Source organism: Tetrao urogallus (assembly GCF_951394365.1).
Source record: "Tetrao urogallus genome assembly, chromosome: 15".
NCBI lineage: Eukaryota > Metazoa > Chordata > Aves > Galliformes > Phasianidae > Tetrao > Tetrao urogallus.
In genome coordinates this window covers 13,617,478-13,761,363 of record NC_136828.1, presented here as the reverse complement: position 1 = coordinate 13,761,363, position 143,886 = coordinate 13,617,478, and the positions used below count along the sequence as shown (strand labels likewise).

At 41.9% G+C, this 143,886-nt stretch overlaps 2 protein-coding genes across 2 annotated transcripts; one reads left to right on the top strand and one right to left on the bottom strand.

The window, feature by feature from the left end:
* Nucleotides 1-37,974: 37,974 nt before the first annotated feature.
* Nucleotides 37,975-46,491, bottom strand: TMEM130 (transmembrane protein 130; the record flags this gene model as incomplete). Its single annotated transcript, XM_079542929.1, has 8 exons — nt 37,975-38,151; nt 38,849-38,961; nt 39,878-40,080; nt 42,090-42,174; nt 42,809-42,978; nt 43,578-43,746; nt 44,150-44,440; nt 46,419-46,491. The coding sequence occupies 8 exons, from the start codon at nt 46,489-46,491 to the stop codon at nt 37,975-37,977; spliced, it is 1,281 nt and encodes a 426-aa protein (XP_079399055.1).
* A 1,796-nt stretch (nt 46,492-48,287) lies between these two features.
* TRRAP (transformation/transcription domain associated protein) lies at nt 48,288-119,982 on the top strand (the record flags this gene model as incomplete). The annotated part of the gene is given in 71 exon segments (XM_079543012.1): nt 48,288-48,387; nt 49,029-49,078; nt 50,330-50,440; nt 50,960-51,064; nt 51,740-51,823; nt 52,573-52,629; nt 53,220-53,345; nt 53,604-53,681; nt 53,913-54,001; nt 54,897-54,993; nt 55,343-55,481; nt 56,239-56,317; nt 56,805-57,039; nt 57,376-57,703; nt 57,828-57,925; nt 58,567-58,761; nt 59,281-59,472; nt 61,157-61,322; nt 62,523-62,779; nt 63,659-63,859; nt 64,679-64,830; nt 65,542-65,741; nt 66,483-66,700; nt 66,822-67,019; nt 67,688-67,948; nt 68,976-69,137; nt 69,642-69,738; nt 70,175-70,296; nt 70,824-70,994; nt 72,177-72,250; nt 72,252-72,267; nt 73,105-73,224; nt 73,569-73,688; nt 74,013-74,177; nt 74,571-74,752; nt 75,002-75,200; nt 75,618-75,746; nt 76,253-76,519; nt 77,040-77,246; nt 78,435-78,593; nt 78,679-78,813; nt 79,008-79,118; nt 80,368-80,514; nt 80,988-81,201; nt 81,866-81,991; nt 83,195-83,341; nt 84,348-84,547; nt 85,310-85,431; nt 86,246-86,459; nt 86,714-86,893; nt 87,229-87,375; nt 88,004-88,123; nt 88,404-88,691; nt 89,182-89,319; nt 89,675-89,787; nt 90,323-90,458; nt 93,526-93,717; nt 97,346-97,541; nt 97,787-98,052; nt 98,731-98,831; nt 101,440-101,641; nt 102,688-102,852; nt 104,403-104,493; nt 105,508-105,707; nt 106,204-106,465; nt 112,265-112,490; nt 113,048-113,265; nt 115,017-115,201; nt 117,321-117,524; nt 118,351-118,545; nt 119,698-119,982. Coding segments are annotated over 71 exon segments (11,532 nt in total).
* Nucleotides 119,983-143,886: the final 23,904 nt, after the last annotated feature.

Below are 143,886 nucleotides of genomic sequence, written 5' to 3'. Positions count from 1 at the left end.
AAGGGAGCAAACACACCATGCTGAGCTTTTCCAGCCAACACCTCTGCCATCTCTCAGCTGGCTGAATGTTGCTCTTAGCTTTGAAATCCACCTGGGCATTTCCATCCTCCTTGTGGTTATGCATCCCCACATCCTCTGGTTTGGTCTCATTGTTTCAGATCTTCCTGGGGGAGTTCTGAGCCTTTTTTCTGTAGATTTTTTTTTCCTGTTTTGTTTTGCATTAACAATACTGGAAAGGGCCGGGGGGCACTGGGGGAAGGGAAGCGTGAGTTGTGCTGGAGGTTTTCCAAATCAGTTCATCATAATTAATCTTCCAATGCTTTTCCCTCCCTCAAACCTTCTTGGCTCATTATTGGACACGAAATAAAGAGGAACCCTTTGTTCAGTAACAAGGGAATTTTCGTGTCTGTCAAGACAGCAGCTTCTTGCTCTAAATTCCATATCTAATTTCGCAGAAAAATGTTGTCAGCAAATTGCTTGAGGTGTTGCAGAGAAACAGAGGGCTTATGTTTCCAGCAAACATTCATGCTATTATGTAAATCTTTGCAGATCTGTGGTATCAGAAAGATAAATAAATGGACCGACTATGAAATATAGCTGAGCTCAGTCGGGTGGGCACAAAGGAGAGCTGGCTAGTTGCACTGTAAAACAATTAGCTGTCTGCTTAAATACACTTGCATTTCCTTGCACACACAGAGTATAGCCGCGTTCATTAATTAATAAAAAATAACTCTGAACAGAAGAATAACGCTTTCCCATATTCATAACCCGTGCCTGCAAAGCGAGAAGTCCCAGCGGTTCAGAATGGAAATGGTTTTGGCGTGCGCAGTGTCTGTGCTCTGAGCTCCGTGTTTGATTTCCTGCAGCTGGGCTTCCCACTTCAGTTTGCTCAGGAGCCACCAGCAGTGATGTGCAGCCCACTGAGCTCCGTGCTGTGGTGCCTGCGGTGATGCATGGGCAGCCCTCTCACTGTCTCTCTTCCAAAGCTCGCTTCTGGAAAATACTTCTCTGTCCATATACCTGCTCCAAATGTTGCTATGTTGATCGTAATTGGCATCATTTTTGGAAACTGCATTGTAAAGCTCTAGAATGTAGAACAGTTTGCCTCTGAGTCCTTTGGAATTTTGCACAGGTCTCTGGAATGACCTGGATGTGGAACACGGAACAAAAATCCCCCAAATGCCACTTCTGTACTGCTGAAGCTTAAAAAAAAACAAAAGTTTGAGTTGCACTCATGTTCTTGTCCAATTATCTTCTGCTGGATGGGGCCCAAAGTGCCCAGTGTCCGTGGACTTCACCAATCCACTCTCATTCTCACTCAGCACAGCCCACGTCCTACCAGCTGCCTCCCCCACACAGATGGCTGTGTTTTTTGCATATCACTATATAAGGTTAGAGTAGGGCAAAATACTTCCCTCTCCTGCAGAATAAGTGAGATCGTTTTTCTAAATTAAAATGAAAACAGCTTACGTTCAGAAGTGTGACTAATGCAGTACAGCCCAGTGACTTGTAAGACGTGCCAATGGCGTAGCTGATTCATTGACTTCTGCGTTGTGCCGTCCTTGGCTGTGATTTCTGGTTGTGCCCATGGCTCATGTGTGTCTAGAAGTTCCCATCGTGGGTCAGATATCTCCATGCATACAGTGAGACACAATCTTGTAAGAGGGAGACTGTTCATCACAGCTCCTATTGTAATTCAGCGTTGAATTGCCAGTATGTGTTGCTGTTGCCTAGGTTGGAAGTCTCTGCTTTTTTCTAGCAGCAGAATCCTTCCAACAAACATCCGTCTTGCACCGGTTGGCAGAGCCACAGAGATAACAAGGACAAAGTTTACAGTAAAATGTTGCATTGTTTTACTTCTTGCTGAAATTTCATTGCTCCAGTCTTGCCTTAAAGTCTTAAACACTTCAGAAGGAATCACTGCTACTGCCATCTAAGCCCTTTTAACAGCAAATGCTGCTGCTGCCCTGCAGAGCGAGTGGCACTGGTCTCTGCTGGCACCGTGACTCAACTCTGCTCCTGCAGCAGGATTGCAAATATTTGGTCTCTTACAGCTCCTGGGCAGGAGGTTTGGGGAACAAAATATTTGAAGAAGGCCACTGCTATGATTAAGAGAGTTTAAGAGCAGGTTTGAAGATTTGCATTCAGTGAGAGTCTTCCTGAGCAAACAAGAGATGGTCACTTGGTACCTCTATGCCTTGATCACATTCATCTTGTCTACACGGATCATGAAAGACATGATATCCATATCATGAAATCCATGATAAGCATGGATTTAGGTGTATGTAAACAATCTGTTAATGCAGATTTCCTGACTGGGACTTGGTGTTGCTGCTGTCCTACAAAACAGGATGGCAGTCTCTCTAATATTGTTTTGATGAGACACCCTTTGTAATTTTCCTAAGAGAATTTTCTGGAGCTCAGGTTGTTTTTTTTTGGATGCTGCTCATTGATCATAATGTTTCCCTCTCAGTGCTGCCCTACTTGAATCCTGAAAGCATTGTATCCATTGGGGGTGGGGGGTGAGGAGGGATTTAGAATTCTTATACTTAAGTAGATGATGGATTGTGTATATATCTCATAGGTTTTACTCAAAGCTCATCATTGGTTTTAATAGATCTACTTAACATGTGTTGGTCTGGAATGCCTTTGAGTAATTAATACTAAATTTTACATGGCCTTGACAAGTCTGCAAGAATTTCTTCTGAAAGAAATAACCAAGAGATAAGTAATTATCTTAGCATATATAATGACGCTTTCCAAGAATTAGTTTGAAACTGGCTAACCAAATTGAGAGGACTTTCTTACAATATTAAATTTCTTTGGAATTAAAGTTCCCTGATGTCTTTCTGAATAACCTTATAAAAATATAATATGGGCAGAATCCACTTTCATATTCAGTCTATAGAGTAAAGCAAGCAAGAAAGAAGAAAACATCTGGTTCCCTTCCCCATCACCAATAAATACAGACCAAACCAGGAAAGCACTGAAGCATGCACTTAGAGGCACGCTTAAGTGTTTTCATCAGGATCTAAGAAGTGAATTAGAGCAACTCTTACTCTGTTCAAACCACATTGATGTCAGCAGAAAGGCTTTCATTAACCTCTGAGGATTTTGCATTAGATCTGTGGGTAACATTCTGGTTCCTTTGAAGTCTGTGACGAAGCTTCCATTAACCTGTGTCTGGGACTTCATTTATTTTGCAAAAGAAATGTTTCTAGCAAAAAAAATTATCGTGTTCTGATAAAGAGAAAGAAGGAAAGATGCTATTCATTTAGGAATATCCTGCACTACCAATTATGAAGTTTGGATACAGAAAAAAGCTAATCTAATTATGTGAAAATCCTTTCTGTATAATAAAGAAGAAATGGTTTCTGCATGTCTTTCCACAAATGGAAGGGATCAGTCTTCAGAAGTATCTGTTTGAGTTTGTTTTAATATGTTTTGAAAATACTTTTGGCTTTCAACCTGCTTGTTAACAAACACAGTCTACTTTACCAGCCACGAAACTCCTGTTGCTGAACCGTCCTCGGCTGTGCATCCACTGCTGGTGATGTTCCTGAGGCAAGCTGCTCATCCCTGGTGAGGTGTTACAGTGAAACTGGAGGCTCTGTTCACTCCGTGCTTCTGAGGTGTTTTGTACCAGAATCTGCCAAAAAGAGAAGTGGTCTGAGATTGAAAGACAGCATTTGTCTCCAGAAGCACCAGCACAACCGCGTCAGGGTTCTACAGAACGTGAGCAACCACATCAAGCCCTAACGTGCTTTGTCTCATTTTGCCAGGCTCAGTTGTTTTGGATAGGATGGTACACTTGTGGATAACTCACCACCGCTGCACAGAGTTAATGCAGCTGCTGAACTGGAAAACTCCTTCACCGAGTCACATATCCTCTGGTCTGGGAGCTGCTGTGTGCCCTAAGGCAATGCTAAACTAGTAGGAAATTGAAGTCACTCAACAACCCCATCTGTATCACATTGGGATGATATCAGATGAGTTTATTTTGAAGCATGACCAAGTGGCAGCCCTCAGTGACAGCTCTGACTGTCAGTGTCTGCTCCATGCTCCGTAATGACTGCAATTAGCAAACCAACATCAAAACAGAGGGCATCACGTGACATCACATTTGAAAACATTCACATGTGTGCCTTTGAAACCCTGTGTGTTTTTTTTAAAGATGAGGAACACGATCTCCTCATGTGAACTGGAACTGTGTCTGTCAAGAAGTATTTCTTGCTCCAAAGTACCCATCTGCAGCAGGAGCCTTGAACAGCAGCACCTGCTGAGGAGCTTCTCTGTGCATCCTCCAGTTCAACCCCACATTGTTTGTAGCATGTTTTCTACAGCAAGTACACTGAACTGTATTTCCCAAGGTTGCTTACGAAATGTCAAGTAATACAATGTTAAAAAATGTTGGAGAAAGAGAAATGGCATTTGTTTCATGTATTTGTTCTTCAAAAATCCTTCTTTTCTACTGCTCATCTTTATGTTGTTTTCTGCCCTCTTATGGGCTGCATATCACAGTATTTCTCTTTGAATTGAATGGTGTGTCAATCCCTGGATCCTCTCTTATTGGTTTCTAGCTGTAGCAGAAATGCTGAGTCGTGGCCTGAAGCAGTGATGGAGCACCTGGTGGGAAGGCAGGGGAGCTCAGGTGCATGCAATGCAATGCAATGCAATGCAATGCACTGAGTGATGGAAGGGTGGAACCAGGATCCACCCCTTCCCAGCCCTCATTTAAGGGCTGGCAGTGGAGGTGAGGGGATCTCACTGGAGATCCCTGTGTACCAGAGGCCTTCCATAGGTAGGCAGCTCCTTTTTTTCTTCCTTTTTTTTTTTTTTTTTTTTTTCCCCCTTTGTTTCTGTATCCACAGCTGCCACATTGACCATATCCTCACTTGCTGCAGCCTAGGACTTAGCTATTTAGCAGAGGGTTGTTAGTTAGGGTAGCATGGTTGAGTTGTGGACTCGATGATCTTTAAGGTTTTTTCCAACCCGAGCCATTCTATTACTCCACTGCACTGTCATTGCTGCCCTTTCCATGGCATTTCAGTTTCACCTGCAGCCTGTAAGTATCACCTCTTCTGCTGTACTTCTGCTCTCCAAAGTATAAAACCAGTTCCCCTAATGTGCCTTTTGTATCTTTTATTGTATTTATGACCAACAGCTATATAACCTCCTCCAGCTTTGCTGAGTATCTTCCCATCTCTTCTGACTTTTGCCTTAGGGTTGTATGCTCCTTTCTGTGAGCCAGCAGCAGCTCTGCCAGCCATCTGATCACAATGGACTTTGCTAGTGAGGGCTGAGCAGGAGAGGGAGCACACTTTGGTCTGCTCAACATCGTTTATTGAGACATTCTTTCCTGTTGAGTATTGGATTGACTTTCTTTGACCTTCCTCTGCCTATTAATAAAGCCTGTTTTCTTGTTTCACTTTGTGTCGTCTTAGCTGCAACCTTGTCTTTTTGTTCTTTATGTGCTGCAGTGGTTGTTGGACTTGCTCTTAGATTTTAGAGGAATAAGTGCTATGTTTTCTGATGCCTCCTGAGAGGACTTTGTGGATCTCTAGAAATATTCCAACTGCTGCTGTAGTCTACCTGTAGTGTTACATTAACGTAGGAAAAGGGCACTGATCAGAGGACCAAGTAGTATCTGATTACTCTTTGCTGGAGTATTGCTGTGACGTACTTGCTGGATCACCAAAAGACAGAGCTTCTCCTGAACTTTTAAATGTTGTTTTTTATTACAAATGGAAACATCTTCTGAGCCTTTCTTTGGATGTTTATGTGCTCTGCTTCAGGTTGTGAAAGTGTTCCTTAAGTCTCTATGCTACTGGAACTGCACGCACCTGAACTCATGCAGTGTCTCTGCTCCCCTATGCCTGTCCTTCAGGGAGAAACTTTTTGAGAGGTTGTTCATACATCAAACACTGCTTCTATATTACACAGCTTCCTTCAGTGCTGTGCTTTCAGCTTGGTGTTGCTGAAGCAACATGTGTCTTCAGATTTCAGCTTTCTGTGGGCTTTTAAATGCAAAGGTGTTATTTGCAGATGGAGCTGGTGTGAGTTTAGGCTTGCTCTATTATTGTTTCACAAGAACCGAAATAAGTTATTTTTTCCCTGTAAGTGTGTGGTTAGTCTTTGCAAACGCTTAGGACTAAATTGTGCTGTTCAGACAGGAAGGCTGACTAATTTAAATTAGCCATGTTGGCATCAGTCTCCAAGATGAGGTGTGGGCCCGTGTGATTGCTGGTGGGGTGGGCTCAGCAGTGCTGCTCCATAGGTCCTATCACAGCCGGGGGGCTGCTGGAAGTGGTTAACTGCAATGCTGGGGTCTGCAAGTAGTGCTTTTTGGAAAGAGGTGTGATATTTAGTAAGAAGGGAGGTGTGTGGTGTTATCACTTATGACTCCTGTGTGGTCTGCATGGAGGTCTGTTCCTCTCTGTGCCTGCAGCAGGCTGGGCCCAGCATCACCCTGAACCTCAGTTATTGTCTTTACTTTGACTGGTGGGTTTGACCCTTTGTTTAAAAACCTCAAAAAGAAAGTGCTTTAGGAAAAGTCTAGGACTGAATCCAGCAGAGATTATCACCTCCATGAAAATGAGAGCCTTCAGGTTGACTGCTGCTGAAAGGATGATGGCTTTGGGTAATAAAACCCATAGGTTTCTGTCCCTTCTTCCTGTTGCCACCCCACTGCTGACATTTAGTCCATAGAATGGGATCTGTGCCATCATGAAATGTCACTGCTGTCACTTAGGTGGGTGGCATGAGTGGAGCCGGGCAGAGGGCTGTGGGGGCACCAGGCACTGACAGTCAGCCTTTCCCTCCTGATGAAAGGAAAACTAAAATCGGGTGCATAATTACAAGAAGTGCCTTTTCAGAGACAGGGGTGGAAGAAAGGACTGGCACTAGGAGGTGCATGGGCTGACGTGTGTGGCTCTGTGTGGTACAGCAGCTTTCATCAGCACCTCTGGGTTGTGTGCCCATAGCTGGAACCTGGCCCTCTGCATTCAGCAAGGGCTCTGTGCTGGTTTTAATGGGCGAGATGAAACACAAGGCAGCCCGCTATGGGCTGTGGGTTGAGTCATGGTTATTGAATTTGTCCAAGGTACAAAGGTGCTGTTTGCAGCAAAATGAAATAAATGATTAAAAAAAAAAAAAAATCTGTGAAGAATAAAGGGGCTGGAGAGTAATATCTGTCACACTCTCAGAAGAGTTCTGCTGTTTCTGAAAGATTTGTATGAGAGAAAAAAGAGTAAGGAACACGCTGCAAGCCTTCAGTGATGAAGTGCTGGGAAGTAAAAGAAGTTTTGTGAAAATGAGCATTGTTGTACTCAAATGTACAAAAGATGGGGGGGTGTAGGGATGGGGTTGGGAAAAAAAAAGTAATACTGGCAAGAAACAACAGAACAAAAGCCAAACAACACCAATAGGACCTAAAGAAACCACCCCAAAAAATCCCAAACCAAATGCAGTAGTCATGAAAAAGCCTTCCTAGCCCCTGTGTAGAACCCCTCCAGATATGCCTGCTCTGTTTTCCAGCTGCAGGCACTGTGTGGGTGCTGGGACTTGTGTCCATGTTACACCTGCAGCCATGAGGTTCCTGTTCATGTGCTTGTCTGCACCTCTGGACCTCTTCTGCTTTTTTGCCTCGCTGAGAAACATGGCTTTGATCTGTCTTGTTTAGGCCTTGCAGATAGGAACAGCTCTCTTCTTGTCACAGACATCTGTGATGATGAATAAGGGTAGGTGATAGAGGCTGTTTTAAGGGGGAGGGAGCTGATGGTCGTGCTGCGATGAGTTGAGGACACAGGTGCAGCGCCTGCAGTAGAACTAGCTTGTGCTCAGTTCTCTGTATAGCATGGTTACCTTATGAGTGCTCTGGAGCTCTGTGCATTAAGTCTGCCCTTAAGCTGCACCTTATACAGGTTATTTAATCTTGCATGAAGCATTTTCTTCAAAAGAAAATGGCAATATTGAAAGAAATGAGGGCAGAAATCATAAGAAAGGTACTTAATGCTGAACTCTTTGCCCTCTCTTCTTTAAATGGATATTTAATCACACCTTTGCTAACCTTTATTTTTCAATTTCTTTGCTGTTGTTACTCTCACAGAAGGACGTGGCCAAAGGCAGGGGACTTGTGGGCAGGTGTGTGCTTTGCTGTGTCCCATAGGGGTGCAGCGTCCTGGCAGCCTGCTCCCTCCACACACGCCTGCGGTGCTGGGATGTGCCATTGGCTGTTAGCTCAGTAACTGCCTGAAACTGGTAGAAATGAATCGACCTTATCAGGAAAGGGCCGTAGGATGGAAGCCAACTGGAGTGAGATAAACTTTTCTCTCTCTCTCCTGAGCCTTCCACATGAAGTGCTGCTGTCTCTCGATGCCATGTGGGCTGCTGGAGCACTGTGCTGCTCTGTTACCAGAGCTACAAAATTGGATGCTCTGGCTGTGAATGAGAGAGAATGCTCTTTGGTTTTCTCGTAGCTTGCAAGTGGTTTGGTCCTGGCTGTGCAGAACCTGCGTTTGACTTGGCAGCTCTGCCGCCGACCATCCAGAGATTTGTTTGTTTGCTTCGATGCTCTGTTCCAAATCTGTATTTCTGTGCTTCCCCTGGGGGCTGCCTGCTCCTTCAGTGCTGGTGCCCAGGTGCAACTAACCCAAAGCAGTTTCAAATACATTTCGGTTACTCTTTTGGTGCAAACTGTGTGTATATTTTTTCAGATTTAATATTCAGAGTCAACTAACATTTATTTATTTATTTATTTAGCTGGCAAAAGTTAAAATCCAGCCATGTGTTTTCCAGAGCAACTGTCTGCATCTTGGAATGTACTGAAGTAAAAAGCACAGGAATCAAACCCGTCCTGTTGTTGATGCAGTACTTTTGTCAGTAAATCAGCTGTAACTTTGTTTCTGTTCAGTCTATTATTTTTGTTCCTGTATTATGGATGTGAAACTGCCTGCTCTTATTCCAAGGAGGCCAATGATGATTCTCCTGTGCCGTAACTTTTAGTGAAGTCTTTTCTTGCTGAGCTGCTGCTGACTGCAGTTAATGGGCTTGGGCAGTGTGAGCTCCTCAGGCTCTCGTTGCCTCCTGCACACCAAGACTTGGAGAACAAAGGCAATGCAGTTCTGCCATTTCGTGTGCCTTCCATGTTTATGTATTGACCCTTGCAAGATCCGCCAGGTTGGGTGGTTAGAGGTGTAAAAGAAACACCCTCAATTGAATGTGTGACAGCTACAGAACAGCTGAAACAGACACAAATTCCTGTAACAGAGGAGCAAACCTCTCTTTGTCCTGTGCTTGTGAGCGGTGTTCTGGTGGGGGTCTGTGCAGCAGAATGCCCATCGCCCCTGGCAGCAGTAGGAGCAGCTCTCGGGAGCAGTGAAGCTGCAGAGCACATCGAGGCCCAACACCCTCAGCTCGCTCATTACTGCAATACTTAGAGTTATTTCTTTCACAAGATGTGTGCTGAACAGAACTCCCACCAGGGTCTGAGCCCATGGCTGGTGCTCAGCTCTGCCTTTGCTCCCGGAGCTCTGCTTTGCAGGTAAGCAACGTGCTTCCCACCCAGGAGCTCTTTGATAATCACACAGTTCTGTCTTCTACCTGTGAACGGCGCCTTTCCAGCACAAACATCTGACAAAATTACCTGCGTTAAGATTTCATTATTCCTCCAAAATGCAATGTGATACCTTGGTTTGTGTAACAAAGTGTTATCGCACTGTAAATAACTGAAGAAACCATAAATTACAGTTGACAGTCTGCATGAAGTGAGTACATTTTCCAGTGCTTTGTGTGTATGAGAGAGAGAAAGATAGCTGCTGTGCTGAAGTTTGCAAATAGTGAGTAATTCGTAATGGGTATCCTGCATGTTCTGAGAGTTACTGAGGGCTCATCGCAATTAGATTTTTAAAAACCAGTTAGGAAGGGAGAATGATCTCATCAGCTACTTTCAACCACTCAGGAAAAAAAGAGCACAATTTTATTTAAAAAAAATATTTTAATACTTTTATTTCCTCCTAATAAAAAGGCTTGTGCCAAGGCAAGGAGAAGAACAGTGATGAAATACAAGGCTGTGCTCCTTTCTGGTATCAGGTCCCGCTGTAATCAGAAGCTTCTGGATCAGACCTGTATGATAGACGTAGTATTTTACAGGGCAGGGGATGAATTTTGCTTTCTGCAGATGCAGCCTGCTGCCTTTGCCGTAAGATCACTTCTGTGTGTGTCTGTATATATCACACTAGAATATTTTTCATTTTTAGTTTAGTAGAAACTGGATCTTTTTGTCCCCCTCATTTAGTAGAAACAAAACTGTAATACGCATGAAATTTCATGAACTTTTCAACCCTGTCAAGGACATCTCCAGCTTCATTATATTTTCCTCTGAGGAGTGTTATGACAAGAGCAAAGCCTTGTTTTCCTTTGCTATTGCCTCATAATGTCAAAGGGAAAAGAGATTTGGCTGCTGCATATTCATGAGTTACTGCAGGAGATTGGATGGAGTCCTTGGCAGAGCTTCATGTAGCAGCTGAGATGTTGACTTCTTGGCTGGCGTGAGGATAATCTGGATGCTGCACCCATTAGCCCAGCAGGTCTGCAGGCATCAGAAGTGAGAATAACTATCTCGTATCACGTCAGGATAGAGGGGCTGGCCATTTCCTTGTGTCACATCACTGCGTACCAGGATGCGAGGTGATAATTGGAAATTCTGGGTGCTGAAGAACTGGTGATCTTTTTACATGGAAGATGTGACTTGGGCTTGAGCTGTGTTGTGGCAGTGCCTGGGTTTGTGCTGGGAGCCCAAGACAGCTGATGTTTCCTGTTATCATTCACAAGCTCTTCCACATATGAAGGTCTCTGCTGTGTTGCAGTGCAATGTCTTTTTTCTTTCCTGTTGGATCTTATTTCTAGAGATCTGTAATGAGCAGAAATCCTAGAGTTTTTGTTTTTTTGGTGGGTTTTTTTTTTTCTTTATTCATCTGCAGAAGAGTTCTCTTCTTTGAGTGTCCATTGTTTTCTACTCATTGTTCACAAGATAGATGTTTTGCAGATTACTTATAATTACAGTCTGTGCACATCCTGGTTCTTCTCTTCTTAGATTTCCTACTGATGTGGACAAAGCAGTGGAAGAGTTCAGTTCAGAGCTGTTCTGTAATTCACAAGGACTTTAGCATGAAGGTGTGCCTTGGCTTAACAAAGCCCAGTGAATAACCCAGGTGAGGATTGCTTGGGAGAGGCACCAGCAGGGGCAGAAAGGCCCTGGCTGCCCCAGGTCTCCATAGCTCCTTGACCAGCACTTGCTGCACTGGTGCAGAAAGCAATGCTTCCAGCAGCACAAGTTGGGCACTTCAAACTGCGTGCTGTTCTGCCCATGAACAGCCAGAAACAAGAGGAACAAAGCTGGGTCTGTTCTTCTCTGGTCAGAACACCTGTAAGAACAAGCATTAATTGGCAGCCAGGAAGGCAGGAGACTGCATGATGCTGTGTAATAGAGCAGCTACCTATAAGAAATCATTCTAGGCCAGAGCAAATCTGAACCCTGACTGCTGTAGCACTTAACGTTTGGTGCTGAGATGAGTTACTGAATGGTTTCCTTCCATAATGAGACTTGAACAACTTGCTGCATCTGAACATCCTGCACTCTTTGAATGTGGTGGGGTGATCTTTTTTTTTTTTTTTTTTTTTTTTAACAACTTAATTTTTCTTCTGGGTAATGCAGCTAATACTTTTCTTTTGAAAGTATTCTTTGAAACACTTATCAAGAGTGCTAAGTGGTTTTGGGAGATGGAAAAGAAGTTCACTGAGTACGTGAGGCATGGTAGCAGCTGTAACCTTACTTGGGTATGGAAGAAAGAACTGGGAGGTCTTGAAAGCAGCTAATTGCATGACATGGTAGAAAAATGGCCCTGATTTCCCACTCTGCCATGCACTGCAGAATAGCTGTGTGATCTGACTCACCTGCCCTGCACTGCTGCTTGCTCTGTACACAGGTAAGATCTGACTGAGACAAGAAGGAGGAAAAAAAAAAAAGAATTAATTGAAAAGCAGGCAGTAAGTGACAGATATTGTTTATGTCCCACCTCCATTTTCCTAATGAAATTTTTTTTTTTCAGCTTTAAAAGGAAGCTTAAATTGAGTGACAAGTGTTTGAAAAACCTCTGTGTGAAACGTGAGCGTTTAGAATCTGATCAGTGCGTGAGCATTTGGAAGACAGTAAGAAATGTTTGAGTGCTGATTTTGAGCTCCAAATTCCTCCTGTAATTGTTCTGATTCCTGGAAGAAAGGGGCAGAACCCAGCGACTTCAGTTAGATGCATGTCTCCTGGTGCCAGTAAGCAAGCCAAGAGATTTCATATTCTCTTTACTTGTGCAGCAAGCAATTGTTTCTGAAGTAACCTGTTGTCTACAGCTCCTATATGGAAAAATGGGTTAATTGTAGGGCCCTTAGGAAATGATGACAGAAAATAATACCTGGGATTTGGGGCTTATGCAGGAGGAAGAAGCTATTGACACAAAATGGGTACAGCCAAAATATTAACTAGGGATAGATGGGTAGGGATCTCTGTGTGAGAACAAGACTTCCCTACATGCAGTGTTTTTAAAAGAGATGCATGTTTCTCGTGTCGCATCAGGGATGGCAGCAGCCTCTTCTTCTCAGCAGGAGTGTCTATGGAAGAGAAATGCATCTCTGTAGGCTGGCGTGAACTGATTTCCCTTGTCTTGTGCATGATAATATTTTAATCGGGCAATTCATTGTGCTGGGAACCAGCTCCTCAATCAGCTATTTTTTATAAGTTTTCTCATTTTCTTTAATTACTTTAATTTCTTAGGGAAACAATAAATCTCAACAGGAATTCACTCAACTGAAACTTCTGGGTGTTAAAATCTGTTGAAAATCCAGATAGCATTATGCAGTGGGTGAAATATTAATGATCACTTACTACTTATGCAAGTAAGTCATGATTAGGAAAACAGGTGCTGCACAATGCAACGTGCAGGATTTCTAGTTGATTTTGCTTCCTAGATGACTGGCGTTTGGAAAAGTTCTTATAAGTGAAAACAGTGCAGTGTGCATCAGATAACATCTAGTGACTTGCCAGCTTTGACCTCAAAGAGCTGAACTAATTCCTGATCAGTGGAGTCAAATGCTAGCTGGAAGAGCTCAAAGTTTACCTGCAGATTGCTTCATCATGCTTCTGTTCATATTTCATAGGAGTCGTGCAGGGGGGGATATGTATTCAAGTGCTTGGAGCACCTGTAGATGTTGCAGGGGACTGTGAACTGAATGAGACTTCTTAGACGGACGTGGCTTAGCGGAGGGCTGTTACAGGTAGGGCAGTGCGGTTAGGTGGTGCGTGGTCTGGTGGCCTTTTCCAACCTGAGCAGTTCTATAGCAGATTCTATATATTCTATATAGAATATATATATATTCTATAGATTCTATAGCAACTATTTCATCACAGACCCATTAAATACATTTAAATATTTTACAGACTACTTCAGCAGACTCCAAACAGCCTCTTTTCCTGTTCTGGTTCTGTCAGTGTAAACACTGGGTTGTTTGGAAAGTAATGCCTCCTATTTCTTTTGGGGGGAATTACACCAGATACAAAGAGCACAGCAACAGCACTTGAAAGGGCAAATTCTCATCTGCTGGTTGTAAATGTTGGAGTGGGCGGCCTTTTTCTATGAAATACAGTCTATGGGCTGGTGATTAGTTATTAATCAAAATATACGTATATGGGACCAAGAAGCTCAATAAGGATGAAGTAGAACAAGTAGTCTTTGTTTTCTTGATTTTTTTTTTTTTTTACCCCAAATTATATTTTAATTGCATATTGTAATTGTAACTCTTTATTTTATGAAGTTTTGGCATTTTTGAAATCAAATATTTCTCACAAGTAGCAAATCCATTTTATTGGCATTCTGCAGGCGATTAATTTTTATTTTGTAGTTTAAAAGAAAATATTAAGAAAAAAAATGTTTTTGAAATGACAGCTTTTCCTGTGGAAATAAAATCTGTCTTTCTAAGCAAATGTACTTATGTCTTAATATAGCTTCAATATCACAAAGATTTTCACTGCAATTGACAGTAATTGGAGGGGACAGGTGGTGGCAGTGGGGGGGAAATCTCTCCAGGATTGTGCAGAATTGATCACAGGATACACAGAACCAGAGGCGGCTGAAAAGTGCATAAATATCAGTTATGTAAGAAATTGATTAGCTGAAGTTAATTTAAAAAAACCCAACAAAATGACAGCAATGAAAAAACCTGCAACACCACTGTTTTAGCTACACTGGTTTAGGCAGAGGAGAATGTGCACTGCTGAATTCTCAGGCTTGTAAACCGATGGACTGTCTCAACAGAAATAAAGCTGATAAGAAACACCTGGTAATTAACTTCTCAAAGTTATTTATTATCAGTAGTCAAACTTTATTGCTCACATTTAATACTCATAAATTAAGATGTAATTGGAAACTTTCACAATGCTGAGATGTTTCTTCCGTGCTATAAATACCTGTATCTAGAGAGCTTAAAAACGAAACAGTGAAGTCATACAAGGAATTAAAGCAGAAGCGCAGTGGCCCAGAAACCACAAATAGAGAATGGTTGTCTGATGCCCCATGCCTTGAGGAACAGCTGCTTTTTAACCATGACACTTGGCTTTCACTCCCACAACTGCTGCCTTTGCTCCAGGCATTTGCTCAAAGTCAATCTGCTCCTGGATTAGTATTTTGCACGGTGCTTTTGACAAACTGTGTGATGCCAGGCTGTGTGAGCTTGAGAAATGCTGAGAAAGGAATTTTTCAGAGGAGCGATGTGGTACCTTGGACCTTCAGTGTTATCCCTGGAAGTACTTCAGATGGATCCTTTCTTAAATAGCTCTGGAAACCCAAGTGGCATCTCTGTGTGAAATGCTGGAGAGGAGAGGATAGAGAAAGAAGGAAACATATTCTGGCAATAGATCCTCAGTGTTCCAGTTTGTTTGGTTTCAGTGATGCTGCTGCAGTTGGCCTTGACGTAGCTTGCTTTCCAGCAAGAGTATCCACTTGCTGGGGGTGATAAGGAGCATTATGGGTTTGCCAGGGTTGGCTTCCAGATATGGTGTGTGAAGGTGCTGCAGATGCTCAGATCTAAGAGACCCCCTGAGCCATCTCTGTGTCCTTGTCATCTCTTCTGGGATGAGGGAGGGCTGAATCCTGCAGGGAAAGTGGTCTGTGGCAGCTGTGCTGGGAAGGGCCACCCTGCAGCTACCCCTGTCAGAGCCCTTGATTGATGGGACTTCTCTTTGGCAGCTGGATTGTAACAAGGATTCAGGTGTAGGTAAGGCAAGATGGAGCTTGGTGTGCTGATGTTATTTATCACCACTGCGTGTAACTAAAACAACATTACCCTTGAGTTGTACAGCAATTGCGTTCTTATAATGCTGCTCTTTTACATACCACAAATGAGAAGATGATAGGAAATAGTGAATTGTGCAGTCAGTGTCCCAAAGCAGAACTGACAGGTCCCTCTGGGGATGGAGCTCCCCACAGCAGCTTCCTCTCCTCTTGCATATGGAAGAGATGATCCATCAGCGACTCACCGAATACTTCTCACTTGATCAAACAATCAGAAGAAAAAAAATAAGAGGGAATACAATTTTCAATGGTCTTACAAATGGGATAGGAGACTGTGATTAAAAACAAGGAGCTTAGTATGTGAAGAGCAAGAACACAGCAGCAGGAGCAGCAGGTTAGGTGTTATTGTTGTTATTGAATTGGAGTGTGGGGTGACCACACTTTATGAGAGCTTTATTGCTTCACTCTTATAAAAATGAATCACATTTTTCTCTCATTTTCTCCTCATTTTTTTCCCTTTAAAAGAGTGATTGGAAAAAAAGATAACACAAAGCTCCAACCTGGGAAGTTCAGCTTTGCACGTCAGTGCTGTGTGCGGATGGATGATTCACTGCGCTCCATCTCTGTTTCTAAGCTCACTTTCTGTTTGAACTATAAACATGTCAGACTTCGTAGAGATTCTAAGTTGGGGCCTATGCTAATAGTTGCTTTTATCAGGTAAAGAGTTTTGTGATAGCATGAGAAAACGTTGCAGAAAGTGCTGGTTTGATGGGAAAATAGAGAGATCTTCTAAGTCTGTTCCTGTGCTCAGAGAGATTATTTCCATCAAGGCTTATGCTGGGCACTTCAATGGCATCTAGAGATAATTCTAAATATTTTATAACATCCTCTGCAGTGCTGGAGGGGATGAACTGTATGCTTTCCCAACTCTGAGTCATTCTTGTGCCTGCACAGTTCCCACTCGGTGCCTTTTGACTCGCATTGCAGCTCTGGCCAGGTCAGGCAGCAGGCTGCAGCCATCCTGCTGAGCACTGAGATGGAGCTGGAGCATGGTGGTATGTGCAGGGGTCCGTAGGACAGGGCTCCAGCACACAGGCAGTGAAGGAAGGTTTAGTCTGTAGTGCTGAGACGTGTGTGTATGTAGTTTGTACCTACCCATCTCTAACTGTAGCAAATGGTGCTGCCCAGATGAAGCTGGGCTGTCAGTGACAGGAGCACTTTGCTTGCCCTGCTGTGGTGCAAGGCTGTCCTCAGGTGTCCTGAGCTGCATTCAGCTGTGCAACAGCTGTGTGTGGTGTGTAACTGCTATGAATTGGCCTTTCTGGTCTAACTCTTGTGTGGAAGGGCGTCAGAGTGCTGGTGGGCGGGAGGCCCTGTGTCTGGGGCTGTGTTTGTGCTCGGAAGAATCAGTTTTCAATCACTGCATGACCTTTTGTGCCAGCAAATTGGGGCCCACGTCACAGCTGGAGCATCTGGTAATACTACAGCAGGAAAAGAACCAATAGCAATACAGCCATAGGCTGGAGTAGTATGATGGCCTCTACCAGGGAAATACTTTGGATTTCCCCCAAATGAGACCGGAACCTGGTTTTTGATGTGCATGACAGCTTCTCTTGTTCTTGCTTACCATGAAGCTTTTACTGCTTCTGGAAATGCTACCTGGCACCCCAGCAGCATCATGGTGAGCTTGCTCCCTGCAGAACTTGCAGCAGCAGCCTTGTCCTCTGCTCCAGTGTGAGCCCTGGTTTCATTCACATGTTGGTGAAGCACTTGCAGCCTGTCAGCCCTTTGTGTTCTCTCTTCGTTGCTCTTTGCTAAAAGGAGGAGAAAATGCTCCTGGCTTGTAGTTGAAACCCTCTGCTGATGTGTGTCCTTGTACAGAGCATCATCCCTGAAGGGTGAATGTTCTGTGAACTACCTGCCCCTGAGCCCCAGCCTGACACTTGAGGGTTGGTGCCAGACATTATTTAGGCTTATCTGACTCTTACAGTTAAATATTACAGGAGCAATTTTTAAAAGGGTGGGAGGGCAGAGGCGGCAGGCAGAGCACCCAGTGCCCTACTTAGCGAGCGCCTCAGACTTGGCCCATCACGTTGTTTTATCAGACTCCGTGCACTGCAAGACTCATGAAATCAACATGTAATGTGTTGGGCCAGAAATTGTCCAGTTCAATGTTAGCTTTGCGTAAGCGCTCAACAGCTGACTCAATTTTAGCAGCTCCGAAAAGTTGCCAGAAGCATTTTAATGCTCTCCCCTTCTGCCGGGGCTGCGATGACAACTGCAGTTCCATGGCTGTCTCCGTGGGACTCATTAGCATGGCATGGCCTCACTTCTGCTGGGCCGCAGGGGACGGCGTCACACGTGAGACTGATGGCAACCTTCACTCAGGAACAAAAGCGTGCAACGAAACTGCGGTGGGGAGGAAGGGTCATGCTTAATGATATGCAAATCAATGTACCATCTCACAGAGATTTGATCTGGGTTTTGAGGCAGCTGCTAAAAATGTTGTTTTAACCCCTCTTGGGAGTGTAAATATATCCAGAAGATGCGGCTTAGATGGAGAGTGATTGCATTTTCTGAGAACTTTTATCTTACAAGGTAGAGCACTTGAATGCTGCTGTGCCTTTCATCCTTGGACCGAGCTGGTTGGGGAGGTGTACGTGTAAGGGTAATTGCATCAATGCTAATATGGCAGAACATTGCCAGCTCATGCAAAAAACCGTGCTTAGAAATACCCTGCAGATTTGTCAGGATGTGAGAAAGTTTTACTGTAAATAATGAAACATGAAATACCGTTTTCAATGCACAATGGGTGTGTGTTCTCCTTGCCTTTCATTGTTTCATCCCAGGAGCTCTGAGACTCGGCAGTGCTGCTTTGCACTCCATCATTGTGCCATCAAATTTGTATCCTCCTTGCTTAATGAAGTACTTATGTGCTAACCTGAGAAACTCATCCTTGCCTGGTGGTTTTCCCATTTGTAAGGGCAAACGATTGAGGTCTTTCCTTCCTGTAACCAATTCTGCACATTGCTAAGCCTGTGTAGCTCAGGAGGTTTTTATTGCTGATGTCTAGGGTGACTTTCTGTAAGACTCAAAGCAGTTGCTTCAACGTGACACAGCTGTAAGAAGGGGCAATGTTACGGCCTGGCATTGGTGAGAAGCAGATTGCAGCTCCAGGAGGCAGGGACCTTCTTGAAGGCTGAGGACCCCACGCCAGGGCAGGAATAAATGAGCAGCGTGCTGCTGTGCATGCACACAGGAAAGCCTTGTTTGCATGTCAGTCTGCTGTATGGGTAGGAGATAGCAAACTGGTATTTCTGCGACAGGAATCCCTTGATTTGTTTTCCAATATCTGTATCATCTGCCTCCAGCCACATTCTCAGGCTGAGTCTGACAGAGGTGTGCAGACAGACTTGTGGCTCATCATCCTCTAATGGACGCCTGTCACTCTCATCCCCTCAGTTCCTGATGTGGCATTTGTAATAGCATTGCTATGAAAGGGGCCAGAGCTCCCTGCTCTGCAAACACAAAGCCAGAAGGAAACTTTGGGTTCCCTTGAGAGAATTAAGGTTATTGCCTCCAGTACTGCCCTGCCGAGATCTTCTGAACAGTCAAAATGTAGTGCTGCCCAGAGGCTTAGCAGCCTCAGTGTGACAGGGGATTATAGAATGTTTCCCCATTGGTCTCAAAAATGCTGCAAGTGGAAGTAAATTTACCTTGCTATTTGTTGTTTACTTGTTTATACATCATTCCTTATTCTGTAGCTGTGCCTAGGAACACCTCTTGTTCCTAGATATATTGCTACAAATTTGGCTTTAAATGAACTTGGAGAAAATGAATGAATTTCTCTGATATATCGGGGTTTATTAAAAATTAAAAGACCTTGGCTGACTGCTCCAGTTCTGTGCGGGCTCCCACCAACTGCCTTAAAATGTTTATTCCTGGATCTTTAACATCCTCCCGTAGTTACTTGAGGATGGGAAAGCATTTAATTTTCTTCACTGCCCTTTTCATATACAGAATGGCAATATGTATCAAACAGTTTTTCCTTTTCCATAGAAACCCTTGCCAGCTGTGTAGCTGCTGTGCTGCCATGGTCCTCCCACTCCATTCAAATTCTCTGCCCTTAGCCAGGCTTGCAATAGCTGTTTCTGTCTTCAGCTTTCTTAATAAATATTCCATCTTTCCTAAACTTGTTTACAGTAATTTCTATCAGTTTCCTTTTTTTTCCCCAGTTATTTTGTATTGGCTTTTTGTTCCTAATTGCCTTCTTCACTTTGCACCAAATATGACTGTGCTTTTAGACAAACTTGCTCTTCTTTGCAATTGTGGCTTTAGACCATCTAATGGATTTTTTTTTTTTCCCCAAAGACCTCCCAGTTCTCACTCTCTGCTCTTTCTTTTTAGCCAGTTTTTGTGCATTTTATGTTCTGTTTTGGGACAATGCTTCTTTTGAAGTCTCAGACACAGTTATGCTTCTCCTTTCTGTTCTATCCCCATTTTTAAATATCCTTTCCATCCTTTTGGCTTTCCATGATATTAAACTGCTGGATCTGGATCAGCAGCAGCCTTACCCCGTGTTGGAATAGCACCTGGAAAGTCACATCCAGAATCTTTGGGACACTGAGTCTTTGCAGAGGCCTCTTTCTGTTCCATAGAAACAGCCATGCATTTCTCAATTAATACAAACAAAGATACTGATTGCAATTACTTCTCAGTTTGTTGCTCTCAGTCCCGAAGAAGTGCTTATACTCTTGTATATATGTAAGCTTTGTTTAAATTCTCATTTGTTAATTGGCACAATAAAGGCTGGTCCTCCTTGCACAGGCTGCGCTTACGTCCCTAGATTCCTGCACCTACACTACTGGAGAACAGGTTTTGGCTGTAGTCCTTTGAGGAGGTGACTCTCCTATGCAAGGTCTCCTGACAGCAGGGTGTACTTCTGCAGTGGTGATTTTGTACCTGGAGGAACAATCACACTGCTGGCTCCTACTCCTCTTGTTTGGGGTGCTGAATTCCAAGCCCTGCTACCGTGGGATGCTAGGAGAACCGGTGTAAAAGCAGCATATGCTCCTAGATCTGCATCCAAAGCCACTGCTGCATCGCTTGCTATCAAACAATTTGCTCCTGCTGTGACAGCAATTTTGGGTAGTATTTGGCAGCTCAAGCTGCCAGAACAATCTTGTTCTTATTGCATGGATGTCTAGCAAGCTACACGGCAAACTGTAAAGCTAAAAATTTACTGTTCTGTAAAAATGTGGTAATTTGAGTTTGCATTCCTAATCAATTCCTCACTGAGTCACTGACATATCAAGGCCCTCAATCACCGATGCTTAATGGCTGGAAATGCTGTTTGAAGCACCAGGGGGCTACTGAGTGACCCAAACCCCAGCTGCCTGACTGCAAAGGATCCTCAAGTCAAACTGGTCTTCAGAGAGACAACCCCCCTTCTTCTGTCCTGTACCTGGCCACAATCCATTGAAGGATGGTGTGGTCTGCTGGAACACCATGATGGTGATTACCTGCAGCAGCCTCCCAGAGGTATCTCTCTTGAGCATCTTCTCTGGGATTTCAGGGGGCACCAGGCGTTTCCATCTGACAGGGGACATTGCAGTAGGTCCCAAGATGTGAGCGAGGTGGTTGTGCTGTGTGTGTGAGGAATACACCTGCTACCAGGGCATCCTGAAACACAGTGTGTGTCTTGAGGCTGGCAGCACTCAGCTCAGCCTTATGGAGCATTCACGTGCTGGTTTTTCAGTGCCTGGGGAAGCTCGCTCTTCCACAGATGACTTCTTTGCAGTCCCAGAATTGGTGGGTGTCCCTGATCAAGGTGTGCTGCAGCTGAGCCTTCCATTCTCCTTTCCTATCCTACAGCCATAGCTGGAAAGGCAGGATTTGTCCCTTCTTGTCTGTGCTGATATTGTCTTCTGCTTGCCATTTGTGTGGTATCTCTCCTTGCTTTCTTCCTCTCTGAAAATAACATGTCCTGTCCCTAGATATGTAAGCGTGGAGCAGATTGACTGCGAGCCCTTCTGATGCTGAATTCAGCTGACAATCAGCTCCTGATGCCAGCAGCTATTCCTGTTTTATCCTCTTCCTTCAGTCTGATGTTGACAAGGTCAAGTCTAGAAACTTGTAACAAATGTTACTTTCTCATTAAAAGCTGTTAATGGGTGGCAACTCCTGTTCAGTATATACCAGTTGCCATTTTAACCAGCTCTCTCTTTGTAAGCTTCCTGTTGAGTAGCTGGTAATTCTGGAGTGGTGAATGGCATTAGAGCTGGCATTTTTCCATGCTTTTTGTTTTTCAATCTGCATTTCTTTTAAATCAATTGGTATTTGAATCCCATTTCCAAGTGATCCTGGCTGCTCTCTGAAGAGAAAGGGGTGAGTGGGGGAAATCAGGGGATGGATGGATGAATGAGTGGGGAGCACCATGAGCATGTTGCAGCTGGCCTACAGCTCTCTGATAAGGGAAACTTCTTCCACGTGAAGTTAGTGCAATTCTCTCAGCCTGCACCCTCAGTATCCTTGGCTGAGCACCTCTCCAGTTTGCTAGGGACAGTGAGGTGCCCTAAAGCTGTGTAATCGCACAGCAAGGACAGTGAACTCTCTGGTGTGTTGGGCTGGGATGAGAGGCTGAAGCAGTGGGAGCCCTGCCTTTCTGTAGCTCTTCTCATCTATTTGGTGCTGCAGTCCCTAGTCCATGTTACAGCACCGTACTCATATGCACTCAGAGCAATTATACAAGTGAGGGGTATCAAATATAGAAGATACATAAATATGGTGATTTAAAATTGTGTCATTAACCTGTATGCAGAGACCTACAGTTTGAGTCAGACACCTTTTAAAACATTGCAGATCTTTCCACTGCTGTCAGTCGGCTTTAGCTCAGCCTGATGATTTGTCCTCAGTGCTGGAAGTTATAGAGTACATCTTCCTGTGAACGGTTCGGGGCTGCCAATTGCTGGTGGATGCTCTGCCTGAATGATGATCCCAAAAGTTAATTTCCATGCGTGATGTGGTGAGGTACGTGAGGTTTTTCCTCAGCCTCACTCCAGGCAGCTGTAGGGCTGTGTAAGGATGGATGATGGCAGCTGACTTTGAGCACATTGGAAAGATGATCTCCAGAAGAGCACTCTTGTCTGGCACGCGCTGGGATTGATAGCTGGCATCAGCTGCAATGAAATGGCCTCTCATTAACACTAATCATACTTAGCTCTTTCTTTTCATATTAGATAATGAACGTAGTTATGTATTGGCAAGCCTGCCCTCCCTTTTCTGCTGACAGCATTGGATTATTGTGATTTATATTCTTCATAAAAGAAGTAATATGATTATTCAGTTAATCTATTATTCATTTCACTTATGATCTATTCTTTTCGCATTCGTATTCTGTGAGTCAGTTTCTCTCTCTGCTGTTTTAATAGAGTAGCATTTTAAATTGTGAGAATACTGCATTAAACATGTATAAGATTTAATCTAATTTAAAATGCTTTCTTCTAGCAGGATACACCTAATAAGCATAAACACAATAATGGTCAAAAAACTACGGTGTATTAGCATGACACGTTACCAGGGATGAATTTTTCAAATAAAGCTAAGCACTAATTATTGAGTATGAAAAAAATATATATATTAAAAATTCTTATCCTGAAGCTATGTGATAGACATGGGAAAAGATCTCTTGGCAGAATAGCCTTGCATTCAAGCTGCCTTGAAGTCTATAAATACTGTTTCTTGCTGTCTAACGTGGTATCTCTAGAGTAGCACAAAGTCAGTGATATCTCACAGTATTAATGTTACACGGACAACAAAGTACTGGTGAATAATTAATCTGCACTTGATTTAGCACTGGCTGTGTGCATGTGACCTGCTGGCTGGGATGGATGTTAGGTTTCTTCTCTGTGTGTTTCTGCAGTGAGGTCGGGGCTGCTCATCCAGGGGCAGCACAGCCATGCTGTGTGAGCTTTGAGACTCCTGTTCAGCTCTGTTATCTGGGCAGTTGTTGTCAATGACTCGTTGGGCAGAAAGATGGAGCTCTGGCTGGACTGGAGGCTCGTCTGAGTGAAATTCCTCCCTCTGTCTTCTGAGTAATGGCGGTGGTTTTTCATGTGGAGTGTTTTGGTTTCTTGCTTCCAAAGGATGTTTCAGAAAATGTTGTCGATGCACTCTGCAAAAATGGAAATCCTGCCCGTATGCAATAAGAATATTTTGCCATCAGTTGGGCAAACACTTCGCCTCACTGATGCAAAACCACGGAGCTATTTTTCTGTATGGGTATGGGCCTGTCCTGTGCTGTCTGTGGGACCTGGTTCCCCCCAGCACCACAGTGCTGCAGAGCCCAGTCCCACAGTGTGGCCACGGCACCCCTGTATGCTTCTGGAAGCCATCTCAGCTCTGTCACTTCACACAAAGCTGATGGAAGCTGGCTTTGTAAAACCCAGTGGGAAAACGCACATAATTAAGCACGTTCCTATGTCTCTGCAGTTCCCAAAACTGCTTTTTAAGCCTCCTGTTCATTACCATTGTATCAGTTTAATTATAGATTTTCAGCAGAGGCTGACATGCAACAGGAGGCCTAATTGTGCACTCGCTTTCCGGGATTGCTCATTCCCAGCAGGTAACCCCAGGCACAGATGGCAGAATTAGCCACGTGCTCGCGCTGCCGACCTGCTCTGCACGCAGGCTGTGAGCCGCTGCCCTCCCACACTCGGAAGAATGAGTGATGCAAAGAGAGGCTTGGACAGTTGGATGAGGATCACTGAGACAGCTTGCTGGAAGCAGTGCCTCAAATGATGTAGAAAAATGACTAATGCTGCAAGTTCCAGAATACAAACTCCTGTGATATCGGGGGAGTTTAGAAAGAAAATACCTTCTGACAACGGTTCAGAGGGATGTTGCTTCTGAGTGTGGTTTGGATTCAGCCGCATTTCTCCTTAAGTGTGTTCCGGTTCTTGATAAGGTCAGAGCTTTGCTGAATATTTCTATCCATTATTTGTATTTTGCTAAGTACTCCAGTTGCAGTCCAGGATCCATTGAGCTGGTGGTGTTTGAACATAAGAGAACGAGAGTGCTTTGTATTTGAGGAATGTAATAGGAGTGTATTTAAGTTGACATCTCTCTGCCCTGGAACTGACATGAAATAAATAGTTATGGGAGAGCAGCTTTCTGAATGTTACAAAACCAATGTTTGGGAGTGTGTGTGCATCTGTGGCAGCTTTTCAAACAGAGGATGTACCAACGCCCCTTTGCTATTCTTTGTCCTGGGAGGAGCTTGTGGAAGCTGTATTTCGGGTGTTCCAGAAATCCAAGCTTAGATGCTGGGACTTAAGCAAGTGCTGGAAAGACAGAATTAGTAAGCCATGGTCATTCATTCATGTAGGCACTGGCACAAACTTCCCAGGGAGCTGGTGGAGTCACTGTCCCTGGCTGTTTTTAAGAAAAGGGCAGAACATGTCCCAGAACCTGCCCACAATCTTCCAGCAGCAAAAAGTACTTGGTCACATCTCTTGGTTATACAGAACACTGCTCTGTAGGTGACCCATTTCAGCCAATTAATGAGTGAGCTTTGACTGCTAAGCCTTTCCTGTTTAGAGTCCTGGATGCCTCAGCACTGCCATAGCTTCAGTTGACACTTGGCGCTGTTGGCACCTTGGGGAGCTCAGGCCCCAGGCACACAAAGCAGCACTTTGCTTTTTTGTTCATGTCAACCTCTCTTCGTATCCATCCATCTTAACAGAAATGTTATTTCTGGCTCTCACTGTGTTGTTGTTTCTTCCAGCAAATAATATAAGAAAAAGTCTGGGACAATTTTGGAGGCTATATTTATTTAAAAAAAAAAAAAAAGTTATTGATGGCTGCTACTCTTTCTGTGTGCATTTGAAAAAATCCTTGAGATGGGGTTTGGTGCCTTGGTGAAATGAACGATTACTATGGAAACAGTGGCTGAAGTGTTGCAGAAAAGTTTCTAGTTTTCGTTTTTTCTGTTTATGCTGTCATAAAATCATGCAGCCCTATTGCTGAGATGCCGTGTTGGTGCCATTTGTGATGCAGCTCGGAAAAAGAGAGAGCACCAAGCTTGTCAGTCGTTGGATATACATCCATTTACTGAAAGAAATTAAGAAACCAGGAAAATGTACAAATCAGCTGGAGGAATCTTGTGTTAATGGTAGTGATGCTTAGATTTTAAGTAGTACTTCTGACTAGATTCATATCACGGTTCTACAGCTGGGAGCTGCTGTTGTGTTACAAACCTCCGTGTTTTTGGTAGGAATTTCGTGTCTGCCTCCTGGTGGCTGGGGGCTGCACAGAAGGAAGAGTGGAACTGCCCACCCCAGGGCTCACGGGGCACGAAGATGTCCTATTTGTCCTGATTTACAGCCCAGGTGAGCACGGGGTCTGGTAAGCTCCATATTGAGGTACTGATCGGTTGTGTATGTGGGGAGAGAGGCAAACTGCTGTCTCTTCCCTGGAATTGTCTCCTGAAAGTGGGGGCAAGCTGATGCACGTCTGCAAATTGTGCATTGCTTGAGGCTCATGCGTATGCCTTGAGGTTTCAGTGGCCTTGTTCTGATGTGCTCAAAAGCCAAAGAGGGGTTTGGTCCTCTAACTCTGCTGTGGAACTCACTGTGTGTGCAGGGAAGAGGGCTCAATATTAAGGAGTGACTTCAGCTTTGTCCTTTTCGGAACTCTGCCTTTGGTGTGCTTTTATCCATTTATCCTTTGGTGATGGTTAAGGTGATGGGCTTTAATTTAAAACACAAGCACTAAGAAATATTTAATTTGGAATAAAACCTAGCAAACACTGAGATGTTGCCATCAGGTTTATTCCAGTATTTGAGGTCTTAGTCCTGCAGCAGCAGTGTTTCAGGTGACGTTACGTTATGTAGCAATGGCTTTTGGGTGCTGACTGGTGACAGCTAATAGGAGAACTGGACTGAAAAGCCCACAGAAAATGAAAAGCAAGTGTGCATGAATCAGACTGTGGAATGAAATGTGGGTTTGTGTTTGCAGACACCCACTCAGCTCTGAGCACTGGCACCAGCGCTGGCTTTTGGCAAATCGTGATTCCTCATCCTGCATACACCAGTGGAAAATGGGAGCAGCTCCACTGGAGTGACTGGGACCGTCCCTGTAAATAGGGGTGAGCTCAGACCGATGCTCTGTGGGACCAGTCTGAGCAGGGATCCTCAGCAAAACTAAAAGATGCAGGTTTGAGTGCATTTTGAACTTCTAAAAAACAAAATATCTTTCCCATCACTTCTGCCCATTTAAATCCAAAATAAAAGATTGCATGGAGTGCTTTCATAAATAATTTACTTTCTGCCTGACACCAGTCAAGGAGGCATAAAGCTCCCTATGTGTACAGGATGCTCCTGGAGCTCAGCAATAACTGGATCAGAATTTAAAACAAATCTGAAGATTTTTATTTTTCTATGAGGATGGAAGAGGTTGAGGGGCTCTGAAAGAGTCAGTTCAGACCCTGCCACATCAAACCCTCCCTGTGGGCTTGGAAAAGTGCTGCTCATTCATCCCCCGCACCCCAGGGGAAGAAGGGTGGTGCGGGGAGGACTGCCCTTGTGGTCGAGGAGCTGGGTGGGACTCACAGGGCTTTGGCTCAGGTCTCTGCCCTGCTCAGGGTGACGTCAGCTGGGCACAATGCACTTCTGTGCTGCGATCCCAGCACACCTCTGAAGGAGCCAGGGAGCAGAATAACTGCATTCATATGTCGTGTCCAGGCAAGCCGCCTGCTGCCCGTGGGGCTGGCTAACACAGTAGGTGTGTCGTGTTTACACAAACGACCTTGCAGCATTGCCAGTTTTCCATCCTCCAGGTTCACCAGGAGAGGAATTACTGAGCAAGCAATGGAGGTTGGAGATGGTTTATCCAAATGTTCTGTGTGATTTTGGGCACATCACTTAGGCAGAAATTTAGCAAAGTATTCAAGCATTTTTGTCCTGCTGGAGGCTTATCTCCCATTCTTCTCAGTGGGATTTAAGTTTTCACTTTCTGTTCGTCAGTCTCACTGTGATCCATGCATATCTTAAAGTTTCTTTTTGAGAAAAGATAAATGTCTGGTCTTGCTGAGAAGTTCTGAGGAGAAATTAAAGATTGTGAAGGAATTAAAGATCTCATGCCATGTAGCCATGATAGTATGACCATGTATTTGCCAAAGGGAAATCCAGGCAGTTGGAGCTTGGCACAAGCATTCCACAAGAACTTCCAAGCTTGTGGAGCACCCAGTCTCCACCTTGTACAAAGCTAATTCTGTAGTTTATTGCAGATCTTTTGCAAATAATTCTTAAAAAAAAAAAACCACCACCAGCATTTCTGCCAATGGCCCAATATTTGTAACACACTTAGCAAACCATGTGAGCTCTTTGTAATTCATCAAAAAGGCACCCAGATAACAAGATGAGACTGCTTGCTGTTGCTGAACGTTTCCAGCGCTGCTTCAGATTGAGAGCTGGGGATGCTGATGGGGGCAGGAGGGCTGCAGGGCAGTGCATGGCAGCATGGTGCTGAGCGTGCCTGTGGTTGGATCCCACTCAGTGCCCATCCTGGGGATCTCCATCCCATTCTGGAGCCTGCAACTCATCTGCCTGCTTCTGGCCCAGAATTTGGAGTGGCCAAGCTGTGGTTGAATGAGTTCCAAAAAGGTGCTGGAAGTGTTGTGGCAGCTTGTTTTGTCTGTAGCTGACATTGTGAGTGGGATAGAGCTGGGCTGGCTTCTGACCCTCGAGAGAGAACACGGCTGTGGGAAATGACTCTCTCGCTTGGCACTGTTTCCAGTGGGAATCAGAGAGAATTTCAGTGATGTTCCCCCTGATGCGCTGAAGCTTAACTTAAAAATCCTGGAGAGATGAAAGGGCAGCCCAGCCTCCTCTGGGGGAATGTCACGGGATGAGCAGCTGCTGTGGCAACCAGCTGGAGTGGGTTCTGGAAGGGACCTCACAAGTGCTGAGAAGTCAGATGAGCAGGAGGGGCTGCATGCAGAGGATTATTGCCCTGCCAGCTGCACAGGGCAGCAGCCCGCTCCCTTCCTGGGCAGATTCCCCAGAATTCCTGGTGATTCCCCAGGGCCTTGGGAGACCCATGGGTGTCTGTGAGAGGCAGAGCTGCGCTATGTGCAGCACCACCTCCACGCACTCCTGCATTTTCCTCCTTTTTTGCTGAAAGGTGAACGGTAGAGACTTTGACACAGTAACAGGAGGGGGGAGCTAGGTGAGTGTGCCTGCAGAAAAGCTGTTAGCTTCCTTCCTAGTCCTAAAGCAGTCCCTTCCACTATGCTGCAGTTGGCTGAAGCTGTACTTCCAAGATAGAGGTTTTTCCATCACACTGCATGAGCTGGTAGGAATTTGCAGGGCTCTGCACTGCTGTGAACATTTAAAAGCACAATCTCTCCTCAGAGATCAGGGTCTCTGCTCTCCTGTATGTGTTACAGCACTTTTTCAGGTGTGGCATTAATGCTTGTATCAATGGTTCCTTAGTTTCCTTCTCCCTTTTCTCTATTTTGGTTTCATAAATCCGTCAGGAATTTGTAAGGAAGATGGGGACGTGATGCCCCTTTCCTCTGACTGTGAGACATGAAATCAAACAGAAAGCATTGAAGGAGAAAACATCATACTGAAGGGTGTGTTTGAAAGGAAGTGCTTCCTCTTGCTTTATCTTCACGGCGTAAATTCTGCATTATTTAATTGCAAATTAAAGCATGAGAGAAGCAACGTTAAGCAAAAGAGTGTGAAGGATTTGTTATAGGAACAAGCAGAGCTCTGCTTTCCCTGTCCCCAGTGTGGTTTGGAACATGCCGTGTGGTCTCAATAGCACTGAGCTATGTGTGCTTCTGGCCAGTGGGTGACAAATGGCATATAGTGCCTGGGAATGTGCTGGGGTAGGGTAAGCAACCATGCTGACTGTACACAGTGCAAATGTAGGAGTTATTGTGGCAATAACCTGTTGAGTCACTGCTTTTTATTGTACAATAATTTGTGTTCAGATGTGATGGCTAAATAATGGGCAATACTGAAACACTGCAGAAAAAGAAATGAATGCAGAGTGCTGCTCCACACAGCAGAATGTCCCTGCTGTATTAATAAAGTCTATAGCTATTTCCCTCAAGCTCTAGTTAACGAGGTTCTAAAGAAGATGGGTGAACTCCATAGGGGCTGGTGCCTGAGCGCAGTTCAGAAGAGTAGCCTGAAGTTCAGACACTTCTCCAAAGCTCCTCTCGTGCGTTTGAACGCCGTGAGTCTCCAAGACTGGGCTGAAAGCCTGCGAGGGCGCACTGCTCAGCAGTTGTTCGACTTCACAGGTTCCCACCAGAGAATGGAACTGCAAAGGCACACGAAACTCACAGCTTCACATGCTGAGTGCCGGGAGTTAGCAGTGTGCTGGGGATATGGAGGGAGTTAGGCAGTCAGGAGCATCTTTGTGACTGGTTTCAAACAATGGAGAAGCTTATTCTGCTCAGTGTGTGGAATGGTGGAAACTTCTAGCTAACAAACAGCAGCTCTTTGCATCTGTTTACTTTATGGCCACCTTGCCCGTCAAGGGCCTGTCTATGGTAACACAGGTCATTGTGGCACAGCCTGCTGCCACCTTCTTAATGTGGGCAAAACACACGCTGTGTCTGAGGTGCTGTGATTCCTCTTTGAGAGGAAATAGCACAGGCAGGTCCTTGTATCCACAGAGCTCGGGCTCTCTGCTGTCACACAGCTATGAGAGGCAGGTCGCTCTGCCAGGGCAGCATCTGTGGCCTACACTGCCCAGGTGTGCCACACCTGTCCCCATGGCCATAAGGGCACCCTTAGGAGATTTGGAAGCTTTCCGTAACAGAGAATTTTCTAGTGTGAACCTTCTTTTCTTAACAGAAATAGCAATTTTGTAAGCGTGTGCCATAGAGAGCCTAATTACTCTGCATTTCTTGATGCACTGTCCAGCAGTCCCTGTCTGGGACCATCTCTCAGAATATATATATATATATTCTATATACATTTCTATATATATATATTCTGAGAGATATATTATTATATATAATCTGTCTTTTTCAAGTTGGACACTAAGTATGTTTGCAGAAATCTGGTATAAGCAAGATTCTTTCTCTCAAAAGCTAACACACTGCTGCTGCTCCTGGCTGGACCACTGTGTGCCCGTCCTCTTCTAGGCTGCCAGTGAATGTGGAACTAAATGCTGTGTTATGGTATTAGAGAGAGGAGAACAACATGGGCTTGTTAAGAGTGCTTTAGCCCTCAGAGTGATTTGCAGGTTTATAGGCAAACAGAATTGGTGTAAGCTGCTGAAATGCAGACTGTTCCTTTCTGTTCCTCCATGGTGTCTCTGACCCCACAGAGCTCCCAGGCTTTCTGCACTGAGGGCTGAGGAGCAGAGCTGTGCAGCGTTCGGGGTCCTCTGTGCACTCCTGAACATATTTGGATTGCAGTGTTATTTTCCCTTAGAGCCAATGTGGTTCCCTTTGTGCTGCAGTAAAACTGCTGAACAATCCTTCCTCTGCTTCAGAAGAAAGGAAGCAGTTTTAAAGCATATGCAGCCACATATATCTCTGGAATTTCTAGGCTGGAAGGAGGTATCGCATTTAAATTGTTGTGGCAGTGGCTCTGTAGGCACTCCCACACCCAGGCAGTGCAATGCTGTGCTCAGAGCATCATGGCCTGCAAGACCCAGCACTGGGCTGCAGGCACAGACGTCGCACTTAAATGTTTTTAAAGTTACGGTGCTGCATGTCATTGGGTAAAGAAAATACTTATTTGCTCTCTAGGTCTGAGCGCTTACTATTAGCTGTGTCAAATCTGAATTAGAAGTATTTTAAATCACGGCATTTGCCAGCAAATAAAAGGCGTATTAAATTATTTGAGAACAATTTTATGGCTCTGTGTGAGTAATTGGACAGATGGTACTGAGACTCTTTGTTACAATGCGAAAGGAATATGAAAAATGGTTCTGTTAAAACATGAAAGTTGGTTCTCAAATTCTGTAATGATTTTACAGAAGTGTGGAGCACATGCAGGACAGAGACAGGAATGTGAGCCCTTAGTGTCACAGCCTGCCTTAAAAGCTCCAGTGCGTTCTGATGCAGGTAGCACTCCTGTCCTATGAGCACGTGGGTGAAACATTGGCGTCCCATGGGACCCTGCCCCTCTGGAAGACAGGAGCATGTGAAGCTCAGGCTGTGCTTGCAGTGTGTGAACTTGGGCAGCAGATCCAGCTGCTTGGTGCTCACTTGGAGGTACAAATTAGGTGGAAATTTTCCAGATTTGCATTTAAAAAGTGAGATATTCAAGGGCCTTCTAACTAAATGAGCCCCATCTGTTTTTAAAAAATTATACAGCACAAAGAATGTATCCCAGTATACATCAAAATTTGGGCTGTATAAAAAGCAGCAACTTCTACGGTAACAGAAAGACTTAAAATTTTGGAAATCTCAAAGCAGTCATTGCCTAATCTGCTGGTTTTAGTGCTAATCATGAACTACGTTATGGCCTGGTTTTCTGTGCTGGAAGTACTTTCTCCCTGGTTAGGACTGACCATATCTGTAGGTCCTGCTTGCTGAGGAGGGGGCTCTGGCACAGGCCCCCACAGCTCCATTGTCTGCTGCTGAGCAGGGATGTCTTCTGGTGTCTGGATGTCCTATGGCCTTTGCATCAAGTAGTAGCTCTTCTTGGGACACAGGGAGGAGAAGGTCCCTGGGATCAGCACAGGGTGACCAGGGGTAAATGTGCCTGAGTGACATGATTGCCTGCAGTGAAAGAGTGATGGGAGTGACAGCACTGGGTGTGTGACTGGGCTCCTGCATCCTGGCTATCTCCTGAGGCAGGTAACAAGTGCAGTGCTCCAGGGTCTGTCCTGGGCCTGTCCTGTTAATGTCCTCTGTCAGTGATCTGGAGGATCAGGCCTGCTTTCACCGAGTGTGCAGGTGGCACCGAGCTGGGGTTACAGCTGTCAGCACATTAAGGACAGGTGTATGCTGAGCAGCAACCTCAGGAGGCCAGTACTGTCTTCCAGGTCCTCTGCTGGCTCAGGCACTGCAAGCTGCTCCTGCAGTAATCGGTAGAGTTGCAGCTGCATGTCTGGGGTCAGCGGGAGCCTTCTGTGTGCTGCTGGTACCCAGGAGATGCTGCACTGCCTGAAGTACTGATACTGGCTCCTCGGCTGATTATTTGTGGCAGGCACTTGTTTGCTCGTCATGCAGTGATGCAGGACGCTCCTGGGTGGAGAACAGCCCCTTAAATCTCAGAGCTGCCAGTGGCTGCAGACATCTGCTGGTGTGGGGCATGTAATCTCTGCTCTCAGACCTTGACCTTGCTGTCTAATCTCTGCTATTTGGGACTACGGGCTTTTGTACAACTAAAACCAGGCCACCAGTCTGTGGGAAAAATGGTAACATCTGCTGTGAAGGTCAGAAGATATTTCCATTTGACTATCAGAATGCAGCAGCACAAGGCCTTACAAATAGGCATCCTGCCTGTCCCAACTGGCACAGAGGAAGCAGCTATTGTCTCTCAATTGTAAGTGCCATCTGATCCCTGGGGAAGACTTCAAGTGATGATATTTCCCTGCTGAGAGTCCTGCCTTTTCTTTCTGTACTTCATTACTAATACTTGAGGGTCCTCTTGTTCATTAAGAAGTGCGTGCACCACTCACCTAATTTCTCACAGACTGTATTATGAAAAAGGATGTCATCCTTACAGAGCTAAGTAAAGTACTTTGCAGTTAATTACATGGTGTCTCCCCGTCTGTAAGGTTTACACCACTACTTATTGCCCTAAAAAAGGAAAGGAAAGAACAGAAGAGAGAATAAAAGCAGGATAAAATCACGGCTATCTGAGAAGCTGAGCTGTGTGTGGGGCCTGGCTGGGGCTGGCGGATCCTTTGGCAGGCAGCTCCCGTCTGTGCTGGGGTGTGCGTGGCCAAGGGATGTCTCACTCCTGTGGGGGTGGACTTGTGATATGAAACACTTGTGTTCCCGAGTATGAATAATTTCATACACAAGTGAAATCTGGTGCTTGTTTGATGGCACAGCAGTGCTATGTGCTGCAGTTGGAGTACCCCTCATGGAGCTCCCCTCAGCCACCTGGATTTGAAATGGCAGCAGTGTAGGAGAAAGGGCCGAGAAGCAGTTTTTGCACTGGGATTTGGGTTCTCTAGGCCTGGTGCTCACTGCCGTGTGTTCCACGTGCTGCTGAGATCCTGCTGCTCTGGCAGCAGCCCCCTCCTGTGCTTGCAGCTGGCTGGTGCTGCAGGGCTCTGCGGGACCAGGGGCAGCCCTGTCCGTGTTGTGTCTTTTAAACTGGGTGTTCTGCTTTGTGGTGAGAGAAATGCGCTGAACCTGGAGTTAATTAGTAATTAGATTGTAATTTATCAGGACTGAACGAAACTGAGAGTATTACTATTTAGTGAAGCTGAGGCATTTGGATTTTTAGATCATTTTTTCTCTTTGGCTTAATTCAAAGTATTGCAATGAACAATTTGCATATAATGAAAGAGGAATAGATGAAGGACAGGAAACTGAGTGAACTAAAAAGCTGTGTAATTCCATTTTGCAGTGAAGTACACGCTGTTGGTCCAATAAGAGAGATTTTGTTGCTGTCTGCTCTCGTTTTGTACTTTAGCTGTAGTTGAAAAGACTCTTTGAATACCAGAGTTGTAATTAGTGTTAGCAGGAGGGATGGAATAGTGGAGCCGTGGGGCTGAAGCGTGCCTTGTGCTGCTCGGCTGCTCTGAGAGCTGCCCCGGTGCTGGCTGCAGGTTCCTCACGCAGGCTGGTGGCCGACAAGCATCGCCTCTGTGAGCTGCTCAGGGCGGCAGCCAAAGCTGCGGGGTTCGTACTGACAGTGGCTGCGCATTTTGCTCACACGCCACCGCGAGGAGCTCCCGACAATCCTGGCTGGCAGAGCGCGGTGGCATTGCTGTATGTCGGGAGCCCCCTGCTGCACAGCGCACCCACACTGCGGCCTCTGCCAGAGCAGGGCTCCCTGCCGGCACGTTTTAGACCTGGATTTTGTGCGGATAGCTGCACCTGCCTCAGCAGCACTTCAGGGCAAGCTCCGTGCTGCTGCACAGCTCCCTTTTGCCTGCTGTACATGGTGACAGCAACACTTCCGAGCAAACGCATTAGAAACTGTTCTGGCTGGGGTATTCTTGAGATCAGAGAAGCCTTCTAGTAGTGTTCTGGTGTGACTTGCTCATGGAGTCGTCTGTTGTTGTGCAACTGTGGTATTTTGTTCAAAACCCTATGCATCGTTTGCTCTGCTTCTATGCACTGCTGTGGGAGGTGTGCGCGCCAGCAATGAGCACACTCAGCTCAGAAAGAAGTTTCTGGAGCTTCTGTGTTCCCACACTGGTGTCTTCGATGTAAAAACCCACATCTGCAGTGCTCAGCGAGCTGTCAGAGCCCGGCTTTGCAGGACTGGAACACTTCTTTGACAGCTGCAACATAGCACTTCAGTTTCCACGGAAACTGGGCACTGGCTCTCTGAAATCAAGGTGAAGTGTTGGCTGATCATTGAATAATGCTGAACATTTAAATATGAATTTCTTCACCTTACTCTTTCAAAGGCAATAATTGCCATTCCTACAGCATCCAGCAGATACTAAAGAAGTCTCATGAATTCCAAGTGTCACAGCTTGGGCTGCATAATCCCCTTCCAGAGAGAGGGATGGATTTCAGCTCTGGGACACAGCCTTATGTGCTGCTGCGGAGTTGAAGGGCTGCTATGTGCCCCTGTCTGCTGCACCACTGTTCCTATGTTCTTTTGTTCTCACCATACATATTCATACCATACCTTTCCAGAACATTCTTATCATCAGATGCATTTCCTGGAAACTAATTCTCAATTGCATAAACTTTTTATCTGCTCCCACCCTCACACATCACTGCGGTGTAATTGCTCTGGCTTTGCGCTCACCGGACTCTTGTTTTGTGTCAGTGAGTTTCATGGTTTTGCTGAACATTCCTTTTTCCAGGTCACCGATTTCTGAGGTTAACAAAACGAACCCTCCGCCGCTCCCTGCTACGTTCCACTGATCTCCTCGCTGTATCCGGAGCTGCTCAATTACCTCTTGTCTTCAATTTCAGAGGCTTTTATTGAACCCACAGATCAGTGTTCTGTGCAGGAAGCAGTTTCATATTAGATTCAGGAACATGTTCCTGAGAATGTTTCTTACGCTTATACCTCAATTTGTTCAGGTTGTTTAAATTTTCTTGCTTAATTTGCTTCTTGACATGTCCTTTCAAGTGTACTTTCTCCACTTCTTTATTTTTTTATTTGAGAAGAGTTGTCCATCTTTCTGTGTTCCATTCTTTTCCTCCTGCTCTTGAATAACGTCTTCTACTGTGTGACAGCCTTGACTTGGCGTGTTGCGGCCCTCCATCTTTCCCACCCTCCTGAATCCCTTCACTCCTTTGCCACCTTTTGGTCATTCTAGGAACAGAAGAAGAACCAACGTTCTCCTGAAGGGCATTTGCTCTGTTTTGCTCAGTAGGGACCTGGGGATTTCCCTAGGCCCATCTTTTATCTGTCACATCACTAAGTCCACACCCCTCAATTTTTTTGTCTGTGGGTGATATCCACCTTAGCCAGGCTTGGTGCCAGGGGTGATAGCTCAGATGTGTTGGGGAGAGCACAGAGACCCCAGTCAAGGAAATGACTTGTGTGACCTAACACCACGTGAGGCCTTTGGAATAAAATAGGTATTAATGGAAATTAGGGCAGAACACGTATCTTGATGTTTGGGTATCCTCATCCTCCATCCAAAATTACCTCTATTTCAGGTATCTACAACTGACAGTCATTGCTCTCTTGTAGCTACTGACTTTTCTAGGAGTGTAGCACGGAAGAGAAAGACTTCACATACTCATTAGCGTGTCAAGGTGTTGTTTTCAGGTGTATTATCCCAGGAATGGTCACACTTCTGCCACAGACTTCTTAAACAAGGCCAGACTGAACTTCTGGTTGCAGAGAGACACTGCAGTCTGTGCAGGGCTGCTGTCACTCTGAGTTGTGTTTTCACATTGGTTTGCATTTCCAGTGCCCAAGGACTGTGTAGGCAGCTATAGAACTCTCTGACATCCCAGAACAGTTGTGAACCTTTGGCAGGGGCTCGGGTTGCTGGTATCTCAGGAGTAGGCAATAAAAGCAAGGCTCCTGAGAACAATAGCTTCTTTGCTGGTCTAAGGAGAGGCACATTTTAAACAGTGACTGAATATGACTAAAAATAAGAACTTGACACTGGGGCACGAGAAGGAAGACAAAGGACACTGCTCCTAACCAGCAGGCTCACTTACTTACAAACATAGCTTCTCTTCATAAAACCAAAACCAAAGCTGAAATCTGTTCGGCCCTGGAGGACTTCTAGACAAAAACTTGGATTTAGTGGATCAGTTGTTACTTTAGATGATCCTGATCCACTTTGCATGTATCACTTAGAGAAGCCCCTTTGAGGTTATGTAATTCCATTCACAGAGGAACTGAGATGCTGGGCTTCCCAAAGGAAATGTGGAAGTTGGATGTGTGAAATAAGAACTGTGAAACCTAATGGTAAATCCCTTCAGTCAAATGAGTGCCTCTCATTCAGTGCACTGGATAAATTGTGACAGGTGAAAAACCCCAAGCCCAAGTCAGAGGTGGCAAAAATGTCAGCACTGTGTTTAAGAAAAGAAATGGGTCCCAAAACAGTTCAGTGTAAAAAAAAAAATAATCTCTAGGGTACTCTGAGATACTTCATAGCATGAAGAAAAACCTGGCTGAGCAGGAAGCTGATCATAGAAGACAGTCTGCAATGAACAAGGAGTTTATACAGCTTGAACACTGACTGTGAATTGAGCGTGTTTTGCTGAGCACTTTGAGCTGCAAGTTACTGCTTTTTTTGACACGGGAGCTTTGGTGACCAGCTGGGTGGTAACATAAGAAAGAAAAGAAGAAGGAATGTTATGAAAAAATGCTACTTATACAGACTGGAGTGGTCTCAGACTGCTGGAGGTGCAGAGTCTTTCACAGTGGCTGCTGCCATCCCACCGGGCTCCTGTGAGTAGCACTACCTTTCCAGGAGCAGGTCACCAGCTACCGCAGTCCCACACCACATTAACTTAACAAAGGGGCCTTTTAAGATGGAGGAAAAAAGACAACGTAATTACGTAGTCTGCTTCACTGAAGGACATAGGCTGAAGCCTCACCCAAGCAGGACAAGTTAGTTCCCTTTTAGAACCACCTTTTGGATGACTTGCATTTCAAACACCAGTAGTGTTTTTACAGCATAAGAAAGAGAAGTATGTTTGTTTTAAGCATTTTCTTTTTTGAAACATACAGCAGAAGGAACAGAGAAATTACAAGAGGTAGTGAGTTGAGCAAATAAAATAATCTTTCATAAGAATAAAATGCTGCTTTCACAGCTGTAAATGTATACATCCGTATAATTTTAAAATACAAAATTACTTCTGTTGTGTTTCAGGCTCCTTCTTTTTTGGATTATATAATGAAACACTCAAGTGCGGGACTTGGTGAAGTGGTTTACCTCATAGCATTGGCAAAAAGAAACCATTCATGCAGCACTGGGCTTGTAACTCATCACAGGTGAGAAAGTTAAACTTGGAGTCAGTGTAACCAAAGTGCAGTTGTGTTCTTCACACCGTGTACATTTTGACCGGCTTGTAGAAAGAAAGTAGAAATTCATGACTCTCCCTGTCAGCTTCTTGAGATGACTGAAGAAAACATGATCTGCAACATACTTGGCCGCAGCCTGACTCTGAATGAGAAGACAGGCTTCTATCAGACAGCGGAGAAAAGTCAAAGTCAGCTACCTGGAAAAGGAACATTAATGAGAATGTTTTTAATTCCAGTCATACCAGTTCAAGTGAAACCAGGCAGAATACTCTGGGTTGGAAATGGCACCTGGCCCTCAATCAGTTTCTATCAGAAATCTATTCAAAGTTGGTGATAGATTCATACCAGCTGGACACAAGGATTGCAGCAGCCCTCCTAGAGGTCCATTTATGCGTATTGTGGCATGATGTTACCTGTATGAGGTACTTTCCAAAGGGCCAAGAAGCTATCTTTGATTTGGGAGCTCATGCCTTATAAATATGAACATGTAAAAAGCTACACAAGGGAGATGGAAGGGCACCAGCAGAGATGAGGATGACAATTTAGTGTCACTTCAGTTAACATAACCATCCTTTTTTACTGTTCCATATCCCTTCTCGTCATCCCTCTGCTTTCTTCCATGTAACCACTCCAGATACATCCTCTGGAAGGTGTACTTCAATTCAAGCACATGCTTAGGAACTTTAACTAACTAGACGTGATAGCCCTGGGAACTTGAATTGCAGTTTTGTTTCTCCAGAAGCCTGCTGGATGTTTTTCTCCATGCCTGTTGCTTAAACTCTGCCAGCTCAGACAGATACCAGAGAAATGCTCCCTCCCACTCTGTTTGCCTGAGGATGAAAGAAGAGACATAGCTGAAAGCTATCTAATTACTATCCCAGCTCAAAGTAATACCTCCACAAGGTCTTTCTGTTGTGTGTTACTTCGAAAGGTCGTGTACAGCACCAGTCCTACCATCACTGAAACCAGGGTGAGGCACAGCAGGACAAAGAAGGCTGGCTGAATTCCTGGGAAAGAGCACAAGGGGACATTCCTGGAGTGATATAATACACTGAGAAGAGGCAACAGAAGAAAAAGATGTCTTAGGAAAACTCTTCACATTTTTACAACAAAGGATGTGCGTGCATCAGGGAACAGATTTTTCAGCCTAGATTACTTCAGATCTTTCTACAATCAGAAAAGTAGGAATATGGGATTGCAAGGGTCAGCTTAAGCAGGCTAAAAAAGCTGTTTAAGTTTTAGCCCTAACTCCCAAGAGTGTCTGTACCTCTGTCATGCCCTGAATGGGTAGGGAGGAATCTTGATAAGCATCATCTTTGTAACAGCTGGTAGCCCTCAGCAAAGAGGATTCTACCTCTATGCCCTGAGCGTACATTACTGCCTCCTGCAGTGAGCAATCCTAGATGTATAGAAGTGCTGTCCCAGTGGGATGTTCTGTAACTGTTCTGTTATCATAGTCCAGCTGACTCCTGGCCAGGTCCTCTTTCTCAGATGAATCAGAGCCCCACGAAGGGCAGCAAACAGGGTGGCCTGCAGGGATTGCTGGCTGAGGGAATAGAAACATGTAATGAAATGGAGATTAGAGAAGGCTACCCTTAAAAAGAATACTAAAAAGAATTCAGGCTGCTTAATTAAGGGAGTGCTACAGCCACTTATGTTTTTGCGCTTATCCTCTCTAACTATAAGAGAGAGAGACTATTTAAACTGAAAAATATGTAATTTAAATCTTCCCAGGGAACGCTTTAGCTTCAAGACACTCTGGAGATTAAGGGTTCAGCAGGATACAAAAAGCTCAGAGCAATTACAGTAGGCACAATATAAGCTTTCCCTTCTCTTCATGCTTCCTGAAACCTCATCAGCTGCAAGTTAATGCCTGAGACAGACAGAACCCTGGACAACGGGGAGCGTGTGGCTGCAGCTCACCTGCTGGCCGCACTTTTATTTCGTGGTAGGTCTGCAGCATCGTCACGCCGCTCTGCACCCGGACGCTGAGGCAGTACTGCCCGGCGTCGCTGAAGGTATGGCTGAGGTTGTAGCAGGAGCCGGCGATCCCCACCAGATGGCACTTCTCGCCTTCTAATGGAATGCACTCGGACTTTATAAGCCAGCATAATGCCAGCGGGGGGCTGAAATGACATTTAAGAACGAACAAACCACAACAGCGCATTGAAAGCTCCAAAATTTTCAGCTAACAGCTGATTAATCACTGGGATAAAACTGTAACAACATCTTAGAAAATAATAAGGTTAATCTAACTACAAATAGAGAAGTAATTAACAGCGCAATTACTTGGTTCATAGTGTTTGTCCACTGAAAAAAAGTCTTTGTGATGCTTTTATAACAGCAGTCCTTTCAGCTGAAAGCTAAATACCTGGGTGGGTCATAGGCAGGCCATTGTGCATAGCAAACCCACCTCCTGCTCTAACAGAGATAAAAGCAATCTTTTTTTCCCCCCTCTTCTAGGGGAACATAGGTTGGTTTTCTTTGTTCTTTTCACAGTGGAGATCACTGTGCTACTGAAGAGCACCTGAGACTTCTGATTTAACAAAAAAAAAAGAGGAAATAAAAGAATGTGAATTGACCTCTGTACAATGGACTGACAGGATAGTTAAATAACTTGCAAGGATCTTGGTATTACAAAAACAAAAAGATTTCAGTTGTTGTCAGGCTCTCTAGCTACAATCCACATTATGTCTGCATGCATTCTCACTGCATCTAGCTGATGCCATTTATTTACACTGTCAGGTCCTTGCTCCAACTGATTCTGCTTGGACTCCCCCTACACACTATGGACTTTGATTCTGATGACAGAGCTGTTCTTTACACTGTCTTACTAGTATTTTGTTCCTTATCTGCTCAGGTTCTGGTAAGAAAGCAGCATGTTTATGTGTTTGATGACACATCTCTCAAGCCTTTGTTGTTGGTTTTGTCACAAACTGCTGTCACAGCAGTCCCAGCCCTGCTGCTAGAGGATAGGTCTGGCAAGAACTGATGGCCATCTTGAGTCAAGCCTGGTAGCCTGTAATATTTTTTTTAACTATTCATATTTACTTGCATACTTGCAATTTCCAGTCCCTCAAAGTGCAGTCCCCTTGCTGAGTGCAAACTGTGCTGTGTATCTGTATCACTTCTGTCTTTGGTACACGACTGCATTGGGTGCTGCTCCCTCTGTCCCGCACCCCTACCAGCAGCCCTGCTCTTTTCTGGTTTGTTTTTGGAAATCCACCGTTGGGCAAATCCGCTCCCTGTAGCAGAGCACAGGTGAGTTACTCTTCTGGAGAATAAATTTCTTTGTGATCATGGAGATTTTTATGGTGAAGGCACCTTCCTGAGTGCTTCAAATGTTACTTAAAATGCTTCTGCTATATGAGAAACCCTCACACGTTCTAAATACTGCAGCTTTAGAGAGCTTGTGCTCAGAGCAAGGTGCTCCTGAGTCTCCTACATTCCTACAATGGTAAGTGATTAGTTACCCGACTTAGACTTTTCCCAGCTCATTACATTGCAATGTGACATTTCCATTTTCCTCTCCTTCCTTGACTCATTTCTCTTCAACAACTTCATCTTTCTCTGGACTTTTCCTTCCAAAGATGACTTTAAAAACAAAACACCCTGCTCTCACTGTGCGGTGCCCCTTTCTCTTATTCATCTTCTGTCAGCCTTTACTTTGTCAAACTGATTTCTGAAACTCACCACTCTCATGTGCCAGTCAAGGGCTGCTGCCATTCAACAGGACTCTGACTGCAGTTTGATTTAATTATGAGGAAATTAATTGGTCAGGGATAAAAATTCAAAAGAGAGTTTAAAAATGTCATTGTTTCCACTATCTTCCTCTGGCAAGTTCTCTTTCAACATTCTATTTACAAAGGGATAAAGATAACCTTTGCTTTCTATACGAGGATTTGATGAGGAGATGAACATTTTAACATCCTTCTTTTCTGCACAGATGTGGGCTCTGTCAGACTCTTAGAGTTCATGGTATTTTAAGTCAAGAAAAAACAGGTATTCAACTGTGTTCTCTTCAATGAAGACTTTAACAAACAGTTCTGTGGGGTGCAAGTGACTTTTAAGGAAACAGGAGGAAAAAAAGCTTAGATAAAGTGTTTTGTGCAAAGCAGTAGTGTTTGCTACTTACGTGCCATTGATGTGAAGAGATAAACTCAAGTTCTCCATGACGTGAGTCTCTCTGGAGCCCACTACGTGAATGCTTTTAACAGCATCTGAGAGGAAGAAAGCAAGCACATCACATGGAACACAACCTGAAATTCACTGGTTTTCCAGTAAATGTTTCATCTCTTAGACCATGCAGATGATAGCTGCATCACTCACACAAACAACAGCTTCCTCACAGCCCGAAGAAAGAAACCTACTGGTAGAGTTGTTAAAAGTTTTCAGAATGCTTTGTGATTTCTTTTTTGAATGTAATCAGGTACATAATAATGCACGGGATTATTGAAGTGTGTTTGTTTACAACTGACCAAATCAATGAAACTTTCACAACACTTGTTCTCACAGATGTATTTTTTAGGGATATTCATCATAAATTAAACAAACGGATCCTCCATAAGTATGATAAACAAATTATTTGAAGTTTTGAGTATATTTGAGTCTGTTACAAAAGACAGTGAAACTTCTAAGAAATGAAAAAGAAACAGAAGATTTTAGACTTTTTTTGAACCAGAATGGTGCAAAGTCCATTTTAGAATGCAAACTCTTCATTGAAAAATACTGACCAGTTCATCCACTTGAATCAGCACCTATGTTATGTTACCACCTTAAAAACCTGCCATCTAGATTGCATCACTACGCACATGTAACATTTTATTTTGAGCGTGCAAAATGTTTTATAATTACCTAGCAGCTCCAAAGCAGTGGTAAAATCACCAGTTTTCTGCACAGTTTCCGTTTCATGTATGATGCTTCCAATTTGCTCCCATTCTGCTATGACTTTGAGATGCACTGTGCGATTCCCCGTGGTGGAGTAGTTGCAGTAGACAAAGGGCTCCTTGGTAATCTGATAAACTCTGTGTGCAGTGTGAAAATCAAAACTGAATTTTATCAAGTATTTGCTTATTTCTGATTTAACATTGAAAAAGGAGTATTTTCTTTAAAGCCAGTGGTAGTCAGCTATGATTCTAATTCTCCTTCATGTTCTCATCAGTAAGGATTAATGTCTGTTGCAGTTAGTAAAACCAGTAAAACTATAGTCAGTATCAGACTCACAGTGTATTTATAGAATCAAGGATAGTGCTATAGGACTTAAGAAAATGGAATAGGAATAAACAAAGATGAAAACTACCATTAAAACAGGTGGACTACAGCTAATTGAAGTATTGAAAAGGAAAAATAAAAGATATTTCTTTTTAAAAAAGGAAGATAGAAAGAAAGATGCAGCATTCAAAAACTGGATCTTGTTTTTCTATTTGTGTTTGTGCTGGACATAAATTTGTACTCAAGAGAAGGCAAATAGCTGGACATCTTTTATCCTCCCTGCTGCAGGGTCATAGCAATGGGCAAAGGCGTGTGTGCCATCCCGTGTATGAACAGCATTTCTCTCTAGATGAACAGCTGAATGAGAGGCACCTTAAGTAATCATTAAAGAGAACAAAGTAACCACACCTACCCATCTCCGAAGTCCCAGTTGTAGACAAATGAAGCTGACTTGAAGTAATCACTTGGATCATGAAGACAGAAAGAAATCCGTGTCACAGCACCCATAGAAGAGCTGGAACCATGCTTGATAAATCTGCTGTCTTCTATCTGGGCAATGGTAAGATTCCCTGTGACAAATTCTGCAGAAAATTAAGGTAGACAAAGAATGACAGCATGTATCACTTTCATAGGATGCTGTGTGTACCGACACGTGACTTAAAATACACAGCATAAGTCTTTCTGTGCCCCAGTCCAAACAGTTAAGTGTATTTTTGATCTATTACTCAATGTTGTTACACGCAATGAGATTACTTGACTTACGGAAAGTTATACAGTGGGACAAGGTGAAGCTTCTAATAGGACTGAGAGAAAAAATCCTGGACTGACTGAGATAGGCAGCCTGCAGCACGGCCCAGTTGGTACAGTGCTGGCCAAAGCCTCCTGCAACGAAGGCCTACACAAATCAAACTGCTGCTGGAGGCCATATTTCCGCCTGGCTTTCCTTTTCTGATGCTAGCGAGGGCAGCAGCAATTCTGCTTTACCTGTGATCTGAAGCATGGTGACGTTCCTAGCAACTGGCCGACATAACCAGCAGTTTCTGTGAGTCACCCAGACAGATACGGGAAAAGCCCCAGGAAATTCACCAGTCACGTTAATTACGGAGTGCAACCGCTGCTCGGATTTCTCTATCAGGATCAGAGGAGCATAAATCCAGTTAAAGTGATACAAGTTTGATACAGTGCTGTCGTTCTTCGTCCTCAGAATGGCGTGAAGAGTAGCTTGAGCTCCTGTTGTGATGGGACCATTGTTGGTGATTTCCAGACCATACTGCTCTGTGAATTTCAGAAGCAGGACAAAAAAGAGAGATGTTGTAACTCAGTGCACCTTACCTAGTTAGCTGTGGTTATGTGACTCACAGCACTAAGTTCAAACTACCACCTTTTTGCCATTTAAAAATCTGGAACAGGAACTGTTAAGTACATGTATGCATTCCAACATGACACATCCGTTAGAAGGGGTCCTAGAAGTGTCAACAGTAGGAGGGAGTCTCTGATTAGAACATCCCAAAAACTCTGAGGAGTTTTTAGAGGTACAGTTAGGCTATAGCTATAGGCCCAGTGTCACTAATGGTCTAACAATGCTGTCATTGAGTTTCCAGCTACTGGAAGAAGGCCACGTTCAGCTCTAATTTTGGTTGTTCCAATTAATTTATAATTAAGCACAACTCACCCTGACTCAAGAAGCTGAAATTCAAGTGAAGGAGAAAGCAAAACTTTTCAATAATATCCCCTCCACATCTTTTTGATTTCTGCAGTGCTAGTGAGGAGCAGAGTGAAGAAGCCAAAGGTGAGGATTCAGAACAATCCTTTGCAGCTACAGAAAACAGAAGTTACCAGGCTGGCCTCAAGAAATCTCTCACTGGGCAAACCATTATCCTAAAAAAAATATGGACTTCCAAAGCCAGGTAAGATTTCATCCAATTGCTTCCCCTGTCAGCTATACTGAACAGCTCAACCTCCTCCTAACTGAAAGTAAAACATCAGTACAGCTGTTTCTTCTTTATAATCTATAAGGAGACTCCACAGCCTCTCTGGGCAGCCTGTTCCAGTGCTCTGTCACCCTCAAAGCAAAGAAATTTTTCCTCATGTTTGTGTGGAACTTCCTATGCCCAGTTAGTGCCCATTGCCCCTTGTTCTGCCACTGGACAGGATTGAAAAGAGCCTGGAAATGAATGTAAATGAAATTTACTGAGCAGATGGTGAGGCTGTGGCACAGGCTGCCCATCCTTGGAGGTTCCTGAGGCTGTGGAGGGGCCCTGGGCAGCCTGAGCTGCTGGGGAGCAGCCAGCCCATGGCCAGGGGTTGGGACTGGATGGGCTGTAAGATACATTCCAACCTAAGCTATTTTATGGTGAAATGATCTGCTAAATCGAAACAAAACACGACAGCCACTGCAAGCTCTGAAGTGGGACAGAGCTGTGAAGGGGACCTGGTGTTTTGCCACCCTGAGCAGTTCTCCTCCCAGCTGTTCTCTCATGGGAGAGCATGGGGGCAATGCTAGACAGAGCAGTGTGCAGCTGTGGGGCTCCCTCAGTCTTCCAGCAGCTAACAGATTGCTCATGGGGACAGGAGGGAGCAGTGGGCCAGCTAACCCCTGCACTGCCTTTCCTGCAGCCCTCTGGCTGGGGTGGGAGAGGAGCACAAAGCATCCGTGTAGTGCCCTCACGTTATTCCAGGGATTGCAGGTTCTGAGCAAATCTGGATGCAAAAGAGTGGTGAAAAACAATTTTCACAGTACTGACCAAACTAGAACTCGTCAGTTGCCCTCATACAGGGCAAGGAACAGCTCTGAGTTTGTTCAGCTTCTGGGGTTCCCAGAGGAAAATGTGATTTAATGAAACCGAGTGCTGCGAGGTTCCAGCTCTCTAGAAGGTTCAGGACGTCCTCCGCTTCTTCTCAGCGAAACTTGCGGAAAAAAACAGCCGCCTCGCGGTTATCTCCTTGAGGCTATCGCCGGGCTCTGCCCAGCCAGGGTCGACCCGCCGCCGCCGATCAGTGCCTCCCCCACGGGCACGGAGCTCAGCAGCGCTCCGCGGTCCCTTCCACCTTTCCGACCCGAGACCAAAGCGGGAGCTGTATGCTGCCCGAGCGCCGCGGGAAGCAGAAGCGCTTCCCGGCTTCGGGCAACCATCAGCCCCCGGCCGGCCCAGCTCCCCGAGGTGACGCAGCCCGTCCCCGCCCCGCCGTCCCCGCAGCCCCACGCCCGAGCGCCTCTCCATCTCCCGGGGCCGCAGGCCCTTCTCTCCGTTACCCGGCGCCGCGACGGCACGGCAGAGCAGCAGCAGCGGCACGGCGGGCAGCAGCACGCAGCTCAGCCGCAGCATGACGGGCGCTCAGCGCAGGGCGCTGCCCTCGAGGCCGCCCGCGGTACTGCGGCGCTCCGTCCGTCCGCCCCCGGGGCCGCTCCCCCTCGGCGGCGCCCAACCACCCCCAGGGGGAAGGGCCCGCGGGGCCGCGCCGTCAAAAGTCTAGACGCGGACGGCCCGGGGCCGCCCCGATCCAGCGGTTGGCAGCCCTGCCCGCCGCGGCTCCGTGACCCGCGGGGCACCGTCTGACCGAAGCCCCTCCGAGTTCTTTGCGGCGCTGCCCGGCTCCGCGGGCGGGGGCGCGCAGTGCTGTGAGGGGGCGGTGCGCGAGCAGCCCCGAGCGCCCAAAAGATCCCGCGGGGCGGTCCGGCCGTGCCCCGTGCCCTCGGCTGCGCGTCCCGCCGCCCGCGGCCGCTGCGCTTGGGGCGGACGCTCCTCGGAGAGACCCGGCGGGGCCGCGCAGCCCGGGGCAGCGCCGCTCCCCGCGCGCCGTGGCGGCGCTGCGATCGATGGCTGCGCTGCGCTCCGCCCGGGGGTGCGCGCGAGGCGGGCGGCGGGAGGAGGCGGCCGGAACTGAGCACGGGAGCTTCCGTTGCGCCCATGCGCCGCCGCCGGGCTCCGGCAGCAACAAAGGAGGAGTCGGGGGGCCGCGGGGTGAGCAGCGCGGGGGGGTGGCGGGCCGGGGCGAAGCGGCGGGGCGGCGGGGCACGGAACTGAGGAGGAGGAAGGGCCGCCGTCCGGCAGATCCGCGCTCGGAGGCCTTGGGCCGCAGGGAGCGCCGGCACGGCCGTTCGTTCCGTGTCCGTGTCGGCGGGGATGGGGGCGGCGTGATGGCGGCGGCGGGGAGCGCCGGGCGGTGCAGGTAAGCGGCCGCGAGCGGCGGCGAGGCCGGAGCCCGAGTCCGAGGATGTCCGAACGCGGGTTGCTGTGCAGGCGGGAAGGGCCGCGAGCGGCAGCTCGGCTGCTGGCAGCTCCGGCTGCGGGTCGCTGGTGGGATGCGGGTCGGAGGGCAGAGCGGCGGAAGCAGAAGGAAGGCGCTGATGCTGACATGGATCTTGGGAGCCCAGAATGGTTCCGTTGGAAGGGAGCTCTGAGGTCGCCCCGCTCCGTCTCTTTGCTGTGGGCAGGGCTGCCAGCTCCCAAACCGGGCGGCAGCTCCGGCTGCCCATCCGTGCCCTTGGCACCTCCAGGGATGGGGCAGCACAGCTCTGCGCAGCGCTGCCGGCACGTCACCGATCTCTTGGAGAAAATCTCCCTTCTTTCAGTTTAAAACCATTCCCCCTTACCCTGTCACTGTCTACTCGTGTAAAAAGTCAGTTTCCTTCTGGTTTATACGCTCCGTTTAAGTATTGTAAGGCTGCTCTTGAGTCTTCCCGCAGCCTTCTCTTCTCCAGGCTGCACACCCCTGATTTCCTCAGCCTGTCCCCGTCCAACCTCTGAGCATCTCTGTGCCCATGCCAGCAGCTCCGCATCCCTCCTGAGCTGTGGCCCCAGGCCTGGGTGCAGTGCTCCAGGTGAGGCCTCAGAGCAGATGCAGAGAGGGCAGATGGGAAGAGCTGGGTCGCCTTGCTGTTTGGAGGTTTGTGCCTGTGCTCCTGGGTGCTGCACACACCAGGCATTGTTCACGTAGGCCTGCAGAGATGTGCCCTGTGACTCTGGGAGTGAGATATGTCCTCTTCAGTGTGTTAGAAGAACGGGTTTGGGTAAGATGATGACTGCAATTGAGCAGGTATGTAAACTAACACACACATATATATTTTGTAGGCGTGTTGATCTTGATTCTATGTAGTGAAAGCTGATCTCCCTCCTCCAAGATGGCATTTGTTTCAGCACAAGGGCCCACAGTGGTGGACCAAACCACTCTGATGAAAAAGTACCTTCAATTTGTGGCTGCTCTTACAGATGTCAATACACGTAAGATACAATTTTTTCTGTATTGTAAGTTAAATCATAAAATCATTTTTGAGCTGGAGGGGACCCTCAAACTCATCCAGTGTAACTCCCCCGCACTGAGCAGGGACACTGAGCTCCATCAGTGCTCTGATCCATCCCCTGAGCTTGGATGTCTGCAGGGACAGGGCATGACCAACATTCTCTGCACCCTGTGCCACTGCCTCACTATCCTTATTGTAAAAAACATTTTCCTTACATTCAATCTAGATTTCCCATCTTCTAGTTTGAAACTGTTTCTCCTTTTTGTCTTATCGGACTGCTAATAGAATCATAGAATTGTGTTCACTTGTGATTTGTTTCACGAATGTCTGAATATTGTTCAAAAAGTTGACAAATGCATGCTAAATTCGGCTTAAATTTTGTTAAAATACTGATTTTTGAAGAAGCAAAGTGATGAATAATATTTCCTTGAGCCAAAGAGAGAGTGAGTCGTGTGTGTGGTTGTATGACAGGGATGTTTGTGAGAGTTGTGTGCCTTATAATTTGGCGGTGACAGCTAAACTGATAAGATCTGATTGCTTCTTTCATCAGTGAGCCTGGTACTTGCTTTCCTGATTTAGCTTTGTATTTATTTACTTTTTTGTTTGAATTTCCTTTTTCAGCCGATGAAACCAAATTGAAAATGATGCAAGAAGTCAGTGAGAATTTTGAGGTAATTAATAAAAAAAGCTGTCCAGGATGGCAGTCCTTACGGTGCTTCGTGTCAGTCAGTGTGACATCTGGTATTATGCAGTTAAAAGATTCGTATTATTGTTGTGAGTTGTAAATTCTACTATAAAGCACTTATGTTACTGCTGCATTTAGCAGCTACCCAGATGTTTGAAGAGTTCGTCTTTGAACTTGAGAGCTCTTTTGTTCTGTAGTCATTGTTCAGTGAGCATTTAAATAAAGGTGACATCACAGGTTTTCTTTTTTCTATTGAGCTGAGTGATCTGAAATCTGTATTTTAAGCATTGTTTTATTTATTTTGAGTTTGTGTTTTGTTCTTGTGATGCAAAAGGCCCTCTGTTACTCCTGAATAATCCCACGGGATGGAAGTGAGGAGCTGTCAGATGCAGTCTGGCAACAGGAGTGGAGATGACTCCGGTGACATCTCTTGCTCAGTGATAAATCAGGTTTAGATGAGCACCAGAAACAAAGTTGAGAAACAAGTTAAACCAAGCATATGTTAGTCAGATGGTACTGTCACTGAACACCTAGTTAGAATGAGTGTCTTCTGAAATTGTGGAGAACTTGTTCTTTTGTGGAATGAATAAATGCAAGATCTTAGAATAGCTGTAATGCTCTCTTTGTGTTTTTAGCTGTGATAAATAAGAATGAAAGTGCTGTTGCTGTAACAACTTTTGTCCAAATCTGTGTTGTTTGAAGTGATCTTGCTTAGTCTGTGGCATGGACACAAAAATACCCATTCTAGTGCTCTTTGATGTCATCAGATATTCTTAAGTAAGCTTTATGCGAGGTGCTGGAAGTGCAGTGCTGTGCAGATTTCAGTTGTTGATGAGCTTATCAGTGGAATCTCCCGTCCAGCAAACTATTTTGTTTAGGTTAATGCAGTGAAATGCAATTAGAGCTGTCACAACCGTATTATTTGCATTAAAAAAGTTAAAAGGCTTCATCCTTGCTTAGTGTGTGTAAGGGACTGAGCTGTCTGTGACCGTTCTGCAGTAGTTTGTGCACAGGCTGAGCAGAACTTACTATTACAGTAAGTGAGTATCTGAAAATATCTTCCTGGGGTTTTGTGTGTCCTTGTTTCAAAGATGCTAGCTCTGTAGTATGTCAGCAGATGCTTAAATACAACATCTGATAAAATCACTGAAAATGTTTTCTGGAAGCTTTGAATGTAACTTGATACAATCTGTGGTAGTGTGTTATGTCTTCATGTTTTCATTTTCTTTTGAATTAGAATGTGACATCATCCCCTCAATATTCTACATTCCTGGAACACATCATCCCAAGGTTCCTCACCTTCCTGCAGGACGGAGAAGTTCAGTTTCTGCAGGAGAAGCCAGCCCAGGTAAGCTGTGCAGAGCATCTCTGCCTTCTGCAGAGCGTGCAGCAGGCTGCTTGTTCAGTGATGCTCTTGGTTAGCCAGCGAACCAACTTCTGTACTACCTTTGTTCTTAAAAACAGATCTGTTGTTTGGAGAGAAACTGAAAAGTCCAGTTTCTGAATACGTTGCTTTTAAACTTTGCCATCATGCTTCTAAGAGCAGTGGGGGGAAGGCTGGATGCTGGACTTGGCTTTCTTGCTGATAAGTTGTTACACTTTGTAACAAAAGGCAGTGGTTGAGAATCCATGTCATTAATGGTTTACTGGACTTGCTTAAGGAGGGCATTTTCAACAGTGATTGTTACATTTGGCTTATTCAAATAGGAAGCATTTTGTGTTTGTATCTACGGGCCAGCCTGTGCAAAGTAAAGTGGTGCTCAAGTATGGAAGTTGAAAACATGCATCCATTAACTGTTGTTTTTTGCGGTCTCCTAAAAAATCCCAGCAGCTCTTGATTTATTTAATTATTTCTTGATTTAAACAGCAACTCCGGAAATTAGTGCTTGAAATAATCCACAGAATACCAACAAATGAGCACCTTCGTCTTCATACCAAGAATATCCTGTCTGTGATGTTTAGATTTCTAGAGGTATTTATCTTTGCTTATGGGTGTGTGTGTATATTTTCTTTTAAAACTGTTCCAGATTTGCAGAAAGTTCTACTTCATCTCCAGAATTGCTGGGGGTGGGTTTTTGAGAGTAACTGCATTGGCTGTGCTTCTGGAGCAAGAGTGGAGCGACATTCTGCACTTACTTACTGTCTGTAGGATTTCTGATTTCTTCAAGTTGTCTTTTTTCTCCCTTCCTTGGCTTTTAATTTTGCAGGGAACTGTTCTTTATCGCTTGCCTTAGACAACATTACATTTATGCGCATTTTTTTGCTTAGCTTGTGTAGATGGAAATGCTTTGTTCTGGAGACGTAGATCTGCTTCTTACTCAGCACTGAAAACATTGTTACTCGAAGCCTGCCAAAAATAACATGTTATATTTGGGGATGTCTTGGTGTGCAAATGGCTCCACTTGTGCTTCTGTCTGTGATGCGTAGTCAGGTCTGATGGTGTTCAGCCATTCTGGTTTTTATTCCAAAAGGGATGAATTTAATTTATTTTCAGCCTTCTCCAGAGGTTACAAGGTAAAGTTAGATCAAATTAAAGGCATCTTGCTCATGCAAATCTGCAGTAATGGAATGAGATAACTGTGCTTTTATGGGGTTTTGAAGTTGAAGAATGCAATGGTAGACTCACTGAAGTTCCGTTTTTTATCAGACGGAGAACGAAGAAAATGTACTGATCTGCTTAAGAATAATAATTGAATTGCACAAACAGTTCAGACCAGCAATCACTCAAGAAGTAAGTGATCAATCGTGCTATGTTACTCCCATGCTCTTTTCAGAATTGCTGTGTGTTCTATTTCTGCTGTCATTTTCTGTTTGTTGACCTCTAGTAACCATATATTAGAAAACCAACAGCAAAAAAACAACCCTCAAATACTTCATAGAAGAGGATTGCACAGTGCTAAGCAGTCCAGCACCCTGTGGAGGGTAAAAAAACAACAAAACAAACTGTTAAAGTCTGGTTGCTTTCACTTCAGGTGTTTATGGGTACTGTGTTAGCATGGGAGCATCTCCAAAAAGGATAAAACACCCTCAGAGGAAGAGAGAATTGGTGCCTTTTTGGTTTGTGAAAGAAAAATCCTGGAATATTATCGTCTCTTATTTCCTCTTCTCTTTCCACACTTGTGTCACTCCTGTGTCTCAAGAAGGAGTTTGCATGAAAGTCTGTGTTTTTCTTCTTTTGCTTTCTTTCCTTGATTTATTTTTTTTCCCTCAGAAGACTTGATTATTTTCTAGTCATTATTCCTATTTGTACCACATTGGGAAAATGTTGAGGTTATAGTCAAATTAGATTCTTTCCAAGTCAGTTCAAGTTAATGTGAGTGGAACAAAACAGACTTGGAGAACTTCAGTATCCCTTTTAGATGTCACGAAAAGTGAACTCCAGTGGTGGCCAAAGGTTGCATGTAGTTGTACTGCTGCTAATAAGGCATTGTAAAATTGTAAGTTTTCAGCTGTGTGGTGAAGCACCTTTTTCTTTCCTAGATCCATCATTTTTTGGACTTTGTGAAGCAGATTTACAAGGAGCTTCCTAAAGTTGTGGTGAGTTTTTTATTTCCCAAATCACCCTTGCTGTAGTCAGGGAACTAAATCCTCTGTCTTAATTTTGCCTCTAAATGAGTTTAATTACTTCTACATCTAATGATTCAGTTAGTTTTAAGAAAAATATTTAACGGAAATACTCCACAAAACAGAGAAATTTAGACTTTGATTTAGAAAATCTTGTTTCTGTAGTATCAACAGTGTGAGAAAACCAAGGTGCATTTGTTTAATAAAATACCATTCTATTGGCTTCACCAATCTCCAAATTTTGGTTGTTGTTTTTGTTTTTTTTGAGGGAAGGCTGCATGACTTACCTTCCAGTAGAGTTCTTCAACTTGCTTGATCTCTGGAGGCCGTTGCCTGTTCTTTCTGTCAGATTACAGCTGTCTGCTTCAATGTTTTTCTTTTCTGCTTCCTGCTGTATGGGAGCAAAAGATTATGGGGGATGCAGTCCCAGCAACCTTCTGGAGTGAAGGTCCTATGTAGGAGAAGATATCTACAATGAGCTGTGGGGAAAAATTATGTGGAAGCATTGCCTGGACTGTAACTAGCATGACTGTATTTCTCTTCTGCTCTTTGTCTGCTTCTAGGGTCGGTATTTCGAGAATCCTCAGGTGATTCCTGAGAACACTGTTCCTCCTCCTGAGATGGTTGGCATGATTACAACAATTGTGGTGAAGGTGAACCCGGAGAGAGAAGACAGTGAGACAAGAACTGTAAGTATTCAAACTGAGATTGCAGTAGGCTCTTTTGGTTGGTTTTGTGTATCAACCTATATTTGTAGAAGATTGAAACCTGTCATATATTTGCTATGCAACCACAGGATTTTTTATTTAATGTGATTACTGAGTGGCTTTGTGCCCCTTAAATCTTCTGTAAGTGTATCTATTAAAATGAGCAGTTTCTTTAAAAATGCATTACGAGCACTTTTAAAAATCAACAAACTGTTTATAAAACATGTATTCTCTTTTCAGCATTCCATAATACCCAGGGGATCTTTATCCCTGAAGGTCTTGGCTGAGCTACCTATTATTGTTGTTCTTATGTATCAGGTTAGTACAGTGTTGTGTTTTGCACCTAAGCACTTCTGGTTACTCAGTTGTTGTGTAACTTCCCATGGCAAAATGTAACCAATATTGAGATTAAAATATGGTGGAGTAATAATACTGTGAGATTTTTTCATTGTCTTTCATTAGCTTTCAGATATGTTGAATGCATGAATGAGTTGCATGTTTCTCTTGTTTCTCTAATTATACTGTTTTTTTCTTTTTTTTTTTTTTAAGCTCTACAAACTGAACATTCATAATGTGGTAGCTGAATTTGTGCCCTTGATTATGAACACTATTATAATTCAGGTTTCTGCTCAAGCCAGGTAAAAGTAATTCAGTACTGCTTTGATGATATATGGAATAAACTTCCTTAACCTGCTATTCAAGGTTACTTGAAATATTTTTATCTTAGATGCTTTGAGTTTTGCTTCTAGTCTTAGTGCTTTTAATCTCAGAAATAACAATGATTATTTGATGTAAAATTGTCCTACAGTGACACTTTTGTACTTGAGGTAATGGGCAGATTTGAATATTTCCATTATGTGTCACTGAGAAGATTCATAGTTATGAGCTGCCTCCCCATTTATTGTTTGGTAGGCATTTTTTTTAAAATGGAGCTTCTGACAGAAATAGATGTTAGCACAAACAGTGCTCCATGTGATGGAGACCACACGGCTGGGACTTTGGAGCTATTTATCTTCAGGAAGCCACCAGTGTTACAGTCTCGCTTTTCCAAGTCTAGCTTGTGTGGAGCCATGTGGTGCTGCAGATGTGGGCACTGTTTTGCCTGATTCAGAGAGATGTTTCTAAAGAGCAACAATGGTGCAGAGCAGTGCAGCAAGATTACTATCTCTGTCTTTCCCTGTCTGCTCAGATGATCTGCATAAGTGGTTGAGACTTGAAAGACGTGCAAGGCTTTGGGAAGGAATATTGCTTGGAGAAAAATGGCCCCAGCTAGGGGTAGAGAGGCAGCTGTTTGGTGCCTGTGTATTAGCTTGGTGTTCTGCAGGGGGTTGAAAATTGTGTGGTTGCTTCAGGGTTGTGCATTTCTATTTGAAGCATAAAATGTTGGGTAAGTGGGCTCTCCCATCATGAATTTATTTTCTTAGGGAGCAAGAACTTCAGTTTAAGGTGATGTAATTTGATACTGCCATGAATTTTCTGACCAAAGGTATTAAGAAGGGGGAGAAGAATAACCACTGTTCAATTTGATTTCAGGCAACATAAACTTTATAACAAAGAACTGTATGCTGATTTTATCGCTGCTCAAATTAAAACCTTGTCTTTTTTGGCTTACATCATAAGAATTTACCAGGTAGGCTGCATTTTTGTTACTTCGCTACTCTTAAATACAACAGATCTCTCATTACTTTGTGGTGGGAAAGCCACCTGTGTGAGTGCTGTGCTTCAAGGGTTGGAGAGAAGAACAATTGGGTAGTAAAAGTAAACCTGACCATCTGTAGAGCTGTACTTGGTTATCCTTTCAGAAGTGTTCTGATGTGAATGCAAAATAAAAGCATGTATGGAATGGCTACTGTATTTTATTTTTACAAGCAGACTTCCTGGAGAGAAGTCACTGAATTTTAATTCAATGTTGTATTGGAGATGTGAGAAGAATTTTAAAGTAGAGTATAATAATGATTGTATTTTCATTATTTTTATAGGAATTAGTGGCTAAATATTCTCAGCAAATGGTGAAAGGAATGTTGCAATTGCTCTCCAATTGTCCAGCAGAAACAGCACACCTCCGGAAGGAGCTTCTGATTGCTGCTAAGCACATTTTAACAACAGACTTGAGGAGCCGTATGTACTGCTTTTTTATGGTGTATCTGTGCATTGAAAAGATTTCAACTATTTCTGTGTATTTAGGAGGTACATTTGTGTACCTTTTGATGTGGGCTATTACATAATTCTCATTACTTTGGGAAGTGAACTTTGCTTTCAGTTCTGTTCTTTTTGGGTGCCTCTCTGTACTTGAGGTTCTGCTTTTTGCTGCACTTTGTGTTATAGAAGTGGGATCGTTCAGCCCTTCCTGTCATTGCCATTATCTGCCCTTAGGGTGGAGTGAACTAATCATTCAGTGACCTTTTTGAATTCTATATTTAGAAAGAAAAGAAAAAAAAGCTTCTTTGACCTTGCTTTTTCATTTGAGTTTGTTACTGATAGCTCTTCAGTATCCCAAGTTCCATATATTCTGTCTCACATTCTGGGATAGAGCTTGCATGATGACACAAAGCAGCATTTTCATGGGCAGTAACTCATCAGTTGCTTCTAAAAAGTTCTGTGAAGTTGAGATTAATGGAACCACTTTTTCCAGCTGTAGCTGTTCTGGTTGTATCCACAGGGTTGCTTTGAGTGTTCTGTAAAGTTACTGAAGGAGCAAGTGCCAATAGAGCTATAAGAGTTTGATTGAAAGTTTACACGTTTCAGGAGTAAATTTTATTGCCAAACTTTTGTTTCAGTATGTACAATGAGTTAATGCTTAACAAATTTATTTTAACTCTTTCTTTGCTACTCATTATATTTAGTTTTCATATTCTTTCTTTTTTTTTAATTATAGAATTTATTCCGTGCATGGACAAACTGTTTGATGAATCTATATTAATTGGCTCTGGATATACTGCCCGAGAGACACTGAGGTATGGCAGAAAGGTTGGAATGTCTTCCTGAGTGCCTGCCGTGGCTTTCTTTCAGGGTTTGCTAATATTTACCACAATGTCTGTATAGAGTTTTAAATCTTTATATAGCTCATTTTCATGAGATCATGAGTAATCAAGGATTAATTGTGAAAAAGCTTACCAGCATTGCTTCCCATGACATGAAACATCTGAATTGTTATGGAGATGAAGTCGTGTGCAGGGGATGTTCAGCAGCGGGTGAATAAAGATCCAAGTAGTTCTAATATTGGCCTTGTGGGATGGATTAATGCTTCTTTGGTATGATACAGATTTTAATGCTCTTGTGTAATAGAAAGAAACTCAAAACAATGTGTTTGCATATAAAAACAGAAAATTGTAATTGAGAATCTTGAAAATAGATCCAGGTGGTGATTATTGGTTGAGTCCAATTAGCAGCTGTTATAATTGTCCTCAATGTGTTTTGTTTGTTTCTTGTTTTTCCTGGCAGGCCCCTGGCATACAGTACACTGGCAGACCTGGTGCATCACGTCCGGCAGCATTTACCTCTCAACGATCTCTCCCTTGCTGTCCAGTTATTTGCCAAGAACATTGATGATGAGTCGTTGCCTAGCAGCATCCAGACAATGTCCTGCAAGCTCCTGCTAAATTTGGTAGACTGTATCCGGTCTAAAAGTGAACAGGAAAATGGAAATGGTAGAGATATTCTCATGAGAATGTTGGAGGTACTGGCGTGTTTAAAATTCTTGATAATGTACTGAATAGCCTAATTAATATTTTGTAGTATATTACCAATCACATCTTACTCCCTCCTTTCTTCAGAAATGAGGATATGCCAAAACAGTGTGTTAACACTTTGTAGTACACTCAGATATGTTTGCAGTTTTTGAGCCATTCCAGAAATACGGTTGTAGATCTTATTGGTCTAAGTATGTTAAGCTGAAGGATTAGAATTAGAGATTTAGAATCATCTTTAATTCTGAAGTAGGAACTTACTTTCCTTTTTCTCTCTTCCCCTCTCCGCTCTGCTCTTCTGTGTCCTCTCTCCCCCGTCCCCACAGGTGTTTGTTCTGAAGTTTCACACCATAGCACGATATCAGCTTTCAGGGATTTTTAAAAAATGCAAACCACAGTCTGAGCTTGGAGCAGCCGAGGCTGCACTGCCTGGAGTGCCAACAGCAGCAAATGCAGCACCTGTTCCTGTTCCATCTCCTGCTCCGGCCACTCCGGTGGCCCCTGCGCCCGTACCTGTGTTTGAAAAGCAGGGGGAAAAAGAAAAAGAAGACAAGCAGACTTTTCAGGTCACAGACTGCCGAAGCTTAGTGAAAACTTTGGTCTGTGGTGTGAAGACAATCACGTGGGGCATAACGTCATGCAAAGCTCCTGGTGGTAATGCTGCATAATGTTTAGTTGCTCTTGACTTTTAAAATTCTGCAATTAAAACTCTAGCCAAAAACAAACAAATAGTATTTTTAGTATGTAACTGCTGCTGTATTTTTTTGTCTCCTTTCAGAGGCACAGTTCATTCCCAATAAGCAGTTGCAACCTAAAGAGACTCAAATCTATATAAAACTGGTAAAATATGCAATGCAAGCTTTGGATATTTATCAGGTATGCGCTCTGACCCCATGCCATGTCTATTTTATGCATTTTCTGTGTTAGATCGCTTAATAGTTGTTTGTCAGCTAAAATACAGTTCACACTTGTAGTATGTTTTCATGAAACCTTTCATTTCTGGGCCGTGTCTAGTGGGAAATTGTTTGAATTTCAGAGTACTTATCACTTGCAAGAAGCAGATTATTTTCATAACAGTTATTGTTGGCTATATTTAGGCTGGCAGGTCAGACTAAAAATCTTTTTTATGTGGTAGATTAAATTTCTTCTCCAAAGAGATTTTTTTAAGTTCAGTTACCAGCTGAAGCATTCCCTTGGCACATGTTTATCTTTAGAAGTTACAGAAAGTGTTGCTGAAATGTAAACGTACACGATTTAGAATCCAGTAGCTTTACAAATGCAGAGTGATATCTGCTGTTGTTTTTTTTGCACTCCTCACTGTGATTTTGAAGTCTGTGATCTTCACACTCCATTTTCATATATTTATTGTCAATGTTGGCTTTTGTGACTTCTAGTTGTATGGGAATTGCATGTGAAACTTGTATAACATGAGTTTTACTCAAGTCCTTCTTTAGGAATAGCAGGGACAAGTTGCTACAGTTCTGTAACTGATCGATTCATTTTCTCAATTGCCATAGGTTCAAATAGCAGGAAATGGACAGACGTACGTTCGAGTAGCCAACTGTCAGACAGTCAGAATGAAAGAGGAAAAGGAAGTTCTGGAGCATTTTGCTGGTGTATTCACAATGATGAACCCATTGACTTTTAAAGAGATCTTTCAAACTACTGTTCCTTATATGGTGGAAAGAATCTCAAAAAACTATGCTCTTCAGGTATCATGTTTGTTGTTGTTTTTCTTCTCCAGTTGATAATAACCAGCCTGTAGAAAATGCCTCCTGCCTTAGAGTACCTGAGGCTGAAGAGGAATTATTAAGTAATAATGTTGAAATTAGCATGAAAGAATTGAAACGTTTTATAAAAAGAAACTGCACAGATGGGTTTTCAAAAACTTTCCAGGTTAAGTGATGAAATACAAACATGAGCACCTCAAGCTGGTACTTTTATTCCAAGAAGTATTAAACGTTCTGGAATTCCTGTTTCTGAGTGAGATTGTTGTGTCAGCGTTCTGATCTAGCGCTTAGCAGAACACAGTTTCTGCAGTACGCATCTAAAATTTAAATTTAAATTATATGCACAGTTCTTTTCCATTGAGGATAACATGAATTGTGTGCACAGCAGGGAAGTTGGGGTGGAGAAGCAGAATCTGGTAGTATTTTTTAATTGGCAGTGTATGAATCCCTCTGTTCCTTTCATTGCAGCAGCATTAATTCCTCTGTGGTTTCCTTTTATAGATAGTTGCCAACTCCTTCTTGGCAAATCCTACCACCTCTGCCCTCTTTGCAACAATTTTGGTAGAGTATCTTCTGGACCGACTGCCGGAGATGGGCTCTAATGTGGAACTCTCCAATCTGTATCTCAAGCTGTTCAAGTTGGTGTTTGGCTCCGTCTCGTTGTTTGCTGCTGAAAATGAACAAATGCTGAAGGTAAAGGTCATTTAGATTTAAAAAAATAGATAAATCTGTTTTCACTCTTAATGTATTCTTCAGATGTTTGAAGAAACTCAGCTTTACTCTCTATATCATTTGATAGTCTTTTCATCTTTGAACCACTGTTAGCACCATTGTTCAAGCAAGCAATCCGTTACTGCTTTATTTATGAGGCAGTTTCTGTGAATGTTTGGCACTGTAGTGATGTGCTAATTCTGAATCTGAATGGCTGAGATGCAAGTAGCCTGGTTGGGATTAGCACCTACTTCATAACTTTATGATCAGGACAGTTACATATCTCGTGCTTTTTTTGTCTTTGCCTTATTAACGTGGGGATTTTGCTTAGACTGTCACTTCTGTGTGGTAGTGACTGGTTAATTCACATCATGTTTGGTGACATGGACCTCTTGAGTTAAAAAGTTTTGGGATGTTGCCAAAGTCTGCATTGAGGAATTCTACCTTTCTATTAACAACATGTTGCTTGCTTGTTCAAAAAAACTTGTTTTATGTTGAACACAATTATTTCTCTTAATATGATTAGAAATAATGTGTTCTGAGCTTGAAGCTTTCTTAAAGCTGTGAGAAACAGCTGCCTATATAACAGAAAAACTTTAAAACGTTGGTTGAACACTGCTCCTTCTCTCAACATTTATCTCAATTTCCCTTTCCCTACCTTAAAATAAACACAGTTCCTGATAGAGGCAACTATATAAAATGATTTTTCTGCTTAATCATTTGTTATTGCAGGATTAGTTCAGTATTTTCAGGGCAGAACAGAGTAGGGATGACTGCTTTTCCTGATTCTTTGGAAGATTAATATGAAGCAGTGTTCCTAAGGAGGATGAGGCAATATTCATATAATTTTGGTTTAATTCTTCTACCATCAGAGTCAAGGTCATTTGGATTTTATAAGCTGGAGGTCCCATTTGAGGGATGTGATTTACTGCCTTCACAGTTTCACGCTTCTGTTACATTTTTGTTTCAGCAGGATTGATGATGTGGGCCTTGGGTAGACAATTAAATTGAACGATGAAGGCTCTCTGCAGCATTTGTGTAACAATGTGGAGCACTTTTAGATGTGAATTAAATCCAGAACTGTGTCACTGTTTGTACCTGCTCGGGGAGGATCCCTGTATTTCTCAACTGTTGTTAATGATTCCTGGCACTGTTGAAGTCCTCTGGTCCGTGAGGCTGCTGATCCTCACTCTTCCGGTTCTGGAACTGTTTCTTTCCTTTATAAAAGTTAGTTTTTAAAGTAATACTACTGCATTCACCAAAAAATAAGAATTAATGATGAAGTTAGATCTGCATTAAACTAATATGGTGAAATATCTTCTGTTGTCATTCTGACGCTGCTGGCATTTCTGCTACCCATCCTTAGGAGCTCTAGAGCAAATGTGTTTCGTAGTGTTTGATTTGTGGGTTTCTGTTTTAATACAGATTGTGCTTGGAGTAGCAAGCAGACTTGCTTGTTTGGCTAATGTGAAAGCAGTATTTAATTAATTGATGAATGCTATGTGTTCTTGGTCACACTTCTCAGCAGCAGTATAAAATTAGGATGGTATCAGAGTACTCGGAGAAACCGAAGGGTTTTGATCTGAAGTTGTCTCATGTAAAGTCTTACACTGCAGAGATGATAAAATTGATGATTTATTAATCTTAAAGCTTTATTTTCTTATAGCCACATTTACACAAGATTGTGAACAGCTCTATGGAACTTGCACAGACTGCCAAAGAGCCCTATAACTATTTCCTGCTGCTCAGAGCACTGTTCAGATCTATTGGAGGAGGCAGTCATGATCTGTTATATCAAGAATTCTTGCCGCTGTTACCAAACTTACTGCAAGGTAGAACAATACCTTTATTCCCCCTCCCAGTTTCTGATCTTTTTATGTACATAGTACTCATAAAGTTATGTTGTGTAATTTGAAAGAAAAAAACGACACGAAACCAAACGTTGCTGCTGGTTTTGAGCTTAGCAGTTGATTAAATAACTTGGACGTGGCTTATTTTCATTTTCTGTCAGCTGCTTCAGGCTCCATAGTTCTGGCTGCTTCACAACTGCTGCTGCTTGTTTCCTGCTTTCTGTTGTGGGGCTGTTGGTTTTTGTTTGCTTGTTGTTTTGAGCTGTGGGGTGGCAGGAGGAGCAAGGTTGCCAGTCTGTCACTGCTTCTGAGGGAAGAGCACTGCTGAGAGGCTCTGGCTCTTCTGTAGTTGTGGGTGTGTTGTGTGCACTTGCTGCTGTGTGAGAAATGTACGTGGGGGTTGTGTTTCTAGCAAGAAATAGGAAAGTGAATGAGTCTTGATTAAATGAACTTATGTGCTTGTGAAGGCCGTCTTCCAGAGACGCTGGATATGACCAAGGGAATGGGGAGAACTACTTAAACCTATGGAGAAGCTAATCTGAACGACTTTGGGAAAGCAAAATCTATGGTTTCCCCTACATCTGCAGGGGGAACCTGCTATTGTAGTTAGCAAATATTTCTCTTACATTTAAATCGTTATGTAAAATATGTGACAGTGTAGAGCTGCTAGCTAAGGTTGTGGAATATATGAAATCTTCTGCTGGGTGGGGGGGAGAGACTTGGGGCACATATTTTGTCTGTATGGAAGAGTGGATGGACATTCACATAAACATGTTATGTGTTAATATTTATTTTCAGGAGCCCGCATATTTTAGAAACAAGAAGGTTTCAAATTTATACTGAAGTGAAGTTGAGGCTTGGATCAGGCTGTCTTTTTGCTTTCATCCACTCTATTCAAATGCTGCTTTATTTTGACACTTATTTGATATTCAGTTCTAGTGCACACACAGATCTTCTTGTATGTACATGTACTTACAAAGCATTCACTGTGTAGAGTCCTGAGATGAAATTTGTCTTTATGATGGTGTTATGTTTTCTAAATACATTGCTTAGAGATAAATAAGCTTGCCGTACTTGAAAATGTCAGGTTATTTTGAGCTTAGGAAACAGTGACTTCTGAACATTGAATTGTGGACTGTTGTTTTTTTTCTTTTGAACGTGTAATTTATCCATGATTTTCAGGACTTAATATGTTGCAAAGCGGCCTTCATAAACAACACATGAAAGACTTGTTTGTGGAGCTGTGCCTCACTGTGCCGGTCCGTCTGAGCTCACTGCTGCCATACCTGCCGATGCTCATGGATCCCTTGGTGTCAGCTCTCAATGGATCTCAGACCCTGGTTAGCCAAGGCTTAAGAACACTCGAATTGTGCGTGGATAACTTGCAGCCAGACTTTCTGTACGATCACATTCAGCCGGTTCGAGCTGAGCTTATGCAGGTAAACCACATTTTTTCCCATTAAACCACAGGAGGTCGTCAATTCACTACATGTTAGAATGTTAGTGGAACTCTGATTGTGAGAACTGGAAAAAACTGTCATGGGAAGCATAGCTGTCTGATTTGTATGCAAAGCACTATTTGGTGTTGTGCAACTGAAAACTGAAACATTTAAAAGTGAATTGAAAAGTGAAACAGTTAAAAATGAATCTTTTCTCCTATACCTCCTGGTAAGAAGTTAAAATTAAGGCTTGGGACTCTGTAGGAAGAATACTGCTACCTAAGATGAGTTGGAATAGAAAATGATGAAGATCTGGTAAGATTAGTTACCTAGTTACCTTCAGCATGCTGTGATTGACAACTGTATGCAATCTCCATATGTTCAGAGATGATTGTATTTATAGTGTGGCTGAAATTTGGAGCAATGTTATAAGTGTCTGTTTGCTCTAATAGTGCTAGCGTATCCTTTTGCCTGTAAATATAATATGTACTTCATTTTCTTTTTAGATTTAGAAGCTAGCTCTGAGGATATTTCACTTGGCCCATGTTGGTTCTTAATTTTTCTTACTGAATTCATAATGTCATCTATCTAACATTAGCCATAAGTATGACATTGCATTTCATTGGGGCAAAGATTTTGTGATTGACCACAGCAGTCAAATCTAAAACTGTGCATAGGACAATCTCCTTATAAATCAGGTCACCTGTTTTCAACAAACTGCTTTCAATCTATCTGGAAAGTGTTTTTTTCTCTGGAAGATATGCAGGACCAAATATCAGATACATGAATAAGTGGTTTCTGTGACATTTTATTGCACTGTAAGTTGAAAAATTTTGAAGTGAGCCTGGTCTGACCTTGTTATATTTGAACTGCTTGCAGGCTCTGTGGCGTACGCTGCGCAATCCTGCAGACAGCATTTCTCACGTGGCTTATCGTGTCCTTGGTAAGTTTGGTGGGAGTAACAGGAAGATGTTAAAGGAGTCACAGAAACTACAGTATGTGGTCACAGAAATTCAGGGACCCAGCATCACAATAGAATTTTCGGACTGTAAAGCATCTATTCAGCTCCCTATGGAAAAGGTAAGGACTTGAGCCAGAAGTTTGCCAGTCTTTTTTTTTTTTCTTTTTGTCTCCTTTAAACTGTTTTATATCATCACTCCAAATAATAAATGTAAAGATGCTGTTCTGCTTCTACAGAGCTTTAGGCTAGAGCTGAACTGACAAAAGTAGATCTTTCCTGTGCATTTTTCCTCCCTTCTTACCTTTTTGTGTGTTGGTTAGATTAGGAGCAGGATTCTGCTCTAAAATCTTCCTGTTTTCTTTGTGAAGTGTACCAAAAGCTTATCATAGATATTCTTCAGTGATTATCCTAATGACTTTAATGATTTGGCTTCCTTTGTTGTCTGTAGGCTGGGTATAGTTTTTCTAATACTTGCAGAAATACTTTGTACTTGAAGTGGTTTTCATCTGACAATCTCAGTGTCGTACAGATGCTTTGTTCTCACTAATTACTGCAATCTAATCTGTGACTGTAATTTGGGATCAGAGAATTGAGCTGGATTTTAAGTTAATTTAGTTTGTGGGGTTTTGATACATTTTCTGTGATTTTCAATAACAGCTCCACAAGTAGGTGTGATCTGAAGCAGTAATTGGATTTTTGTACAGGCAGCTGCCTCTCTTTGGCTCCATACAGCCTGCAGGCTTAAATACAGCTTGGAAGAACAGTTGTTTTTTTTTTTGAATGCACATGGCTTTACTGATTTCTCCTCTGTACTCAAACTGATGAGTTGAATATGTATAAATATCGTAATTGCTGACATCTTCCTATCCTGCCAGGTTTCACTCAAACCAGGTTTTCCAGTACATGTATGTATCTGACCTGTAACCTCTCCTTTGTAGGCAATTGAAACTGCTCTGGACTGTTTGAAGAGTGCTAACACAGAACCGTATTATCGGAGGCAAGCTTGGGAAGTAATCAAGTGTTTCTTAGTAGCTATGATGAGCCTGGATGATAACAAACATGCATTATACCAACTTCTGGCACATCCCAAGTATGACAATTCTTTAAGCATAAATGCGTATGTAAAATTTATAGTGTCTAACCTTATGTAGAGATGATGTATTCTTCATACTTGTGTATGTGATGGTTTTGGAATACTTTGTCATAGAGCAGCTGAGGGTTTTTATTGAATTATTTTACATCTTTAAAAATCTTAGTTGTTGGTACTTAATGACTTTTTGCTTTTAGACAGCTTTCACTACAAAGTGTGTGCTGGCTGAGTTGCTAAGGAGCATAGTACTTGTTTAATTTGGACTTGTTAGACTTGACGCACACGTAGCTTTGCAGTGAGTAGGCTTTATTGGGGTGAAGATTTGTTACAAAATATTTCAATCTTGAAAGATTAAAATCAAATGTCATTTTAAAAAAGGGAAAATGTCAAAATATTGAAAGTGACATTCTGTAATTGAGTTGTAATGTGATGCCTGTATACCTCTCACTTGCAATATACGTGGCTTCTTCTGAACCGCTGGCTTGAAATGTTTGTGATGAAATTGAGCTGTCCATCATGTGAGACCAGTGGTTGACAAAATTGATACCAACTGGGTGAAGCGATCTAGATCTCTGAAAATGAGGGGAAAACTGGAGGTGGAGAAGGAGTTTGATACAAAGAGCAAACTGTAAATCAGGTACTCGATGACGTTTGTGGCTGAGCTGCTGAACCGCACTTTGGGACGATGGTGAACTGAATTTTCTCTTCCAGCTTCACCGAGAAGTCCATCCCCAGCGTCATTATTTCCCATCGGTACAAAGCTCAGGATACTCCGGCCCGTAAAACGTTTGAGCAGGCGCTGACAGGGGCGTTCATGTCAGCCGTGATCAAAGACCTGCGGCCCAGCGCTCTGCCTTTCGTAGCCAGCCTGATCCGCCATTACACCATGGTGGCCGTGGCCCAGCAGTGCGGTGAGCGCAGGGCAGGGGCTGCGGGGCTGCGGGGCTGCGGGGCGGGGAGACGTTTGGTTGTCTTGTGGTGCTCACTTTGAAGTGAGCCTGGATGTTGTGGTGGCCTTTGGGTGGTTATGTTGGTTATGTTGGTCTGGCGTTGTGGCCCAATTCTGCTGAGCAGGGAAAAATAATTGAGCAGGTTTTTGAAATTGCCTCCTAATAATGTTTTCAAAATACTGAAGCAAACAAATTAAATAGGGTTTGGAATTGTTGATGTTTCCAGCGCATTTGTGTAACTTGGCACATGCAGTTATTTTTGCAAGTGGTTTTTAATGTGGTTGTTTCCACTTGCAGTTTTAGGGTCCTCTCAGAGGAACCAAGTAAACCTGCCCATGAAGTACACTTCTTGTTTGGAGTTTGACTGTGTGACAGTTGGGGAAAAGACATAATACGAGCGTATTACTTCATTGTTACATTAATGTAACCTGAATTTCTTAAGATTCTTCATTTTAATTAAATATTCTTAGGAGACCTCTGCAGTGCATAGGCTAGTAAGTGGAAGAAAATATTGAAGTAGATACAATCTTTTTTCTTGTGAGCGAAGAATGCCTTATAATCCATTTATATGCAAATTGGCACAGTGCTCACTGTTTTTGCCATCCCTTAGTCATAGGAATAGTAATCTATTTGAAAGACTATTCATATTGAAATATCCATTATTTTATCTTCTTCTTCCTTTCCCCCCCATACCATTTGCAGGTCCTTTTCTGCTGCAGTGCTATCAGGTTGGAAGCCAGCCTAGCACAGCCATGTTTCACAGTGAAGAAAATGGGTCGAAAGGCATGGATCCCTTGGTGCTTATTGATGCCATAGCAATCTGCATGGCTTATGAGGAGAAGGAGCTCTGCAAAATAGGAGAGGTGGCCCTAGCAGTGATATTTGATGTTGCAAGCATTATCTTGGGTTCAAAAGAAAGGGTAATATATATTTCAATTTTCATCTATATGATCTACATTCAACCAGTTCAGTTCTGCCTCTGAGACACCAGAGGCTACCAATGAGCTGAGAAAACAAACTGATAGAATTCTTTGTTTGCAGGCTTGTCAGCTTCCCTTGTTTTCCTACATTGTGGAACGTTTATGTGCTTGCTGTTACGAACAAGCTTGGTATGCAAAACTAGGAGGTGTGGTGTCAATTAAATTTCTTATGGAACGGCTTCCACTAATTTGGGTCCTTCAGAACCAACAGACTTTCCTGAAGGCACTTCTCTTTGTTATGATGGACCTAACTGGAGAGGTAAGAAGTGAATATATCACAGAGTTCCGGGGAAACTAGATTTTTTCTTCAATTTGTACAAATTAACCTTTTCTAATCTTGGTTTTACTCAGCTTCAAAATATATCAATAGTGCAGTAGTTTTGAGTTAATTCTAGTCATTTTAACTTAAACCAAGTCCTGAGTTTAGGAATCATTCCTTGCCCTGTCCTGCCCACTTTGCCAAAGTTATTGAAATTACATTTGATTACATTAGCTTATTTCTGAGTATAAATGTACTGATTGCATTCAGATCAGTGAAAGAAGATGATTCACTGTAACTTGGTCTCTGTGAGTTTTTTTTCTCCTGTGCTTAGTTTGAAGGTGTTGGTATTATCTGAAGGCATTATGTGGTTACAATTACCACAAAACTGTCTGCTTGACCTTTTCTTAGATGTGAATCATACAGTAACACCATTGCTGAAGTGTTCCAGCTCTTAGAGATGGTTTGCACAGTTGTGTTCCATCACAGCTCACAGCTTTGAAAAGGTTGCTGGGAAGTGAATAATGTTGTTTTTAAACTTAGTGTTTTTAGCCTTTTGCAGAGGGTTCATCAAAATCAAGTGCAAAGTTTGTTGTTGATGAGTGTGCTGATTTACAGTCTTTGTTCTGTATTTTTAAAAATGTGAAAAATTATTTATGATACCCTAGGTTTCCAATGGAGCAGTTGCTATGGCAAAGACCACACTTGAACAGCTTCTGATTAGATGTGCAACTCCTTTAAAAGATGAAGAGAAAACAGAGGAAATCATAGCAGCACAGGAGAAGTCTTTCCATCACGTAACACACGATCTCGTTCGAGAAGTGACCTCTCCAAACTCTACTGTGAGAAAGCAAGCAATGCATTCGTTGCAAGTACTTGCACAGGTCACTGGAAAAAGTGTCACTGTGATTATGGAGCCACATAAGGAGGTAAGCAAAAATACTTACTGAGCATCCAAGCAAACCTGAAGTTGTTCAGCAGTTTGGGTTTGCAAGATGCTTTTCTGAGTACATTTTTACGTGTTAGTGGATGAAGTTGTTACTGCTTTGATAGGATATGTTTTCATTCGCTGTGTTTCATTGCTGTAAAATATACTGTGGCTGGAGTACTGTAGATGTACCATGTACATGTAGATGTACCATGCCTGATTGCTTAGTCTGTATTGCTTGTGTCTCAGGTTGATTTTTTTTCTGAAATTATGGGCTGTGTCCCCTACTGCCAATCAGACGTAGGCAAGGCCAAATGCACGTTTTATTCTGAACCTGTATTTTCTGTTATTATCTAAATCAGACATATTGCCATGCCTTTCCCAGTCCAGAAAGAGATTATGTAAATCAAAGTTGGCTGAAATCACTTTTTGCTACATACTCCTTAAAGCTGATAGCATTCATTCTCTTGCAATGCTAGTAAATGTACAAAGGCCCCAAAAGCCACCACAATGTGTAACATTATAAATGTCATTATTGCAATTTAGGGAACGCACCGAGTAGCCCCCTCATTAATATCTTATTTTGCTGAAGATTTTTATGTACGAGAGTGGGAAGTTGGTGGAAAAATTCTGCATGTTTTTTTTTTTTAATGCTTTTAAGAGTTTAAAATGTTCTTGTTTTTGTACTTTGTACCTTTTTTGTACCTTTTGTTTTTGTTTTAAATGCTTATGTTTATGAATTTCTTTTCTGTATGTTGCTCATAACATTATATGAGCTATTGCCATAGGTTTGTTCAGAAAGAGTACATGATAATTGAACGTAGTGAGTTGCTTCCCCAGCTGACAGTGAGATCAGGTATTTCAGACAAACACTTTTCTTCACTTAGTGATTTCTAAAGAGGTACAGCTGGAGCTCCAGTAGCAAATGGGTGGGAAGAAGTGATCATCCCTAATGGTGTCTTAGTGGCTGGGTTTGTGGGATTGTTTGAATAGGCTGCTAATGCAGTATTCTAAATTGCATTGTGTAGGTCCTCCAAGATATGGTCCCTCCTAAAAAGCATTTACTCAGGCATCAACCTGCAAATGCCCAGATTGGACTGATGGAGGGGAATACATTTTGTACAACCCTACAGCCTCGATTGTTCACAATGGATCTAAATGTTGTGGAACATAAGGTTTTCTACACAGAGGTACTCTAATTTTATTTTTTCATATTTGAATGCATATACTTAAGTAATGATGGTGTTGTCAGAACTCTAATTGCTACAGATAGAGATTACTGGTGTATATTTTTGCTCTCTTACCCCTGTCCTCAGTATTCCTTGTGTTCTACTGCAATGCAGGATGCAAGAATTCCTGCAGACATGTCCTTTCACAGCCTGTATTGTATAAGCAGCATGTTTGCAAATGGACCTGCTAGGTACTGGCAGACTGTAAAACCACTAGTTTGTTGCCAGACTCTGCTACAGTGGCACTGTGAACGGCTCTCTTGCCTCTGGCTAACCATTAGTTTTCATGGAAACTTACACTCTAATTTCAAGTAGAATTTTTGCCTGTTGGTGAAATTTGGGGATTGTAATTTGAATAAATGTGTCTCTTTGAGGACATATGGCTCGAAAGATAACTGATAATACTGTCTCAGTTATCCCTAATTCTGTGCTAAAATGATTGTCTGTCTTCATTTTTTCCCCTAGCTTTTGAATTTGTGCGAGGCTGAAGATGCAGCCTTAATGAAACTGCCTTGTTACAAAAGTCTTCCATCTCTTGTACCTCTTCGGATTGCTGCATTAAGTAAGTGACAGTTCATAAACAAAGTTGGCTATAGATAAGTGCCCTTCTGAGCAGTGGGCAGTCTTCTTCCCAAGACCAGTAGAAAATTAGAGAGCTTGAAGACTGATGACAGCTCCCTAGAGGTCACAGTTTAATGGAGAATAATGGGGAGGTAACACTCTTTCTTAGTGAGTAGGATTTGCTTTGTGAAATTAACCCAATTTTTTTTAAGATTAATTATGTCATCGGGGACACTGTAAAACACTCCTAATAGACATTCCTTTTGTTTACTATTTTATGATGCCTGTCACTTTTGACAAAGCACGCTGGGCTTCACGTGTCTGTAATTTAAGATGAAATAAAAAATACTTGACGAGAATAAGTGTAGAATTAGGGGTTTTTTTTTCCCTCTTTTGAGGTTGAGTTTACAAAGAGAATTTTACTTTGATATTTGCAGATGCTCTAGCTGCATGCAATTACTTGCCTCAGTCAAGAGAGAAAATCATTGCTGCACTTTTCAAGGCACTTAATTCGACAAACAACGAACTGCAGGAGGCAGGAGAAGCATGCATGAGAAAGGTTAGTATATTAAACAGTGTTGCTTTTGATTCTGTCTTCCTGGTTGTGTCTGTCACCTTTTCTGGGATAAATCCATGTCCTTAGGATGTGCCACTATAATGGAAAATACTGTATCTGGCTGCTTGTAGCTGGGTTTTCTTTACCTTTTATGTTTCTCACTGTACATATGAATTTTAACAGAGAAATTTGCTCCATTAGCAGATTCGGAGCCATTTCTTAATAAAGCAGCTTCTGAGCAGCTTGTCTGTAGTTTTACATTTAATTTATAACAATGGCATTTTTTTTCAATCGTTAGCTGCAATTAAGACCTCCTGCTTGATTGTATTATGGAATGTCCTGCTCTACACCAGGAATACTGAAATGCTTCCCAAATCCATTTTTCATTGTATGTGCCACTAGTAATAATTATCTTGTAGTATCCACGTGTTCTGAAAATACAAAGTCAGTGGAAATTACTTTAAGGTGCTTGTACAAAAGTCACTAAGCTCTCTGCTCCACCTGTTATTTGAACCTGTACTCTCCTGCAGTTTTTGGAAGGGGCTACAATAGAAGTTGATCAAATTCATACACACATGAGACCTTTGCTTATGATGCTGGGAGACTACCGAAGCCTGACGCTGAATGTTGTGAATCGGCTGACATCAGTCACCAGGCTTTTCCCAAACTCCTTTAATGATAAATTCTGTGACCAAATGATGGTAAGCCCATTTTTGCGGTGCTTTTCTTTATTATTATTGTTATTATTTTTCCTTTTTAAATTCCTTTAGCTTGCATTAGTGTTTTAGGAAAGACAAAGACCAACTCTAGTGGCTTAATGTATATAGTGTAAAGAAAAGTTTTTGTTCCACCATTAATAGGAAACATGAGTCTCTTCAAACATCTACATGGTTAGAATTTGGCTTAATTTGTGAAGAAATATTACAGCTAGAAGTTAAGAGGTGTTCTTGTCTACTGGAGTTGAAGCTAATTATGTTAAGGTCTGTTTGGCCAAATTCCTTTGTTAAGCAGTGTACCAGCAGTACAGTATATTAAGTATTCCCTTGAGCACGTTTTGCTTCCTAGCAATCTAAGTGTGTAAGTGTTTCCTTACGTACAAAGCAGTGGAAGCTATTGCCCTTCTTATCTCATTTGCAGTTTTAAAAGTTTTTCTGGGAAGTCTGTAATCTTTTGCCGGGTATTTTTAAATATTTAAGTGCATATGTATGATTTTAAATAATTATAAAACCATAAACCTATCATCATTGTCCACCTATCATCATTGTCCATGTGGCTTTGGATTTTTTTGCCTTTTAATGTATGTACTTTTATAACCCTTCCTTTCTTGGGTAGGGAAAGAACTTCTAGCGATCTCTGAAAGTCAGCATAGTTCCAGTTTCTAGTGGTTATACTGGATTGAGTATCAAGGGTCCTTTTGTAGGCATTGAACGTCATATTTGTGTGTTCTGCATAGAAATGAAATTGGTGCCAGCTTCAACTGTATAGTGCTTTGGTTTTACATTAAAAAATAAAGTTCCTGGGTGTTTTCTAATAACAATCCTTAGCATCCCCTCTTGCAAGCTTCAGTGCAGGAACATGTTCTGGTCTTGATGTGCAAGACATACCTGTCTACATTTCACATACTCTACTCACGTACGGATAAATGGCAGCTTTTGCAGGTGATATTCCAACCTTTTTGGTTTGGAATGCATTGAAAGTACTTGAAGTTGCAAACTGTGTGGTTTCAAATAAACTTTTCAGTCTGAGGGAGTAAAAATAATTTGTCATTTTTCCCTTTGTTTCCCTCAGTTTTGCTTCTGTTTCTTTTCTTGGGGTATATACTGTCACTTGCTAAAATGGAGTGGTATTATTAAAAGAATAACACTACTTGTCTTTTTTCATAGCAACACCTGCGTAAATGGATGGAAGTTGTAGTGATTACGCACAAAGGTGGACAGAGGAGCGATGGAAATGTAAGTTAGTGAGTGCTTTTATGTGGGAAGACAAAGAGGAAACAAATAGTATTCAGGAATTACAGAATTCATTCACTTGTAAATGCTGCCATAACTGATGTGCAATGATATTTTCTTACAAGCCACTACATTTATGTATGTTGAATAGATGTTAGAAATCCTAGTGTGGTAGGAAGAGCTTCCTCCCTGCTGCCAGCAGGTTCTTTGGGCTCTCTTCTGTACTGCTTGGTGTGGAACACCATTTCCCTTTTCCTATGGTGGAAAATCCACAGTATGGTTGTCTGAAATGTAATTCACCTTCAAATTACATAATTATAATCAAAGGAAAGCACAGTATTATTTTGAACTATTATTTTGAACTGAAGAGTTCATTATGTAGTGGGGGAATATCTGTTGGGAAGGCAAGACTTTTGCTAAGTAGCCAGCTGTTTGCAAAGGCACAGAATAGTGCTAGGAGAAATCTATCTGTCATGTTCTTCAGGTCTTACCTGGGGTTGTGGTCTGGATACGAAGAATAGTTTAGAATGGAAGGTCTGGCTTTTTGATGCATGAACCAAGCGGTGCAGAGCAGCAGTGAGGCGCTGGAAGCCCTCATCCCTGTTCTCGTTACACAGAGTTTAGCTCTGACCTTAAGATAACACTTTTGTGACAAAGAAAACAAAATCTTTGTATTGCAAGTGGGAAGGACAAACTTCCACAAGAGAATTTATTCCATCCATCGTGGTAAATAGATATTGCGTATGCATTAACCCTTGCTGGATCTGCTAATACAGAGAGGTAAAACCAGTAGGATGCTTGATACAATGTTCATCTGTTGGACGGGTGATATTAATTTAATCTTACTTCTTTTTACCTGTAGGAAATGAAGATTTGTTCAGCAATTATAAATCTGTTTCATCTGATCCCAGCTGCCCCTCAGACACTGGTTAAACCTCTGCTGGAAGTTGTGATGAAAACAGAACGAGCAATGTTGATTGAGGTAAAAGTGGAAATTAACATTGCTGGTATTTTTGCTTTGCAATATTTTTAAATGCTATGCGTTTTCCACATAGTGAAAAGATTGGATACTAAAAAATCATTTAAAAATAAAGAGAAATGCTCCCCAGTCCTCTCAGGAGGTGTCACTGTTTGTTGTTCTCTCATCAGAGAGTTTTGACATTATCAGAAAATCCTGATCATGGAGGTTCTGAATGTTTTGTATCTGCGTAAATGCCAAAACAAGTGCTCCTCCCATTAGCCCCTCTGTGAGTGCTGTTCAATTACTAGACAAATAGAAACAGTCTGCATTCTGTGTTTTCAATTTAAGCATTGTGAATTTTTCAGGCTGGCAGTCCATTCAGGGAACCACTGATTAAGTTTTTGACGCGTCATCCATCCCAGACTGTAGAGCTCTTCATGATGGAAGCCACTTTAAATGACCCACAGTGGAGCAGGATGTTTATGGTAAGCTGTAGGGCCCCTGATCTTCAAAAACTTCTGGTTGATCGCATTTGTGATCTTTCTTTTTTTTTTTTTTTCCCCTCGTATAACCTTAAAATCCTGTGGCTGGTGTTATTCCAGCACGAGGTGCATATTATTTATTTTGCATTTCTTTATCCACAGCTGTTGGTTTTACACCTTTTCAGATCACATGGGATAATCACTGGAGTTATGTGGCTTAAAAGCTCTGCAACTTCAGTGGTAGACAGAATGCCGAAGGGCGAGACAGCATTTTGGTATTTTTGCTTTTAAAGGGTGAGGTTAAAATCCTTTTTTCTCCTTCTTCAGAGCTTCTTAAAACATAAAGATGCCAAACCTCTCCGCGATGTGTTGGCTGCTAACCCAAACCGGTTCATCACTCTCCTGTTACCTGCTGGCACCCAGGCCACTGTCAGACCTGGTTCTCCAAGCACGACCACGATGCGTCTTGACCTTCAGTTTCAGGCTATCAAGGTATTAATTTGTGTTTGTTTGTCTGCATTGGATAATTGAAATCTCTTTAGCAAAAGGCCTCTTACGTAGAGACTTTCAAGTGTGTGTGCACATGTGTGTGCTATGCCTGATGGAAAGATACTTGTAACAATGTAAGGTGTTTGTAGTCACAGTGAGGAAAGAAGAGATTTAAATGAATTATTGTTATCTTTAATTAAGTATGATACAGGAGAGAAACATGGCAAGGTAAACTGTCTTTAAAAAAAATTCAGAATTGATCTAAATTACGTTTTGTTTGAATTTGGATTGTTTTAGAACCCTTAATCTACCTGAAAGAATTGCTTTTATTCACTGCTTCCACTGGCAGGTCTGTTGAATACTGATTGTGCATTTGTCTTGTTTTGCTTTTGACAGATCATAAGTATTATTGTTAAGAATGATGAATGTTGGTTAGCAAATCAGCATTCCTTGGTGAGTCAGCTGAAACGTGTGTGGGTGAGTGATGCTTTTCAGGAAAGACACCGTAAGGAGAATATGGCTGCAACAAATTGGAAAGAACCTAAACTACTAGCATATTGCTTGTTGAATTACTGCAAGTACGTAACAGCATTTATTTCCTATCATTTCTGTACAAACAGGGATACTAAAAATGCTTAGCAGTTAATGAAGAGAATGTCTAGCATATTTCGTAATACTGCTCTTAGCTCTAAGCACATACCTCTAGCAGTGCCTGTTCTTGGTTCTCTGCTTGTTTAAAACCAGTGTTTGTTTTTTCATCAAGTCACCAGTGTAGTGGTTTAGAAGGAATTTCTCTCGACAGCTTTTTATTTTCTGTGTTTTTACAGAAGAAATTATGGTGACATAGAGCTGCTCTTCCAGTTGCTTCGAGCTTTTACAGGCCGTTTTCTCTGCAATATGACTTTCTTAAAGGAATACATGGAAGAAGAGATTCCTAAAAACTACAGTATTCCCCAAAAACGGGCTTTGTTCTTCCGCTTTGTAGACTTCAATGACCCAAACTTTGGAGATGAGCTCAAAGCCAAGGTAGCTAAAGCAATTAATTCAAAGTAGTCTGGTATTTAGGTTTAATTTTCTTCTTGAGATCTAGGGCAACAAAATTCACTTGCTTAAATGTCAATGAGTTTGATAATTGGCAGAGCCACTTAGGTGAAAATATCATACCTGAAGAAGATGATAATAAACAGGGGCAGCAATTTATCTTGCTTTCAGTGCTGACTGATTTAGTTCGCACTTTCTAAGAATCTTTGCCCTTGGAAGAAGGAAAGGAGGGGGAAAAATGGCATATGCATCTGCTTATTAAGCTGTTACTTACAACCTCCTTCTGTAGCAATGTCTCTGACATGCACGTTTGCATAGGACCTTACTTTATGTTTAGCCGTTATGTTGACTGCCACTAAAAGGGTGCAGTGCTTGAGGGTAATGGTTCTGTTTGTTCTGTAGGTGCTGCAGCATATCCTGAATCCTGCTTTCTTGTACAGTTTTGAAAAGGGAGAAGGTGAGCAGCTGTTGGGACCCCCAAACCCAGAAGGAGACAATCCAGAAAGCATCACTAGTGTTTTTATTACAAAGGTATTGATCACTGTTTCTGTGGGTGTTTGAGGGTTAAAGCATTGTTTATCTCATTTGGCATCTCAGTCTGTTTGACTCTCATGCTACTTATAAGTAAGCATTATGATCAGTTACATCCCATCAGAACTTTGAGCTGCTATGAGGTCTATCAATCACCTGTAGGATTAGACTAAAATTTTCAGTTTATTTGTGGTATCTTTAGGATTTGAATGTATTCATTTAGAAATGAGCCTCGTATGGCTGTGATTCCACTCTTTCAGCAAGCAAAGTTTTGTGTGATTGACTGTCAGGATCTTTGTAATTCCCTTTGGTTTTGTTGAACTGATGATCATTTGCCTATGAAGTTCTCACCTCAGAGGGCTGTTTTGTATGTCTTGAACTTGAAAAAAAAATTATTAGCTTTCTTAAAAACAACAAGGAAACACTCAAAAATCAAAATATAGAACGTTTCTTTTATAGATATTAAAGCATTCCCCCCTCCCTTCTTTTCTTGTTCCTGCAACCAGGTACTCGATCCAGAAAAGCAGGCGGATATGCTGGATTCTCTCAGGATTTATCTCCTGCAGTTTGCCACACTTCTGGTTGAGCATGCTCCTCATCACATCCATGACAACAACAAAAACCGAAACAGCAAACTGCGGCGCCTGATGACGTTTGCTTGGCCGTGCCTCCTGTCCAAAGCCTGCGTGGACCCAGCATGCAAATACAGTGGACACTTGCTTTTGGCACACATCATTGCAAAATTTGCCATACATAAGAAGATAGTTCTGCAGGTATTGACTCAGTGTTTGTCTTCATACCTTTAGGAGATGTTGATAAGTTCTGTAGTGTGCTTTCTGTTAGCGCAGCAGGAGGTGCACAGTCCTTTTGGATACTCAGTATACGTGTAACAATTAAATTCGTCCTCATAAATCAAGTACAGAAACACAAAGCCAAGTATTGGAACAAATTTATTTGGAGATGGCAGAATAGAGATAGAAGTAGAAGACAAGTGAAAAAGAGAGGTTAAAGGAGACAGTGAAAAAACCTCCTGGTTGAACTGTCACAGTCAGTAATGTTTCTTCACGTGAAAGATGAAGACAGAAATGTCAGCTGAGAGTATGGGGGTGAAGGGGAAACTTCAAGTCAGAAAGTGGGGAGAGAGAGAAGGATAAGTGGTATGTAAAGGATACACAAGTATATGCTTAAGTAAAAGAAGTGTTGTTTCAAAGTTACATTTTATACTCTTCCTTTTATAAGCGCTTTTTGTAAATACATGTAATATTAATGTTAACCAGAAACCTTTTTTGTTAGGTTTTTCACAGTCTTCTAAAAGCTCATGCAATGGAGGCCCGTGCTATTGTCAGGCAAGCAATGGCTATTCTGACTCCAGCTGTGCCTGCTCGAATGGAGGATGGCCATCAGATGCTGACTCACTGGACAAGAAAAATCATTGTGGAAGAGGGTCATACAGTTCCCCAGCTAGTACATATTTTACACTTAATAGTGCAACATTTCAAGGTACTTCTACCAATTATTCTCATAGTCACTGTCATAGATACTAAAGTGGTACACTGCAGTTGGATTGGGAAATGTTATAATCCAAATTACGTAGCTTAATTTCAAGAAGCATCTGCTGTCTGCATTGGTATTCAATTAAAACGGAGAATTATTGATGGTACGTAGCAAATTCTGATGTGTTTTCACTTTTGGTTATGTTCTTTGTGCTTCCCCTCTTGTCTAAAATGTTTTTTGTATCTGGTATTTGTAAAAGCTTTCTTGGCATGGCTCTTTGAGCTGCCAAACAATCTCCCCACTGAGTGCATGCGTTTGAAATGTCATTTTAATTTAAGCCAAAGCTGTACCTGTTCCTAGCCAAAATAAACTTCAAAATAAATAAATTAGTTTGCATATGGAGCACAGTTATGTGATTAAGGAGCTGATTAAGGTACTTGTGGAGAAGTTTGAAGGTGAGCAGTGGAGCTTGCAGTGGATTGCTGCAGTAAGGATGGCTGACTTTTGTTTTTTTTTGTCTAAGTTGCTGGATGAGGCAAGTCATGTGTATGTTATTTCTTGAAAATTGGAGTGCATAGCTTAGTTTAGAAAGATCCTAATTTACTTGTTAAATTACAGGATGTAAGACTGCTCCTTATGTAGTGGAAGAATGGGATTTATTGTGATTCTGATTGCCAAAATAGAATCCTGTAGTGCTCCAGTATCGTTTCCTTAAGCCTGCGTTGTTTGTTTTCTCTGCTAATTACAACTGTGACTTTGAATTTGCCATTCTGTTAGATTTCCTTTTGTTTAGAGTGATTGAAGTTAGAACTCAAAATGTGTCTTATATGTCATGCTTTAGGAATTGATGGCTCACATATCTGCCTGTGTTCCAATGTGAGCTTTGGCTCTCATTAGGGATTGGCAAAAGAATCAAATCGCTTGTCCTAGAGAAAGAGCAGCAAACAAGTGTCTTCAGAAGAACAACATCATAACTAGGGAGTTCAGTAGTCATGACTGAAAATTATAGCCAAAATTGTGTTTTCAGGGCACCAGTTGCTTTTCCTAAGTACAGTATTCAGATACGGTACAGATTTAGGAAACTTTGGGATTAAAGCTGTTTTACCATTCTGCTTAGCTTTATTTCAGCACTGTAGTCTTTGTGTAGGATCTGATTAGTTAATGGCTAACATGATTGTAAAACTGTCTTTTCAGGTTTATTATCCAGTCAGACATCACTTGGTTCAGCATATGGTTAGTGCCATGCAGAGGCTGGGCTTCACTCCCAGTGTTACAATAGAGCAAAGAAAATTAGCAGTGGATCTTGCTGAAGTAGTTATTAAGTGGGAATTGCAAAGAATTAAAGACCAGCAGGTAGGAATTCTAAATATACTGGTAAAGGTTGGACTATTATACCATTAAATACTCTTTATTAACATGCACTTTGCTGACATTTCAGCCAGATTCAGATATGGATCCAAGTGCAAGTGGAGAAGGAGCAAGTTCTACCTCATCAGCTGTTAAAAGAGGACTGTCTGTTGATTCTGGCCAGGAAGTGAAACGATTCAGGACAGCCACTGGGGCAATCAGTGCTGTAAGGAAAATTTGGGTTTTGTCCAGAGTCTCTGAGGTTGTAACCTGCACTGCCTAATCCATTTAGTTTTTCCATGTAACTTGGACCTCGCTAAATGAATGGCTGCACTTTTAGGAAAGCTTTTGAATCTATTCTGCTTGTTGTTAGATTCCTCGTGTTATTGATTATGGGCTTTGTGCTTTGTACACATGCAGGTGTTTGGACGCAGCCAGTCCTTGCCAGGAGCTGATGCACTTCTTTCCAAGCCGATTGATAAGCAGCATACGGATACAGTCGTGAACTTCCTGATTAGAATTGCCTGCCAGGTAAAACAGGTTTATTCTGATATGCCAATACTGCTGTAGTGTGAGTAACTAAAACAAAAAAAAAATCTTTTTTCCTAAGAGTATGCGTGTGCTTGGGTTATTCTAGAATTTGTGTGCTTGCATTCTTTCAGTCAGGCTTGAGATTTTAAAATTGCACAAAAAATGAAATGTTACCATTTTAATGAGGAAAGAAATTTAATTTGATAACCAGCGCTTGCATATTTTTCATTTCACAAATGATTTATGGTATTCATGTGAGAGGTATGCTTCAGCTTCTGATGTGCTGTTGTGTGCTTACAGCTTCGTGCACTTTGACAGTCAGACTTGGAATGTGAACGATTGCGAGCCAGATTTTGAAATTGAAAGTGTCTCCATCTTGCTGCTTAGCTGCTCACTTCTAGCATTTTGTTTGTTCTTTTCTGTTTTCAAACAAGTGCTATATTGAAAGTGACGTGCTTGAAATAAACCTGTGTAGCAGAAATTGGCTGGAGCCAGGGAAAGGCTTCAAAAAAATTCCCATAAATTTGTTTGTGTGCTTGCTCATTTCTACAGACTGTGCTAGCTCTGCTCACTAGATTCAGTGGAAAGAAAATTTTACCCAAGAATTGAAGAATATTTGAATAGTATAATAGGGAAATAAGGAAAGACTATGTCAGTTATGCAACTAAGGATAACTTTGTAATGGCATTTTCAAGATCAAACATACGAAACTTCTTTTCATGTAGCATATCAAGCCTCTTAAATTTTGTTAATTCTCCTGGACTGGGGCAAGCTAGCTGAGTGTAGCTCAAAGCTTGAGAATCATATGGCTTCTGCAGCACGTTCAGCAGTAGCCTGGAATTTTATGCATTGCAGTTCATTGCAGAGAAACACATGCTTTGAAGTTATAAAGAGGAACTTAGTAAAGAGCTGTGTATTTTTTTGGATACTTTCCTAACAGTCAAGATTAACTAATTTTGGAAATGTTTGGAGTTGCAGGAATAATCTATCAGATTAAACTACCAGGTTGAATTTTTAAAAATATCTTTTAGTTGGATGATGTCAGGTAGTTAGCTAGCAATTTGCACTTAAGTTCTGATGTTCGTTATTAGCTGTTATCTTTCTTTGCCATAGAATGCTGTGTGACTACAGTGATAAAAGTGCTTAAGCTCAGCCATTTCGGAAGGAAGGAATTAAATGCTTGCTTGGAATGCATAATAAATGAATTAATTGGATGCAAGACATTTTGTTAACTCTGATTAATTACTAGGTAAATGACAACTCAAACACTGCTGGCTCTCCTGGGGAATTGCTCTCTCGCCGCTGTGTCAACCTTCTGAAAACTGCTTTACGACCAGATATGTGGCCAAAGTCAGAACTGAAACTGCAGTGGTTTGATAAGCTGTTAATGACTGTGGTAGGTAACAGTCCAGTTCTGTAGTGCGTTAGGAGTCTCCAGCATGTATTGACTGAATGCTTGCACAGCCAGATATTTAAAATCTCTCTCATATTGAAGTATTTTTTAATTATTACGTATCTAATTTCTTGTGGATTTCAACTTTAAATTGTAGATTGATCTTTATAGCAAAGTGTAGTTGTGAATTTGAAACAAACCTTGATGGATTTAATGACTAGTTTCATTCAGTATCGTTTCTTGGAAAACTTGGGACTGAATTGCAGTACACATATTTACAAATAATTTGTGGCTTTGTGTTATGGAGTGGAATGGGATAAAGTCAGTGACCGAGAGTAGACATTTGAGCGCAAGCATTTGATGTTTTGAGCTTGAATGTCTGTAGTCATTCTATTGCTTTGCATCTCTTAAATAATTTTCAGTGCTTTTTGTCTTTTCCTACCCACTCATTGCCTCTTCATGTGTGTTCTCTTTAGGAACAACCCAATCAAGCCAACTTTGCCAACATTTGCACTGGCTTAGAGGTCTTAAGTTTCCTGCTCACTGTCCTGCAGCCCCCTGCTATCCTTAGTAGCTTCAAACCCCTGCAACGAGGCGTGGCAGCTTGTATGACGTGTGGGAACACCAAGGTTTTGAGAGCAGTGCACAGTTTGCTTTCTCGCTTAATGGGTATTTTCCCTACAGAGCCAAGTAGGTGGTATTTCTTCCTCCTTGTGTCCTTTATAACTGTGTAACTCAGATGATTCAGAGTGGGGTGAAGGCACTGTCTGCAACGTGCCAGAATTCTGTCCTATGGTCTCTGTATTTAATGGTCAGTTTTAGTTTGCACTTTCAACCTCTGTTTATAAAGAAGCTGAAAATATAATCACGTGGAATACATCATTATCCATTGACATAAAAACTTAACCTGTGGCTGTCACAGCTTTGGTTCAAGAACTGCATTCTATGATTTCAGTGCATTTTTGCAGTTACGGTTTTTCAGCTTCAAAAGTACAGTGAGAAAACAGCTTTTGTTTTGTTTTGTTTTGCTGTAACAATGAAGAGAGTGAGCATATTGCCTACTGTCTTTTATATTCTGTGTCTTAATATAAACTAAGTCCAGTCAACTTAAAAAACTTTAGTGCTTTAGATTCTCATCCAAATGAATTATTTGGAAGTAGTGGAACACTTACAGAAGACACACTGGCTGTACAATCAGGAGGTCGTATCACTGCAGGGTCTGTTTGTGCTGTTTGGTTTATTAGCAAGGTAAAGCTCCTGTGGTGGTGCAAGTGGCTGTTGTCATTGTTAACTGTTCCTTGCATGTTCTGTGACTGATTATTAAAAATAAATGCAAACTCTGTAAACTTTGCAGGTACCTCAAGTGTAGCTTCGAAGTATGAAGAACTGGAGTGCCTTTATGCTGCAGTTGGAAAGGTTATTTATGAAGGACTTACTAATTATGAAAAGGCCACTAATGCTAACCCTTCTCAGCTCTTTGGTAAGTTTCCCACATCTCTAGTAGAAATATGTGAGTTGGCCCGTTAATTACTATGATCTTTGTCTCTAGCTTGTCTTTTCCATATGGAAATTAAATCTGCTAATGAAGAGGAAGCTGTGGGAAGCAATTGGAGCTAGCTCATGAGATGAGCTTGGGATGTGCCAGCTATGAAGGAAGGGACTGGGGGGTTCATTGCAGTCTGTCCTCTCCTGGTAGTTTGCTTGGGAGCAGTTAGTGAAAGTGGAAACCTGCTGCTGTGCTAGATGGAAGCCATCCGTACTCAAAGTACATAGGAATGAAGCAAAGCATTGAGATTAACCAAAAGATAAAGTAAAAATAACTGAAAGCTTCTTACATGGAAAAAGAAAACCACAACCAGGGCACTACTGATACCTTGATATTTCAAGGATTATGTGTGAACGTGCTTATGTGTTACCACATTATACTTTCTTTTTCATTGTATTTGAGATATTATTTATCAACAGATTTGAAAAGTGTAGAAAGTCTTATTTGTTTCTAGATCACAAATTTTCACGACATGAGAAATTCTGAAAATACTTTAGTTAAGCAAGCAATGGAATGTTTGGTGTATCCCACTCTGCAGTGGTCTTCTTTTCTTGTTATTCGTAGTTATTTGACTGCTAGAAAGCTCAGTGATACCTGACAGTGACATATTGGAATCATTCAGTCTGGCCCAGAACTGGTTGTGTTGGTAATAAAGATCTGAAATTGCACAGTTCTGGAAAAGTTGCTGATTTAAATGGCAAATGTCCTTCACTGTTCTACTCTGTGGTCTGTGCAGATTGTTGTAATTTGGCTTGGGAACGGCTATTTGTCAGGTGTCAGGATGTGCTTCAGGACAAACGCACCCACAAAGATGCTTTTTATCCTTTGTCCAGAGCTTGTTTAAAAGAAACACTACAGTCTAACCTTCAAGTGGTGCAAATCTTTTTAATTCTGTATTTAAGAAGCTTTGTGTGCTACATTTTGTGCATTCCCAAAGCGTGCCAAAACTGGCTGTTCTGTAGTGTTCATTTCTTTAGTCTAGAATCTGTAGGTTGGATGTCCCACTCCTTTCCACGATAGCACAGCCAGAACACTTCCCATGTTCTCTATCAGAAAGAGCAGTCTGCACTGAAAGCCTCTCACTCATATTATGCTCAATTAAAGTTTTGCTTCCGTTACTTTTGTTCTCATCAATAGGTACTTTAATGATTCTGAAATCTGCCTGCAGTAACAATCCCAGCTATATTGACAGATTGATTTCGGTTTTCATGCGATCTCTGCAGAAGATGGTCAGGGAACACTTAAACCCACAGGCTACAGCAGGAGCAGCAGAAACAAACACAGGTATTCCATTACATAGTTCAACGATGTTAGAGATTAGGAACATTGTAAAGTATTAAAATCTCTTAATCCTAAGGGGATTCAAATGACTTGGCAGAGTTTTCTGTCCATCTTAAAAATGACAAGAGAATTAGTGATAAATATTGCTGAAGTACTGAAGGATAAAAATGCACTTTGAGTTCCTATGCCAGCTTAAGACATGAGCTGCAATGAGTGGTTTGTGAATACTTGAGCTGTGGCATATGTATAAAAATAGTGAAATTTTTCCAGAGTTGATGGTACTCAAGGGAGGGAGGCTGACGAGCAACAGAGGCACTGATTGTGAAATAAATTTGCTGAAGCTGATGTCTTTGTTTCTATCCTGAAATAGCACCTTTTTCAGCCTATACAGTTCTATCATCAAATGAATTATGTCATGAGCCATTGAAAAACTTAGATGTTCCTATGGAAGGAACTACTAGAGAATGCTGTTATTTATGAATGAATAAGCTACTGAAGAAAACAATTCTGAAGAAATGCAGCCATTACATTTCCAGACTATATCTAGTCAAGTAGATTTAAACCTTGCAAATTTTTCTGGCAGTGGGAAACAACGAGAAAATTATTAAAGTTGACTGATAAGAAAGGCAGGAAATTAACAGAACCAGATGGGTGTGCTGCATCATTGAGCATTTCTTTCACAAGTTTAGTTGCAGTGTTTAGGTATTGGAGTTCTGTAACAACTTTCAGCAAAGCTTTATGGACATGAAGCCTCACAGACCTGCTCTTTGGGTTCTAAGTGGGTGATTTCTGTTTATTTATTTACTAATGAACAACTCTGTGTTCCTGGTTGCTTAAGATTGGAAAGTGATAACTGAAAATATTATTTCTATTTCCAGAGATCTGTGTCCAGGCAATAGGTTTTATTTCTTGCCACTTTTGAAATTACAGTGGCTTATCTTGGAGATGTTTTTGCTAGGCATTTCAGGCATGTATGTGCAATTGTAATGGTTTTTTGCATTCACAGCAGGTACAAGTGAACTGGTAATGCTGAGCCTGGATCTTGTAAAAACTCGCCTGGCTGTGATGAGCATGGAGATGAGGAAAAATTTTATACAAGCTATTCTAACATCTCTAATTGAAAAGTCTACTGATGCAAAAATTCTTCGTGCAGTGGTAAAAATTGTTGAAGAGTGGGTGAAGAACAATTCCCCAATGGCAGCTAATCAGGTAAATTGGGAAGGAGAAAATCATGGCCATGCTCAAATACTGAATACGTGCATGTTATAATTCATCAAGTGTTGGTAGGGAGGATTGCAAGGACCTGTTACATAAGCTAATGTACCCTCTTTGAGGTTTTGAATATTTTGTATCCCGTGTGAAAATAACAGGAGTTAAAGATGTTCAGTGTGTCACAGACTTCTGTTAGGCGTTCTGTCTTGAATGTGGTTTAAATAAAGGCTTAAAATGTTTCACATCGACTTGGATAGAGAATCCTTCTGGAGGAGGGTGCCTCTAATGCTGGTTTAAGTCATGTTATTCTTGTAACATTTTGCAACCTCCTCAACTGGCTGTGTTGTGTATCAGTTAGAATTGAGCACTTGACAGTCCAGTGCTTTATAAAGGGACCTACATTTTTAAAGATATACATTAAATTTTTGTGACCATCTAAACACTTGAACCTACATCTGCCTGCTGTAGGGAATCTGCTTCAGCAGGGGGTTGGACTTGGTGATCTCCAGAGGTCCCTTCCAACCTCTTCAATTCTATGATTCTGTGATTTAGCTATAATTCTGAAATTCTCTGGCTTACGTTGGAAGGATAAATGTGTGTCTTTTCTTTTTAAGAATGGTGACCTTCTAACAAGCTACCTTTCAGTACTTCGGAGTGAAAGAGTGATTAAAAATGGTAGCTGAGATGTACTTAGAATATGCCAGTTCTGTGCATGTTTTAAGGTGAACTGACAAAATTAATCATGGCTTCTTTTAACAGACACCTACTCTCCGGGAGAAGTCCATTTTACTGGTGAAAATGATGACTTACATTGAAAAGCGTTTTCCAGAAGACCTTGAATTGAATGCCCAGTTCTTAGACCTTGTTAACTATGTCTATAGGTAATTATAGCAATTAATCATTTATTTCAGCTTATTGGTTCATAATTTGTACTGTAGATGACCTTTATAACATACCATCAATCTCTTTAGGTTTGAATTAAATGATTTTTTCTATGATTCAGAATCAGTTCGTGTTTTTGGAACCATAAGACATATTTACTGCAGGAAGTTTTGAAATAGATGATACTTAGAAAGGGTTTTGTGTTCAGATCTGCCAAAATACCCCCTCTACCAAGGTGTTAGGGTGTACTTGTAGCTGCTTGTACATTTAATACTGTGGTGAAAGCTAAATTCTGTCTCTGCTTTTATATCAATAGAGTATTAAAATTGTTCTTCTTTGAAATGTATTGTAAAATGCACTCTCAGGAGATTTTCTTAGCAAGCTAAGCAATTGGGCTCTGTAATGTGATAAAAGAACAGTAGCGTTCAAGAAGTGCCAGCTGTGTTATTTTGTGCTAATGGTTCATGTTGTTTCAGCTGTTTGCTGCCATTCTGTTTACTGGTTAATGTGCAAAGCTGTGGTGTACTCAAATTCTTATCAATGAGTGTTACTTTGCATTTCAGACAGGTACAAATGTGGCCAAAGTTGATACTATTTCACAATTTGAGTGATTTGAATTTTATCGTAGAAGAGTTTGTGATAATTCAGGGCTGGTTTTCTATCAGGCAGCAATGTTTTCTTTACTGCTTCCCTCGAAACACCACACCTGGATGCATGCCACCCTTCCATATACCATCACCTCCCTTGATTTTTATTTTGTAAATGGAAGGCTTCTCTTTCTAATACCTGTAATTTCCCTTGTATTTCTTTTAGGGATGAGAATCTTTCTGGGAGTGAACTTACTGCTAAGCTTGAGCCAGCATTTCTCTCGGGTCTGCGCTGCGCCCAGCCACTGATACGAGCCAAATTTTTTGAGGTCTTTGACAATTCTATGAAGCGCCGTGTTTATGAGCGTCTGCTTTATGTGACCTGCTCTCAAAACTGGGAAGCAATGGGAAATCACTTCTGGATAAAACAGTGCATTGAGGTAGGGAAATTACTCTTCTCAGGAATACAGTTAGAATTCTAGAAATACGTCGGTCTCGATGGCACGGCCATGAGCTTCAAATTGATGTCAATGAAGTAAAGATGTATTTATTGTATTTATTGAACGAATGTGACAGGTATGCCTTGGACACATTACAACTCTTGCTGATAGGTATGAAGCTGTAGAGCGATTCTCTTAGAAGTACTGCAGTAAAATGTCTGTTTCAAAAGCCTCTTTGCTTTTTGATGTCTTAGCTCCTGTTGGCTGTCTGTGAGAGAAATACTACGATCGGGACGAGTTGTCAGGGTGCAATGTTGCCCTCCATCACCAATGTTATCAACCTGGCTGACAGTCATGATAGAGCAGCATTTGCTATGGTAACCCACGTCAAACAAGAGCCTCGGGAAAGGGAGAACAGTGAATCCAAAGAGGAGGTAATTTGCAGAAAACATCGTGGGAAAATGTAACTTAGTGAAGAAATCTCTTCCTTGTTTCACATCCAAAAGATTTGGAGAATGTGCCCCAAAGATGACGTGCAGAGCCTGTTCTCTGTACCTTGTTTGTGGTGCACTGTTTTAACCTGTTCCTCAGAACTTGTATCATTCATTTAGCCCTTCCTTAATGCAGCACTCTAGCAGTTCCACTTCTGAACCTGAACAAATAACTGGAGACCCAGAATAGGTTGATTGGAAAAGTACTTTGTATAGGGACAGAAAGTAAAAGTAGTTATAAAATACCTTTGTGCTTTGAGTTGTCTGCTTCTGTGTAGGATGTGGAAATTGACATTGAATTGGCACCAGGAGATCAGACCAGCACACCCAAAACTAAGGAACTTTCTGAGAAGGACATTGGAAATCAGCTGCACATGCTGACCAACCGGCACGACAAATTTCTCGACTCTCTTCGTGAAGTGAAGGTCAGTTCTCTGTAGTTGCTTTCCTGATGAATCGTTTCGATACTGAAATCTCCTGGCTGACCTTCTTCTGTTTCTGAGTATTGTTTTTAAGCTTGTTTTTTATATGGAAAAGTCGTAGAATCTGATGTGATTTCTTAATTGTGTCACTTAAAAAATCTGTAAGCGTTTGCTTAATTACTACTGGCTGCTGCACCCCTCTCTTACAAAGATGAAATTTCTTCCTGCTGTATTTCAACAGCTAAGAAAATGGTGATGGCAAAGACAGAGCACAGAGTTGTTAAGTGTATCAGCATCTTGTGTTTAAATAATTTATAAGAAGGTAATTTCAGCTGAAAGTTATTTTGAAGTAATTTTCACAGTGGTAACAGTTCTAAACAAGTAACTCTATCATTTCTGTTACCAAATAGTTGTCAACTTTCTTCCTTTTTCCTTCCTTTTTTCTTTTTTAAATAGTTACAGTGATGAAGCAAAGTCTTGATCAACATGAAAATGGCATTAAATTATTTTTACTGTAATTTTCGTTGCTGAAAGAAACATGTTGGTATGTTGGAAAAGGCATTTATGTGACAGCTCAAACACTGTACAACTGAACTGTTTTTCAGTGCTGCTAATTTTCTTCCTTTTCTAGACTGGAGCACTGCTGAGTGCCTTTGTTCAGTTATGTCATATTTCTACACCATTAGCAGAGAAGACTTGGATCCAGCTTTTCTCACGACTCTGGAAGATCTTGTCTGACAGACAACAACATGTGAGAATCTCTCTCTTGTAATAGACTTTGTTGTAAACGACTGATGCTCCAGGAAAATGCATAGTAACTGGCTTATTCACTTGCTTTGAGAAGTTTGCCATTTTGTGTGTCTGCTTAAAGCTGTCTGTCTCCATCAATACGTCATTTAAAAGAAGCAGGGCCCTTCCTTTTACTAAGAGAAGGACACATCAAATGATGCTGTATTAACAACGCTTTGAATCTGAATTCTATAATGTTTAACTCTTCATTAAGTTTTGTCTGTCCTTATTTCTCCTTCCAGGCTCTAGCAGGTGAAATAAGCCCTTTCTTGTGCAGTGGCAGCCATCAAGTGCAGCGTGATTGCCAGCCGAGCGCACTGAACTGCTTTGTGGAAGCCATGTCTCAGTGCGTGCCTCCCATTCCCATCCGGCCGTGTGTCCTGAAGTACTTGGGGAAAACTCACAACCTCTGGTTTCGTTCTACACTGATGCTGGAACATCAAGCGTTTGAGAAAGGGCTGAGCTTACAAATTAAGCCCAAACAGACAACGGAATTTTATGAGCAGGAGAGCATAACTCCTCCTCAGCAGGTGAGGTGTTGCACTGACATACCTTGTGAAACGTGGAGAGAAGAACGTGGTGACAGTGCAGTGCAGCAGCCCTGCTTTAGAAATCTTTGTGTTTAGAAACTGGTTGAAATAGTGTTCACTTTTAGTTCAGCTAAGAAATTCTTGGCCTTGGATGTTTTGAACAGGTTTGCAATGTTGATTACTTTGCATCTTGCCTGCTTCTCCTGCCTTTCTTTCAACTGGCTTTGAAATTCCTGTATTTTTCTCCCGATCTTTCTTTCCACTCCGCTTTTGCAAGTATTTCTCTGCAGCACTGTAAAACTAGATCAGCCCCTTCGTGCTCCTTACCTTAAATCTCATGTGGAAGTGTCTGCTGCCTCAGTCTCCCCCAAAGGGAGTATGCTTTCCCTAACAAGTCATGTCTGCTGGTACGTGACCTTAAGAAGTTATTAGCTGAATAAAACTGAGTTGTCTGTAAAGACTGCAGAGGAACATGTGCTTAATGTTCTAGGAAATACTGGATTCCCTTGCTGAGCTCTACTCTTTGTTGCAAGAGGAGGACATGTGGGCTGGACTGTGGCAGAAACGCTGCAAGTTCCCAGAGACGGCAACGGCTATCGCCTATGAGCAGCATGGCTTCTTTGAACAGGTATGCTCTTGGTACTGGAGACAGCTGGAAAGTTCTGCTGTTAGGATGAGTGTTATGGGCAGAGGGAAAATAAACTGAGTAGGAATGTAGGAAACTTCAGTTATCTGAAATAAGAAGTAGAGCTTCTCTTCTGGTTAAATTAATAGTTGAAGGCCATGTAATACCTAGGTGAGGTAAGTTTTTTGAGTATCAGCTTTCATCACATTTGTAAAGCTACAAAATAATGACTTTTTCAGAAACAAGCTGCTCACGGTTTTCCTTTCTGTTTAAAGTGCACTTTTTTTTCCTTGAAGTAAACATTGAGCTAATGTGTGTATAGCAAATAGAGAAATGAATCACTATGAATTTTATTTAGGCACAAGAAACTTATGAAAAGGCAATGGAAAAGGCTAAAAAAGAACACGAACGGAACAATGCTTCCCCTTCCATCTTTCCTGAGTATCAGCTCTGGGAGGATCACTGGATTCGGTAAGACTTCAAAGCTGATGAAGCACTGCTACTCTGCAATGGAGGATACCCAGCTGGTTTAAAGCTTTAGTTGCTAGAATACACTTCACTCAGACTTTTTAAAATACAGTTAAGGGGGAAAAAAAACAACCTGCTTTTATACTTTTATACTCCCTTACAAGACCCTTGTAACTTACATGTGTGAAGATTGGTAAAAATCTAATTTGATATTGGTGGAATCAGACTAGAACTAAAATTTGTGTTTCCTGTTTAAAACTGTTGTTATAGTAGACAGAAAATGCAGCCTTTGTCTGCTCACATAACTGATAGTAAATCCTCCCACCTGGATAAAATATCTGCAGTGCTTGCAGAGCAGTTCACGGAGAAACAAATATGTTGGTAATATAATACAAAACTTAAAGATGCTTTTATTTATTATTATTATTATTATTGTTGTTATATTATTATTATTATTATTGTTGTTGTTGTTGTTGTTATTATTATTATTATTATTATTATTGGTGAATAAACTTACAGTGGTTTTGATTTTTCTTAGTTGCTCCAAAGAATTGAACCAGTGGGAACCTTTGACGGAATATGGGCAGTCAAAAGGCCATATAAATCCTTACCTGGTACTGGAATGTGCATGGAGGGTCTCAAACTGGACTGCTATGAAGGAGGCTCTGGTGCAGGTGAGTGAGGGCTTTCTGTTCATGTTTAGTTTAATAGAGGGCTTATTGAACCACAGACCGCTTTGAATTGGAAGGGAACAGAGATCCATTCAGAGCAGGCCCAAGTAGATCAGGCTACCTTGTCTGGTAGGGTGCTGGCATCCCAGGGGTTGATGTGCCCAGGCCTTCTGGACATGCTTTTCATCTGAAGAAGAGATGTGCTCTTGTTGTTACATACTGTTTTAGAAAATAGCACTGTGTAGCTTTTGTTTGAAGCTAAGGAACTTGTGTGTAGCAGGTGGAGCAGTTGTCTTCCTCATTTGGTAAGGGATAGAATTCATTGTTTGTACTTCCCTGCTGTTGACCTTCCTGATTCATTATGGAGCTCATTATTGTATTCTGCTTGTAATTCATTTTGCTGAACAACATGCATTTGTAAAACATTTAACCTTCCCTTTGTCCTTTCCTGGATTTTACTCATGAGACTCTGCCTTCAGTGCATCTGTGTGCCTGGAGAACGAGTCTGTTGCCTAAGGAATGAGTGCTCCATGAAGTTCTGCCTGTCACAGCAGGGTTTGAAGGCAGGAGGCACACAGTGTAAAATAAGATTTCAAAAGATGAAAATCTCCAAATTCTTTTTTCTTTCCAAGTATCCATAAACATATTTTTCTGTGTGTGTGTGTGTGTGTGTGTGTGTGTGTGTGTGTAAATGAAGTTTAAGTGGCCAGGGAAACATGCTTGGGATGTCCATGATTTCTGAGAAGATGCCACAGAAATCACACAGGTAGATAATTTTTTCTGAGATCAAATTGGGAGTTCTTCCACATGCAAAAGGTGGGGGAAGGGAGGGGGGAAAAACCATCTTTAGATAAATTCATCCTTACCATCTTAGGCATCTTTTCCCCACTGTTTTGTGGTCCATCCTGTGAGAATCAGTTCCTGAAGCTGTTGTAAGATATCAGGCCTGCTTCTCATAGTAGAGTTGTATGTCTGTGGTTAGTTAAGGCAGAAACACAGATCAGATGTAGTACTGAAACCTGAAGGGTGAGAATTCTGCATTAAATTCATTGTGACAACTTATTCTCCCATGATAGATATACCCAATTGTGCTTTTCCCTTTCCTTTCTTCTAAATGAAACTGAAAATTCCAGTTACATTTTTTTAATGGTATATTTATTCCTTTGCAGTGCTGGTTATATAGGTACGTGCAGTCAGCCTGTTTTGCTTTAAAGACTAAACAGTGAAAACTGGAAAAGCTGTTTAATTAATTTAAGGCAGTGCTTTTTTTGGAACCTAAATTAAGGGTGTCCAACCATTACAGCGTTTGAAATTGAATTTTCCCACGCTTGCAGTACTGATGGTTGGAATGAAGCAGTTGCCTCTTAGGATGCATTTTAGCCTTTATCAGTTCACATGGAGCCAAATGCATAAGTAGCAAGTTGTACTGCAGCTGCAGAAATGATCTAATGGGTGATATTTGCATTTTAATTAACTTCTTTTGCTCTTTTTAAAAAATTGCTATTTTAGGTGTAAGTATGCAACTCTACCGAGTAATTATAGGAACTGTTATTTGAAAAACCTTTGAAGCCTAAAATAAGAACTCTATTGTACAGTGTATCTTGAAGCCTGAGTTCGACCAGGATGAAATAGATGACGTCTGACAGGGTCTGGTTTTGGAAATGGATTTGAGAGGAAGTGACAAGCACATGTACCTGCTGATGTGCTGTAGTGGCAGTTATATCAAATGAGGTATTTTCAGTAATGGGATCTTCACTGATTGACTCTGGAGGAGGTGCTGCTGAAGCCGTAAATGGAGCCTCTGTGGCTTCACTTGGATTTCCTTAAAAGATGCATCAGGACACATGTTTGTATAAATATTAGGATGTGGAGAGTCGTTGATTTGCTGCTATACTCAGTGCTCCAATTCTGATGGTATTCTGTGGCTGTTCTTTACAACTCGACTTTGAAAAACTGATGTTCAGTGTACTATTATGTGAATCTCTGCAGTGATCCTTGGGTCAGAAGAGGGTCAGAGAAGATGGCAAATATGTATCAGCTTTCATAAATCTTAGTGAAACGCTTTAAATAATCTGCCTATTTAAGCTGAGCTATTAAAATACCATGTGGCCTTTGATAGGACCCAAGACTCATTTCCATGTGCTCACATTGCCGTTGTGTTTAATGATCCAGTAGATAACGTAATAAAAAAGAGATGATTTTCACTGTGTAAGGTTGGTACCTGGCAGTTTCTCTTTGCAGTCTCAGGCGTAAAAGCCAATTGGGGATAAGCAGAAATAACAGTTGTAATGGTTAAGGTGCAGTACATCAACAGGAAGGTAATGTGGAGGGATTTCTGTAAAATCAGGATTTCCTTGCTAGGCAATTCGAGTGCTTTGCCATTTTTAGTTGCTGTTTTTTTTGCTGGTCTGAGATTTTTAAGAAAATGGTTTAAAATTATTTTAATCATTTTAGTACTGCCACCTGACTGTGCACCTGAATTTAGAAATGGTTTTGATGTGATGGGAAGGCAGTGTGTAGATGATTTAAAAGGAAAAATCAGCTGTTTATTCTGATAAACTTAGCAGACAGTTGGGAATAGTAATGCTGGCATAATATGCTGTCAGATAGCGATGGTATGCTTCTAAGTGAGAAGCTAATGTTCTTGTTCTGGAGCCCCTGAAGCATTTCGGAGGCAGTAGACTCTGCTGAGAAGCACTCATTTTCTTGCAGGGTGAACTGGTTGGCAGAGAGCTTCGTGCTCCTCTTGCAGGACTGCTTTCAGCTTCCCAGCTGTCTCAGCTGCACCTCGGCTGCCCAGCAGCATGCCCTGAGCAGGTTGTGTGCAGCACCTCTGCTTTTGTGCTGAGCTGGCAATTTCTTTGCTAGCCTACCCTCACCAATGACTGGTAGAGCCTGAGCCCCTCTTACGACAAATTGCGGTAGTTTAATCTGAGATTTGTAGAAATTAGGCAGTTTTCTAAACAAAATAAGGAACCGAGTGTTCAAGAAGCCTTTAGAAAATGCACCAGAAAAGTCTGTGTTTAAGCATGAGTAATCTTTACCAGACCTTCTTCCGTTTCCTTACCAGGTGGAGTTGAGTTGTCCAAAAGAAATGGCTTGGAAAGTGAACATGTACAGAGGATACTTAGCAATCTGCCACCCTGAGGAGCAGCAGCTGAACTTCATTGAGCGCCTGGTGGAGATGGCGAGCAGCCTGGCCATTCGGGAGTGGAGAAGGCTTCCCCACGTGGTGTCCCATGTTCACACTCCCCTCCTCCAGGTAAGAACAGAAAGCTTGTGTTATCAGTTATGTGCTGATAGCAGGCTTCAGGTGGCAACTGCGGGTATAAAATATTTTGCTGTCTAATACTGATTGGCTTCTCCTAGTTATCTTTGTTAAGATTGCAGAATGTGTATATATTGAGGGGGGGGATTACTTGGGAAGTTTATGGTTCTCCTGAATGGGTTCCGTTTGTGGTGTATTGATGTGTCTATTTAAAAACTGACAAATGACTCAGCCTTCTTTATGGGCGCTGCAGCACTTGGAGTGCTTGACCGTTTAATGGCTTCTAAACTGTGTTCCATTTGGAGTAGGTATAGTGTTATATATCTTCCAAAGTAAAGCAGCAGGGGATGGCATTAGGAAGGAGTCTCATCTCTGAATTACGTGATACTTCTGATTAGACATGGAGAGGAAGAGAGTGTGGATTGTACCAGATGAACTAATGTGTATTGCAGAGCTTCGAGCATTGGTCTTCAGCTTTATGGAATGCCTGGCTAGGTCATTTGGCAGGCTCTGTCTGGTATTGCCTTAAAATCTTTGCAGTGAGTTGTAAAAAGAATTCTTAATGTCTTGCTTCACAGATGGGAGGGCTTTGGGGTCACTGCTCCCTGCATCCCATCTGATGCCAGCTGCAGGAAAGAAAATGTCTTTGGTCTGAGTGGGAGACCATAGACCATATTCCAGTAATTCCCCTTGTCTGCGTGTGGGTGCATACCTTCCAAATTTAGCTGTGCTGATTGAAAAGGTTACTGCTTCCAACTAATTGGCTCATTTTAATTCCAATATGTTACAGAGCACTTGTGAGAGTAAGTCAGCTGGAAGACTTGAGACAGCAGTAACCTTTGTCAGGGGCATTTTGCTGAATTGAGAAGGAACAGATCGCTTACATCAGAAGAGGTTGGAGCCCTGTGGCCTTACTTTGGGATCTGAAAGAGATCTGTATGCTTTCTGGGCAAGAAAAATGGGCAAAGCAAGCGTGAAGGGTTGAGAGGAGCTTAATCATGAAGTCAGGGCAGCGTTCTGACAGTGAAGCTGTGAGCTGCTCAGAATAAACGAGAGGCAGTCTGTTAGTTCTGAGTTACAAGAAACTGTAATGAAACTGAACAGCAACACAAAAAGCACGCAGAGCACAGTACTGGCTCATCTCTACTAGCTGCTTTCAGGATTATTTAGAATAGAAGTTTGTAACTTGAACTTCATAGTAGTCTATAAAATGACTGCGCTGTGTTGCACTGGATCTTTTCCAGCACTGATGTTTAAAAGAAAGCCTTGTGTGCGTACTGGAATCCTCGACGTAGAAAGGATGAGTAACTTTTCAGTTGAGTAACTCAGTTTGTACAGAGAGGATGGGCAAAGCTAACATCTTTTGTGTGTGTGCCATTTTTCACTTTTTTCTTAGCTCTGTCATCCATTTCTATGGGAAGGCAGAGCTGGTTGGCTACTTCTGAGTCCTAAAAAACGTTTTTCTCTCATAAGAGGATGTGCTGTGTTCTGTTTCTCTGAGGAAGTATGATTGGAATAAGGGAAGTAGAAGATGTCCTTTCTTTCATCCTTGCTGAACAGGTCCTTAGTGCTTGTTTTTACCATATTTTAGACCGAGTTATTAAATGTTACAAGACAAATAATGTACTTTTCCCAGCATTTACGTGTAAATTGGTTTGCAGACACTGTGCACCAGATAGGTGTTAATTTTTGCTTTCAATCTTACTTCTTCAGGCAAATTGGCAATGTAGTTTACTACAGATGTTCAAATTCTGTGTGTTTAGTCCTGCTTCTTAACACAGGTGTTACTGAGAATCCACTTAGAAAGTCAGGAGAAAAGACTTAGTTCTCATCCTGGCAGGAAAAGCTTGGAAGATCTTGAGACTTTGAGTGTTTTGTGAAGCAGCTGGCACAACTTTGATCACACAGATGATGCAGCTTATTTATTATATGAGATGAAATAACACGTGTAATGTGTGAAGAATGTATGGCTTGTGTCCTTCACAACTTTCACACATTTCTCTGTTACAAAAACGGACTTCTGCTTCCCTTTAAAATGTGTGAAATGTCAACACCTTTAGCTTTCCTTGGATTTAATTATGTAAGTAATTCAGAACCGCAAGAGGCGGACTTTTGAGAGTAGATGTCATTGCCAGGCGTAACTGAATGGAAGCAGGTGTCCAAACTCATCTTAAAAAAATGCAATTTGGCCTCGAAATGCTTCCAGAAGCTTCTTGAAAGTGAATGTCCTGTGCTGTGCAGCAGCACCTGGGGGTTGGAGGTGGGGTTTGGGCTCACCTTCACACGCAGTGTGTGCTGTGCCAGCGGTCTGCCATGGGTGGAAGGGCTGCGCTCCTCTTGAGGCGTTCTGGTCGCTGGGCAGCTGAGGCAGGTCAGCGCTCACTGCAGGTCCCCCTTTTGTCTGCAAGGGGAAATTCTGGAATCTCGGAGCGCAGTGCGATCTGAGATCTGGTGTCAGGGGATGCATTTCTTCATGGGTTGATGCTCGCAGAACTTCCTCATAAGTTTTCTCTGATATTTCCAGTTTTTCTCCTCTGGATGTGTGGCATTTGTAGCATGAAAGGACTAGGATTGCTAAATAATTTAAATGCTTTCAGATATCAATTAAAACAAGCGTTTAGAATCAGCTAATGTGGGGACATCCCTCATGAAGAAATGATAAATTAGGCAGTGAGTGACAGAGGTACAAATGCAGCCATGAATTTGCACTGCAGTAATTACTTTTTTTTTTTTTAATATCAGATAGTATGTGATTAAATACCTGTGAGAAAATTAAATTTATGTGATGAATGGGTGTAGGATGAAGGTTAAGCTGTTGTGAGAGCTGATACTGAGATGAATGTAGGAAAATATTACTTTGCTTAATTTATTTTGTTTCAAGAGATTTCACTGGGTAAATTTAGATGGCTTTTTTTTTTAAGTAGTTATCTTATTTGGTTGATTAACAATGAATACAACTGCTATCTGCCAAGAGGTAGCTTAGAGAATACTACATTGGTTTTATTGTACTACGGATAATTAAATTCCATTAAAGTTTGTGGGCCTTTCTTGGGGTTGTTGAAGTTTAGCAGAATGTCTGCTGCCTTTAGCAGGATTCAGACTGCTGCCATCTCTTGTTTGTTCCTTTCATTAACCTGAGGATTGCAATGTCACTATAAAAAAAACAAACCAAGCCATTTTTAACCTAAGTAACTTCTCCATGCTGAGTTCCTGGGGGAATCTCTTACAGTGATAGGTCCAGAGATGCATGGAGCCCAAATTTAGGCAGTGACCTTTTTGCAAGTATTCAGGAAGAAAATTTATGGCACCTTTGTGTACTTTATAAAACAACTGGGTTGTTTGTTTCTTAGTACTGGTACCTGGTGATAGCAACTCTGTTCCGATGATCAGCAGTTGGATATAACATTTCTGTTCATAGCTGAAGCAGGTGGTTTTTGGCTGTCTTTTCCTTTTCTGCTTTGGTAAGTATTGGCTATTGGTTGGTTGTGCAATTAATGAACAGGTCCTCAGGCAGCGTAGCTGCTTCTTTACTTGATGAGTTAAAGGTGAACTGATCAGATGGATCTTGGCCAGTTTACTGTACAATGTTTTAGGATGATTTATATTGTTTACTGTTTTCTAGGCAGCACAGCAGATAATTGAACTTCAAGAAGCAGCCCAAATAAACGCAGGCCTGCAGCCGACTAATCTAGGGAGGAACAACAGCTTGCATGATATGAAGACTGTTGTAAAGACGTGGAGGAACAGGTTACCTATTGTGTCAGATGATTTATCCCACTGGAGCAGCATTTTCATGTGGAGACAGCATCATTACCAGGGTAAAACTGCCTGGTCCAGCATGCCTTCATCATGTAATTTTCCAGACAACACATTGTTTGAAATAAGTTCTTTGTATTCTTTTTATTTAGATATGCAGTAGTTTTGTTGGCTTGGACAAGATTGTTTTTATTTAGTTTCCATTCAGGCATTCCATTGAGTCGTAATTTCATATGTTCTGTTGTGTGAGCTTTTGCTGTATGTATGGTTTCATTTATAATAACAACATGTCATGTTTTGTCTCTAGCCATTGTAACTGCATATGAGAACAGTTCTCAGCATGATCCCAGTTCCAATAACGCGATGCTGGGAGTTCATGCTTCTGCATCAGCAATTATCCAGTATGGAAAGATAGCTCGAAAACAAGGGCTGGTCAACGTAGCTTTGGATATCCTGAGTCGTATTCATACAATTCCAACTGTGCCCATCGTGGACTGCTTCCAGAAGATTCGCCAGCAAGTTAAATGTTACCTTCAGCTGGCAGGAGTTATGGGCAAAAACGAATGCATGCAGGTACAGCAGCTTTTTCTCTGATGTTGTTAATAGAACTTGGAAGGTTATGAAGGCCGTCAGATGTATGGATTTAAATAAATGCCTGTATGCAGGACAAGATCTAGTTCCTTGTCATGTTATATCCTGCCTAGGGTTGAGTAACGCTGTAAGGGACAAAAGCATTGTCCTCTTTGAGCCTTGAATGTTCTAGAAGTTAAACTAAGAAATTCAAAGTGGAAATAAGGATTTTGAAGTCTTACAAAGTGGATAAATGGAAGGGACTTTGAAAATTAGTTATTTGCGAAAGGACAGTGCAATTGTAAGGCATGTTAAGGCTTGCTCATGAGTGATGTTTGCTGGCATACTGAAGTGAAAATGAGTTAAAAAGAAGGGAACAAAAGTGTGATTGTGGGCAGAAAACTCTGATGCATAATTATAAGGTAGGCAAACTTAAAGATGGAAAAGATAACTGATCACCTGGTGAGAGTTGTCTGTTGCATCAATCAGTTTTGCTTGGACCAACAGAAACTTGAAGTTATTGTCAGTCTACACTATTTTTAAATGAAAAATAAGTGGGAAATAACCAAAATGTTAGAAATCCAAGCTATTTCAAGGGGATGTTTTGGCTGGTTTTTATGGTATTTTCATTTTAATAGAAGCCTCCATCTTAGAAGGCTTTTTTTCACTTACACTTAACAGGGTCTTGAAGTTATTGAATCGACCAATCTGAAGTACTTCACCAAGGAGATGACTGCTGAGTTCTACGCACTGAAGGGAATGTTCTTGGCACAGATTAACAAGTAAGTATGCTGGCTGGAGGAGGTGTTAGCACACATCTGAGAGAAGTATTTCAGCACAGTGTTTGATCAGGAAAGTTGTTCCCTATGTTCATCCCAGCCTAAAATTTGGCACAGCTGTATACAGAAGTAGAATTTTTACGTGGTGGTTCCTTTTCAGTTTGAAGATGGAATGATTGTTAATATCGAGAGCTACTCGAAGCAAATCCATTACACCCATTATTGTTTGTCTGTTTGTTTTTAGAGATATGCAGAAGGAGGAGGCAGGGAGAATGTTTTTATCCAAAGCTTTGCAGCGTAAGATATTTTTTTCCTGGTTCTATGACTCTTTAGTTAGACTGACTGATGTGTAACTGATATCTCAATCTAACAAACCAATACATTAGCATAGTTGACAAAAGGAAGCTACTTCAAGTACAATCTCAGTGTAAGTATCACATATACAACCAAGGATAAAGCCCTGTTCTGTCCACAGGATTATAGCTACCTAAACAAAGCTAGCCTCCATCTTTATTTCTTTTTTTCCCCTGTTTTGTTGTTCACTGCGTGTGTGTGTTAAGGGAAAGGAAAATATGTGATGGAATAGTTCAGAGTCCATAGAAAGATCTGCTGTGTGGTTCAAAATGTTACATAAACTCACTGAAGATGGGACTGAAAAGATTGATGTTTTGTGTTCTGGAGATGGCTTGCTTTACAAAAATGTAACAATGAAGTGTAAGCTTTACTTTCACAGCACCAGCTTTCCAGTGTTTTCACTGTAATGCTGGCAGGCATCTTACTGTACTGAGGAGGATCTCTCTAATTCAACAGAAAATATTTCAGCAGTCAGATTTTATTGGGTGATACTTAAAAACAGCCCTTCAGATCTCAGTGTTATTCTGTGTGTGTGGTATTTAATGGCATATTGCTAAATGTTACATATAGATGGAACCATCCTTTTGCCTCTGCGTTGCAGACAGTTTCAAAATGAAGTCCATCAGCTTCTAAGTTGTACACTGCAACCCCATATAGCAATTAAAGTCAGAAAATAATGAGCATCTTCTGTGGGTACAAGAGAGAAATTTAAATATGTGGAATGTAATTACTTCAAAGGAAAGTGCAGGGCTTTTTTATGGTCATAAATGAGCTTAGGTTCAGTTGAGGTGTAAAGGGAAGAAAGTCTGCCTTTCCTCCACCCCACTTTAAATAAATAAAATTCATGCATTTGAACTAAAAGACAGCAAAAGCTGTACCTACATCTTTCTTTAGGGTGGAACAGATAAGGGATTCTGTTTAAAACATGCATCTTAACCTTGCAAAACAACCCAAATGTGCATTTTCAGGCACTGCAGCTGGAGTTGGGATGTTGGGAGGGTTACTCTTGAGCAGATGGGCAGTCTTGATGCTGAGAATGCATGACTGCTGCTGACCTGAGTGCCAAGCACATTGCAAGCTGCAGGTCACCTCTGGTGTTGCCCATTTGCTGAGCAAGGTGGGAGAGAGCATTTTTAAGAAGTCATTTCAGGTGTCAAGAATGATGGATAGTAGAGAGGTAGGAAAGAAGATCTGCTGAGAAGTCCTGATTTTAGGAAAGGGAAGTAGTCATATGAAGTCATTTATCAGGCTGCTGCCTTGCTACGAGGCTTCCAACCTTCAGCATCAGGTGCAGAAAGCTTCTAAAAGAAAGCGGCTTGTTTGTGTAACACTGCACTGAGTGTGTTTATCATTTTGTCTCAATAGCTAATCATTTTAATTTACTGTAATCCTTCAAGCCAATATTTTGATATTAAAAATAGGGACAAGCATTACTTTACTTTTCGTACTGCTTCTTACTATGCTTATTCTAAAAGAGAGAAGGTTCCTATTAAGTAGGAATCCTGAAATGCTTTAAAAGTTTGTTTCAGTTGTACATGTGAGTTTTCTCATTCTTTAGCCTTATACCTGAAACACTGCCTAAGTTTGAGGGCTGTGTGTATACTGGGGTGAAATATGCCAAATCTTGAAATGCAAATGCGAGGGAACCCAGAGAGGACTTCCCACTTACCAAACTTTGCTTTGTTGTTTCTGTGGGTCCAAGAATTGTATGATGAGATTTCTTTTGTTGTGTTTTTTTTTTTTCTTTTTTTTTTCCCCCCCGACTTCTTAACATTTCAGCTTTGGGGGTGAAGAGCTGATGTGTTCCAGGTAGCATCAATTGGAGATTGGGTGGGAGAAAGTTAAGTAAGGTGGAGTCCACCAAAAGATATCTCATGCCTTATCTTCTCAATTTTACTTTTTCTCACTCCTCCTTACTTCTGGTGTTTTTGAGCAATCATTTATTATTCATTTCTTCCCCAGAGTCTTATTCTGTTGCTTGTGTTGCAGTTGCAGTGCACTGGAACTTTTAGTTTTTCAGGGAGTATGTGGGGATCTGAAACATTTGCATAATTGTTGCCATTATGAACCATGCTTTCATAGCTGCTGAAATAAAGGAAAGCTAGGAGAAAGCAATCATAAGCCCTTCCTGGAGAACTTAGTGGGAAAATTCCATTCAATGTTATGGACATCATTGAGTACCCTATCAGAAAGCTGTTACATGATTTAGGGATTTTTTTGTTAGTGTGAAACTCAATTCGTTCTTGTCACCATGCAGGTCTGAAGAGGCAAACAAAGCTTTCTCTGCAGCTGTACAGATGCACGATGTCCTAGTGAAGGCATGGGCAATGTGGGGTGATTACCTGGAGAATATCTTTGTGAAAGAACGTCAGCTTCATCTGGGTGTGTCTGCAATTACTTGCTATCTGCATGCGTGTCGTCATCAGAACGAGAGCAAATCAAGAAAATATTTAGCAAAGGTAAGGTTCTGATGTTTGAACATTCATATGCCCAAGTTGTTGTGACTGGAGAAATACCAGGTGCCGATTAAAAGCTTTACTTGGGGCTGAAGCTGTGTGCATGGTTGCTGCATAGTCATTGCATGGAAGTCATCGTAGTTGTTTTCTTCGTTAGGAGGTAGATGTGTATGTTAGGGTGTGGAACTTCTTTGTGGGGAGCAGGAGGGAAGGGCACAAGTAACACCCTTGCTTGCATAACTCTTAATGATTGTTAAGTTAATGTAAGACTTACTGTGTCCTTCTGCTGTATAGTTCAGTCAGATACCTTTCCATATGTCAAAGCCATAGAATTCACAATGCTTTTTCCCCACTTTTTCAGCTCTATTCAAATATCTCTTCCAGCTACTAACTGGGATTAGTTTTGAAGGCATTGCCCTTCTGACTCCATCAGGGATAGGAACTGTGAGTTACTGCTGGTACGCTGTCAGCTGTCTTTAGTTTAATCTTTGTTCTCCCCAGTGAACTTCTGAAAAAATTAGTACTTCGTTTTCAGAATTTTTTGTATTGCTTTTTTTCTGTTTAGTTCATTAGACAAACAGTTATTAGAGCTGTACTTTCCTGCTAAATGTCATGTTGTTGAGTCCACAAATACAGCTTCAGTTAGTTGTGAGTGCTTAGGACAAGCAGGCAGTGCTTGGTATGTTTCCATTGAAATTTGTTGGTAAAAAAGTATTGTTAGGGTTAGACAGAAGAAGGAACATTCAGGTTAATGTCTCTGAAGATCACACTCATAGGCAGTGTCAGTTTCCACCCCAACCCCCTCACCACACCCATTAAATATACATGTGTTTATTTTTACATCCTTTTCATCTTATTTCTGGGGGAAAATCCTACACTGGCCAGGTATATAAATATACATTCCTGTGTCCAAGTAGGCTTTGATAGATAAATGGACTTCAGTATCATATCAGTAATTATCTGGATGCTGTTTTTTTTCCCTGCATAATCCGATTGACATGTTGAATTTGTTCAAACCCTGAGATTGTTTGCTTGAAACTCTGTTTCAGGTTCTGTGGCTGCTGAGTTTTGATGATGATAAGAACACACTGGCAGACGCAGTGGACAAGTACTGCATTGGTGTCCCACCCATCCAGTGGTTGGCCTGGATTCCACAGCTGCTAACGTGCTTGGTTGGCTCCGAGGGCAAACTCCTTCTGAACCTCATCAGTCAGGTAGCTACAGAAGATGAGCACTAGTTCTTTATTGTCTGTAATCTTTATCTTCAAGATGAGATATATAACAATTTTTAAAAGCAAATTAGGAAAGTTTAAAAAGCGTTATTTCTTGCAACTGTTGTTAATTTAATAAATGCTAATTTCTCCCTAGAAGCAGAATGACATTAAGTTCAAAGTGAGCGATGCTTAATGAGACTAAACCTAGTGTAATTGTATGCCATATTTGCTTAACATGTTTTAGATTTCCCTCTGGAAATCTCTTTATTACATTTTTGTGAACAGAATAGTGCAGATTTAGGAATGTATAGTTAAATGTTTGTTGCGTTAAGAGCAGAGGGAAAAAATTGCTAGCTCTAGTGAGTAAGTAGTGAGTAAAGGGCAGACTTTTTTAGCTTCTTCTTCTTAGATTTAGAAGTTAACACTGTTACCCTCAGAAATCTTCACAGAGGTGCTGTAAATTTACACTCAAAATTTAGTATGTCAAGTGACTGGAGAAGTAAGGGCAGTGTTCAGGAGATAGGTGAAGGAGCTGGCTTCCTCGGTTTGTACCTCTGAAAAGACAAAGGAGCTTTGATTAATCTTACCTTGGAATTTTAAGGTTTGACTGCCCTCTGCTCTAAAACAGGATCGGAACAGAAGGTTGCCTGTGTCTCAGCATAAAGGTGGCTCACAGCATGCCTTTACACTAAGGGAGATGATTTTTACATACTGTTTTGTTATTGCTTAATGTGAACAGGGTTCAGGTATGTTTTCAGGGATGGAACTGCTCATGGTTTAGTTTAAGCTCTCTTTTTAGCACGCGCAGATCCTGGAAGTGCCGTTGCAAAGCTTGTCAGGCTTGCTGTGCCCATCTGGAGGGGAGAAAGGGGAGAAAAATCCATGATTTAATGCAGTTGTGGCTGGAGGAGTCTCTGATCATGTCTTAAGATGTGCTCCATTGTGGGTAGTACTTAGACACATTGTTTCTTTCCTTTAATAGAAAAGATTTATAGATTTCAGAGGAGGTGCTGGATGTTAATATCTCCTTCAGCTTTTCTTTATTATTGTTTTATTATGGAAGCTAACATCTTTTTTTGGTGAAATTGGTATCCCCTTACATTAAATGCTGCAATTAGCTGGAGTAAAGTTACTCTCTAATGGGCTTTCTTATCACTTACTATGGGGCTCACTGGGAATTGTGGCCTAATTTAAAGACTAACTGGTGTCATTATGTCTGTTTCCCTTCCATTATGTACGTGAGTAAGGTCGGTGAGCTGGCCCAGGTACACTGGCATTATGCTATTTTCAGATTTATTGAACAGTACTATGTGGAAGCACTAATTAGGTAATGTCTTAACAGTGTGTGGAGGGAGTCACCGTTTCATCCTCTTTGGTTTTCTGTTACTGGAACGATCTTCAGTTTCCTAGTTTTCCATAAGCTGTTATTTAAAACAAGGAGCAGATTATTACTGAATTACACTCATTTACACAGAGAATCTGTGTGTGTTGGTCTGATGTGCAGTCAGTGTTCCTCAAGTGAGAAACATGTGCATCACATCCCCATGTAGGTGGGCCGAGTCTATCCGCAAGCTGTCTACTTCCCTATCAGAACCCTCTATTTGACCTTGAAGATAGAACAGCGAGAGCGCTACAAAAGCGGTGAGTCTGATATGTGAAATTGTTTGAATTCCTGAACTGGTCATTATTCTTAGCTGCCCCTGATTTGCCTGGGAAGATGGCTGCTCCAGGGAACACGGCAATGAGGCCAAGGAAAAGATTTCCAATGATCTTTATTGAAATTCTTTTCTATGGCATTAAGTCCACAGAAGCTTCAAGTATTGATCTATCTAGAATAACATGCTCACCAAGAAGAGTTTAAACTTCATTATTATGTAACTGTAATTATTCAAAATTATGCACTCTTTACTGGATTTTAGGTAGAAAAGTCTTGCATTTCAGATATGGAAGAGCAGTAAAAATGCTTCCTTTGTTCCTCCTTCAGAGGAGAAAGATGATACTTTCACATGCCATAATACTTTACTACATTCGTGTCCAGCAAGAGAAATTTTTGTGCCAAATTCTTGACATCACCACTTATGCGTTTATTGGTAGCTGATAACATATCTTCCTCTCATTTCTGCCACAAATTACTGCTCTGGTGAGTTACATGAGGTTTCTGATCACTGGGAGATGATGATGATGTTTGAAGTAGCAGGACATGATGTGATAAACCAGAACTCCGTGCAGTGGAGTTGGAACACGGGAGATAAGTTTTACTAATGGGTAACACTGTACAGTAGTATGTGTTGTTGGCATCAGTTGTATTTATTCCTGCAGTTGAGCAAGAGATCTCACCAAAAAAGGGAGGAGGCCAAAATGTACGGTGTTTGCTTAATTTGCTCCTGTATGAAATATTGTCCATTAGTTGAAGAGCTTGATTTGGCAGCGTAAAACCCAGCACTGTGTGATTTTGAGGGTTCACATTGCTCTAGCTTTGAGAAGTCTGTAGTGCTGAACAGCACTGCAAGCAGTTTTCTTTCTTAACTGACAGATTTGCAGAAACTCGGTGGGCAATCCAAAAAACAGAACCATGCATTTCATGCAGACGTGTTTCAAGTTTATAAAGAGTAAAGTCTTGAATTTTTGTATTGATTTGACTTTTCCGCTTTCCAGATTCTGGGCAACAACAGCCAAGTTCAGTTGGAAATCAGTCCCACTCTGCCTCAGATCCTGGGCCAATCAGAGCCACGGCACCGATGTGGAGATGCAGTCGAATTATGCACATGCAGCGAGAATTACACCCAACTCTTCTGTCTTCTCTGGAAGGCATTGTAGATCAGATGGTCTGGTTCAGGGAGAATTGGCATGAAGAGGTATTTGGCTTTTATACGGTTTCATATGTATGTATCCTCTAGGGAAAACTTAGCTGCAAAATATTTCTCTAGGATTACTTCTGAGCAGTAAAACATTTTTGATTAGAAAACTGATGTATTCCTAGAACTGGCTGCTCTGATTGCAGTTTTTAGAGCTTAGTTATTTATGGAAGCAATATATGAGTTTCCCAAAGATTGACGAATGCCTCTAGCATTAGGATTTAAGCTGTTGCTTTGCTTTAACTGAAATATGATGCTCTTATACTAAATTTCACAGATACCAGTTTTCTTCTTGATCCGGTAGTCTGTGACAGGTGGTAATTATTGTCCAAATTTGATTTAGAGAGCAGATGGACTTGCTATTCCATTTCTCTTATTTGCCTCTCGAAGTGGTACACGCAGTTCTATCTACCTGGCAGTGACTTAACAGTGTTCATTATACCAAATCAGAAGACCTGATCTTCCTGACTTTCTGTTACCATTATTTTGTCTTTAGGTTCTTAGACAACTGCAGCAGGGCTTGGCGAAGTGCTATTCAGTTGCCTTTGAGAAAAGCGGAGCTGTTTCAGATGCCAAAATCACTCCCCATACACTAAACTTCGTCAAGAAGTTAGTGAGCACTTTTGGAGTAGGACTTGAGAACGTGTCCAATGTGTCCACCATGTTTTCCAGTGCAGCCTCAGAGTCGCTAGCCAGGAGAGCGCAGGCGACAGCTCAGGATCCCGTCTTCCAGAAGCTAAAAGGGCAATTCACAACAGGTAATTTTTAAAAAAATCTTCATCTCCTGGGAGATTTTCCCCACAAAGCTCAACTCTGAAAGCATTCTGCCTTTTTATTCTTCCTGCCATTTGGCACAACCTGGAGTAGTTTGTATTATCTTTGTTGCTCCATACGTTGTCGGATGAAAACCAGACCACAGCATAGAGAATGAGGATATTATTGTATTTCTATTACCTAAACCTGTGGTCAAATCATATGTGTTTAAAGATAAATTAGATTAGAATTCACTGCAGTTTTTTTTGCAGTTGGGATCAGACCGCCTGCTTTAGATGAAGGCAGTAATGATGACTGTTTTATGTTGAATGCTAGAATGTAATGCAATTATCACTGCAGGACTCCCAGTTCTCAACACTGTGTAGAATCTTTCAAAACAATTGACTTCTGATGACTAAGATTGTTCCGGTGTTTTGGATAACTAGATTATGAAAAAAACAATTACAAAAACTCACATCATTGTTAGGTAAATTGAATCAATAACTTTCATCAGCTCTAATAAAAAAGGCACTTGAGAGAAGCAGCTTTTTGCTTTATCAGTGGTGTTACATGTTAGATGATCTGAAGTTGATCTAAAATTCCGAGAGAAGTCTGTGTACAGCAGGGTGCAGTGATGCATTTGCTGAGAAGTGTGAAGGCCACGTGGCTGTATGTGACAGAAATTAAGAACTCAAAGTTATTAGTTGCCTGTAACTGGACAGATAGGATTCTATGCAGACCTGGGCTTTCATATTTTTCTGAATTTGCTTTTCAATTTCCCCTGCTGTGATTCTGTCTCAGATGATTCTGGCATAAGTTAGAACTCAGTTTTGGCTTTGTAGAGATTTAAAAATCACAGCCTTTCTGCATCAAGCTGATGCCTCTGCAGACGTGAATCTTGTGTTGGCTGATTGTTCTGTTTAGAATTCTATGAGAAGTTCCTTGAACATGAAATTGTTTGAGGTCCACGCTGTTGTGGAGAGTTTACAGAGTTTGACAAGTAGATTTCCAGTGTTTTTTTGTTGTTATTTTTCTTCTTTTTATTTTTTCCCCAAGCATTTTACTGCTAACGTTGAGAAAATAGGTGAATGGATGGGAATCTCGTGAGAGCAGCTCAGTTGTAGACATGACCTACATATCCCGTGCACATGATACACTGCATGGCGCCCTTTCTGAGGCACAACAGTTGCATGACAGCAGATAATGAAAGTCCTGAACCATATGATTAGATTTTTAATGGATGAAGGCTGCTGGGAAAGGAAGTGAAAGCAGAACCATTTTTGTGAGTCTTTGACTGAAGCTTACGGGGAAATGAAATACGTTAAATACAAGTTTAGACTTGTTTTTGTTTTTCAGTAATGCTTTGTATGTCTGCACTGCAGTAAGAGTCCAGCTGCTTTTCATTGCTCTCCATGTTGGCACGCTCAGTCTTAGGGTGCTTCTGAGTTACTTTAGGTCTTCTGTACTTGGCTTTCATGTCTTTCCTTTAAGATACGAGTGGGGGGTCTGTGGTTTCAGGAGTTTTACAGCTGAAGGCTGAGAGCAGCAGTTGGCTCATGCCTGCGAAACCTGAAGGTTTCTTCAGAGCATTTGTAAAACAAACAAACCAACAAAAAGCCCTTAAAAATGTTTGATTACTGTTCAGATACATTTTTATTTAAAAAAAAAAAAAAAAAAAAAAAAAATTGAATAGGATTTTTGGTTTTTATGTGCTGTTTGCATATCTTTATTGTGTGTAAATAGCATGTAAAGTTTTCAGCTGTGCTTTCCAAGCACAACTTTTACAAAGAATGATGTGGAACAGCATATAGAAAAACAAAGGCCTGAGCATAAGAACAATTGCCAGTGATTGAATGATTGAATGCGGAGCACTTCCTTATGAAGCCTGAGTTTAATAGTAAGTAATTACTCTGTGGGTTTTTTTGTTTTTGTTTTTCAAGGTTTCACGTTTCATTTTTCAGGTATAATTAAACATGAATGTCTGCAGGATTAATACACTTACCTCTCTTTGTGCTGGGTTTGATTTTTTTCTATCTGTTAAATTGGTTTGCTTATTTCATAAATGAACCACGGGACAGTGGATGAAACTGAACAGATCGATATGTTTATGCATTTCTACAATTTAATTCATTATGTAGAACATGAAAGTAAGTTTTTGATTAGGTTTGCAGTAACAATGGAAAGTACATAACTAAATGAATGCGACTGATTACCCCACAGAATGTTCCAAAAGCTGTTTTAATGTAATGAGAAACCATCTGTAAATCATGCTTGCTGCGTCCATTTGTCACACTGCAGATTCAAGGTTTGTGTTTGTGATTCTCAGTGCTGCCTGTGTTTAGATGGTGGACAGATAATGCAGAGGTTGCCTTCCATTTCACAGGTATCCATGCTGAGCAGCTGCCTAGGAGAAAAATGATGTCTGTGGTTATGAATGGATGTTGGTGGCTGTGTTGCAGGCACGTGCAGCTCTGTGTGGTTGTGTCATCTTCTCCAGTGCTGTCAGAGCACCTTCACCTGCTAGGAGCTGTCAGGGGCTCTCTCACTGTTTCATGTAGTTGAAAGATTTTGTCAGCATCCAACCGGACTGCTGGAGTTCTCCTAGGCCATCTTTTTCTGTCCCAGCATTATGCATTTTAAAACCAAGTTTTACTGTGATTTTTTTTTTTCTTTCTGGAGCTTTGAATTCATAGCTCTTTGAGCATCTGTTCTTTGTTCCTTTGATCCTTCTCTGCAAACCTTTGGCATCAAAGAGCACAACAACAACAACAAAAAAAAAAAAAAAAAAAAAAAAGGCATAGAGAGAGAAATGTTCCCCTTGAGAGCACTCAGCAGCAAAGGGAGGAGAGAAACGGCCTCAACTTTTCAGTCGAGGGCAGATGAGATTTCAGAGGTTGGACCCCTGCTTCTTTCTGCTGCCCTCTCTCCAGTCAAGCTGCGTACAGGTGGAAAACTGAAAGGTCCCTTAAGAGGCAGGGTAGTGTTATTGGGAGTTGTGGCACCTAGCAGAGTTCTCTGCTGTGAATGGAAGCTGCAATCAGAAGGAAGCTTCTTGAAGTCCTCAGTCACTGCGAAGTGTGGGGCAAAGGGAGATGGAACCGTTCTGCTATTAGCTTTTCAAGTGCTAGCATTACTTTGAGGTGTTCCCCCTGACCTCTTTTCTGCTGAGAAAGCCTGGCACTGCTCAGACACCTCTTCCTTTACTTCTCTTGTGATTTTTAGGTATTAGGACAGTCTGCAGAAAATGCAAATGAAGAGACTGGGGTTAGCATCTCATTTGACCTCAGTCTGGTCTTCCTAGTCTTGGTTTTCTGGAGCTGACTTATTCCTTTCCTAACTGTCACTGAGTTTTTTCTTGTTTTTGCTGCTGTCCTAAAGTTCTTAGGAGATTAAAAAGGCCCCTTCAGAAAGCACACAGTAATTTCATAGTGAATAATAATAGACAGCTCTTGCTTTTGGACAATGCTCGGATCTTCATCACCATCACATGTACAAGGGATTGAATTTCTCTCCAGAGTTCAGCTGATATCTCAGGGCCCTGGAGGCTGTCCTGGCTCTTTGCATGACGCCCCTTGGCTTGTGGGTTTTCTTAAGCAGAATCCTGTCATGTCTCTGGCATAAGAACCTCTCAGGTCCTAGAAATGAGCTATTGCTGATGCTAAAAGCATTAATTAACTAAAATATAAAAAATAGAAATATATATATAAAATAAAAATATATAACAACATATATAAATTTATCATTTTTATTATTTTTTTTAATTCAAGTGAAGGACTTAAACTTTCTGTTCTTTTCCCACCTGCTGCTGGGAAACAAAACTACAAAATCCTAGCATGGGCATTTTAACAAACTGGACCTACTCCTATGCTGAACGAAGTATCTTATTTATTACTCATTTAATTAACATAATTAATGCTATTTGATTACTATTTTGTTCTGATTAACTTAAATCTGTAATATTGATGCATATTTTTACTGCTTTGGTAGTACATTTAAGCACATTAGCACAAACTGGATGCAGTTTGGGATTCTTTCCTGTGCTTTGAGGAGCCAGCAGCTGGATGGCTGGGCGCTGTTGCTGCCATGCATGCTGTGCTCGCAGTGCTCACTAGAGGGTAGCCGTGGGATTCCAATGAGGGTGGTTCTGTGCTTTGCAACAGGCACTGCCTGTACCAGGTAGAAAAAGGCAAGGAAGGATTACTGAATGCTTCTAATTTTTGTCATCCGTACATAAGGAGCTGCATCTTTCACCATGGGCTTTTTTCTTACACAGGTGGAATGGTTTTGTGCTGCTGGTTGTCGCTGTTTTGGGCTGCAAGGCTCTCAGTGAAAACTGTTGGCATTTCTGTATTGTGGGTATGTGGAAAGGGTGCTGGGCTGCATGTTCCCGGGGATTTTGTGCCACGGAGTGGTTTAGCTTCTTACAGGCTGCATTTAGTCTGTCAGCACTGTGATACTGCAGTGCTGAACAGCAGTTTCACTTGTTAAGGTGGTATGTTCTCAGGAGAATTCCAGCTTGTTTCTTTATTTACTTTTTCTGCTTGCTGTGTTCTGAAACTGGCAAAGTGGTGTTTGGAAGCTGAGCTCTGTGTAGGCCCAGAAGGTGCTGTGTATTGCAGGGATTTCAGTCAGAAAAGTACCCGTGTGCTGCCTTGGGAAGGTCTGCCCTGACTCAGTGCTGCAGGAGGCACTGCTGCACTGGGAGGCTGTTAGGTTGGGCTCCTTGCGTGATGTCCTTTTGCTTTTTGTCACATCTGTTCTGGCACTCTGCATCCAAGAGAGGAGAGCAGGTCTGGATTTTCTTGCAGTTCACAATAGGAGGATAACAGTAACGGCAGTTTTACTTCTTGTCCTGAAGCTGCTCACAGATTCTGCATTGCATCCTCAGTTTGGGTTCTTCCATTCTTTTTAAAAGTAGAAGGGCTCCACTAATTTTAAATAAATAAATTGCTTTTAATGAAACAGGCAGAAAACTGAAGTGCTGGACTCTAAATTATTAAACTTACTTTTCTTCTTCTGCTGAGTGATCAGATCTACTCCTGTGGTTCATGGTGGCATGCTCTCTGTCAGTCCCTCTGGTTGCTCTCTGGATAATCAAATACAATAACAGTATTTAAAATTTCCACTGTGTATTTTTGTTCTCATGGCTGTAAAACAGGAAACTCTTGAACTCATGGTTTACTAATTAATAGCAAATAACTTGGAGCTGTAGTGGATTGGTAGTAGGAAGCAGTAGATTCTGATAAGTTTATGCTGTATATAATGTTAGAATTTTAATAAAGTGTTTTGTATAGAAGTAAGATATTCAGTATGCAACATTCTCTTTCAAAGGAAGCTGTCTTCCATGTGTTTGTCACAGTGCTGAGCTGTGTGACTTGTTCTCCAGTACCTCTTGTAGTGTTGTTGCTGTTGTGTGGTTCCGTACCACTCAGGCTTTGGCTCTTCCACATCTCTCCTGTGTTTGTGTGAACCTGCCAGTGGCACTGCGTGCTTGGGCTCCGTGGGGAGCCGTGTCCCTGTGACAGCCTTCAGTGGCAGTGTGCCTTCCCTTTCACGTGCCAGCTGCTGACTTTGTGAGGTAGCATTCCATTTAGCTGTAGTATTCAAGGCCAATGCGGTGCTTTACAAACCTGTTTTCTTCATCACAGGTGTGTATGTGGAATGGGGGACTGCTTAAAGTATTTTGCTTGAGGGCATGTGGCTGAAAAAAATCTCATCTCAAGCACAAACTTCTAACGCGTGGTTGTTAAATGCGGTATATGGAATCCAAAATGCTAAGGATGTACGTGCATTTTTTCTTTTAGACTTTGACTTCAGCGTACCGGGCTCAATGAAACTTCATAATCTTATCTCCAAACTGAAGAAGTGGATCAAAATCCTGGAGGCAAAAACTAAACAGCTTCCCAAGTTTTTCCTCATCGAGGAGAAGTGCCGCTTTCTAAGCAATTTTTCAGCTCAAACTGCTGAAGTAGAGATACCTGGAGAATTCCTGATGCCCAAGCCAACACATTACTACATCAAGATAGCCAGGTAAACTCTAGTGGGGAAGGAGTAGTTGTATTTCTGCAAATGGGGAAGAAAGTGGAAATGTTCTTCCATCCATGCTGCAGAAAATAGCTACTATGTATTTCATGTATTGAAATAATGGATACAGTCACATGCTTTGTTGTAACAGCCCAAGTTGCTCCTTTATCCTCCTTTGGTGATGTCACATTGCCTCACTGCACAGCTCGATTGCTATCTGACAATTATGTTGGGTTTGTTTAATGTTGATGTTATTTGAGAGTGTTTCTACTGTTGTGGTTCACAGAAGGACAACTCTTCAAAGCAGAGATCAGGATCTCATCTAATGATTAATTTTGCTTAAGAACTGTTTTTCTAGTAGAAAGAAACAGAAACGCCTGAAATTGTTGACTATCAGATAGAAACCTTGTGTTAACTGGAGAATAAAATTGTAAACAATTGTTCATAATATAGTTTCACAGTTGCACTGTATTATTCCTTTGTTTGTTTTCTGGTTTATAAATCGTCGTTTGATATCAGAGGAGATGAGCTCAAGGGCTTTAATCTCTCTTTCCTCCTGGTAGGTTTATGCCCCGAGTGGAGATAGTTCAGAAACACAACACTGCAGCCAGGAGGCTCTATATCCGAGGCCACAATGGAAAGATTTACCCCTACCTGGTAATGAACGATGCTTGCCTGACAGAGTCTCGCCGAGAAGAGCGTGTCTTACAACTCCTTCGCCTTTTGAACCCCTGTTTAGAGAAGAGGAAGGAAACTACAAAAAGACATCTGTTTTTTACAGGTACTGGAAAGAGGGATCCTGTCCTTGTGTGCATGTTGCCTTTCTCATGTGTTGATTATAGTTAATTTGTTGATGAAATGAGAAGCACTCGGCAACATACTTGATCTGCTCGTGATTCACGTGTAATGGGAATGCCTTCAAAGAATTAAACACTCGTGTTTTCCAGAAATTCAGGAGTTCCAGTTTGTAGCTATGCAATGACTACATAAAAATATAAAATACTTCTCAGAATGTTGTGGGATCACTTACTAATTTCATATACATGAGTTCTGTTCATTAGTCAGTTTGAATAATCCTTAACTGGCGAGCAGAAAATATATTATGGGTAGTGGGAACTTTGAACTGAAGACACCAAGGTGTGCTGCTGCTTTGCTCTTGGCTTTCTACAGAGTCCTTAGATCTAATTCTAACAAAGTCTGGCTTTATCAATCTTTCCTTCTGTGCACACTGTATCTCTTAACGCAAACTTGCTCTCACAAGCAGTGGTGAGATGATGCAAAGTAGCAGTTACAGAGCTAGGAGTGCATAACTGTGATCTAGCTTTAATGAGGCTAAAATGTACAAGTCAAAGGCTTTGTGGTAACAGGGGGTGAATATGGTGTCTGTGTGTGAAGACACCTTTACATCATTCCAAGGCCAAGATGTGAGAAATACAGTAGATACTTGTCATACCTTGATAGGTAAGACTGAAAAGAAAAGGAAAAAAGCCACTGACGTGTCCTTCATACAACACAATTAGGAAAGTAACGTTTTCCTTCAAACTGCTCTTTTTAAACTGCACTCCTTTTAGAAATAATTCTGTACTTTGTGGTTTGATACTATTTAAAAGAACCTGAAGAACATTCTTCTCTCTGCTGCCAGAGGGTAATGGAAGCAGGCCAGAAGAAAGAGCTCATTAACACTCTTTCTGTGGAATGCATTTGTTTCTTTACAATTGAAGAAATTGCATCAAACAATTTAAAGGCATTTGAACACCGTTTTTTCCTGTATTCCTGAGGTTAGTTATTACAGCTTCTGAGGGAAACGATGAGAGACCATTCTGCTGGCAACCGGAGGCCACTTTGCAACAGTCCCACGGGTGTCACCAGCTGGTGCTGGGAGAGGTCTGTAAGGCTCACAAGAGTGATACCTCGGTGAAGCACCATTCATGTGCAGATAGGGTTTTTGCAGGTTTACTGCTCCTGAAGTAAAAAGCTCCCTGACTTTAAGTTTTCTTGCTATTGAGCAATTTACTTAGTTTTCCCTTGTTATTTTCAAGCACTGTCACTTTAAACTTCTGTTTCTCAGCTACGTGTAGATTTTATCCCCCCGTTTTTATGAATTATTTTAAGCACGTTACTGAGTTCAGTACTTTTCTTCAGAGTAATGTTTTTTGAAATGATGCTAGTGCCATGTAATCACCACCGCCTGTGCGCAGCAGAGCAAAACATTGCCCTCCTTTCTGCAGGTAAAGTAGGAAGGGTAGAGTGCTCATTTCTTTGGGTTTTTTTTCCTCCTAAAATAATGAAGGTGCTTCCACGTAGTTAAATTAAAATGTGTGTATATATATATTGCCTTCCTTGCTTTCTTTTTAACTGAGCTCATGAATTAGTAATGAGAATAGTCATAACAATTTTCTCTTGATACCCATCAGCTAGCACAACTACCAACAGTAGTGTTTGAAGCGCTGCTGGCTGCACTCTCGTGCTCTTCTCAGAGTCCTTGGGCTGGGAACTGACTGTGGTGTGTTGTTCCCCCTCCCCTGCCCGCAGTGCCACGCGTTGTGGCCGTTTCCCCGCAGATGCGTCTGGTGGAAGACAATCCCTCATCTCTGTCTCTGGTGGAGATCTACAAGCAGCGCTGCGCCAAGAAGGGCATTGAGCACGACAACCCCATTTCTCGGTACTACGACAGGCTGGCAACGGTGCAAGCACGGGGGACTCAAGCTAGCCACCAGGTATTAGAACATAGAATGAGTCTGAGTGAGGATTGTTTCTTGAGGACTTTGCTACACTTTGCTAGGTGTTCAACTCCCTCCCGTTAGATGGAGGATGGAGGTGTTTCACTGAGGTGGTTTGCATTTGTTTTGTTTTTACTGTAAGTGTTCTTGGGAGTTCTTATACCTCACTGGTATTCTGGAGTACCTTTGAAAGCCTCCAAGAAGCTGTATTTGTTCTGCTGCAGGTTGTGTTGGGGAACTGCAGCTGGAAGCAGCTGAAGGATTCATTACTACCAGGCGTTTTTGGATAACTCTTAGCAAATGATGAGAATTGATAACATGGGAAAAGCATTCCTATTTCATGTTCCTAATCTGCATAAGCAGAGCATGTGGTGCCATTTCCTCATCTTCTGATGTTCATCCTGAAAATGAGGGTGGATTCATCCCACCCGAGTCAACTAGGAACAGAGATTAACCTCATCCTAATAAGTGACAGTACTTGGAAAGTAGCAACTTCTGCCTCTCTAACCTCCATCAGACATCTAATTCTGATAAATATGGTTACTTTACAGTTTTTATCTCAAGGTTAATGCAAATTCTTATACCAAATGCTAGTCCCACGTCAAATGCAGCTGTTAGAAAATACATGGTATATCATAGACATCATTTGGAGAATCTTTTCTGTTAGAAAATAAGATAGTGTTATGTAACATCTTCTATTTTGAGGATTTTTTTTCTTCAGGTTATGGAACTCTTTAACAGCCATGGAACTGAAGTCAGTTTAACTGTCACTCTGGTGCAATAGGACATATCCTAACTTTATTTCTTTTTCTATTTAATTAGGCTAGGATATGCTACAATGATGAAATATTTTGGTAAACCGTATATGTTTACATCAAGGGAAAAATTACTGCTTACTGTTCACTTAGAAAAATGAATACATTTTCTCTCTTTACATTTTTGAGGTAATTTTGCTGTAATAATATATAAAACTAATTATTTTCCCCAGAGAGTTTCCCTATCTCCTATAATAAAATCCTTTACCTTTTCCAGTAAACCACGCTGTGTACAAAGAAACCAGGTTTTAGGTTGCAGTCTTTGTAGATCCCAAGTGTAATTTCACATCTTGTCGTTATCTTTTTTGTTTGTCGAATGCCTTCCAAAAAAATCTGCCTAATTGCTGCAGTATCCGTGTGCATACTTTTCCTTCTGCCAGCTGTCTCCTCGTGCTGCCTGTGGACTACCATCACCTGATAATGAGAACAAACCGAGGCTGTTAGTAATCTTCTCAGCTGTTGTTGCAGACCAGTTATGGAAAGAATCCATGTCGCTGCTCTTGGTCGGCGTTTTGCTCAGTAACGTGTTAGTCTGAGCAGACTTTCTGGCTTTATGTTATGTAAGGTTCTATCCCAGACCCTTTGAAATTCAGAGAAATGAAGTAGGCTCCAGAACCTTTGTCTTCAAAGTTCATTGCTGTGTGATGTTCACATCCTTCACTGCAGAAGGGGATTTTTCACTGAGAGGACATTATGTGGGAAATGTGAGCAGCCCTGAAAGGAAAATTCACCTTCAGTAGTGTTCAGCATCCTGGTGCCTGAGGTTGGAGATGAGTATTACTATTAACACGTACCAATATTCCAACGTAAGCTGAGGATTTTATTTTATTGCTGACAAATGCATATCCACCTCTCACTGAAGATAAGAAAATGAAAGAGTGGAGTGTGTTCCATTAGTTTGCCTTAAGGAAGTGCTGCATTGTGACTGAATGTCTCTTTAGTTTACTTCTGATTTTCTTGAAAGGTCTGAAGATACTTCAATCAGTGCATAACTTTCCACTCTCGGATTTTCTCACGTCAGACTGACTGTAGATTTACAGCTTATTTGGTTTTATTAAAATTTAAGTCTTGTAAGATAGAGGTTATTTGGCAGCTGTGCAGGGGACGGACTCACAAAGTGTCGTGTATTTTGATAAAGAAATCAGGAAATGTTGTTGGATTAAAAGTGTCAAAGTTTGGGATGTTTTCCTACAGTGGCGTACAGCAGTTCAGTGGAGTTTGGTAGTTTCTTTTGGCATAATTGTCTGTTGTAAAAATTGCACTAAAAATGATGTCTTTCAAATAATATTTTTCATGTATAGGTTCTCAGAGATATACTTAAAGAAGTGCAGAGTAACATGGTGCCACGCAGCATGCTCAAGGAGTGGGCTCTACATACATTCCCCAACGCCACGGATTACTGGACGTTTCGAAAGATGTTCACTATTCAGTTAGCCCTGATTGGCTTTGCAGAGTTCATCTTTCATTTAAACAGACTCAACCCTGAAATGCTGCAGATAGCTCAGGTATGCTTTATTTTGTCCTAACTGCATGCTGTGTTTTTTGATCAAATGGAAATTTGGGAGCTTGAATTGAGTCAAAATGGGAATTTGAGATATGTAATTACCGGTGTGTTTCAGCAGGTTTTCATTTGATTACGTGATTGCACATCATGTAGGTGATTTATAATGCAGACCCAGCTGCCATCAACTCTGTCTTCCTTCTGTGGTTAGAATTTAGAACATAATCTGTAAAGTTGATCACAGATATTGGAACTGTAAGTGAATGATAAGTCTCTCTTTGGTCTTTCTTTAAATGTTTTGCTTTGGATAGACCTGTGTGCTGAACAGCTCAAATAAATACACAACAAAATAAAACTTTAGAGGTTAATTTTTTTAAAAGGAGAATACCCTTTTTCAAATAATGCCCTCTTTTTTTGCATTGACATCACATCAAATCCTATTAATGGTAATTTCTCTGTTTTAACCCAATATCTAAAATGAGGATTGCCACCTTAGTGGAGCAGAGGTGGTGTATATTAAAGCCTTAATGCCATTTTAATGCACGCAGGGCTGTCCTGTGCACGGCACTGTAGATTTTTAATCCCCGCTGTGCAGCTGTGCTGTTAGGTTCTCACCTGGAGCAAGCAGCAGAGAGAGCTTACCCAGAGCTGAATGCCTGGAGACTGAAGGGCCATCTTTCTGCCCAGACTCCTGCTAGAGGAATATTGCTTCCAAGGTTTAATACTGCATCTATGTTCATTACAGCTTTTTGGACACTCACGTTGATAAGCATTACTTCAGTTTGAACTTCTTACTCAAAAGCTTCCGTGCGTTCTGGTTTTCCATGCAGGATACAGGCAAGCTAAACGTGGCCTATTTCCGCTTTGACATTAACGATGCTACAGGAGATCTGGATGCCAATCGCCCGGTTCCGTTCCGGCTCACACCAAACATCTCAGAGTTTCTTACCACCATTGGGGTGTCCGGCCCGCTCACCGCCTCCATGATTGCAGTAGCTCGCTGCTTTGCACAGCCAAACTTTAAGGTTCGTATACCTTTCCGCACGTTGCCCAAGGGCACTTAATTTGCATTTATCATTTAGGAAACGATGAGCTGAACAGCATTTTCTTGCTTGAGATAGAAACCGAGCACCACGTGTTTATGTTTTGAAGTCTTACCCCAAGGTCATCACAAAAGCAGCTGAAGTCTTTTTGCCTTTTTGGAAAGAATAGGAGGTAGATAGGGTGTAATTGTACCCTGAATTTCTTTTTTATTCTGTTGGAGCATGTTAATTCAGGCTGATTGTTTCAGTGCTGTAGCCTCATAAATCCCTACACGTTCTGGCAGCGGTAAGTAGTGAAATGACAAATGCAACATCATTTAGAATCTTCATAATATACTGTGAATAGAAATGTGTTTGGCCTTTGTTAGCAGAGCAGAATGCTCAAGATACATTGTTCCTTTGATGGATTCTAGCTCTTAGCAGGGTGTAGTTTTCTAAAGAAATTGTCTAACTTCCTTTTAAATTCTAATGCTTTCCAAAAATGAGGCATCTTGCACTTAGGCAGCAATTTGCACCAGAACGGCACTGCACAGAACGAACCGTAGCTACAGTGGGAGCTAGTTACCTTTTAGAAGATGGAAAATATCCTAAAATGATTTTTTTTTCTTTGTAATACAGAAAATTTAGATTCTTTTTTTAAATAATTCATCACTTTACAAAGCCATGCCAGTACACGCAGATGAGTTTGCAGACTTGGTCTGTAATTTGTGCACCCAGATGATGTAAACCCAATTAGACTCCTCGTCTTGAATTTCCAAGATGAGAGCACAGGTGCCCATTTATTCTTTTTGGAGTCATGGGTGCCCAGCTCATTTCAGCTACACGGTTACAATTGTGTTAGCTTGTCTGAGTTCTGGACATAAGAGGAATTCCTTTAAGGTTTGATTAATCTTTTTTTTTTTTCTTAACAGAATCCTATAAAATTTAATTAATATGTGTATGTATATGTTGGCCTAATGTCTAGATATGCCAAAAAAATGCTTATTTTTAATATGCAAACAGAAAGTTTATCTCAGATTGGATACCTGACAATGTTAGCAGCTTGAGCAGGCTAATATTTAGTTTAAAATGTGTAATGTATTCTAATGCTTGTTGAGAGTAAACATAATAGTCTGATTTTTCTCCCTCACGTAGGTTGACGGTATCCTAAAAACTGTGCTGCGGGATGAAATAATTGCATGGCACAAAAAGACACAGGAGGACACTTCCTCTCCGCTCTCAGCAGCTGGACAGCCTGAAAATATGGACAGCCAGCAGCTGGTTTCACTCGTTCAGAAAGCCGTCACTGCCATCATGACTCGACTGCATAATCTTGCTCAGTTTGAAGGAGGAGAAAGCAAAGTGAACACGCTGGTAGCAGCTGCAAACAGCTTGGATAATCTCTGTCGGATGGATCCTGCCTGGCACCCCTGGCTGTAACTTGAAATTTGCTTTGGTTTTTTTTTTTTGCTGCTGTCGGTGTGTGAGCCGTATATTGCGCTAAGAAATGTGAAACAGAAATCAGACCTTGGCTTACCTGTCACACTGCGTTTTGTCAGTCTTCATTTGATTGTGTTTACAGGAATAGGACAGTTTTACTGTTTTTAATTCCATGAGGGTGTGTTTCCTCCTGTTTAAAAAAGAAAAAAAGGAAAAAGAACAATGACTTTTGCAAATAGCTTAAAATTAGGGGAGGAAACTTAAAAATATACGGAAAAATCCTATTTTATGATGAGGACTGCAAAACTAGCACTGTTAGATTTAGGGTTTGCCATTCCTAATAACCTATAGCATATGAAGTTTTTATACAATAATAATTATTAAAACAGCCAGAAATCCCAGCTACTGGATTTTACTTTGTGAAATTTTACTTAATCACTGTTCCTTCATTACCAAATGGAAGGCTCAAATAAATACTCTTCCTTTAGTTGGCTTCAGGAATTCACATGAGCAAATTTGGCTTTGTACAGAGAATTTTGTACCAAATGTATAGAGGCATCTTTTTGTTAGGCACTGAGAAAAGGACGGTGAAATTGTGCAAGGTTTCCCTGGAGCACAAGCTGTGTACAGTAGAAGTGTAATACATTTAGGGCATTTGGTTTAGTTGTGGACAGTGTGGGGGGAAAGCTTATAAAAAGAATGGCAAAAGTCATCTATTGATACATGTATTTGACTGCAATAGATAAAGAAGATGAATCTTACGAATCTCTTTTTTAATGTTTAGAATTACAATAGCTTCTTTAGAATGAATCCGTTTCTTTGTAATTTAAGAAGAGAGGAATTTAATGTTTCACTCGAGTCTTTCTGTTGTGTTAGCATTTTTATAAAACCTCAGTGCTGAGAATGTTAAATTTGTACAGAGTGATTTTTTCAGAATAAATATTTTAAAAAACTCTCTCTGACATTCATTGGTAGATTTAATAGAGTGCTATGGCAGAAGTTGAAAAGACCCAAAAGCAAGTGTGATCTTTAATCTAAAATAGCCTGAGCATCAAAGGTGAGAGCTGCATTTCTGAGATGTGTGTTACGTGTATGCTGTTGAGCAGTCTGTTTTTGGAAGAGCTGCAACTAGGAAATATGTGTATGGCAAGGATTTCTTCAGTGTGCAGGCTTTGTTGCTAAGCCGGTGTGGTAACAGTCTGTTTATTAATCATCTGTCTTTAAACAGAACAGCCTATGTCATACCTGCAAGTAATTGCTCAGAGGTCAAGATGACAGATGGAGATGAACTCTATTAGGGGTTTTCTGCACTTCCATAGAAACATGGCTTTGAACCATAGTAAACAATGGATCTTTCTCTTTTTATTTAAAAAAAATTTTAATAAGATGTCAAAAGATTCTTCAGATATTTCTGAGAAACACGAGTTGCATAATTGAAGTTAATCACTGCTGTTCATCAGTGTACTGTCTCTGAGGGAAGAGGAATTTCTACAAGGCAGTCTGACTTCTGGCTGGGAGAGCTGGGTGATCAGCATCTGACTTGGTGGCTACCTGCAGATCAAGGCCTGCAGTAGGTAAGACTGCAATCAAGTCGTCATTTGGGGGGAATAGAACATATGCATTCCACAGGTCTGTAACAGAGATGCAAAATAACCTGCTCCTTTTATCTTTGCAGCCATGAGCAGAACCGATCAACTGACACGGGCTTATGTCAGCGATGTGCAGGAGGTGCGCGCCTCCATCTGCTGGTCCTCTTACACAAAGGTACTGCTAACAACTCAGCAGCACTGAACCTGGCATGGAGAAGTGAAGCTGATGGACAGGAGGTGCTCTGTGTGTATACATATGTGCCTTTATTTACACTCAGAACTGTTGATTTAATTTCTTTAAACCTATCTGCAGGCTAAGCATTAAGTAGGTTGGAAGGCTGCACTTTGTCACGTCAGAGCTCTGATAAAACTCTGTCTTCATTCAGGTGGGATGTTCTGGCATGCTGTTCTGGGCACGAAGCCTCTGGTGGTTCGTACAGAATGTTTTGCTGAATGTTGGTTATGCATAAATGCTAAGGTATGTGTCAATTAAACATAATATATAGGATCATGCCTATCATTTTCACAGGTTAATTTATGCATTTGCACCTGTTCTTTACTTTTTGACTAATGATGAGTACACCCAGTGTTAGAAATGAAGATATGCTGTGCTCCCGCATAGATACACTTCTTTTCCTTAGGAATATAGTTATAACATGGCAGAAAAAATATAATTAAAATATAGTAGGAAAAACGAAATGCACTTTTGAAAGAGGAAATTAGGATATTATTAACTTGTAAATGGAAAAAAAAGCTCTACTGTTAGCTCTGATAGTAAATGTGTAATAAAAAACGTATGGAAAAAAGACACATTTTTAGGGAGAAAGCCTAGGAAATATATGAACATTCTGCTTTCTTCATAAAATATGGTACAGCTCAGTATTGAGTGATAACTTATTTGGTGTAGGATTTCTAATAATTTAATTGTGGAAATTTTGAAAGTATTTGTTTCACTGGCTTGAACTGCAGAAGCGTGCTGTGCGTTGCTGTACGATTGTTCCACTTAAAGTATTTCCCATGCAAGTTTCTTTTCAGTTTCTTCCCAGGTGAGGTGCACTGGGCTTCTCCCAGCTGAGTTGCTGCTGCCTTCAGGATGGCAGCCAACCCACCACGCTGGGCACAGGTGAGGCTGGTCAGGCTGTGTGCTCGAGGCCGGGCACTGAGATCAGATGGATTGAGTGTTTGTGCACCGATGGAAAGATTTGCTGTGGCTCCAGCTGTGGGATTGGGCTGGGACTAAGAGCTAATTACTTCTCACCAGATATATTTTCATGCTGGCTTATGGTTCTGTTTGCTGTGATGAATAAAGCTGCGTCCCCTTTATTCCCATCCATGGTTTGTGCACTCCTCACAGGCTGAAGAGAGTGATAGGTTGAATCATGCTGCATGCCATTATTTACAGCTGGAAGCTGAAATACACGAGTGATAAGGACTGTATAAGGATTTGGAAAACAAATGTATTCTTTTAGGCAAAGACTCGCTTCCTTATCAAAATCATGTTGGCAAGAATAATCTGAACTTTCTTCTTATAAAACATAACACATCCTGCATGTGTCACAACATACTCTATATTCAGTCATTCACAACGAAGCTTAGTGCTTTTATGACTTGAAGGGAATTGTTGGCTTCCTTTTATTGAAGATTGTAATGTTTGTAGCTGTGAAATATGGCACTTTTTTGCATCAGAGGAGTTGCAGTATCTCTTTTTTCTTCATCATTTGCATGTCTTAGATATGTCCAACTGTGAGAAGACAACGTTCCCTGAAAGGAAATCATCAGATAACTCAGCTATTTCTCTGTTCACGATAGAACTTTAAGTAGAAAAGTGAGAATGCAAGTTAAAGGGGACAAACGTATGAATTCGTGTGTGGCATCTTTCCTGTTCGTTGAAATATACTCCTAAAAGAAAAATGTGGGGTGTGATAAAATAGAGCAAATATGGGTAAGAGAATTGTTTTAATGAGGTCCCTGGTGGTGTTAATGTGTAAACGTTAATACTTGGATCTTCTGTTTCGTGAATATGTGCTGTGGATTTACCTCATTTTGTGAGAGGGTTTGCACAGTACTAAGCCAGAGCTCCACCAGTGGCTCCAAGGAGGTAAATCACAAAAGCTTTTAGTTATATGTAAGCATTCTTTGGAGTCAATGAAAATCTTCTGGTGCACGTTGTAGATCAGTAACTGCCTGCCTCCAGGTAACTAGTCTGCCATAGCAATGAAGTACCCGATTATCTTCAAGAACACGTGCCACTTCCATTACCTCCGTTAATTTTTTATGACTTTTGCTAGGTGCCATTTCTGAGCCTGCTGAGAACAGCTCACACGGTGCGTTCCAGGTTTTGCTGGAGGAACTCTTTGCACCTTCGCTCCCTCAGCGGGCTGTGATGAGGCTCACCTGGAGCTGGCAGCAGCTGGGTGAGGAGGGGCCGGGCTCTGGCTGCAGTTGGGCTCAGTTCCTGGGCAGGGGGCTGCTGTGTGTGCTGGCTCTGGGCTGATCCTGCGGTGGCTGGAATATTGCTAACTAAGAAGCAGCTTTAGCGTGAAATACTGCAGACAAAAACGTGAACTGGGGGTTTTAAGTGGTGAGTAAATAGTTAATGTTTTTCTCAGATTATACGGTGTTTTTTTGGGGCTCTTTTTGTAAGTTGTCTCCGGTGGTGCTTACACAGTTTAACCATTTATTATTATTGCCTGCTCTTGAAGATTGTCATTCATTTGCTTAAGTAAATTACACTCCAAAGCGGAATCGTTTAGGGTTAATCGAGTGTTTGAGTCCACCCTCTGAAACTGGTACGTCGTTTCCTCTCCTGTAATTGGGCTGCCCGTGAATTGTCAGACAGGAGGAGGGAAATTAGTTATTGCGGGGAGAAGATGACTCAAAGCGTGTCAGCAGCAAACAATGAAAGCTGTGTTTCATAATGGCAGTAGAATAAAGTCGCTTTTAAGGCTCCGATCTGATTCAGATCGGATGGATGAAGTGTTCTTTTGTGGGGCAGGAACCTATTCGGGGAAAGAATTCACACTTGCAGTAGCTTTTAATCAGCTCCGTGTGGGCGCGCTCCGCAGGAGAGGTTGGAGAGAGCGCGTGCGAGGCGCTGCTGCGGCTCTGTGCCATTTCCCACCGCTCATCAGCGGTGCCGGGGCTCTGCAGCCACCCGGCGGCATTTGGCAAACCAAGTTTTGTTCGAAGGAGGCGGTGAAATCCAGAAAGAAAAAACAAAAACAAAATTAGCCTCTGAAATTGCTACCGTAGTGTTTTGTATCTTGGCTGCGGCCTTTCCATTCGCTTTACACGTGCACGGCAGGCCGTATCCTGCCGGCAGGGCGGCCGCTGCACGCGCACGGCTGCTCCGCTCCTCCTCTCATCCACCGCAGGGCCACGCGGCCGGGGGCGGCGCGGGAGCTCGAGCGGCGCGGGGCGGCCGTGGGGCGGCCGTGAGGGGCGGAGCTGTGGAGGGGAGAAGGGTGGCGGGGCGGCTGCTGGGGCGCTTTTCCCGAGGACGAGCCGTGGCTGGCGGTGGTGCTTCCTCGGCTCTCCGCGTTTTGGCAGCGCGGTCTCTTGGATTTATGAGAGCCGCTTTGGGCTGAGGCTGTTTATTTTTGTTGTGCTCAGCAACGTGAGCACCTTCAGCGCTGTGCAAATCCCTCATTTGCTGCTCAGCTGGATATCTCGAGCCGTCCTGAACAGTTACCTGTCAGAACAAAGTGCCGATAAAAACCCTTTTCCAATCCACCCGGTTCTGAGGAACAGACATTTGTTATGTTTAGAGGTGGTTTTGCTGAGGCTTTTCAATTCCTTGTGCCCCATGTGCCATTGGCCGGCCCGGCTTTCTGCCTGCAGCCTCATTTTGTTGTTTAGGGCAGCTCTATCACAACCGTACCTCCATCAGCTGAGTGCTGCAGCCCAGCCTGGGTGAGCCGTCCCTGTGCCAGCTGTACTGCAGAGCCTTCCTCAGTCTGTTGTCTGGGCAAGGCAGAGACTTGTGCAAGCTCTTTGTTGCTCCTGATACACATTAATTACTGTCTCTCCCCTCCTTGCTGCCATTTGTAAGAATGGCACTAAAGAATCTATTTTGCTTGTTCAGCTGGAGTTCTCATCGGCAGCAATTGGTAAGCTGCTTTAGAGTTGGGTCAGTGCTGCTTAACCAGTGCAAGTGGTGCAGAACTTTTATCTGAGGTCTGGTGGCGTCCCTGAAGTTTTGTTTCACGTTGTAACGATCATCTCCATTCCGTTCTGCAATAAGAAAAGTAACAGCACGTACAGAGGTACGTCAAGAAAGGTGTCTTATTAAACTTCTGTGAACTAAGTGCATGTGCTCTTTTAAAGTTTTTTTTCTTACACGATAGAGTAATATGCTCTTGTGCATATTGCAGCTCTATGCTCTTATTTATTTGTTGCTTTTTTTTTTTTTTTTTTTTTCTCTTTAAAGCTTCAGTATGTGAGAGGACCACTCTGCATTGTCATGAGCTGCAGAGAACTGTGGGCAAAACTTGAGTTTCCTTGTGCAGCTGTGCTGGTGACATGTGCACTGCAGTATGAAGTAAGTGGGAAAAAAAATGATTTTGATACTTAGAGAGGTGGATGTAAAACAAATTTGCTTTTTAGTTCATAGATAGGAAGCATTGCTTTCAGTTAAAACATTCTGTGTATCTGTCTTGTTAAGTTACTGCAGTTTGGGCAGCCCAGCCAGGGCTTTATTGGATTTAAATGGGTTTTTAGACCTTGGTCTGCAAATCCTTGTGGTCTTCCATAGCCATTTACCAACTCCTTCCCCCTTCTGCTGGCAAGAACTAGTAGAGGCTGAATGTATAGGTAAGCACATGTATGTAGGATGTGGTGCTAGAGGGCTGAGAAATGCGTGAGTGATAGTTTGGCAGAGCATTTAGCTGTTTATGCAAATAGCGTATCTTTAGTGCTCTTTTAACTTGAATTAGGTATTGCCTGTCTCCTCCAAGAAGCCACATTTCCATGTGGTGGAGGCACTTTCAGTTCAAGCTAACTCCAGGATGTCAGTTGCTGTGGAGTTTCAGTCACACGCAGTCCTACTGCTGTACCTCAGGACAACTTGGCATTCAGATGAACTGGGTAAGTGTCAGAAGAGTTGAGCTGATAACAGGTAACTTAAATCAGCCCTGCTGCGGAGATAGACTTAGTTGCTGGATGTAGTTACTGATACAACCTTCAGGATGTTATGTACTGCTTGTGAGAAGTCCTTAATTACAATGGGGCAATAATTGGATCCTTTACCTGAGATTTAAAGACAGCACAGCACAAGAGTTACCATGCAGACTGGTGTAGTCTTCCAAAGCTTTGACTGTTCAGCTCTTTCTGCAGAAGATCAGAGTTATTTGGTCGAAATATGAATTATGATTGATTGTAGTCTGGAAACAGGCTCGTGAAATAATGGGAACCCTTATTCTGACCATCTGCTGTTTGCTTTTATGATGGTGATTTTGGACGAAAGCTCGGTCCTCCTGAACTTTCACAGCTGTGCAAGAGAAGGAACACTAGTTTGGGTTGACACGATGACTTGTTTGGTTCTGCTTTGACTCTCCACTAACCTAGGAGATGGTGAACAAGGTGACTGTTGAAAACTCCATCGTTGTTTTGTTCTTCTTGTGACAGATGTGAGGCTGAAGGCAGGTTTGGTGCAGAAACAAATTTCTGTACTTAGCTCACACGTGGGCTATTACTCACCCACAGAAAGCTATCTAAAAGGTCCAGTTTAACTTTCATTCTGACCTATTTTTTAAAGTTGTGTACTATGTGATTCATCTCTTCTGTGACCTGAGCCATGTCCTTAGAATGCTGCTTTGCTTTACTTTATTAATGTTTGTGTACAGTGGCACTCAGCTCCGTGTGTAGCACATTCTGCTCAGAATGAGATCTCAGCTGTGATAACTCTGTTTTTGCCACTGGATGATTGGCCTTCCTTATGAGAATAGGTTTGTAGATTGATACAGTAGTTGCACTGCAGTGGGGTTGATGGAATGCAAATTAATGCCTGAAAACCCAGTTTTTAATGGAAAGTTTTATTCTAGGTATCTCTTTGTAAAGTTTTAGGCTGTTGCTGAGGAAGGCATGAATACTTGGTTAAGTGCTAAATGTGTAGCTCTTAGTATTTATTGCCGTGTGATAAGTGATGATACAGAAGGTTTGCACCAATTTTCAGCCCTGTTCTCTTTGGGAAAAAAAGGGAAATGTAGACTTTAGTGTTTTTGTTGACAGCACCTTACATACAGCTTAATGGCATAACCCTTTGTTCCAGTTTCCAATGGGATTAAGCTGTGATAGATTGCCTCTGCAATGAAGATTATTACAGTCAACTTGACATTTAAAAGTGAGAGAAACACTGCCTTTTAGTCAAGGTCATGAGTTTGCTAAAGAATGAAATAATTTTGTCAGATCTCAACCTTTAAATTCTCCCTTTTATTGATGGAGGATTAAGTGTAGGTTAAATAAAGAACTGCAAAATTGAATGCAGACCATTCTGAGTGTAATGCAGCTGAATGAATTGTAACTTAGTTTAAAACATTGTGCGTAGGAACATGAGGAAACCCCGTGTCCCTTATGTTGGGCTCAGAATGGAAGATGTCGAGATCGGACTTCTGTTTCAGATTCTGCCATTGAATCAGTTGGATGTGTTGGTCAGGTTACTTCACCCTCTTCTGCTTTTGCCTTTTCTGTAAAGGGAAGGTGTTGCACTGTGCTCGGTACAGCATGAGACCTGCAGACTCGCGCCGTCGGGTGTCCTTGCTGTGGAGGTGATGCATTGCTATTCAGTTCTGCTTAGCTGCCTCACCCAGGACTGGCCAACAGGAGACAAATGCTGCCCTTTTTACCTTCAGCAGAATTTTTCCCATTTAGTTTGTATGTGTTATTTTAGCACTTCTGCAGCATTACACGTGCCCGAAGAATGGATAACAGTGCAAACATACAAATTATCTTAGTTTCGGATCCCTTGTATGTTACATATATACTAGAGATACATGTTTCTCAAATGCATCTATGCTATAATACAGTGTGCATTTGGTAACAGTTACCTTCCTGTTCTGGCTGAATCAATGGTAGGAAGCACACGTGCAGAGCGCTGTGACTCAGCCGGGTGTGTGCTCCCTGTGTTGTTCACAGGCACCAGGAATAAATGCTGTCAGTTGAAGCTGCAGATTACAGAATGTGAATCAGTGACAGAGATGCACAAATGGACCTGACATCAGTGCTGTGGCTGAAATATTATTTCGTGATTGCTTTCAGGAATTACCGTGTCTGTCCCCACCACCTTTAATAGGTAGCTGTTCATGAATCAAATATCGCTTCAGTCAAGGAGCAGCGCGCCAGTGGGAGGATGCGTATGAACAGAAAGAACATAATTATTATGCCACTTGCTTTTTTGCATTTAATAACAAAAGAGTGGAAGCTTGAGATACAATATAAACCTTAAAGGCATAATAATCCTAAACAACAACAGTAACGCACCAACGCGTGCCCTGTAAAATGATTAATTAAAGAGTGATAGGGACAATTATTCATTTACTTTCCTCGTTTGTGACCGTTAGGCAGTAATACTAAATTAGCTTACCGTGTTTGCTAATACAAAGTCATTTCCTGAAGCAAAAGCTGGGGAGAACTGGGAACTTGGTGAGAAAAGAAGAAATGCTTCTGTGAAAAGAAGAGGGAGAAGAAAGGGAATTTTTGTCTGTGTTTTCTTAGAGGACTGTCGCAGCGTGATGGATATAACCCGATGCAGTGATGTCTGCCTGCATTTGCAGAGTGCCCGAAACAATAGATTTGAGGTGAAAACTGCTTCATCTTCTGTAACTGGCTGCTAAAATAAGGATCAGTCATGGATTTGTATTTATTTTTGGTGTCAGCTCTGTGAACCGTGTGCCTCTGTTTGAGGAAGTGTCCCGTAACACATAGATTCAATAGGAAACCCTTCCTACAGGGCGTGTTGAACATCTGGCTGAGGAATTGACCTCGCTTGAGGAAAAGGATCTGGGGATCTCATTTTTGTTGCTTTAATTCTGTATGCATCAGGAACTAACAAATAAGCCATAATGGAAAAATGATCTTATCAGTGCGCCGCGTCAGATTAAGGGCAGCTGAATACTAGCAGAAGCACAAAATGTTGGCCAAAGCATTCCTATACTGTGTAATCCTTTAATCCACGTGGCAAGTAAAACAAATGTTATTTGATGTGCAACACAAGCACTTTGATTACAGCAGCTGAGGGGAATGTTTTTTCTCCTGCTGTTTTACATAGGATAAATCTGTCAGCTGAAGTTTGACAAGGTAAGTCCTCTCCTCTCTTCCTGCCCTCTAGACAGCCTGATTCTTGAATAAGGGCGCTGTTACTAGCACAGTACCCCACGCCTCCATTTGTTATCACTGGACTCCTGGGTATGCCAAGTATCCTTCCAGAAGAGTTTGGTTACTGATGTAGGGTCATACAGCATTTTTCTGCAGCTCTGCTCTTTGGAGTATGAACTTGGTAAGTTCAGGGTTGTGTTTCTGTATGTTTCAGTGCTTGTCCCAGTGGGACTTGGTGTGGTACCACCAGCGTGTCCTGTAAGAAATTAAGAGTCCACCCGTTCCCTGCTATGTGCTGAAGTATTTGAGGATCGTCCTCTTGCACCAGATAAACGTGGGTCAAAATGTCAGCAGAAACTGACGCAGAATAGTCTCTGACATCAATACTTTTGACTCATTTAAGTTTTAGGCAATGATTTTGCACCCAGAAGGCAGTGTAATGGATGTACTTGTTAACCATGTGCTGATCTGCTATAAGCTTCTTAACTATTTGAATTTCCTGTAGCAGAACTGCCTGCCACCAGCTGCTTTACAGAATTGGGCCTTCGAAAATGGTTGAGATAGCACTGGTAGTTTAAAAGTGAAGGAGAAGTTAAATTGCATGGATTATAATAATGTAATTAAATTAATTGAGATTAAACGGGGTAGGGCTTTGAACATCTCCTGAGTAAATATTAGCAGGATTTAGGGAGTGCTGAGTTTTGTTTATCCTCCAAAATTATCTTTTGACATCTGTGTTTTATGCTGGCAGTGTGACTCTTTGAGAACTTCTGCTTATTAATTACCCCTTATTAAATATAGTGGTGCAGTTCTGATGTCTTCTGCTTATTAATTAGTTTTACTCTTATTAAAAAGGCTGTTGATCTCTTATAATGTGTTTTATTGTCTGTGTTAATAATGTGTTTACTGTCGGCTGTGCATGATTTCTTACTTGCTTGGTTTTGCACACAAGCCTGTTGTCCTTTTCCAGCGTTTAGAAGACATTTTCCCTGATCAAATGTGGATCCAGCCCTGATGGTCACAGGAAGCTTATTTGAGTTCCAAATTGTTTTTCCCTTTTTTTTTTTTTTTTTTTTTTTTAATGTGTTAAACTAGAGAATTTCCATTTATTTTTCTCTAAAGAAGATTAAAAGATTGTGGATCTAATTGTATTTTTGATACAATCATGAACAGTACTTTGTTGCTTTATCAGTTCCTTGCGATCTGTCACACTGATGTTTATGTCAGAACTTCAGCTGTTTGTGAAGAAAGAGCTTTCTTGTCTTTTCCTGTGCTCACGCAGCGCCCACCACAGTGTGTGTTTTGTGCACTGCTCCTCTGCACCATCCCAGTATAAATAGCAAAGCAGTGATGGATTTTCCTCAGAAATCCCAAGTACAGCATTTTGCTTAAAAGGCAATATTTCAAGTCAGATGTTTTCCTCCTACCAGCTATAAATCATACCTGTTTACAGATGCGTATGGATTCCTGTGGACTCATGATTTGAAAGTGCTAGCACGTGAGAACTATGGTGTCTCACAAGAGCTGACTCCCTTTGCCAGTTGCACAGCTCTCTTAGTACTTGGGGGTTTGAAACTGTCAGTGCTCGGTGAAGATGAGTAATAGCAATCCTAGGTGTTCTCAGCCTTGAGTTCTGAAATTGTTTTCAGCTCTCAATGCAAATGTCCCTTTCAAGGTGACAATGTCACACCAGAAAGGCTGAAAAGTTTCCAGGCAATTACACTGGTGAATAAGTGTGTATGGATTCCTGGTAACTTCTAAATAAGGTCTTTTAAAATAAATGATAGTAGTAAAAAACAAACAAAAAAAACCCCACAAAAACAAAAAAATCCAGACGAGCCTTTTGTAGTATAAATATGGGTTGGCTGTACTGCAGAAAATGAAGTATTGAGTGAGACTGTAAAGCTATTTACTGATGGTTGGAATCTGGAAATGATTTGCTTTGCAGTGTTGAGCTAACCTTCAGCGCAGAGATCCGCTCTGCAGAGCCATCGGGTTTTATGTCATGATCTTCATCTTGCCAGCAGCACGCGAGGAGCTCTGTACACTGAAAGCTGGTGTCGTAGGCAGTAGAACATCTACAGATTCTCCTGTTAATTTTAGAAAATGTACAAGCAGCAAACATAGGCTGACTTTTATGTTCCACCTATAACTCACTGCTATAAGAAACAAAGTCTGTGACAGTAAATATTTTCATGTTCGGCTCATGGCAGGAATTTGGCTGTGCAGCTGATACCAAATTTATGTCTTTCTGGCAGTTCTGGGGGGTTGAACGGCAGAGAGACAGAAGGTTGAGCTTACTTTATATAGGTGCTATATAAATGGCAGAAGCAAAGCTAGTGCTGTTTGGTACCCAGCCGTAGGTTTGTACTTTGAATGCGAGGACTAAATATTATTTCAACGTTGTAACTCTGAGCACAGCAGGTAGAAGAACTGAAAATCAAATCTGAAGCAATTTAACTTCAGGCAAAGAAGGATTAAAGGAGGTAAAGGGAGTACTTACATGGATAACTGAGTAAAGAATTCTGTGATCCATCCAGTACAGACAACTGTCAAAGATACAAGGCTCCACAACTATTTTTATACTGTGCTTTGTGTCTGTGATCTGGAAAAATGCTTATGCATGCGTATAACAAGGAAGCAGTTCCATTTGCTTTTAGTGGGTAAGAAAGAAGTGGGACAGCCATATGTGAATACGTTTTCAAGCTTAGAGCCATCAGGCTCTCATTCCTTGTGCTCGTTCGAAGCATGCACTGAAGTTGATGGCAGTTTGGGCCAGTCAGATATTGCATCTGGAGGTTGTTTAGAGCAGTTTTGCAGCAGAGCTTGTATTTCCTTTCAGGATGTAGATCATAAAAGAGAAAAAAAAAATCTAGGCAGTTATTTCACCCCTCCACGTGGCCTATTCATAACAAAACGTATTCTGATTACTGCTCATGGAGGCTAACATCAAGCAGACCTTTGCTTAGCTTGCAGACATGGAGCCATAAGCAGGACAGCAGATTGCAGGGCCTGCCAGGACAAAGCCATGGAAATACAGCCAGGAGAGCCTTGTGCTAGTACGAGCAATGTCTGCTGTGTGCAGGCTGAGTCTCTTCTCTAAAAGACTAACCTTAGGGTTCTTGGCCATATGGTGAGTTGCATGAGTGGGTTGATATCGTGCAAGCTTAGATGCTGGTGTCCTGTGTGTACCCTGCTTGGGGCAAATGCCTTTCCTTTTTGTAGTAGCAGCTGATGACCGTCTACTCTACCCTGGACGTGGGTTGGGTTGCACAAGCCCTGGATAACCTTGGTATGGCAGCATAGCTGGAAGCAATGGGCCAGGCAGGGCCTCTTGCTAAATTATATGCAGTAACATTTCAAGGAATGAATACACTGATGTCTGGGTATCTCTGATGTGATCCTAAAAGGGGTGATTTTGGTTTCAGTTATGACTTGACTTCAAGTTTCCTGTATAAAGTTGCAGACATTTTCCATTATGATTTTTCAGCACAATATGATTTCTCTTGTTACTGGCAATTTCTTCTTTTTCACTGTAAGAAACAAAACACTTTAAAAATGTTTTTTTCCCAGAGGAATAGTCATCCATTACATATTGATATACAGTTGAAAAACAGCACCTACTATACAAACAACATCCCTTACCCATCAACTACCTTCAGTCGTCCAGCTGAAAGCCCTTTATGCACTTCTGCAATGAGCAGATCAACACTATGCATCTATGAAACAGTCCGTTGATATGGGCATAATTAGATTTTTATCAGTTTCAGCTAAGTGTAACCATTTCATTATAATTGACCCAGATTAGTTTCTACATGTCTCCCTCATTAAAACGTATAGCACCTGTGCTAATGGGTTTTGTTTCTATCAAGACATAATGAGGACTGGCATATCTGCATATTCTCTGAGCACACCAAGAACAGAGACAAATACTCCATTTTATTACCATCTGACAGAGACATAATGATTGCTGAGAAACTCATTACCATCATATTATACAATGATTTAACTTGAAATCCTCGCCATGCTGCAGCCTGGCAGTGGCAGAGCACTTGGAAATGCATGAGTTTCTGTTGGAGCTGTGAGAGCTGAGCTGATTCCCTTCTCACCGTGTGCCATACACGGTCTATTTGCCTTGCAGATTTCTGACTGGTTTTGAGTGTATTTCATTACTGTGCTGTGAAATTAAGGAGTATTGCTGAGAGATGGTTAGAAAATCACATGTCGTGAGACTGCACGCAGAGCAGGAAGTTTGTGTGAAGCACAGAATATTTTTTCTTCTCTGTCAATACTCCATTTACACATCCCATAACACCCTGGTTTATGGATGAGACGTCCTGGTGTCTCTTCATTTGAGGCAGAGAAGTTTTTGCTGCTCTTGGTCAACATTTCTGCAGCTTTGCAGGCATAGACAGGTAATTACTGGTAAAAGCTTTTCAGAGGTAATTCATGTCTTCATTCTCCGTGCAGCTTACCCTCTTCCAAATGATACCACTGAGCTGATTTCTTCAGAGCTCAGTTCAGTGCCAAAGACCATGACCACAAATGTCACTGAGCATAGTTTGTCATTTGGACACAAAGCCCCTCGTTAATGCAAGCAATACAGTTTGTGTGGTTAATGCTGGCTGCAATCCCTCTGCCATCATGTCAGGCTGGGAAGAAAGGAGTGTGATATTTATTTGTTTCTGTCACCTTATGTAGAAACTCCTCAAATATACAGAAAGCTGGGTAGTAGTCAGGAGCAGCAGTTTTAATCCTTTTTAGCTTGAGAAATTCACCCCAGTTTAAATGTTTCATTATTTGTGAAGGGATGAGTGCTTTGGAGAGAGATCCTGCTGCCCTTGCTCATGTCAAATAGTAATACTTATGGAAGTAGCCATAATTATTGTATTCTGACAAGTGCTCATTAGGTTGAATTCAATGTTTTATTGTTTCCATGCAATTTCTGGAAATAAACATCCTTACGGTAAATTATTTGCTCATTAGCAGTCTCAGCCACACTATTAGCACAGAAATGAGGACAGAACTTATATCCCGTCTGACCCAGAATGAGCATTTCTAGTGCAGCACTTGTGGTAGTGGTACCCAGCAGTTATTTTCAAAGCGGCGTTTCCATTTTCCCCTTCAATATGTAAAATCCTCAATGTGAAATGTATTAAAAAGTTTAATTTTTCATATGCTTATATATACACAAACGTTTCTTAATTGGTGAGGGGAAGAGAGTTTTGTCGTTTTTGTAAACATTTGAAATTGAGAAGTTGTTTTAGCACTTTCAGCAAACAAACCTGGCTGGGTTCCTCTGTGGCGTGGCTTTGTAAATTGCTGCAGAACTACTTTGGTGTTTTTGATCTGTGGGAGTGTCATTTATTGCTTTAAATCAGTGCTGTTATTAAAGAAACATTACTGAAAGTGCTCACACGCCATTTATTAGGTAAGCAACAGAAAGAAAAGCGGGTACTGATTTAACTTCAGCAATTTGATTTCAGTACTGTGTAGTCAATGAACAGGGGTAAGTAGTCAAGGTAAATGTTGCAGGCTGCCCTTCCAAAGAAATGAGCTGTCTTGTGTTGACACTGAGAGACTGGGTATGGGTGCTTGGAATGAGACTGTAGCACTGTGCTTTGTATAAGCAAGAAAAATGGTGGGGCTATTTCATTAGCCTGCTTTCATGCAGTCAGCAATGAGCACTTTGCAATGTGGCTTTCCAAACCTAATTCAATCCTGGGCTTGTTTACCTATGTCTGGTGTTCAGAAATGAAGGGGATGGGAAAACTTCTTGTCCTCTCCCTGTTTATCATTGTTCTCGGGCAGGCTATCAGAGTCACATGCTATCTGAGGAAAGACAGTGTGAAATTGATAAAAATAGTCTGTGTATACCTGAAAATAGATGGAAAGCTTTCTCCATATTCAGCCTTTGATCAGGTAAGTAATTTAGCTGTGCTATGTCATAGAATTGTAAACACAATATTTCACCTGGGAGAACTGCTATTGGTCTGTAGAGCAGGTTTCCCAGTTGGAAAATGAACCATATGGTACATATGTCAAACCAAGGCAAGGAGAGTTAACAGATTGACTCTTAATTAAGATCAGATGGTGCCTACTGTTAATCAGATACCCAGGAAAATGATCTATATCTGCCTTGATCCCGCGTGTGAAGTTGCTATATGAACAAATTTTTCCACTTGCCCAAAATCAATGGAGTTTCACTGATGAGAATGAATGTTGAACATGACCCTTAGTCTGTGCTGGGGAAATTTTTCTAAGTGGAGATAGGAACCTATCTGGACAAACCATCTGTGTGCTGCTCATGCTTTTGTACTGCTCTTATTCTTGGAGAAGATAACCCAGTGAGCAGCAGAGAACTATAAAAGTCTGTGTGTGACAGAACTTATTTCTAGACTGAAGAAAAGGAGAGATCCCTGTAGTTTTCCACCTGCTTGCTTTTTCCAGCTAGCTCTTGGCTTTCCATCTTGCATTCATGTTCTAGGAGGCACAAAGGCATTCCAATCCAATGCAAAAAGCTTATCTGCTCTTAGAAATAAAGTTTGCTGTGGAAAAACAACAGGTGGTGTGCATAAACCAGAGGTCTTGAAGTCTTTGGTGGTCTTTGGATACCTGCAGCCCTAGCAGTAGGATAGGGAGAACCAGGACATGCGTTTTACAGGAGGTTCTTTATAGAGCAATTCACACGGCCCCACACAGCTTCCAGTTGTACCTCTTGATTAGAGTTTATCGGTTCCAATACATTTGATTTTATAGATGCCTTTAGCATGCAGTTCTGCCTTGATGTTGCAGGTGGTTGAAGACATTTGAGAGGAAAAGATATGGTGTTAATCGAGTTTTATTTTCTAGGTACATTTTAGTCAGCCCCAACTGGCCCCTATTCTGTGTGGCACAAAGGCACTGGGCAATCCTGTGTCCTTCCCCACAAGAGCTGGTCTATTCTTCTCACCCAATAAGCAGTGTTGGCTGGTGTTTGTTATCATACAATGCCATCAAAGAAATATTTCCACAGTCAAGCTGACTTCATTTCTAATGCAACTGGCAGTGGAAAGAAAGCACGTGCTCTTTCAGAAGGCTCTGTGTGGGTAATGGTTACAGGTTGGGTGCTGGAGCTGTGGAACTACTTAGTGTGGATCAAAGCATTTCCTTTCCTTTCTTGGAGCTTCTTCTTCATTTTGGCTGAGGTGATTACACTACACTACCACACTGTGCTGTATGTATATGCATATAGAATGTACAAGGAAGTGCCATCGTAAGTTTTGATAATGAGACGGAAATGTGCTTGCCCACAGTATTCTTTCCCATAAACTTTAGGATTGCTGTCACTTGGAGCTCCAGTGCTTTACTCTTAATAGGATTGAATTCTTCCCCTACTGCATTATTCTCACACAAAGAATGCTATGTTGATTGTATTGAGTAGAAAGAAGTAACGTCATTGAACAGTGAGGCTTTGACTTTATTACTGAAGTTGGAAGGGATTGTTTTTCTTAGGTAAGTACAGGGATATTGATAGCTGAACTACTCAGTGTGTTTGTTTCAGGTAAACATTTTGCTGTAATTCAATTTGAGAGGGATCTTTCTCTTAAAAGCATTGGATGTGTCTGCATACTAATGAGAGATTGTGCTCTTTAGTCTTATATACTGGAGTGATTGAAAGCAGGTCATTTAGTGCCAACAGAAGCTTGTTTCCTGTGTAATTATGAAACGCAAAAGATAGTGCCCAAAACAGTAATCAGGATGCTGACTTTGAAAACATCCTCTTTTTGGAAACATGAGTTATGTTCGTTCTTGTGTTTATTGGGATGGAACATTAGCATACTTCAATGTGTGAAGGAAAAAAAAGAAGAATCTGCGTGATTGAGAGAAGCAGTGAAAATAACTGCAGTGCTGCAGACCCAAGAAGGATGGAAATCCCATTTCCCAAGCGTAGGTTTGTGTTGGCAGTGTATGAAAGAGACCAAACAGAGATTGTTGCTCTCTGCAGTCCCTCCCAAAGCTTTAGGCAAAGCAGGAGGCTGCTAGGCTGCTTTGTAGGGAGCAGTGTTTGGTGTGGCATTAGAAATCAGTTGGTGGTTCACCAATGTTCTGGAGGAAGTGCTCTTACACCAAGTATTCAATCTGTGTACCAGGGTTTGGGTAGTGCTCCTTTCAAGCAGACGCAGCCAGTTGTTTTTGCTGTCTAACACCACATGAGGTGCTGCAAGTGCTGTTGTATGAAGTCTAACGTGAGCCCGTCTCCCAGCCCCATGCACTGCCTGCCATGCAGCAATCTGCCCCGTGGGCTCCCTGCACATGGGTACAGCTGGGGCTCACCTCGTGGGCTCGTTTCCCCTGCTAGGTAGCGCACTGTAAAAGGGTGACTTTTTATTTGCTGAGTTTTCATTGTCTTTTTATTTGAGTGAGTCTTTTAATTTAAGTTCTGGAGGAACATCTTATAACCCAGCCGGAATCTGTATTTGTGAATCTGTGATAAAGCAAAGTGCTGTACTTGCTGTGAAATATGAGCCTGGTTCAAAGCCCTCTCAAGCTCTTGGAAGTGTTTCCATTGATTGCAGCAGGCTTGGATCTATTCTTATTTCTGTGAAAATTCTGTAATAAATGAAGCTGCTTTAGGCCTTTGGGAATGAAGGATAGCAGCTGTAGGTAGAGTGCTATTACTGTGGTGCCAATAATATCCAGTTGTATTAGGGCTGTTACAAGGTGTCTGTGGGAAATGGATCTTTCCACGAGGGAGAGATGGTTTCAAAGGTCGGTGGGGGGTGTTTTGGCCTTTAACTGCTGGTTTGTACTGGTTTCTGTTATGTTCCCCCGTTCATCCCTTTGGTGAGCCAGCAGCTCATTAGATACCTCTCTGGATTCCAGAGTTTAGCTCCTAACCCAATTTATTTAGACTGCTGGGGTCTCGCAGAAGAGGCTTTATCTTGCAGCAGTCTGAGTGTGTCAGCCTTGTGTGAGAGGCTGTGTTTGGGAGATAGTGCTCTGTAAAACACAGCCTGTGCCACGTTGCTGGAAAGCACTTCTGGCTTCCCCTACATTGACAGAATGCTTTTGATGTGCCTAAAATGGAACGTTTCTTCTAGTTTATTTTTGCTCCTTGGTAAAACACGTTCTTCAGATTTCTAACTGAGCTTAAAGGAATATGTTTTTCTTTTTTTGGTCTGGTATTCTGTTTGTCCAGTCTTTTGTTTTTACTTTTTTAGCAGTGCTGTTGATGCAGCTCAGAACTGCTTTATCCTTAATTGCTGCTGCAGAACCATCACAGAGGCAAAAAAGCAAACATTTCTGTTGAGCACAGAAAAGTGGGCTCTTAGCAAGCCCTTAACCGTGACTTTGATTTCAAAAACTTCTTTTTCTCCTCTATTTCCTTTCCCTTCCCTTCTCTAGTGAGGGATTCTGAAGAGGATCGAGCTGAAAAATTATATTCTCTTCAATTATCCAGAGCAAGGTGCATCTGGCAGTGGTGCTGGCGATGCTGGCTTAGTTCTGAAGCAGTAAAATGAGCTCAGGACTGAGGACTGTTCAGTCTGGGGCCTCTTCAATCTCCGTCTTCTCTGCTGAGCAAGATGCCAATTAGTGTCAATAACAGTGGATGGCTTTGATGATCTGGAGTTTTCTAAACCAGAAACTGGAATGGATCTGCTAACTCATTTTATGGCTGTTACTATACAGACGTTCCAAAGCGTTCATTTGTCATCATTACTGGCTGTCTGGGATTTGGGTCTGAGGATTAGAAGAGAAAATCTGCGTCTTTTTGCTACTCTTCTTACAGTCCTGATAATCAAAATAGGTATTTAATCTCCCAATCTAGGGAACTGTGGCAAAATTAAAAGCTGGACATCAATCTGTAAACTGCAGTCTCTCTCCTTGAGACAGGGCTAATGTTACTGTTAGGTTTGTTTGTTAGTTTGCTTAAATGCAAACAAAGTCATGGTTTGCAGAAGTGGGCTTTTTTTGTCTCTTTTTTCAGACAGATGTCTTCATATTCCACTTATTTATTTGCAGTTTTTATTTATATCGTTACATTTTTCTTTCCCTTTCCCGAGGTTTATTTTGGGTCTCTGACAGCATACAATATAATATACAAAATGTAACCCAATACCCAATACTGCCAGACAAATCAGAAACAACGTGAGTTGTCCTCACTGGTTTAAATCTGTCAAAAACAGAACATAAGGTTTTCCAGGTGTTAAGTTATCTTCCTTCACTGCTCTGGGAATAGTGTAACAATGTACTACATAAAATGTCCAGGTATGTTTGCGTATTCACAGAATAACTTTTTGACAATAAAAATCTTACTGCACTGAAATGAGCAAACAGTTGCAGTTCTTCCTCAGAACGAATTAAAAAATAAATTGCACTGAGTTAGCTGAACAGTTCACTTTGCAGGTAAATATAATGCTCTGAGTTTTGTAAAGTAACAAACTGGCATGTTTTTCTTGGCTGGGACGGGTCGTTCCGCTTTCTGAAGCACTGTAGGCACATCTGAGGTAGCAGAAAGAAAAGAAGAAAGCCAGGGACAACAAAAGAATCGCTCACAGGTGTGATACCATCAGTGCTCCTGAGATTTAAACACAGTGCTTCAGTCATTCTCCTTATCCCATACATCTTCTTTGCATTTATCCCCACTGCTGCTCTCTGCTTGGTTTACTTACATACAGCCCCAGAAATCGGCCTTGGAATTTCTTTTTTGAAAGCTATTCCTCACGTTCAAAGGTAGAGAGGTGCAAATACAGTTACTTTCTAAGTTGTTTCAATTTGACACATCCAAATAGGATCCTCTGAAAGCTGTTGAACCCTGACTTCTGGCAGTATTTGAATTTGATGTTTGGATGACATGTTTAGCAACCGTAACATTTAATATTGCTTTAGCTAAATAGATAAATAAAATATTATGGGAAATCAACACAACAACAAAACACCTTCCTCCTTGTCCAGCCTCCGTGCTTCAATTCTGTGTTCTCTTCTGTGTGGATTCCCTTCTTAACTGGGGTTGGGAAACAGTGTTCTTGATTCCTGCCTGCTCTGTCCACTTTGAAAATCTAACCTTAATATATCAATAAAGATGAGAAATGCTGTTCCTCAGCAGTGCTTCCTGATGGCCACTTTGATGGAGTCCAAGCTCCTGGGGTTGCCTGTGGTGAAAGCCCAACTGCTTTGCGTATGGCAGACCTCTGAGCCTGGGTGGAGCATGTTTGCATGGATCCAATTAGAGGATCAAAGCCCTCATTAGCTCTGCTCAGGCTTTTGTTTGAAGCCAATCTTTTATTTGCACAGACCTCTGCTTTACCGCGATGGAGGCATGTAGCTGTATGAATTTGCAAACAGGCTGAGCAGAGGCTGTAATGCCACATTAATTCTAGCGCTTGTGCCACAGTCGGAGCTTTGCAGCCCACCCAGCTGCATCTAGCACACCTGGCCCAATGTCTTCATGTAGAAACAAAGCTCATCCGTCTCCTTCAGCTCAGAGTTCTGTGCTGACCATAATTTTTAAAATGTCGTTCTTCCTTTTTGTCACTGCTTTCTGCTCCTGAATGCACCGTAGGATCTGCACTGCTCGAGGACCTGCGTTTTCCAAGAGGCTCTCCATGGATAGCTGGTACACTGCTCAGTGGGGAACAGTGGGGACAATAGGGAAGTTTTCCCAAGGGCTGACATTTCTGTAACAATACCAGTAATTGCCTGAATAAATCCTAAGAGTAGTTTCACATGCACTTTGAGCCAGTGTAAGCAGACGTGACTGCCAAGAGAAGCAGTTCAACCCTCCCTATGCCCATGGTTGCTTTTTCCCATTTCAGAACTGTCCTCTTCAGTGAACTCTGTTGTTTTCATCCAGATAAGTTCCCTAGTCTGCTTCCTGCTGGGCCACACAGCTGCTTGTCTGCACGCATGGGAATGGGGCTGGAAATGAACAGCTGGAACCCCGGGGGGAGGGCAGGATTGTCTCCTCTGGTGGCTGTCCTAGCTTGTGCCAAATTGAAGTGTATGTGAAATTATTGCTTCACATAAAATAATGTGATTTTGCATCTCACTCCTTTAGTTCTTCTCAGGGTTCCCACTTCAAAGTGCCTGTGCTGTGGCATCTGCTTAGAAGAACTGCAGTGGGAGTAATTTTATGTATTACAAGATGGACTCAGTTAATAGGGGCTTGAGAAAGAGCTGGATCTTCTCCCTCACATCTAGAAATTTAGAGTTTATAGTAAGGATAGAGTTAGAGGGATGGTGCTGGCAGCATGTTAAAAAGCTGCCAGCACCTGGGGGCATGGATTCTCATGGTCAAATGGTTTTCTTTTCCCAGCAGGTTTATTGGCTGATTGGTTCTTTGGTTCTGTGGTAGTCAGCTGTCTTAGCTGACTTGTCTGTGTTAACTGGACACGCGTTTGCTGCCATGGGAGGTCTGGAACAGCATCTGTCTCCAGCAGTGATCCCTGCCAGCTGGAGGAATGTGAGGAGCTGGGCAGGTCGACTGCCTTGCCCCAAGAGCGAGGTGGCAGGTTTGGGCCTTTTTGGTTTTGTGCTGGGCATGCTGCATGATTAACTGTGAAGGGACCTGTACTTATGCAGGGCCAACTTTCCTCAGCCTTACCAGTAAAGTCATTGCAACTCAGATTTAAGTGGCCAATTTTTTAAGGGCTGTTACAGTCTTTAGGCTGCTAATGGCTCCTAAAACACAAAGTGAATTCCTATTCACTGAGATTGAAACAAAAATAAGAGAGCTTAGTGCTTTTCTACTGGCTGCCTTTCTTGCCTTTTCATGGGTGAATTATTATAAAGAAAGCTATGTATCCACAGAGACATACATTGTAATGATGATAACTGGAAAGGGGCTTCCTGTTGAGGAAATAATAAGTGCATCCTAGGTTGAATAAACTCCCAAGAGAGGAAACACTCTCCTGTCTGTCCAAGCATGGAGCTGTTCTGTGGGAGCCCTGCTGCCTTCTACGTAGAGCACGAGGGAGAAGCTGCTTCTCACAGCACCCATCTTCGGCTGTGCTGGGATCTCTGCATGGGTGCCCAGGTGGGAGGCAATAGAGCTGTGAGGTGCATTTAGCTCCCTGCAGGTCCCCTCTGCTGTGGCCGCTCAGGTGGGAGCCCTGCTAGCAGTGAGGTGGGCGTGCTGTTGCAGCAGCAGGAAGGTGCCATGAGATGCTGCCCATGGGCTGCAGGTGTGCACCTCGTGCAGTGGGAGGAGAGGTTCTCTCGAGGGAGGTGTAGGGTCTGGCAGTTTCGTAGAAGCAGAGCTCCTGGAATAACAACCGCTCAAATGCTTTCCTCTGTTAAGAGTTGTTTCAGGGGAAAGAATGAGAGGGAAGCCTAGGAAGGTTCTTCTTTGCTTTAATGATGCGCCCTTTGGACAACTGAGGTCATTTGCTGAACTGTATTTACGCAGAGTTGTTCAGGAGGTTTAAACTTTGTGAGAAGCAGGGAAAGCGTAGCAGTTCTGGCTGGACAGCAGAGAACCGTGCTCAATGTCTGTCTGATGAAGGAAAGGAAATAAAACTACAATAATTAAAGCAAGTTGCTGACCTTGGATTAAAAGTTGCTGTGAGCTGCTCAGAGCATGGAGCTCTGCTTAGCTATGGAGCAAATGTGCAGATCAAACGCACACCCAACCAAAAAGAATTTTTGGTGAAAAGTATTTGTGAGAAGCCAGGATCGTGCAGCAGCACCATGACAGCATCCCTGCAGTGTGGCTGGGCAGGACTCCTTCAGTCAGTATCAATAAAGCATACATGCAGGCCAGTCAAAATCCTCCTTCATTCAAAAACCCTTTTATTCCAGAGAGTAATAATAAAAAAAAATTCACAGTTAATCATTATCATCTTGTTCCCATGCTAGGTAATTAGTATTGCATTGTTGCTTTGTGCCATTCCCTATGTTCCCTTCATGTCAGAAAAGTTTAATTGACATTAAAAGAAGAGGAAATTAAAGGGATTTTAATCAGTTGGTCTGCCCTATCAGCTTTAAAAAGAGAAGCTGGAGTAATAGAAAAATAGACTGGTGT